The following is a 144,179-nucleotide window of genomic DNA, read 5'->3' as shown; positions in this document are numbered from 1 at the left end:
AATTCTTCCTTCTCTTACCACCCCCCCCCCTCCCCACACACACACACAAACATTCTTTCTTTAATATTAGTACGTAGATCACAATAATTACCACTGAGACATTTTTACGTTACACTTTTACGAGTTAATTAGATACAAATAACCAACTCAATGTGAGTTCTTCGCAAAGGAAAATAATCTTTAGATCAGGAGGAAGTTCTAACCACTCACTGGTCAAATCATTTTGCTGCTACCTTTTAATTTAGGACACACTAAACCGTATAACCGCATAGAACAACCTATCACAAAGAAGACAACAGACCCCGTCTCTAATAAACCCAAAGATTTACAACTTGCTCGAATTTCCTTTACTTCACTTTAATGCAAACTCTTTCGTTGAAATTATATCACACTTACACAATGTGCTTTTTACGTGCAAAGAAAACGGACACGGACCAAAGGTCAACAGAACCAAAAACAATCCCAGTCTGTATAACAACCACCAAAAACCCAACTGAAACCCGCAAACAGAAATCTACCACTTACCCACATATGTATATAACGTAGCGTTTAACGTGACGAAAAAAGGACACGGACCCAAAGGCCAACAGAACCAAAACAATAAATCACTACAAACCAGCCCCAAAAAGCCAAACTCCAAACCACAAACAGAATAAACCCCACCACCTCATATTATGTAACGACCACACAAACCCCAACACCTAACCCCCTAACCCCCACACTTACACAATGTACAACTTATAAGTTGTACATTCCTGTATACCTGCTTTTTTACGTGCAAAGAAAACGGACACTGACCAAAGGTCAACAGAACCAAAAACAATCCCAGTCTGTAAAACAACCACCAAAAACCCAACTGAAAACCCACAAACAGAAATCTCTCACTCAACCACAAATGTATACAATGTAGCGTTCCTGTATACCTGTTCACAGTGTGTATGTAGGGTCTAACTCTGACTAAGGCTTGTCCCACTCTGACCATCGAGTTGTCCACTTTACATCGCCCCCAGATTCCAGGCATAATAGGATGGCAGAACTAACTAACAAATAGTTAAAACCTGCAACGCATTGTTGAAGAAAAACAGGTGGGAGGGATATTAATGGGAGGCGAGGTATAGCCTGGTGAGAAGAAAGAGAAGCTAAGCAATGTGTGTACAATGTAATGGAATGCGTTAGAGGGAGTGCGAAAGCTGGTTAGTAGTAAGAGCCTATATGCATGAGCAACTCGAAAATAATAAAACAACAAATGGATTATAAACTGGTAGACGAAATCCTGCATTCCACCCTCCCCAGCAAACACAATATGACACTTATACTGACATTATGACCCTTATACTGCACTATGACCCTTGTTTAGACATACTCCAGTGATCCACAACAAGTTAAACGTTGATTTCATTGATTGCTTATTCTGCTCCATGACTGGGAGTGCGTAGTATCTGTTCCCTTTCGAGGGGAATGGTTATACACACCCGACGATGATCACACAGTTACAGTCTCGATACAAGGGGACTGGTGTTGAGAGCGGATCAGTCGTTCGTTAGTTTGGTTTTCGTGTCCAGGTTCTTTCCTGGGTGACTTTTCTTAAACAGTATATGGCGTAATTGAAACTGTGCCTTTGGGCGGTAATTAGTTTGCAACAGTCCTCTTAGATTCTTCTAGGCGAATTTGGGAGTCAATCTTATAATAGATGTCTGCGGGATTCTGGTGAATAAATGTTACAGCATGTTTTAACATTTATTACAACATAATAAATGTTACAACATGTTGTAACATTTATTTGCCAGAATCCCTTAGACAGTGAGGGTCGGTCCTGGTACAGATATAGTCTCGTTGAGTCGCACTCAGTTAATGTAAATGGCTTATTGTTATGTTCTTCGTGTATTTTCATATGGACTTTATCAGTTTCCGAAGATGTAAATCGATTGTTAATGCGCTCGATTATTCGTCCGACATTTCCAGTTACGCGGTCACTATCCGTACCCGCTGGGACGCAACAGTAAGTTGCATTGGACCTAATACATGTGTCACTGACAGGACCAATATTGACTGAAAGTCATCAACAGATAGTCTGGCTTTTCATTGCTGACAATACTATGGTGATTTTAGTACAGTGACGACGTAATATACGTAGCCTACCGCACTGAGCTTATAACCTAACTTGTAGCCTATAGTTATGAACGGAATGGTCAATAGGCCCACATCTGCGGGCACATGCCTCCGATTAATGTTTTGTACACAAATACGGAATTGTATTGTCCTTACACCACTCCTCAGAGTGACAGTAGCCAACGTACGAAGCCGCCGCCCGTCCGGCCCCTCTCCACAAAAATCGAAATCGTAGCAGAAGGCATTGCTCCAAACCCGGCAAGGCTAACCTCCCGTGATGTAACCTAAACCTAATTGAGCCGTCCCCGGTGGCCTGGTTGTTCCCGAGATGTGAACCATTGGAAGCTCTCTGGCCTCCGGGGTTACTAAACTAGCTCTGCCAGAGCCGATGCGGCCTCCTCCCATACTTTATAAAGTCAAGTTTATGAAAGGAGGAATATGTGGTGAAATGGTAATTGTTACTGACTCCCGAAGCGGAAAGGATGACCAGTTTGAACTCTAGAGACATTTGCTGCACCATGACACGATAATATTAGTCAAACCTTGAATGGAGGAAAATAACAAATGTTGATAGTGTAAAGGAGCAATGCAGAGGTACAACATTCACTTCCGGTTGTGTTTTCCAAGAAGATCTGTCAGTGAGCTAAACTAGTTGGCAGTTATCCCAAACGCCGACTAGTAGATCTTCAAGTTCCAGAAACTATAATGAGTCAAGTAAGCAATTAAAAGGAATATAAGAAAATAAAAATTTCAATAAGATTGGACATTACATTAAGCTCGCTTTGCTGTTTTCTATGGAACGCAAAAAGGGAAAATTCAAACAACGTTTGTTACATGTGATGACCATATATAAATTCAAATGACGACGACGTGATTTGATGTAATGATGTTATACTTATGTGCAATAACAACATAAATGTATACAGCAGCTACGTAAAATAGTATAACAACGAATTTTATTAAATCTTTCTTTGGATAGACGAAAGTTACACAATAAAGAAAAACAAAGACATTTGCAATAAAATTGCATGGATGACATCACTCACTCTACTATTGCCAGATGCATTTATAAACTTCATATATATATATATATATATATATATATATATATATATATATATATATATATATATATATATATATATATATATATATATATATCAGGGTTCTGCCGCTGCCGGTCGGCGCCGGTCGGGCCCGACCAGCACGCTGAATTACCGACCGCCACAATCTGCCTGAGTGACTTTTCCGACCGGCACTTATTTTCGATAGGAACTCCAAAAAACAGCTCCATAGCCGGAGGGTCGAACGTACAGAAACAGTCTGTTTGAGACTAGGGGAAATCCAGTTCATAACTGTTCAAAATATCCAACACATCACAGTGTCATACTTAGTAAAAAATACCAGAGTTCCGCATTCCAGACCAATGACTGTTTTCCGTTTCCAACTCCCGATCGTACTTTTGATAGTTTCATTTATATCTATTTTTATCGCGCGAGACACAGGCACTATCCAGCTAGCTAGTACACATACGGCCGTTAACCTTCGTAGCGGGTGAATTTACATCATATTGCATTAGGCACGAGTGACAAGGGCTGGAAAACCTTGCGAACAGTCCGAACCAGGTCGCGGGAAATCCGCGATGCTCGCGGGAAATCCAGCCCGGCTGGCGCAAAAAAAAATCGGACAAAAAAAAAATAGAAAAAAAACGGGACGAAACACTAAAAAAAAAAAGGACAAATAAGTACATCTATAAAAAAAAGGTAAAATTTCACAAGAAAAGTTTCAGAAACAAAAGGAAAATGTTCAGAGAGCGTGCTCGCAATTTTAGTCACAATACCAACGAGTAATGATGTGTCCCCAACCCACTTACAATGGCTATTTCGCAAGCTTCAGGGTATACGTGTCACACGGACACCCACGGCCCAGCGCGGGAAGGTTGCTGTAATAAATCAGCCTCGCGGGAAATGTTTTGAACAATATTGCCATTCCACGTTCTTTTATATTTGTATTGTATGTTGGTTAGTAAACGTTTTCTTTCGTATGAATTTGACTTCAGTTCAGTGTTCCCACTAAGGTGCGGGATTTCCCTTCAACTGACTCAGTAATCCCGCAAAGAAAACATTTGTCTGCTGGAAATCCCCGCATCGTTTTTTGCATTCGCGATGAGTTTATACTCAATGTACAACTTATTCACTTGACCGTATAGAGAAAAAAAAACTGAAAATCAATTGTGTACCAATTGTGTACGGAAAGGTGGTAGGCTACACCTTTCAAATTTTACGAAAGATCGAGCAAAGCACTTTCGAAAAATTCACGCCAAACTTGCATATCGTACTAAATGCAACTAATGTCATGTAAACACGGCTCTAGTGCATCCATTTATGAATATACCGTAAGACCACATCTGGTGTGAAGCGGGGGGAAAAGAAAGTATTTTCTAGCATTTCCAAAAATACCGAAAAAATAATATCCTACCTTAGTTCAGTGTATAGCAAATAGCCTAACCACCTCGGCGGTTATAACGGATCTCACGTAACTACAAAATCACAACTAATTGTATTTTGCGGAGTTTACGTTTTCTACAAGAACATGGAAACAATATTTATTTGGGAGTGGACTCTCACTCACTGTCCATCTAAAATTATCATCTCAGCCTGAATGATTTATTTAATAGGCACCACCGGCTGGTCTGTACTCTGGTGCTCCAGATATTTGTCCTAACTTTTTTCATTAATTATAAAAAATTCCAGACATGAGATCTAATTTCAAAGCTGTCTACATGTGGCTCAGAATACTCGGGAAGGGCCGTTTCCGGTCATCTGGGGGGTTTCCAAAACCCAAAATTTTCTTGTACGCTCCACGCCAACCGATGGTGGCGCTCCGGTTAGATAGTCCTGCCGGCACTCAATCCACCCTGGGCAGAACCCTGATATATATATATATATATATATATATATATATATATTTATATATATATATACGCTTTAACGCTTACTTTTACATAGTTAAATTTATAGTTCTATTCAAACGCACGCAAGGCTGCAGAAAAGGAGTTGACAATGTGTACATTTATTGTCCACGAGCTGGATTGAGAACGTTCCATCTGCTCGACAAAATAGCTGAATCTGAAATTACGACATTTTATCCGGCAAGAAAAAAAAACAATTATCTAGTATAAAATTACAAAAACGAATACAAATTTCCTGTGAACCTTCATCTATGTTTGAAAAGTTTCAGTAACATCTCAAAACGAACGAAATAACATAATAGCTTGGGCTCATGTTTAAAGTTATACCAAACCCCAAATCACATGGCCACGGTGGTGTTTGTTAAGGGTAGGCCTACATTTTACCAACTTCATTTGTTGTTTTCTCAACGACTTCCCAAATTTCTATACATTTATGCATATTATTCATACAAAATAACATTCATGTTTGCGCAGTTACTCAACAAACAAGAGATAAGTTTTCCCATTACGGAGGTCATCGGAAAAAGAAAGCAGTTTCACTGTTGTTTAAGTTTCTATGCCTTCTTGATCGAGCAACGGTAAGTTGTACTATCTGTTTACACCGTTCCAAGCATTTGTTTGTTCGCCTTTTAAAACTTTTAACATTGCCACCGAGGTCTTAGCAATATACCGGTTATAGTATCAAATGAACTCACCACCCATGTTGTTACATTATAAGGATGTCATCAGTTATTTGAAAACTCATATAAAAGTACCCAAGAGGCATTGAAGTTTCGGCACCAGATAGAAAAGAATTGGCAAAAGATAGCATTGTGAGATTTTCTACCCCTGTGTGTTAATTTGCCAGTTTATAAAACTCTGTGTATAACCCTGTGTAACGGCAAATACCAAACCCCATGCGGCACCGCCCGTCAGTATATAGCTGAAACGTATTTATATATAGTGTGTGCATGTATGTATGTGTGCGTGTTGACGCCTTGCTTGTTTTTCGTGGAGGTATGTAATGTCAGGTACATGTAGTAGACTGACCTGTGTTAATCATGCCATATATATGATATAGTGTAATTGTGCATCACATAGTGTTTCGGACCAATTATATTGTCACAGCTTTTTATCGTTAACTTCAAGCAGAAGTCTATAGTGCTCTGAAGTCATCGAAACCTCAGTGCATTTTGTATTCTGGGTATAAATATCACAAGTCTCATATCCCCAATGCCATATAATTATTCAATGACTTATTCATTCATTTATTAATGCCTTCTTTCATTCAGTTATTCGTTATTGTTTTATTGTTTTATGATCTATTTGTTTATCTGTTTATTCATTTATCTATATATCCATACAGGGGATACAGTAAGTAACAGGACAGTCGATAACATTGGATAATACTATCACAGAGGGGGATAGTTAATCACAAGTCCGTGTATTCACTAATAAAACGCAATGACACAGGGTATATAGTAGCTGACTGTTTATTAATATCAGAAGTTCCTCTGAATTATATTTTGTACGAAATGAAATGCTTTAAGAACAAAGGGCATTTCCGGTGATCTAGGGGGTATCAAAACCAGAAATATTCTTGTACGTTGCGCGCCAACCAATGGTGGCGCTCCGCTTAGATAGTAATTCGCGCCCCGGGTTAGAAAATCCTGGATACGCACCTAATATATATATAAATATATGTGTGCGTGTGTTTGAAGCCATATTCACCTCTTCAATAAAGTCTATATGAAATCCGTCATCAACTGCTGGTGGCCAGAGTTGCAATGGTACTCTGTTTCCTTCCGTGCGGATCTTGTGTTGTATGAAACTTTGTCGGAAAGTTTCCAGATGGTCCCTTATTATTGGCAAAAATACGAAATGAAGCGCTGCCAGATCCACCTCTTCGTCACACGAAAGAACCTCTGCGTCTTCCATTTTGCAGAATAAGTTATAAAATGTACTGACGCATCCCTGTAGGAGATAAATTAATTAATAAATGTCATTTGGAAGGTATTGAACATCACTGGGCTAGAACCTGGCGGTCAGTGGCACATGACAAAGATATATATTAGGAGAGCTGTAGTTTCATTGTGCCAAAACCTGAATTTTAAAAATATTTTGCTCCAAAGTTTTCCTGTCGGCTGATATTTTTAACATATAGCGAAGGCCCACACACGGATACATGTGCAGCTTCAGCATATCATTCGGGTAATGAGGTTTGATACATTTTAACGGTAGCTCACAGTTTGTTCGCTCACGTATGATCTACAGAAATTGGTAAAGAAAATTGTTTTGTATTATTTTTACACATATTGGTTTACATTATTAACTTAATATTCAATGTTGGCTTGATTGCACTGTATCTTGAGCTTGGTGGCCAATTGGCTAAGGCGTCGGACTCGTGATCCAAGGATTGCTGGTTCGATTCCTGCCTAGTTCATTACGTTGTGTCCTTGGGCAAGATGCTTTATCTCACTTGCCTCTCTCCACCCAGGGGTTAAATGGGTACCTGTGAGGTAACTTGTCATTGGACGCAGTATATAACTGCTGCCGCCTGGCGGGATTGTCTCTGGGACAGGTTATCATTGAGCAGGGGTAATATAACTTGTAAGCGCTGTGATATAGTTCACCATGAATAGCGTAGCTAAATGCCTAATATTATTATTATCTTGGTTAGCTTCTCATGTATACCATTTCAACCCACCAAATGTATATGTGTATTTATTTAGTTTAGTAAAAAACAGTGATGTTAGTAATTGTTTAATATAGCATACTGTAAACAAATCCCTCCAACATCGTTCAATTCGTTGGTTGTGGACACTCCTCCCTGTAACGGATGGTGCAACATAAAAGAGCAACCAAGAACATTTCCCCCCGCCCTTGTTCGATCGTACACTGAAAACTTAAATTGGTTCACCGACTAACATAACGTTAGTCCATCTGGTGCCTCTCCCGACTAACATAGCCTTAGTCAGTTGCTATACCGACTAATTTATTCCTTAGTCAGTTGGATTTCTTAGTGGGTCATCTTAGTCCGTCAACTTAGTCGATCAACAATTTCTTAGTCGGTAAATGTATATTAGTCAGTTACATTAGTTGGTGACATTAGTCGGTCTTTACCGACTAATTTATATGAGCCACCGACTAGTTTATAGCAGGTTTTACATTAGTCAGGATGGTGCCTCTCCCGACTAACCTTTCTTAGTCGGTATCGACTGACTAGTTGCACTGACTAGAATCACTGAAAGAATTAAACCCGACTAGTTTCACTGACTAGCATCACTGAAAGAAAAGAGAGCAGAAGAAACACAAATAATGTGTACGTTGGCAGTATTTATTTCTGATAAAACTTCTGATGTCTACAAAGGCTGACTTTCGACAGATAGGGAAGAAATCACTGTTAACAAAAATCTAAAAATATGATTTTATTCCAACAAAGTTAAGACAAGTTAATGGATCAAACATGAATCGCAAAAGTATAGCACTGCACAATAATGCAAAGTTGAATCTTGGGCAAGGGTTCCTCATGACTTTCGTTTTAAAGTGGTACCCCAAATCGACACCAGTTAAGTCTTCACGAACAAAGAGTGTTTCTCCTAACTACAAATGGCCTCCCACTTGTCTTCAGGAAGCCAAAATCTGCACCGTAATTGACCTGTGAACAGAAAATATGATATACATGTAAGCACAGATACAGATATAGCACATGATAACTCACATTATCATAAACATACATTTACATTAAAATTTTATAACATATTGGGAAGTATACATTTAAATCTAGGTCCCTCAAATTATAAGCCAGGAATAGCAGCTTTACCAAATAATTATTAGCTTTGCACAGCATAACACCAAGTTATTTTTCAAAGCTTAATAATTATGTTAATCATGTTAATAATGATCCCAATAGACCGGGAGCCCAGAGGGTTTGGTTAGCTGGGAAGGTAACCAATTGCCTTGTACATCACAATGTTCACAGTGCATTCCTGTATATGAAACCAGACGACTTGCAAACCGACTGTGGTGGGTGTGGCTGGGAGAGCAATTTTAAAGTCACCTGATAGCTAACCTAGATCAGTTTTCATGGTAACACATCAAAGTAAGTACAATGTGTCAGGTATGGCCCCAAGAGCAACAAATGGCCATTGCCAGTAATTATTGGTGGTGGGGTACCCCTGCCAGTGATCTATAATTGACCCCTCAAGGCTGACCTAGGTCAGCTCATGAGGAAACCACTTGAAACCTACTGGAAAATGTTGGTTAGGACTTCAGGTACAACTGATGGGCATTGCCAGTAATTTTTATTGGTGGGGTACCCCTGCCAGTAGACCCCCAAAATGCCCATCCCCCATTGACCTAGATGAGCTCATGATTTGACCAGTTGAAAACTACTGGAAAGTGGTATCACTTCATATGTAAGGGATGGGCATTTCCAGTATTTTATATTAGTGGGGTACCCCTGCCAGTAGACCCCCAAAATGCCCCCCCCCCTCATTGATCTAGGTCAGCTCATGATTTAACCAGTTGAAAACTACTGGAAAATGATTGACAGGATTCTATATGTAAGGGATGGGCGGACTCTGGCAGTGGTGGCCCACCAATATAAAATACTGGAAATGCCCATCCTTACATATGAAGTGATACCTATCATTTTCCTGTAGGTTTCAACTGGTCAAATCATGAGCTCACCTAGGTCAATGAGGGGATGGGCATATTGGGGGTCTACTGGCAGGGGTACCCCACCAATAAAAATTACTGGCAATGCCCATCCCTTGTATCTGAAGTCCTAACCAACATTTTCCAGTAGGTTTCAAGTGGTTACCTCATGAGCTGACCTAGGTCAGCCGTGAGTGGTCAATTGTTGATCACTGGCAGGGGTACCCCACCACCAATAATTACTGGCGATGGCCATTTGTTGCTCTTGGGGCCATACCTGACACATTGTTCTTACTTTGATGTGGTTACCATGAAAACTGATCTAGGTTAGCTGTTAGGTGACTTTAAAATTGCTCTCCCAGCCACATCCACCACAGTCGGTTTGCCAGTCGTCAGGTTTCATATACAGGAATGCATTGTGAACATTGTGATGTACCAGGCAATTGGTTACCTTCCCAGCTAACCAAACCCTCTGGACTCCCGCTCTACAGATCAGTGAAAATTTGACCAAACTTATGAAGCTTGCACGTAAATGATATACTAGACTGTTTTTTTTTTAAAACAGGTTATGAAAAGTATCTTTAATATCATTAAACAGTTGGGTACAATAGTTAAACTCACTCTTCCATCTTTTTTCTCTATGGTACTTGTTCCTTTACTTTTTGGACTCTTGGATAAACTCTTTTGTTCTGCGAAGGGTACCAATATATCATCTTAAAACATGTCTTTAAGCCATATATAACACAGTTCTCCTCTTCTGTTGTTGCCTCCACACTGGTGTCGTACATCACAGGAAACCTCACCCTTGACTTAGATATTTGGCTTTTCAATTCCTGCTGGAAAAAAGAAACAGCAAAGTATTCATCATTTGAAAAAATAAATAAATAAAGTTGTCACCACAAAGTTATGTGAGATTTGCTTCCACTATAGTCTCAAAAAACAATCCCAAAGTTTGAAGCAGACTGTATAAAGCTGAAAATTTGAACGAGAGTGTCATCACCATTGCAACCAGAATCAAATGCCCAGAATACAGAGACAATAAAACATGGGCTAAATCTTTGTTTGTTTTTATGATCTTTAAAAATATAAAATTTTAGAAACAGAAATGCACTGAGCCAACTTATTTATAGGCCTAATCGTTTTTAGTTGTTATTTTGCTTGCTCACATAACAAGCCTGTTTAGACCTAGGCTAGAGGAGAATCAATACTTTGTTACACTAAGTTTGTCTTTCGGTCGTTTTGATTTAGTCTTACTAGTAGTACTAAAGTATATAATGGACCGGCGAAGACTAGAGAATACCCAGAGTTTTAGCAACTGCGTTAAACTGTATCATCTGATCTATTATTTACGTCAATGAGTTTCATTCTATCTAGGATCAAAAAGAGAAAACTAATTAATCTTAACCTTTAAACTTTGCTACTAAACAGATATGCTTGAATTACAAATTAATGTCAAAAAACATCATAATCTACGAATCGATGCATATACATATACATAAACAGAATAATTTGAATTCGCGCAAGTGAACCCTGCACTACATTGGACAGAAAAAAAACGTGCAATTATAGACCAAACTAAACATACTAAATTTTCCGTTACTTCTACATAAAATATCAATACAAATACAACAACTTACTCTTTTGGCAGTATACTAAAAGCACATGTTATAATAACTTCAGACTATCAAGCTTTCCTGAGAAAAAACGGTTAATACTTCTTACAGTAAACAAGTCGACCGTGAAGGAATGTCGCAATTGTTTCATGAGCGTGACCGGAAATTAAATACTAAAAAATGATAAATGAAAAGGTTAAATAGAACTGAAGCGTGCATCCTGACTGCTCGCAACATATAATACCGTTGACTAGCCAACATAATTTGTTCAGCCTACTGTGACTGTACGTTTGAAGGTCTAGCCTTGCTTATTCAATATCACAAAGCCTACCCATTTAGATTCACATGGGATATTACAGGAAATCTTTACCAAATGAGTGTAGACTTCAAATAAACTATTGAGACTTATAGTTCCAGCATTTGTTTGGGAATAAATTAGAAGATTATGTGCCACTGTTCAGTCTAGCCCAATACACACATAACACATGGTGTTTAGAATGCACACTTTAGTGTTGAGAATGCACTGCAGTACCCAGTAGAAGCCTATAGGCTACTCACTGTCATTGCACTTGTGTATTGCGAAAAGCCAGCGTGACAACGGTAGCGTTACACTAACCATAATACATGAGTACTAGTGCCAGTGGCCTAACAATTAACTTTAATTTTACCTTCAAGTTAAAGGAATAACAGGTAGGCCGATGATGGCAGTTAATACCTCCATTCTTCTAAAGACCTTGGGTGATTTACGGTTGAAAGTTGCTTAGAGTGATCGTATGAAACTATGCCAAGTCCAGCAAGCTGCCGTTGCCTCTCGGTTTCCAAATTGAAGTGAATCGAATTGGGTTAAAATACATTAGTCCGTCGACCGACCGACTAAGCTACGATTATGGCGTAAATCGGGTGTCCGTATCGTTCTTAGTCCATGGGTTAAAATACCTTAGTCCGTCGCCACCGACTAAGCTGCGATTATATTTTCCTTAGTCAGTGTAAACTGACTAAGAAGCAGCGATGAAACGAAGATTTTTGCTAGTTCGTGTGCATTGACTAACGTTACAAACTAATTTAACGTTAGTCCGTGGCAATATTGACTAGTTTATTTTTTCAGTGTACTTGCTTTGGTAACCCGAACTCGATGACACCCATCTTGAATGCATCACAAACATCGTCTGGGCCTTGTTGTTGTTTGCGCAGTTATAAAACACTGGCATCCGACTGTATCCGTCAATTCCACCATGGATCACAAGGCGCCATCTAAATAAGGAAAAAAAGGGCAATGTGGTAGCTAAAGTTCTATAATATGAAAAAGCCGAATGGACAATCTTGTCACATTGAAATTGGTTTGTAAATGTTTACATGGTATTGTAGTTTTTATTTGGCATATTTACACTCTTTAGTTACATGCAGAATATATTCTCATAGTCGGCTGGGATCTCCCTTTATGTAAACATTCATCACACGACTGTACAATATCAGGGATTCGCCGTATATGTTAAATAGGATTACTTCAAATGACGTCACCAATGGGGAGGATATGGGTTGTCATGCCTATTGTGTGGAATATTCCCACACACATCGTTTCCCCATTAATGAGATGTGTAATCAGGTGATGTTGATGAACAGGTTAACTTGCGTATGCTACCTCTATAAAGGAAGATTACAGGTAATTTCTAAAAACAAAATTCATGCCCTCTGTGTTATGTGGGGTTCTCCGGTGTCCCTTTCTCAAAAAAGTAGGGCGACGGCGCTGTGAACTACGATGAACAAATATGCACGGTAAATGTCCTTACGACTAGTTAATCCAGTTTCATTAATTTATTATATACCTAAGCACTTTATGGTTCCCGTCAATGTGCTTAAAATAATTAGGGTCAGGAACGCTGTACACCCGACGATGTAAGGAGATTTTTCTTCGAAATTCAACACCTGAGGATGAAATAATAAAATATATCGGATTACGAGTATGGTATATGCATCTATCTTGGTTGTATTAATTGATCAGCTGGAAAAAGGCAAATACTGTAACTACTATGTTAGTGCGACATACGTTCTTAGTGTTCTTGTTTACACGCTGATTTTAGCAGTTAAGCGGTAACTTCTTTAAAGAACTGTAAGAAATATGCATATTTCTTAAAAGTATTTTTCATCGGTTACACTATCAATGTTAGCAATGCGCAATACTTTGTGATATTGTATGTAACATTTCTTTTAGCACAGGGCAAAGGTAACACATGCTAAAAGTATTATAATGTTACGAAGCTAATGGAGAGATGATGTGAAGCCCTTCTCATGTAAGGATCGAGATTAGATTACACAAAGGAGATATATTTGTGACATCCACCGGTCAACGCCTAATTATGTGCTCCGTGAGTAATTGTAAAAACTTGTAAACATTACGTAGCTTGAAATCGTTTAGCAGAGAACGAAATGGATTGTAAATAACTATTTATAATCCATTTCGTTCTCTGCTAAACGATTTCAAGCTACGTAATGTTTACAAGTTACAAGCTCTTACAAGACAAGAAATTCTGCAGTGGCAGTTGACTATAGTCACCTGCCACTGCAGAATTTCTTGTCTTGTCGTCATTAGTGCTGTCTCGTATAATTATTAACTTCTCATTCCGAGGTCCAGAGGAGCCAGAAACCAACGTTACAAAACTTTATTGATGCCATATGTAGGAGCACGAACCTATCAATGACGCACCATTGCACAAAGTATGGGGCCGATCGGACATACGATTATGAACTTGGCTATGGACATTTAAGGGGTTCGTGTCAAGCCCCGCCACCATTAAAAATCATTGAACTGGCATTAAAGAAATTACAAAACTGAATCTCTGACATTATGATTTGGATGAACTTGAATAAGCTTAAATTCAAAAATGACAAAACTGAGTTTTTCATAGCTGGTATAAAACAAAGTCTCCAAAAACTACCTCCACTTCAGTTGGAAGTTGGAAACTGCCATATAACCCCTCCAGTGAAGTTCTTAATCTCGGGATTATTTTTGATTCAGATTTTAAAATGACAAAACAGATTAACAGCTTAGTTTGATCATGTAATTATCATCTCAGGAATTTATTTCGTATTGTCCGATATCTTGATAAAGAAACTCGTCATTCTGTTGTCCGCGTAGTTCTCCTCTCACGTTTTGACTATGGCAATGCCCTTTTATATGATGCTACATCAAAAGACCTGAATCGCCTTCAATCCCTTCAAAATCGTTGTGCTAAATTTATTTTCTCGGCAGCTAGGTTAGATAGCCCCAAACCTCTGCTACGTGCCCTACATTGGTTTCCTATCCGTGAAAGAATCCATTTTAAATTATGTCTTTATGTGTATAAATGTATGAATAATGCAGCCCCAGCCTATCTCTCTAACATGCTTCAGCGGAAAACCGCACCATTATCTGGTCCTGTTACCAGGTCTGCAATGAATGGGACTCTGCTTCTTACGTCATCTTCTAGGAAACGGGTGGGTGAGGTCGCCTTTTCCAGTGCAGGTCCTGTGTTGTGGAACTCTCTTCCCTCTCATATACGTAATTCTAATTCTGTTGCACTGCTCAAAAAACAACTTAAGACTTACCTGCTTAGTTAATTGTACATTTTGTTGGTTATTTTTCTTGTAAATTTTAGCGCATTGATCATATGGAGTTTGCGCTTCATAAAAGTATGTACGTATGCGTGTATGTATGTATGTATTAGAATTCCTTGAAAACCATTTGAACTAACGTGACATGTCATTTCTATAATTCATAGAGGGATCATTGTCTTTACCAACAGCATTTACTATAACCATACAATTTTAAGATATAGAAAACCCGTTTGGCGTCGACGAACTTTCTGTAATGGGATGGATGTTTATCAACCTTATATTAGTTCTGCAATGGAAAATCGTCCTCTATTTGGCGTACTGGAGAATATGAATATAGCCATGGCCTTTAAATTGAGTTACATCTTTAACATTTAGAACGACAAAATAATAAATAACTTGTTTTCTGTAACTTAATACTAGAATGAAATGAGTAAAAATACGGCCAGGCATATGATACATTTCTTGCACATTTTATTTATTTCATACCCAAATTCCCAAGACAAATTTTCATGGCGGGGGGGGGGGGGACTTATCAATAGTTGGTTGGGTTTTGGGTCTTATATCGTAGTTCTGTGCACACCCCTCAGAGCTGTCAGCAAAGTAAACACGTGTAGATCCTGCTGTTTACGTGTAGCACAACGAATTTTGAACTTCATACAGGATTTTACTCGTTACATTTCTATGATGTTAGGCTTCACATAAATACACATATGTGAACTAATTAATTTTCGACATCTCGTTAGTAAAATAGTTTACCCGCAGAATCAACCCTCTTCATTGATTCTCTGATCCTGTCGCGTGACACGTTGATCCTATTAGCAATCAGGTTACCATGGACCATCTTCTCCCCGTAGTTTGGATGACGCCCCACTACAGCAACAATGGCTTCATCAAGATCGTTGTCTGTATGGAGAAATACATGCATATGTTACATCTTTATCTATCATTTAAAATAATGTTATTTGACTCTTGATAATCCGAAGAGAAATACATTAAGTATTTGATTCAATGGATTTGATGGTACAATGTGTTGTTAATTACCGTTAGCCAACAAAACATCCGGATATCAGGTGTCATTTCAGTAGAGAGTATTATCATAAACAACATCGGTGTCAGAGCCATCACGACTAATAGATTTATGGAACAATAAATGCATGTTTGGTTATAAGTTGAGAGATGGATGGATCGGTGTGCATGTATTCGGTAGTATCAGTAAGTAGTAGGCCTACACACAGCTCAGACCAGCATACGTGTGACCCGTGGAGATAAATTATTGAACAGTGAGCCTATGTAAAGTGATTCGAAGTACTATTGTACACACAAAAATAAAATCAACCTCACAACATAAATATCGACCAACGGAAACATATCCTAAAAGACAGTTAAGCCAAAGGCCTACATAATTTATATGTGTATATTCAACAACCAGATCGGTAAGTTGCAAACATCAAACAACACAGTATAATACTAATTGAATGAACATATAGGCATTTCCTTTTGTTTGACGGAATAAACTAACAGAATGATAGTAGAATACCATGGATGCTCACCGCTTATATCATTCAATAAATCACTTCTCCTCAATCCATATTCCTTGCGAAGAGATTTCACTTTCCTTTCCGACACTTACAGATAATCCGCAACTTCTGCGTTTTTCAATCCTCTCTCAATTAAACCCTTCAACTTATTTCTTATTTCGTCGGACACATCTCGAATATAATACCTTTGCCGTTAGAAAACTTGTGAACTTATCCGCAATTCGTGCACGAATAAAACGGTAACGACGACATTTAGTTCGACACGTATACGGAAAGGGCTCTGGCTCAAATCAGACCCGCTTATTCGGATCTGGTTCAAATTATAGAATCTAGTTCAAAAAGTAGAAGCGCGCCATCACTTTTTTGCATGACATTACGTTGTCACATGAATTTATGCCGTTGGATTAAAAGTTGTTGTTTGAAAAGCTGTCGTCGTAGCGATCTACTACGTCGATGTATAACCTTTATTACGTTAAGTGAAATAGCGCCGTCATCTCCTGTTCTCAGCTTGTTATCAGTGCAGTTTACGCAAGGGCGTAGGAACCGGGGGGCTGGGGGGGCGCCAGCCCCCCCAGTGAAAAATGTGGAGGGGCGGAAGTATCATTCCGCCCCCCCGCTTCGCAAGTCAGAAAACCCCTTTTTCATTTCCAAATGAGAAAAAAAATCTCATTTGGAGCACCAAATTGCATCTAAGGCCTGGTGAAAATACAAAATTAAGTTTACAAAATGGAGTGGGTGTTGAAGTGTGCTATATTGCACCAAATTGCATCTGAGGCTACCTGGAAATGCAAAAATTTCCAAAGGGGAGGGGGACACCCCCTCCCCTTAGACCCCTCCCCCAGGCCGGCCATCAGTCTTCAGCCCCCCCACTCAAAAGTACCTTCCTACGCCACTGAGTTTACGTATGTTTATGTTGTTATCATATGCGGTTTACCCGTCAATAAAATAATTAACGATGACATTAACAGAAAACCAGAATGCAAAATTCATTGAGGTTTCGATGACTTCAATGCACTAGACTTCTGCTGAATTGTTAGTATAACCAGAACTATCTCCTACAAGAACACTATGGCATGATTACACAGGTCAGTCTACTCTACGTGGCTATACACACCTCCATACAAAACAATAGGGGTCTTGTACTCAATGTTATGAATTCACACACCAAGTATTACAAAACCAAACCAAACCTTGATCTCTAATAACTTCGCACATTAGGTTGCAGAGGAGTCAACTTATGGGCAAATTAGATTGGAATATGGCCACGAAACTTCAAATAATCAACTTGAAAGAAACTAATACAGGTCACTGGAGGTCAACCTGAGGTCAAAGGTCATCCAAATGCAGGTCGACTATTGGATTACAAAAGCGTAACTCCCAACCTTGATGGACATTAGTTAGACAAGTTATTGCAAAAATACTAGTTTTTGACCCCTAATTGACCTTTGTTGACCTTGGATCACATGACTGTTATGTTTGGAAACGATCCTTTACCCCATTCACAACTAACCCACAAAACTCAACCATGTCAAATGGTAGTTTCACAAGTTATTGCCAAAAAACACATTTTGACCTTTGGTGACCTTGGATCACATCACGGTTATTTTGCAAAACGTGCCCCTACTTTATTCATAACTTGTCCCAATATATCAGCCATGTCAGACTAGAAGTTGTTGCAAAACGTAGCATAATTTGGCATTTTTTCACATAATCAACCTTGAATGACCTTGGATGACCTAATGGTTTTTATCAAAAATGTTCCCCTTAATGATGTGCACTCTGTCCTTAAATTGTTATTTGCTCCAATGTACACACACAATGCTATCGCTAAAAATGTATCAAAACAACCTTTGGCCCCTCGTACCTTGAGAACCTGGTGTCCGATTGAAGCGGGAGTTGGTTTCCTCTATATAGCACACAGAGCCCTATCTTGTGTCAAAATATTGACCAACTTTTTTCTTTGCCATGTATGTCCCAAAATGAGCATATTTTTCAAGATTTGAACTTTTGACCTCATAGTAGGATGTAGTTTGACACACTGATTCAAAAAAGCAACATGACAAGTCTGTAAGACCATCCTAACCACATATAAGTTTATTAAAACCAAACCAAACCTTGACCTCTAATAACTTCGCACAGGAACGTCGCACAGGGGTCAACCCATGGACAATATTGATCAGAAGGTACCGTTGAGATTTGAATATGGTCACGAAAATTCAAATAACCAAAGAAACTAATACAGGTCACTGGAGGTCAACCTGAGGTCAAAGGTCACCCAGATGCAGGTCGACTATTGGATTACAATAGCGTAATTCCCAACCTTGATGGACATTTGGTTCTGAGTTATTGCAAAAATACTAGTTTGTGACCCCTAATAGACCTTTGTTGACCTTGGATCATATTACCGTTATGTTTGGAAACGATCCCTTACCCCATTCACAACTAGTCCCAAAATATCAACCATGTCGGACCCTGTCAGTGGAAGTTTCACAAGTTATTGAGAAAAAAACCCATTTTGACCCATAAATGACCTTTGGTGACCTTGGATCACATCACGGTTATTTTGGAAAATGTGCCCCTACTTCATTCACAACTTGTCCTAGTATACCAGCCATGTCAGACTTCCTGACTAGAAGTTGTTCCCTTGATGATGTGCACTCTTTCCTAACATTTTTTTTGCCTACAATGTACACACATAATGTTATTGCTAGAAAGGTATCAAAACCAACCTTTGGCCCCTCATAACTTGAAAACTGGGTGTCCGATTGAAGCGGGAGTTGGTTTCCTCTATAAAGCACAAAGAGCTCTATCATATATCAAAATATTGACAAACTTTTTTGTTTTGCCCCGTATCTCTGTCACAACTTCCGTGGGATAATACAAAATGGCACCCTCTAGCCCCCCCTCTGTTGCGACCCCGGGTTTTTCCTTTGGCCTTCAAAGCCGATAAAAATAAAATTTTAGATAGATTCAGGGAAGTAAACTCAAAGGATCAAAAGACTACTGAGATGTTTCTGAAAGTTAACAAAAACGATATATTTACAATGATACGATCTCTACTGATTTGTACAAGGATTATTGGTACTAGAAATTGGGAATATTACAGACAGATTTTACAATATTATACGGCCGTTAAATTTTTAAAAGATTACTTAACCTATCTTACGCGGCGCGTGCCGGCTCTCGGTTCCTTTCGTAGCTGTTCTGACCTCCTTGCGTCACCAACAACGATGTCGGGATTCTCCCTCGTAGGCTGGTATCCCGTGACTTGGTCAGGAGCAAAACCGTTCCCCGCTGGTCCAATTCGACTCAACGTTTGTATCCCAAGGATGGCTTCCTCCTGGGTGAACTCCGAAAAACTCTGCCGAAGTCACGCCTGTCCCGGTTAAACGACGCACCAATCTAATAAACAAACAGTCCACCGGTTCCTCCGTCCGTCCCCTCGATTATTAATCTTTTATCTCAGATGAATTTCTTTTCACAATAGATCGGAAAACTAAACTCTCATCACCGAAAATATCTCTTCTTATATATAGCCGGGTTTAATCTCCCGAAAGTTCTTTTCCAGGAATCCTGACGGAAAAACATCGAGAATCATCCATGTCTCGAAGATACGACTGATAGTTCAACGTTCATTGGTCGACGATATCCGGTCACCTGCTAAAAATAACTTCCCGTATGTTCTGGAAATTTGTACTCGCTAATACCGAATAGCGCCATCATTTCTCGTAGCTTCCAGAAAAAAACGCACAAGTTGTCAGTCACGACGAGTGACCTACTTATCACCCTGACCAGCATATACTGAATACACGTACAATGAATAAAGTCGTTCGTGACAATCTCCTAAAATTTTTCAAGATTTGACCTTTGACTTTTTGACCTCGCGGTCAGATGTAGTTTGACACGCTGATTCCAAAAAGCAACACGACAATTCTGTACGACCATCCTAACTGTACTTATTAAAAACTTCCAACCTCCACCGGGATTCGAACCCGGGCCTCCCGCTTTGTACGCGGACACCCTAACCAATAATGCTATGGACGCTGATTGTATGTCCAGAGGTTCGAAGCCGGTTAACAATATAGCGTTGTTTTTTGGGTACTTCTACTTTTGTATTTTGTATTTTTGTATTTTTGTACTTCTATTTTTGTACTACACAAATGGAGATAATATCAGTTTACAACTGCCCCTGTTTGTGTAAACGTTATTCCAAGAAACCCAGCTGTTTTTTTGACAGCTAAATACCTCCAAAACAAGAATGTATTCCACAGAGTTGCAAAAAAGTAAAGGTCAAAGCGATATGTTATCGCTTTGACCTTTACTTTGTGCATCTATATGATGCCAATTATAGGGGAAATGTCATTCTGGTCCCAATTCAGAAGATCCCCACTTCCCCCTTTCCCTCTAGCCGTATATATATATATATATATATATATATATATATATATATATATATTGCTTCACGGTGGCTGTGTTTTGTTTTTACTCCTATGTAATAATTTCCGTTTTTTGTTTTCTGAAATGGACAATAAATTTTCTATCCTATCTTATACATATTGACGTGGAGATAATAGCAGTTCGCATCTGCCCCCGTTTGTCTATACGTTATTCCAAGAAACCCGGCTGTCCTCACATAGCATGTTTCAAATCACTCTTACTGACAATAAAGTCAAAGTCTTGGGCCACTACACTTTCACTGTTATGTCAATCAGAGCAATCGTTTTCGAATATTGATAGAAAGCAGGAAGGCGTCTCACTAGGAATTCTTTATGTATTGAGGGTCCTGTATCACTAGTATATGCTCCATAATGGTCTTTACGAGGTCAATAATCTTTCTGTGTCCAAAAAGTAATGTCAGGTTGTGAACGATTGCTTATGATAGAAAATGTTTGGTGTTTGACTTGTATGTCTTTGATCGGAGGTTCAAAGAGTAGGCCTATACCAAGGGATTTTGTATGTTCAATTAATGAATACTTTCACTCGCTTGGCTTCGAAAACGATAGAGCGTTTCCATTGTTGTACATTTTTTTTATATATATATTTTTTATTAATATCTGTATCACTACGAAAATTCCGTTAAGCATGCATGTGTGTGCGAGGCCAAGTAAATTAAACTAAAGAATTCAACTGACTACAAATACACCATGAATCATTTGACGTGTTCCCGAGAGTAACTTAACTTAAGACTAATGAACTGATCTTAAGTCTAACAAGATGTGCATTTATCGCATAAACATCTAGAAATAGGCTTCTTTATACGCACGAGAATGCCATATTTTAGTCAATAAAAAAATACTGAATTTTCTGGAACGGCTTGTGTCAATATGTCGTCTCCATGAACGATTTACCTAAATCAATATAGTTATAAGTATTGTATATTTTATGATATACCCCAAGCTTGTTACTGTTGTCAAAGATATCAGTTGACTTATACATCATGCGGGGAGTTAAAAACAACTCCCCGGTAATAACATTTAATTTCGATGTAGGCTACGGTAACTCATTGGCTACATGCCGCTCTAAGATGCATGCCGATAGACATTGAAGCGAACACTTCACCGAAGCTCAATGGCTGCATGTTGGCTGCTCTATAAGATGCCATCGTGTGGATGCATAACGACTCGTCCTTGTCTGAGTCACGGTGCAGTTTGATTATTTTTACCTTATTTCCTACCACTTTCAATATTGACTCATAGAGACAGAAGTTCTATAATCTGCGTTTTGAACATCACAATCAAATGTCTTCTTTTGTCTTTATTGGTTTTTATTGTTTCTTCTGATTTTTTTTTTTTTTTTTAAGATTACCTTTAGATTAAGATTTCTTGTAAGAAATTTTTGTACACATTTATATGTGTGTTTTTTTTTTACTCTTTACTTTTTAGACCGTTGTTGTTTTAGTTTCTCAAATGTGATTACCGCAATTAGCAAGATATTTTTTTTTCTCATAAAGGTCTACTATTATTTGCATTAATGAATGGCTGTCGTCAAGGTTTTTCCCTTCCTTTCATGCCAAATGCACGGTAATGAGAATGTATTTGGAGGTTTCGACTTTTACAGCCAGTTTTTGCTTTTTTCCTAACCTTTTTTGGTTTCGATGATAATCGTAACCTATGCAGTCATGCTGGCGGATGTACGGGTGTGCGTGTGTGTGTGTGTACTCACCTTTACATTAATTGTGGAGCCAGTGACTGAAAACACATCTAGAAATGTGGGACAGCAATAGCAATTGTGGGACCACTGCCTGGTCCCACAAATTACAACCTATAGAACCCTAGTTTTCCATCTTCTGAGTGATCATCTTCATGAATATGCATGGTGCCAAAAATTCTGTATGTTTTCTCATTGTGTCTTTTTGTGTGGAAAAAACATAATACACTCTAAATACACACTAATTTTGATGAAGGGCTATTGTGAATAGCGCCCTCAAATGGTATGGTCAGTAGTTAGGGAAAACACACATACTGTACTTACCTCCACAATAATATTGGGACCAGTAACTTGGTACTTTATATCTCTCATTTTGACAGTTTTTGTTTCGTTTATTTGCCAACTGATTAACTCTCAAGTTTTAATGATCTTCTGCCAGGCCTGTACAGGATATTCTTACTTCATATTTCAATGAAAGCAAATGTCATGACCAACCTCAGTGAACTATTTAGTAGTCCTACTGTACGTGTCACTGTAGCTGTTGGTATACACTACTGGCTTAAGAAGTACCACACTACAGTACTTCTCCTCTCAATGTACCTGCAAGATAGAAGCTGTTATTTTCGGGGAATGTGTCATAACAAGTGGGTCTGTAGGCTTGTTATTGTTTTCATCAGTGTAATGCAAAATTAACCATTCAGTTCTTATAACTATATTGAACTTTGATACTGGTATTAGAGTTAGGATATAACCAGCAAGTCAAAAATTGCCATGCATCCATGCCCGAAATTTCAACTTCAAAAAATATATATATATAAAGTTTTGCTGTAAAACAATTTTGTCATGGAAGTAGATCTAGACTCGTTTCGGCTTAAAATAAATCATGAAAGCATGCATTATAAAAGGAGATCAAAGACTAGGCTCATGAATTTCTTGATTGGGGTATTTCACGGCCACTAGGTAAATATTGATGGTCATGACCATACTTGTTTCATAACAATAACATAATTGTTCATGTGAACACCAAACGGATTTGAATTTCAGTAGAGTAGGGGTTTCGGTGGAAAAAATGTCAATATAAGAATCAATTGTTAGCCATTCACACATATACTGGATATTTTGTCTTGTATCATCAAAATTTCATGAGAAAATTCACAAAAAATTACACTTCCATGTGTATCACAGAATAACAGTAAAGGACATATTGAAAATGATGATATCGAATGTTGTTTCTCATTTATGTGACATAGTGCAATTTTGATCATTATGGAGTAAGATGCTGGGGAACTTTCAATGTCTCTTCATAATCTGCTACCGAACATGTTTGGATTTTTGTTACCTCAATGAGTGGCCCTGTCCCCATCTTTTTTCCTTTTTGGGGGGGGGGGGGGGCTGGGTAGGTGGGGAAGCCTGGGTGGGTGGGGGAGGTAGGTATCAACTTACTATTGAATCCATTTGTCCTATATAAATGTAACCCTTTCAGAAATCAATTTCAATGATCTATGAACGAACAGATTGGAATTAAAACAAGAACTCCCAAGTTCTTTCTTCAGCAGTATATATTTATATATATATAGGGCACGGAAAAGTTGCCACTCATGACTTTGACTTTGGTAGTCGGGCAGATTTCCCCTCTGTCCAAGCTTAGTACGCGACTGCTTTTAACTCTTCCAAAACGCTGTAAAGGTTTCAGTTCTTTTGAATGTCAAAAGTCTAAAATGGTTTCAAAGGCAGTGTACTCCTACCCCAAATATAAGATCCATAAATATACTGTACACCCTTAGTTTCAGTGGTGAATACAGCTTTTAATAAAAGGAGGGTTCTCAGTGACTTTTAAAGAGGAGACCATCAGGAGACTGTCTGTTTTGTTAACTCTTGCTTTGCGCATGGTGGCCTTGGGTCCAGCGGCCTGCCCAGTTTCCCTGTAATAGAAGCTATATGGTTTAGTACAGATATTAGCACCATCCGTATATGACTCACCGCTATATATTCCCCTTTGATACCATGATGATCATATACATGTACATGTTGTAATCTATACAACCATCATGTTAAATTACCTAATGATCATATAATTGACCTCTTTATCCTTTTTCTTTCCCCTTCCCCCATTCTTTTCTTTTCCTCCTTTCCCATTTGTTTGCCTTCCCCATTTTGCTTCTTCCTTTTTTCTTTTTCCCTTTTTTAAGGGGGGAGGGGGTGGGGGACTCTCCAGACGCCCCTCCCACCTGGACATGCACCCAATATATATATATACAGAAATGAAAATGTATCTTCTTATTTTTTATTAGTGGGGTACAGAGGTGATAAAGCATTTCGAGCGTCAACTCTTGTCAAAGTGCAAAACAATTATAATTCCACCAAACAACTACCTGTAGTAAACTCAATTGCATGTCTTTGCTTAGGGGCAAGTTCAAAGCATTACAGTGTGACAATCAGAAGGCTTGTTCAATATTCATATGGTTCTTTCACAAAGACTTATTTATTTATCAGCAATAAAATAATACAAAATAACTACTGTAACTATGTTCTTGATAAACAGGTATAAAAATTAACTATGAATCATTGATCCATCTATCGTATTTATGAAATATGATTAATAAATCATCCTTGTTACAGTGTGACGTAAAATGAACAAGAGTTTTTTGCACAAACATGTATACCCAAAACTCTGTGAAGTTTAAACAGCTACCATATTGGAAACTCTTTTGTTGCTTTCTGCAATGTCTTATATGACACCTAATTTTTGAAAATTGTTTGGCAATTAATTTAAATATGCAATAAAATCTTACTCAATGTAACGTTACAGCGTGACCGTTACAGCGTGACAATTGAAATGTCAATGCAAAGTCGATGTAGAGCGGCACACTGTCATGTTTCAGTGGTGCTTTGAAGGTACTTACAGTAGATCGTTCTGATGGTCCCTAGCATCAGTCTTTGATCTTAGATGTGGAAATTTGTTAAAAATACATTAATCATGAAATGAAAATTCAAATTAGCATAGCGTTACAGCGTGACACACAACAGGCAATTACAAATTTTCGAATATTTTATAATGTGAATATAACATAAAACTGACTTGATTAAAAGATAACTTGACAATTTATGTTCCATAAACATAGATCACATAGCATATCCAGAAACGTAGGTTTATACAGTAGCTGAGTTGAATGAAGAAGTTGGAATTGTGCCACCAGCTTTCAAAAAGGGTGTCAACTATAATTAATATGTGTTATATTTTCCCTGTCTCTATTGTTTCTCATTAGTCATTTAAGGTGAGCTGATATCTCACATTTGAAAGCTAAATCACTTTAAAGGCAACCTCATTTGAAGTGGTTGGTTCCAGAGTGGGGGGGGGGATGTTTCAATCATGTCTGGGAATAGGACACTACATTGCAAAAGTTTGTGTGTATATTATCAGCTGTAACGTCACGCTGTAGCAAAATTGTTACAGCGTACGTGACAAACTTTAATTAGTCATTAATGATGGCAAGTCAGATGAACTTAAAAATGTGCTTGTATTTAATGGTTATCGATGTCCTAGGTTTGGAAACAAACTTCATTGCAAATTATTGTCTTGCAAAGGAATAATTAAAAAAACATCCAAATTTACCCTTACAGCATGACATATTTTTACAAAATCTAATTACTGTAGGTCATTGAACAGTAATGAAGTATATATGTTACAGAAATGTTAAGCCCATGGTTTGGATCTCTAGAGTTCAAACATCATGCACCAATTCAGGTTTATCATTTTTATCATGTATATAAATGTATTTAGTATCAACTTGACAACCATTATTTTTATTAATGTTGCAATTTAAATTATGTAAATTTCAATATGTAAATGACATGAAAATAGTATTCCTTATGTAGATTAAGGAAATTTTGATTCTTAGCTTTAATTTGATCCCAGATTTGTTACGATTAAACCTATTTGAAATTTTGGGAGTCATGTCCTGTTTTGCTTGGAACTGCCCTTAGACTTGTTGCGGATGACAAAATTCCTTAGTTATATATGCTAATTACATGAAATTGCACTTAATTAACTCCATTCAACTCCCAAATTTCAAGTTGAGTACAGTATTGCTCGCTTCAAGCTAACTCCAAAGAGATAGAATTGTCTTGTAGTACCTCCTACTCAATATACCTCCTAAAGAGAGGTATTGTAAATTTCATTTAAATGCACAGGCCAAAATTATGTCTAATTGTAATTATGAGGCAAGAATTTTCAGTTGGCAGCAATTAAAGTGCTTTCATTTATTCATTCACACCATGATGTAGTAGCTGAAGTTTGGTTCAATTGTGCGGCTTATATGTGTGTGTGTGTGGGGGGGGGGGGCATTTATGAAATGAGTTTTTGAAAGCTTTTTGATGGCCACTTGAGGTCTACAGAGGCTGTTTTGAAAATTTAGTAAAAGCTCTCTCAAACTGGAAGTATGGTCAATGTTATGAATTGTGATAGTGACAAGTAGAAGCTGCTCATGGAGTTGGTATAGAAGAGCATACAAAGGTGCACCATGTTTTGCTTTAGTTTCATCCCACATGTTGTCACAGCTTGTATTAGACTATTCGATTGGAATAAAGGAAGTTAACTCTTATTTGAAAGGAAGAGAATGCCATACAAGCACACATCATTTCTAACTTGATGTCCCAAACTTAAGTAATTGGAATGAAACTGATATTATTATTTCTATCAATAAGAATTTTCGATTGAAATTTAAAAACCAAGGAATCTTTAACTATAGCTTTCTCCTCACTGCAATTTCACATCAAAAGATTTGATTAAGACACCTGTTCACATTTCTGTTTCTAATATGCAAAACCAAAAATAAGAACCTTTGAAGTGTACATAGACTATATAATGTAAGCTGTTGTGATACAAATTAAGACAAATTTGAGAACCCAAAAAAAAATGACTTCACTATACAGTGTTTACTGTACCTGTTGTACACATGTATGCAGTCACATGCTTCATACAACTGCCATACTTTACCATGAATATCACAGTATGCCTGCAGTTAATTGTGTACAATTACCTGTATAAAGACATTTTTACCAATGTTAAGTAGCTCCATACTGCATACATGATACAACTAAATATAGTGGGCCTTAGATATTGCATGTACAGTAGTAGGCATATACTGTATATACTGGAATCCTCTTCTGCAGAAAAAAAACCAATGTGAACCCCAAAGGTCAAATTGTCTGCCCTTCTTGGTAACTGTTTCTCTATATTTGCATACCTTTAAGGTCACATTTTCTTGACTTTAGTGGTAATGGGTCCTGTGGGAGAATCAAAAGTCACTGAGAGATTGTAGTTTACAGTTTACAGATTACAGTATGTGTATAGTAAAAAGTGTAAAATATAACAATAAACTTAATTTTATTTACCCATGTTTTTTTTTTTAGGGTTTTGTAGTTCCCATGTTTTCTGAATAGTTTTTCATCACAGTGTCTGTGGAGTATGCATACTGTACATGTGTTCAGTAACCTAAATAACTGAATCATAGAGTCTGAGATTAGTAACTGTGGAAACAGTTTAGAAGAAGCTTCTAATTTGCAGGCCATTAGATTAATTTGAAAACTGTTTCAACTCTCTTTGGATAAAGACTGTTGGAGAACAATTGAAGGTAGTAGCTAAGTAATCTTGACTAATTATAATTAGTGTGCAAATGGACTGCATTTACATGCAGACTATTGATTCTGATATATTTTTTTTCTCCAGTCACTTTTGCACTTGTTGGTACACATTTAAAGTTGAGAAAGAAATTACTTACCTAGAAATGTTCTCATATAAGAATTTCCACTGATTTCACTCTCTTGCCATACTAATCTATAATATAATGTTCAGTATTCAAGAAGTGTGTTAATTATAGATGTATTGCCACTTCACATCATTGGGCTGAATTTCAGTACAATTTTTGTTTCCGGCATATACTACAAAAATAACAGATCATCAATGTTGTTTCCTGTAATATCTAGGTTTTATGTATGCCTTTGAATTATTTTAGTGGAAGGGAAAAAAAGTATGAAGGTAAACTTCCTCGGAAGTTTTTGGCAGTCCTTGCATGCAGTGTAATGCCATGGTTTACTTCCACCAGAGAGTTAGAGAGGGGGGGGGGGGGTGGCATGGGGTACACTAAACTGTACCATGCCCTATATTGTTCATGCCTGTTTGGTCTCACAGTTTAACAAGCATGTTGGCTATATATTATTATTATTGAAAACTATGGTTTCCAGTCAATATCTCAAGAGTTTTCCAGTCCTACAATATCGTACAAGGTTGGGATAAATTTACTGTTGTATAGTGCTTATTATATATACTGTTATACAGTAGCCTTAAAGTACATGAGAAAGGGGAGAAGCATGAGGGAAACACATTTTCAGTGCTCAGGGGCATATATTGTAAACCCTTGTTAAGGAATTCTACTTGAGAAAAATGTTAAGCTTTTTTGCAATTTTTTTTAAAAGGGTAAGTGCAAGCCCAGGAATTATTCTTTTAACTATATGCAGGTTGGTCCAACATTTTCTGTGCTCGTTCGAGCCTACTGTTAAGTTTAGTGGAAACTGACAAATTTGTTGCTTCTGCCCAGTATATAAAGCTGCCACCCTTGATGAGGGCTACTAATTGAGTATAGCCAAAATGTACATGAAATTGGGGGTGGGGGGAACATGGGGGAACCAAATTTTCTGTGTTCAAATCAAGGGCATATCCTAAACCCCTGTGGAGGGCGTTGTGGTCAAGTGGGCAGTGGACTTGCGTTCTAAGGATTACAGGTTCGAGCCCTGGCCAGATCATTACGTTGTGTCCACGGGCAAGGCGCTTTATCTCCATTTCCTCTCTTCACACAGATGTATAAATGGGGACTTGCGAGGTAACTTGTAAATATAGTTGTTTGCGCCGGTTTGTGGCTGCACCCTATGGGACGTCCCCCGGGGGACACATGGTTGTGGTGCACTGTGGTGCCCCAGGAGAGATAGATTGAATTGTACACACTTTGGTGTGTAGGTGTGACAAGTTACCAATGACCAGGGTTAAGTTGTAAAGTCGTGTGAGAAGGCCTTGGCCCTGAACAAGTCTGTAAACCTGAAAATTAAAATTAAAAACCTAGCTTTTTTTTTTTGCAATTTGCAATTTGTTTTTAAAGGGTATATTCAACATGAAGACAAAACCAGGAATTATCCTTAAATGAACTAAATAGGTTGGCAGGTTGGTCCCACATTTTCTGCGCTTATTAGATCGTACTGTAAATGTGTGTGGAAACTGACATTGTTGCTTCTGCCGAGTATATAAAGCTGCCACCCATGATAAGGACTACTAATTGAGTAGCCAAAAAGTGAATAAAAGTGAGGGGTGGAGGAGCACACAGATGCTTCTGCCCAGTATGAAATACATAACAGGCTGTCAACCCTGTTGAGGACTACTAATAAAAAGAAATTTAGCCTTATTTCTTAAACAATTCTGTGGGGATATTAAACAGGAAGTGCTAGCCCAGGAATTATCTTATATATATATATATATATACAGCAGGTTATTTGACAGGTTGGTCCCACATTTCCTGTGCTCATAAGGACCTACTGTAAATGTCATTGGGAACAGACATAATAGTTGCTTTCTGCCCATTATGTAGTACATGTCAAGCTGCAACTCCTGTTAAGGACTACTAATTGAGTAAAGCTAAGCCGCTTTTTGTAAAACAATTTTGTGGGATTAATATAAAATATGAAAGGCCAGGAGTTATTCTTTGACCTTTACAGCAGGTTATTGGCAGGTTGGTCCCACATTTTCTGTGCTCATTTGAGCCTACTGTAAATGTTAGTGAAAACTGACTATATTGTTGCTTCTGCCCAGTATGAATACAAATAAAGCTGCTATCCTTGTTGAGGACTACTAATAGAAAGAAAAAAAAACTTATTATTATTATTTCTTAAAAAGTTCTGTGGGTATATAAAACAGGAAGTGCTAGGCCAGGAATAATCTTTTACTATATATACAGTACAGCAGGTTATTTGGCAGGTTGGTCCCACATTTTCTGTGCTCATTAGGGCCTGTACTGTAGATGATAGTGGGAACAGACATAACAGTTGCTTCTACCCAGTATGTAGTATATAAAGCTGCAACCCCTGTTATAACTATACTAATTGAGTAAAACTAAGCAGATTTTAATTGTAAAACGATTCGGTGGGGATATAAAACAAGAAGTGCAAGTTAGCCAGGATTTATCCTTTTAACCAACAGCAGGTTGGCCCCACATTTTCTGTGCTCATTGAAGCCTATACTGTAAATGAAAGGGGTAACAGACAACACAGTTGCTTCTGCCCAATATGAAATATATAAAAAGCTGTCATCCTTAGTATTTCTTAAATAATTCTGTGGGGGGATATGCTAGGCCAGGAATTATCTTTAACTATATATATATATATATATATATATCCGGCTTTAGGAATTACAAATGATTTTCGAGTTGGTTAGCATCATGATTTGATCTCTAGAGTAAGGCAAAATATGTCATCACGAACAGAACTAGTATTGGTCGATACAGGTGTCAAACGCCTACAGTGGAATTACGACCTTCCTGACCTGTTTCGAACCTCTGGACATACAATCAGCGTCCACGGCCTAGTTGATAAGGGTGTCCACGTTGAAAACTTAATGTGAAGGAAAATCCAGAACAGTGAAAAAACTTCGAGCCTCCACCGGGATTCGAACCCGGGCCTTCCGCTTTAAATATGTATATATATATATATATATTTATATATATATATATACCCATATATACAGTTGGTTGGTCCCACATTTTCTGTGCTCATTTGAGCCTACTGTAAATGTTAGTGCAAACTGACAACATTGTTGATTCTGCCCAGTATGAATACATATAAAGCTGCTATCCTTGTTGAGCACTACTAATAGAAAAAAACTTAAGCATTATTTCTTAAAAAGTTCTTTTAACCAAACAGCAGTTATTCTGATGTATCAATTAAACAGAGAAATACTTTGAATTAGAATAACTTGATGCCAAGTTTGTTGTGCATGAAAAGGTATTAGTTCAAACTCAAACTGAATGAAAAGTGAATTACTCTGGTCAATTTGTCAAATTATATGCAGTGCAGACTGAAAGATAAGGACAAGTGTGAAAAATTGAAAATGTGTTCTTTTCCTAACATATTTACAGTTCCTTAAATTGACACATCTGAATGGCTAAAGGAGGATAGGTAGTTATGAGAGATAAATGTGTTCCTTACTTCCTGTACAGTATTCCTCCAACTTATTGAGCTGGGATGTCAACTTAAGAAAAATTCATATATATACCGTTTTTTCTGCCGATTAAAGAAATTCCTGTTGGAAATTGCTATTGATGAGGCAGTTTTTTTGGGGAAAATATTCGCAGGATGAATATCTATTGCTGATTTCGGGGGAAACAGTACAGAAACTTATGCATAATTTATCTTTCAACTACCAAAGCTCCTTTAATTTCTGTCTTAGAGACAGAGACTCGGTATTTGTGTTCATTTGATGGTACGTCCCAAAAAGGAGTTAATCCTGCATTTTGGGATTGGTACCCAAACCTTTTGAAAGGTCTGCTTTTGGTCCCAGACATGTTGGAACAGCATGATTTGTGGTCCCACATATTGGGTGTGATTCCGCAAATTTAGTTCGAAACATGTTTTATCTGGTCCCACAAATGATGTTTCTCAGGTGTGTTTTTTTTGGTCCCACAATTTGGTCTGGTCCCACAAATGATGTTTCTCGGGTGTGTTTTTTTTGGTCCCACAATTTGGTCTTGTCCCACAAATGATGTTTCTCAGGTGTGTTTTTTTGGTCCCACAATTTGGTCTGGTCCCACAAATGATGTTTCTCAGGTGTGTTTTTTTGGTCCCACAATTTGGTCTGGTCCCACAAATGATGTTTCTCAGGTGTGTTTTTTTGGTCCCACAATTTGGTCTGGTCCCACAAATAATGTTTCTTAGGTGTGTTTTTGTGGTCCCACATATTTGGTCTTGTCCCACAAAGGTGTGTTTTTAAGGTCCCACACATAAGGTGTACATTCTGGTCCCACAAATCAGGTCCAACAATTGTTGATGCAAAACGTACCAAGTTACTGGTCCCAATATTATTGTGGAGGTGAGTATGTGTGTGTGTGTGTGACGCCTCGCTTGTAAACACGATATCTCAAGAAGAGAAACTTGGACCAATCTCATATTTGATTAGTAGGTGTACACCATTGCGTAGAGAGAACCCTAATGTTGAAATTGTTGAAATTGTGAAAACCTTGTAAGAACGATATCTCAAGAAGGGAAGCTTGGACCAATCTCATATTTCGTATATAAGAGTACCACATTTCGGAGAAAAAGCCTATAGCTTTGTAGTAGAAGACAAAGGTCATTCGGGGTCACCAGGGGTCAAATTGTGAAAACCTGGTAAACACGATATCTCTAGAAGAAAAGCTTGTACCAATCTCATATTTGGTGAGTAGGTGAATCACATTGAGTAGAAGAACCATATTGTTTATAGAGAAGGTCAAAGGTCATTTGGTGTCACCCGGGGTCAAAATATGAAAACATTGTAAACACGATATATGAAGAAGGGAAGCTTGGACGAATCTCATATTTAGTATGTAGTAGTGACACTTTCAGTACAAAAAACATATTATTTTTTATTCATTTTCATACATGGTATATGGATTTGCAATATTGAGTTTAAGATCATGCTACTTGTGAGGTCAACTTATCTCATTTGAGGTCACCAGAGGTCAAAGTGAAAATCCTATTACATGATATATAACGATGGAAATCGTGGATACTTCTCATACTTGGTGTGTGGATTCATAACATTGAGTACAAGACCCCTATTGTTTTTTTGGTGGAGGTGTGTATAGCCACGTACAGTAGACTGACCTGTGCTTACCATGCCATAGTGTAATTGTATCAAAACCTTGGTACGGGCGATTTCTATTGTAACGGCTAGTTCTGGTTACTAACAAGCAGAGGTCTAGTGCTATTAAGTCATCGAAACCTCAATGCATTTTGCATCCTGGTTTTTATTAATTCGAAATAAAGAGGGTATCCTTTACTTATCCCCAACTACACGAAGATAACGATCGCAAACGATTGAATTATTTAATTCTTCATTGAGAGTAGTGATCTACTCTTGCACGTTGTTCGAAGTTAGACGCAAGTGATCTAGCTCTCAGAGCGAACAAATGAGATACGCCACTGTTTTGCACTGATCGGACTGCTTTGTAAACAGGACACATAGTTTGTCCCGAATGGACAAATTACACTAAAGTGAAATGTTCTCCACTTGTGTATGTCTATATACATGTGTATTTTAGAGTACGGGTGGATTCAGAGATTACAGGCGACGCCAATCCTTTTCGCCCCATTTCTCAGATAAAACACTCGTAGGCGGACTCTAAGCGTTCAAACTATAGTAGGCCCGTATAGAAACCACCGAAAAGGGAGAGTACGTTATTGTAGACATTCCCCTATTTCCCTTCGTTTGAAAGTTTAAAGTATTCTGAGTTAACGACAAGCAATATTCTAATTGTGTGTTGTTCCTGTTTTCGGGAGGAAAACACATTCAGATAGTTTTCCCGGACGCAGAACTCAAATATGTCCCACCACCTTCCCTCGTTGTTGCATGCACCCACATAAACCCATGGAGGTCTAGCTGTTTTTACCTCCATAATAAACCTAAACAAAATCAAATTTTGATTTGTGTCCCTATCCCTGGAGTTCATACCCTGTGGGAAGTAGTGTCTATAGCTTACTTAACGTATATATGACAGTCATGTGAAAACGAGGGGGAGGAGCTTTGTCGTTGATCTTATTGTTATTGTTACCTGATCCATGAGACCATAGACATGTTTATGTTGAATCAGTATATTTATATCTCAGTCGCGGTACGTTGCGGAGGCGTGTAGCAACGAATAGTATTTTGCAACCACTATATTTTGTTGCAGACGACTCATATTCAATGCTATCGTTATGTTATTGGCGAATTCGTGTCACCATATTAACCGCAGAAAATTTAAGTTTGGTTTACACTTTCATTGATTTCCATTTTAATGACACCACGGTAAGAGGCAAATTATCCTCTGTTTCCCTGCAGGGTTTTTAATGAAAAAGAAAAGTTAACTCTTTTTGGATAAATCCCCCAAAAAAGGAGGCGATTTGCTGACGATTTGGTTATACGTTTCAGTATTGGAGATAATTCTCAGTCTAACACATATTAAGTTATAGGTTACGTTAACTAGACCGCTATTAAAATACCAACCTTTCTGTGGTATTTCAATCACTGGATCAAACTTGAACTTATATTCAGAAAAATCTTGTTCTATATACGAAGTATGGCTAATGAGGGGGAAAAGAACCATCTGAGTACCAAATCACACCGTGCTGTAAAAAATAAATAAAATAGCCCCATCGATCATCATAGTTATTGCTCACTCATATGCTTCATCGGGATGTTCATTTGCAAACTTATATATCCATTACAGAATATAAATATTGTCGGTAATGAACAGATTAATAAATAGGAGCATTTGGCCGCACGATGATGTCATATTTCGATTTGCCAGAATATTCAGACATTATGTGTGAATGAATGTTAAAGCTGTGATATCTTCCGAATAGAAACCTATCCCCTTTTGCAGTTTGGGTCAGTTATTCATAACAATATTTCTCTACCTAAACAAATACTGGAAGTTTGATTGGTGTTTCTTTGAAATCTCTCAGTTCTTGATTCGATCTCGGCTATTTAAGATGACCGTTGATGTAGGAGGAGCATGTGTAGCCACACTAGTCTGACTTTCATTTTGTCAAAAGAATCAGACATCGTTATCTATCGCATATAGCTGCCTACATACGTCCTAACAGTCGCGTAGCCAGGAATTTGCCAAGGAAGGGGCGAAAATGTAGGCAAACTTTCAGAGCCGTAGAAATGGCATTGCAAACTATCTAAGCGTAGCGCCACCATGTGTTGGCGCGAAGCGTACAAGAAAATTATGGCTGAAAATGCCTCCCAGATCGCTGGAAATGGCACTTCCCATGCCTTGTAAGTTGCATCTTAGCATTTTCTCTTTTGAAATTACTAGCGATATCATAAAAACATTAAAAAAAAACATTTCAAAATATGCTCAAGGGGGGCGGCTGCCCCCTTCGCCCCCCCCCCCTTGGCTACGTGCCTGCGTCCTTACCATAACATAGTAATAAGTTGCTACTGGAAAGAGATATGATTGTCTAAGTACCGTCGCATATCTCTGAATTCAGTTTTAAAAGAAAAAGAATATTTCCGAGTTTAGTAGTAATCGATATACAGATATTCTGCTAAATACAAAGTGTATACTTTGCATTTTCTCCATTATGTAAAATCAATGAAGTAGACTCTCCATTCTGATTGGTTGCCGCGTGAAGTATTTGAAGCGGAAATCCTTGTCACAGCCAATCAAACATATCTATATATATTTCTACTTAAGTTCATGCATGTCGATTCGCTGTCTATACAGACAGTATAAATAACTACTACTTTCGGGGTGCAAGACTCATTCAGTCGGTGCATTGAAACAACCGGTGTACTTTAACGGTGATATTTGTTCCGAATAAAGCAGCAATGGGCAACATTTGTGGGCATGGAGTTCATGGTCCAAGCATGCGAGTTGAGGTAAAAACCGGCGATAAAAAAGGAGCCGGGACAGATAGCAATATTAAGTTAGCACTGGTAAGCCAGAAAGGGGACATATCTAAAGAATTTCCATTGAGCTTACTCTGGCAAAATGACTTTGAGGCCGGAACTTTGGACGACTTTGAAATTCAAGTTCCTCCGGAGTTTAAGGAAATCGTAGCTATTGAGCTGTGGAGGGATTCTGCCGGATTGCTGGATGATTGGTACGTCGAATGGCTGACGATCCGGGAGGCCGGTAGCAGCGGAGAAAATTTTGTGTTTCCAATCCATCGCTGGATTACCGCCAACAAGAAGCTTCGAATCACAGAATTTGACACTGTTTTGCCTCAAGATGACCCAAACCCTAACCATCGTCGACATGAAGTACAGATTAAGAAGGAGCAATATCAGACGAAAGTGTACATAGCAAATTGGTTGCCTCAACTGAAACATTTGCCATCCGACGAAAAGTTTTCCAACGAGTATTTGTGGGATATCGCATCCATGAAAATAAAGTTGTCTGCTCATTTGAAACTTGAAAGCATTCTCACTGGCAAGTGGGAAAATTATGACGAGATCTTTCACCTCTACAATGATGTCCTTACAAAGCCGCTCGGAAGCGAAACGTGGAAGTCTGACGAATCATTTGGATTGCAAAGACTGAATCACTGCAATCCGACACAAATCCGAAGATGTCGGAAGATACCGGACAATTTCGCTGTGACGGATGATATGCTGTCACCATTACTCGAGGGTCTCACCATAAGTCAGGCTATACAAGCTAACAGACTTTACTACGTTGACTACAAAGTGATGAAGGATCTGCCATGCGCTGAGGGTCGCATTATCGCAGCTCCACTGGCATTATTTTTTGTGAATGGGGCGAAAAAGTTACTTCCAGTGGCTATACAGCTTTTCCAAGACCCATCAGAAAGCAACCCAGTCTTTCTGCCATCCGACGATTTCTACACCTGGTTGTTGGCCAAAATGTGGTTCAACAATGCCGATTCTAATTTTCATCAAAGTTGTACACATCTTGGATTTACCCATCTGATAATGGAGCCATTCGCACTGGCAGCACATCGGTCACTCTCGCCATCACACCCAATGTTTCGCCTCCTTGCTCCTCATTTCTTGTACCTGCTGGCAATCAATAAGATAGGGATCAGTGTTCTTCTCGAGCCAGGCGGATGGGTAGACAGCGCTCTGACGGTTGGAAGCAAAGGAATGACTGACCTTATGGCACGACAGCTTCAAAACTGGAGACTGGATGTCCAGGGTAATCTACCAGCTGACCTGAAGGAGAGAGGAGTAGACGATCCTCAATCCTTGCCAAACTACTACTATCGAGATGATGCGATGCCCACTTACGAAGCCATCAAGGAGTACGTCAGCAAAATCGTCAACAATTTCTACGGTAACGCTGATCTGATCACAGGCGATTACGAGTTGCAAGACTGGGCACGAACGCTGTCGATGTCAATTTCTGATGGGGGTTTCGGGGTACCAGGAATTCCTGGCGATGGTGAGTTTAAAAATGCAGATCAACTTGTAGACACATTGACCTGTGTCATTTTCACATGTAGTGTTGCCCATGCAGCATGCAATTTTTCACAGTACGATGATTATGGTTTTCCTCCAAATTACCCAAGTTATCTTCAAGGTGCTCCAATCACGAGCAAAGTACCACGCACTGAAGATGACATCCACAATGCACTTCCTTCAAAAGAAACTACTATCGATATCCTCACTTTTTCTCGTATCCTGAGTACTCGAGAAACAAATTCACTGGGGAACTTCGAGGTCAAATATCTCTTTGATCCGGCCAGTGAGAGTGCATTGCAAAGGTTTCGTGAAAAGCTGAACCGAATAAGTGCCTCTATTGATAGAGAAAATCAATTTAGGTTTGTACCATATACATATCTGAACCCAAATAGTGTTCCCAATGCTATAAGCATTTAGGTAATTAGAGGATGCTCATAATTTCAATACAGTTCGACTGACAATTCATATCCAGTGTTAGTTACACAGTAGAAGTATCTCCAACATGCATTTATTTATATGATGTTAGATTGGAACGGTAGAGTGGTTAGCGGTACTAATATTTGTTTAGCAATTCCATTACAGTATGATATCTATGTATGTTATTCATATTTTGTGTAGTACTTAATGTTAAGAAAAAAGTGACGGAAACAGGGAATGTGGAGATTAGACTCTAGGAAGAGGAGGCTAATTCTTTGCCCACTAGAAGCATCACTTAGTTGGAACAGTAGAGAAGTGTTTGATAATTCTGTAAGCAATTTCATTAGAGTAACATGTATTGTCACTTTTATGCATCCTTTGTGTAATACGATATGTTAAAGAATAATGACGGTAACAGGTAATGTGCATAATAGACACTGATGAGAGCAAATAAATTCTTGGCGTTCATCATGGATGTCCGCAGGGGGGGGGGGGAAGAGGGGAGGGGGCTTGCTCTAACACTGGCGGTAACAGGGAATGTGCACACTAGACACTGATGAGAGCAGATTGATTCTTGGCGTTCATCGTGGACATCCGCAGGGGGAAAGGGGTTTGGCTCTCACACTGGAAAATCAATGTAGTAAAAGGACCCACTGGAGCGTCAAATATACGACAGAGTGATTGTTACAGATTGATTACTTCTGTTAACATTAAATATATGGAAAGTGAAGATGTAACAGCTGACGTACCCACACCAGGGCTTCGAATACTTTCCGGAGAAATTTAATTACTATGTTAAGTTGCCAGGAGAGACAAAGATGTACCAAAAACGCCGCGGAAACCTCACCCCACCCTAACCCGTGCACTGTGGGGATCTTAAGTACCATATATTACACAGAGTCATAGAGGAATAATTCCTCTTTTGATATGTTTTATCTGATTCAAAATTGCTAGAACAGGGCAAGAACTATCTGAAGAGACTACAGCGTCCTAGGGCAACAACACCGCAATTCGGAAATAGTGTCTACAAGTACACAGTTATAACTTTAAAACATATTTGGTCTCTTTGAAACGGTACTCGGTCAGTCACTGCAGTCGAAGTCAAAAAAGCCGAACGGTCTCACTGAATCGTTCTACTATACACTCCCTTGAGAGACGATCTTGCCAGGTTGCAAATAGCTTCATTTGCGAAATTTGGGGAAATTAGCGGTTAAATGTTCACAAATGGTATGGTACTGATCATAAATCTGAAGAAATACCTCCAGAGAGCGGCGTAACTGGGCCAATGCAGTCGTCGTTGCGGCCGCTCGGAAGTGCAGAAGAAAGAAAACACCCATCCACTGAACAAAATAGATAAATCCTCTCTTGAGACCCACCAAAACGAGAATTCCATTAAACAAAATCGTGTCCTTAACAGAGAAAGCCCGAGTGTGTGACATACGGGTGTCTAGAGGTGTCCACAATTAAAATAAAATTCTGCCAGGCCCAATCGTGATTTGGGCTTGGACTCTCATTTTATGGCCGATTCATGTTGTTGCACCTAACCTTGAACCGAAATTCTCACAGACTTAGACACCACGACCAAGAGGGGTCAATTTTTAACCATTAACCAACTAAGTTTTTTCTTGTGGAACAGTTAACCGTTTTTTCAGGCTCTTAAGGAACGAGTTCAGTAATTTTTTTTTTTGGGGGGGGGGGGGTGCGGTCTAATTTGTGAGTAACAACAGAACCCAGCGAAGGGAATTCAATAATTGGACAAACTCTTGTAATTATCTGTTAATATTTTATTTCTCGTGATTTAGCTGGTCAAAGAACTTTTAACATGCTGTATAATAATTAATATGAGATATCACATAGTGTGTGTAAATAACAGAGTTCTAAAACTCTGTTTAAGAAAATGATGTCATTCGTAGAAGTATTATTAATCAATTTACGTTTGAGCTCTTAAAGAGTTTAAGCTGTCGAATTTAGCTTTGAAAGACTACACATGAGCATGTTGGAGGCAGTAAATGGACATAAAGATGATGTCTCACTTCTCCAAAGAATTGTCACTTTTAGAGACTGAAGTTCGAAATCCATTAAGTGTTTATTTATTTGTGATCTTTATGTTAATTGCGAATGTATAAGACACCAGCAAAATATTCCAACGTAGTTTAGTGATTACCAATCATAATGGCATACATATGTGTAATATTAATCTAAAAATCACACACCACTTTCTTGATATCATCATATACTTAAAGGTAGTCAGCATAGGCCCTAAATTATAGCACGCTATAATTGCTAGAAGTTTTCAAAAGTACTTTCCTGGAGGTCTTTACTCTCCATGTTGAGGGTGACCATATATGAATTTCTAGCATATTTTGGGCCAATACAGCATACCTCTAAAAATATGTTTTCTACTTGTTTAACTTTTCAATCCAGTTTTGTTTCTTACAGTTTATTTCTAAGTTGATTAATCAATTAACATGACGCTTTTTACGAGATATCATTCCGCATTCACGTTAGCATGTACCTAATATCTGCGTTTTTAACTTTACATTTGGTTCTTGTTTAAATTTCCTGTACTTGTCTAACATACAAGCATTTTTTTAATATGAACCTACCACGGCTTTATCATCGTTAGCGTAAAATGGTTGTGGTTATGTTTTTCCATTCTTTCTTATCGCTTGAACAATCGCAAAATATACTTAAAACCCTATTTGGAGTCTTCAATTTCACAATCATTTTCACGTTAGCATGTATCTAATATCTGCGTTTTTAACTTTACATTTGGTTCTTGTTTAAATTTCCTGTACTTGTCTAACATATAAGCATTTTTCTAATATGAACCTATCGCGGCCTTATCATCGTTAGCGTAGATGGTTGTGGTTATGTTTTTCCATTCTTTCTTATCTCTTGAACAATCGCAAAATATACTGAAAAACTATTTGGAGTCTTCAATTTCACAATCATTTTCACCTTAGCATGTACCTAATATCTGCGTTTTTAACTTTACACTTGGTTCTTGTTTAAATTTCCTGTACTTGTCTAACATATAAGCATTTTTCTAATATGAACCTATCGCGGCCTTATCATCGTTAGCGTAGATGGTTGTGGTTATGTTTTTCCATTCTTTCTTATCTCTTGAACAATTGCAAAATATACTGAAAAACTATTGGAGTCTTCAATTTCACAATCATTTTCACGTTAGCATGTACCTAATATCTGCGTTTTTAACTTTACATTTGGTTCTTGTTTAAATTTCCTGTACTTGTCTAACATATAAGCATTTTTCTAATATGAACCTATCGCGGCTTTATCATCGTTAGCGTAAAATGGTTGTGGTTATGTTTTTCCATTCTTTCTTGTCGCTTGAACAATCGCAAAATATACTGAAAACCTATTTGGAGTCTTCAGTTTCACAATCATTTTCACGTTAGCATGTACCTAATATCTGCGTTTTTAACTTTACATTTGGTTCTTGTTTAAATTTCCTGTACTTGTCTAACATATAAGCATTTTTCTAATATGAACCTATCGCGGCTTTATCATCGTTAGCGTAGATGGTTGTGGTTATGTTTTTCCATTCTTTCTTATCGCTTGAACAATCGCAAAATATACCGAAGACCTATTTGGAGTCTTCAATTTCACAATCATTTCTCGTTCTTTCCTCTTTTTTTGTTTTTTGGTTTTGTTAATTTGACAAATAAAAAGTGTATCCATCACCCTTATATGTGAAAGTGATAGATAAAATAGACCTTTTGCAATTTTGTTAAGCAATCAAATTTAGCCGTGTACCAAAATATCCATTAAAGATTTCACTTGGAAGAAGTAAACCACACAGTTTCGGTCATTTTAGTATGTACACAAGTTTGGCAAAGTTTGACCTTTGACTTCTTCCTGCGTTAAACCTAAATTAAGATAATTACTGTAGACAGTTAGAGTCTGATCTCTTACATGGGTTTCAGGATAACAGCCATATTTGTCCATTCAGCATTATGCGTATCGGCCGTATCGGCCAAAAAGCTTAGTTGAACTTTTGACCTTATGACGTCATGAGTCACGTAGGCGTCCTATCCCAAGCCTAGATACCTAGCAACTAATTTGCGGTCCATCAGCGTTACGGATTATGATTTCGAGTCATACTTATTCGCACACTGACTTGAACTCATTTACAATGCTCCCCCTCCCACCCCCCTAAGCCCCCAAACCCACACCCAGGAAAAAAAAGCAAACCACACGGACATTGAGAAGGAAATCAACGCCCACGTGGATGACTTATCAAGTATGTCAAATGACTTGATCAAGCAACCAAAAATATTGTAGATAGAAGATACAGAGGAAATTATAAAGATAATCAACGACCTCTAAACAGCACTATAGTTCATTTTCTTCTTTCATATGAAATATCTATTGACTATTTCAGAATGCGGCTAATATAAAACACCTTATAAGTAGCAATTACACTCAAGTAAAGCTCGAACCTTGCTTTAGTTGTGGAACAAAATCAGCACTTACATATTACCTCTTGCTTCGAGTTTTTTTTTTATATTTTATTTTTTAGACATGAACAATACATAACTTGCAAATACTTTTTCATCAGTTCATATTGTTAAAAGCCCCATCATAGATTTGATCATGACTGTTATACGAATTGTGTTGGTACTAATGTGTCTATAGAAGACAATCACACAATACAGACGACGTAGTATACGTCTTTGCCTAAATCTTGACTAACTCGCAGAGACCGAACAAATGAAGAGTTACTGGAAGAAAACAACAACAAAAAACCACAGAAAAAAACACTGTTCCTGAAGCAAAGCATAAATCGAACGCATGTGCGGTTTGTCCTCAATACGTAATATTCCAAACTAATGTAGCCTCAACAGTGACAATTTTCAAGCAGTCTCACGTCAACATAATATATTCAGTCACTCTATAGTTTTGCCAAATAATTTATTGTAGATCTAACGGCTGCAAGCAACTAAAATTGATTGTCTTAAATATGAATTACACAAAGTGTGCCATCTTGCAATATCGGAGAGAATCTAGAAAATTGATGGACACTTTCCCAAACTCCGTGTACGTGTAGGACATTCCGAACTTGCGACATATTTGAGGACAAGTCCAAAGTCCAAAGGCAAATGGACTCGAGGCAGGAGACGCGTGACAATATTTCAATGTTCTATTTGTGTTTTCAAATTTGTATTGTACACTATCATGCGAATTGTCAGGGCCATTTGTTTTAAATCATAAATTACTCATATTTTATTTTTACTTACCAAAGCAACCTAAGAAGCTATTTGAGACTCTTGTTTATTCATACTATATAAACTTGGTTAAAATTGACAACAACAAAATCTCCGAAAAGCAGCTTTAGACAGTTCCCACTTGTCTGCTATGAGTAAAGAAGCGCAACCCATACCTTAACCCCTTCCACTCCGTATCCGGCTCACACAATGGTGTGATAATTCCAAACGCCTTCGTCAACAAATCCGGGTTCATGATATACAGGCCCCTTGACCCGGATACACACCATGAAGTCATGATTGTAAAGGCATTTTCTGCAAATTTGGCATTCATCTGGTTACTTTTAGTTAACTCATCAATACGTCATTGGGAGGCGACCTTTTGTCAGAAAGGAAAAGTAGAAAATCGCTTTTTCGTATTTGTTATTCCAAATCCAAACATTTAGCAAAAATGGGAGGTGAATATCTTACGAAACGATTTGCAATGTTTGCCTTTCACGAGAGTCGATAGCACTAAATTCACTGTTAAGTAGAATACAAGTAAACGTCTTGTATAGCACCCCTCATGTTTTGGTAAATTAGGAATTACTCACATTTAGATTCCCCCTCCCTGTGATAGGTTCCATCTACAAATTCTTGGTGCTCATGGAGTTCAATGGCCTGTCACTTCAGTACAGGAAGTCGTCATGACTAAGCCTGTATTTTTTGGAATGACATTGATTTGTCCTCCATGTGTAAGCACGAAGAGTAAACCATCACAGAACCCATTAGCCCACAGATTCAAGGGCTAAGCTCCACCTGGGTGGAGAGAGGTGGAGAGAGAGAGAGAGAGAGAGATCATCTGCAACCAGATGACTCATGTGTTCACCTCTTTGTGTATGAGCTCATTCTCTGGGAGTACGTCACTAAGTTGTTTACACCTGTTCTCTTAGTCGTTATCGAGTAATGTTGGTGATTTCCGGTAATGAGCCTTAAGCCGATCAGCTAGTTCATTTATCTCCTTATTTGGGCTAATGTATGTTCTTTAGTCCCCTTGGTGACAGTTCTTGTCAGAGGTTGACCTTAAATAGATTTGCTACTGTTTGGTGGTACCTATGCTATGCATATGCACGTCTTATTATGGTGTTATATTATTTTAGTATTTATGCATTTAGGTGTCTATTAGGAACATGCAAGTAATTAGGTTAGGGCCATTAGCACCTGGCTGAGACTTGCTGCAAGGTGTCCATCATTGACTGCCACGTCGGCTAGATGTGAGCATTATCACTTATGCTATTTACTGGAAACATATTTCATTTATGTTTATAGCATCAATGATTCGAGTGTACTTATTGTTGCCTCTCTGTATTTGGTGTTGAGCCCCGCATTGTATTGGTTATATTTGATATGTAAGTTAGGCCACTCACTTGACAGTCCTCAGCCTTCGATAGGATGTCGGAGACATCACCATTAGAACCAGAATGCAAAATGCATTGAGGTTTCGATGACTTCAATGCACTAGGCTTCTGCTTTAGTATAACCAGAACTAGCTGTTACAATAACACTATGGCATAATAAACACAGGTCAGTCTACTGTACGTGGCCATACACACCTCCACAAAAAAACAATAGGGGTATTGTACTCAATGTTATGAATCCACACACCAAGTATTAGAGGTATCCACGATTTCCATCGTTAGATATCATGTAATAGGTTGTCAGAGTTTGACCTCTGGTGACCTATTGGAGATTTGACCTCACAAGCAATAGGATTTTTGCACTCAATATGGCAAATCCATATACCATGTATGAACAGTATCCATGATTTCTACCATGAGAAATCATGTTTTAAATGTTTTCAGGCCTCGACAAATATTTTTTAAAGTACTCGCTACTTGGCGACCGTGGCTAAATATCTACTCGCCAAATTTCACTCTCCAGTAGGCCTATATGATTGTTGTTCAAGTCTCCAAAGTACAGATCTGCAACATCAATACTTTCTATTTACAAAGGTTAGGCAGTTATAGGCAGATTACATGGTGCTACGTAATTCAGTGGCGGAGCGATCATACAGTCAGAGGGGCGGATGCCACCCCCCCCCCTGACGGACTCAAATGGACTGCTGGCGCCCTTTTCAGCTTTTACCACTTTTTACTTATTCGCGATTATTGACTTTTTTCTTGCGCTCTCAAATACCTATCGACATTTGTCACATTTTGTTGGTGTAATTTTCTGACAGAATGGCGATGACACCTATTTATTCTTCGTTCATCTGCATATTAGCAAGGCCCGGTAAGGGTCATTTCCGGCGATCTAGGGAGTATCTTTACTCAAAAAATGTATGTACGCTCCGCGCCAAACTGTGGTGGCGCTCCGCTTAGATAGTGTCGAAAGCACCCCTACAGACCATTTTCGCCCTCCCCCCTGACCAATACCCCTAGCTCCACCACTGACGTAATTGCGCATTGGAAGGTAAAGTTACTTTGCAGTATGAAATTTAAACTTAAAACAATGAAAATCTGAGGTTGTAAGAGCATCTATCTTCCAAAAATCCTAGCAGCAACAACAGCAAACTTGTCTCGAAACTCCATAAGTTGTTTTGCGAATTATGACTAATAGCCAGTAGGAAAATGCCTTAAGAAATAATGAAGGAGATGTTTTGCCATCTTAAGTGAATTGGTATTCTGACTGGTATTCTTCACGTTGTTGTGTTAACGAACCCTATCCTACCCCACCGTTGCTGGCCTAGACAACATAAACTTCCTCACAGGCCAAGCCAGGTTTGTTCAAGTTGTCCCATAATCATAAACGTGACGAAAGTCGAACGTTACTTTTAAGGCCTAGCTATGCTAAAACTGGTGGAAGAGACTACACAAATTGAGATCAACAGCCGATCCAGACAAAAGCTCGTGAACTCACTGCCAAAGTTAGAACGTTTTACACAATTATTTCGCATTGAGATTGGTCATAGTAAAAAATTTACTAGACGAACTGTTAAAAGTTTCATAAACGCTGCCTGGTCACAACGAAACTACATCCAACCTGAAATAACGACGAAAAACGTCCAATAGAACCGCTGTACTACAAAGTACACGTTTCTGCAAGCAAAATAAGGCTTCCAGGCGGCACGTTGAAGCCAATGCAAATATGTTCGTGTTTTCAGTTTTAGATTCTACGGATGCCCATATGCTCATTTCCAAATGTCAATAGCCTCCTATTCGTATGAGGCTTAATGTACATGTTATCTGATAGGCTGGTCTGTGGGAGATATGGTAGCTTATAAAACAAGGTTTCCACAGTTTGGCGTCTGGTGACTCCAACTGACCTTTGACCTCAATAAAATTTTGTACTGAACGTCTACCAACTACATACCAAATATTAGATTGGTCCAAGCTTCCCTTTCTTGAGATACTGTGTTTACACACGCACACACACGCACACACACCCATTTTGTATTACAGTCAGACCGAGGACCCCATTGTATTTTCCATTGTTCAAATCCACGTACCCTAAACTTAACAATACCCCATACAATAGAATTCTTCCGAGGACGTGGTGATTCTTTAGACATCACAACCGAGGACCTGAAATTCTTTTGTTCAAGTCCTCGGTCAGATACCAAAACAAACGCACGCATGCACACGCACACACACTCTCCGCATTCATGAATGCATAGGTTACGATTATCATCGAAACCATAAACCTTCACAATTTCTATACAGGGCCTTTGGGTTTCGGTGGGCGTGACTAACGCCTGGTCATAAGATGCCCCCCTCCGCCACCAGGCCATAATGTGCCCGGATCGGACAGACGGCCGAGCGTGTCTAGAGATGGAGTGAGCCCCTACCCCTACAAGTGTCACGTGCGGACATGGATGAGATTGACTGTGTTCTTTATTGTTTAATAATATTTGCAGATGACTAGTAACAATTTTGTTGTTCTTTATTACTTTACCTTTTTCCTCTATCTTTCTTAACTTCTTTAATTATGATTACATACATTGTATAGCCATATATATATATATATATATATATATATATATATATATATATATATATATATATATATATATATATATATATATATATATATATATATGCTTTTTGCGTTATTCTGTTTGTTTATGTGTTGTCAGTAGTGTCTGTAGTAGTAAGGTAGACGTAAACGTCACGAGGCGCATCGTTGATATATATCATGTGCCGAACGACCCGGTATATCGGTGTAGGTAGTTGACCCCATTACAGCCGAAAACACCCGCTCCCCTGAAGACTAATGTCCCTGGATTGGAGCGCTGAACCTGGGGTTATACAGTTTAAACAGATTATAGCGAAAATGCAATGATTTTAAAGATAAATTCATCCGTCATGTCCGGCATTCCTACCATCAAAAGCAAACAATGTTCCCCACATAAGAAATATCAAGTATACTTTAAAAGACATGTAAATAAAATTAAAAGTTTACTTAGAAAACGTTCACTTCAACGCAAATAAACAGGAATGATAACACGGCTGAAATATTATGCTTAAATCCCGAATGTAATTTATATCTAGTGAATTATGCTACAAGACAAGTCCACAGCACCACAATACAATGAGAGTATAGCATAAGTATATTCACATAAAACAGAAGATTGTGTGAAATAGATATAAGCTTGGCCTGTTATTGATTTAAAACACGATTCAGTTAACACGAATAAGCTTCTATATAATATTAACTAAGATTTATGATCATGTTAAAAGGGACAACGTCATGCATGGGTTCTGAGACTTATCTACTTATTAACCAACAATAGTATGGAAATATTCATTGGGTTATACATCATCCAACTAACCCCCCCCCCCTTCCCAACCGCGACAAAAGACAATAGAATAAAAGATGGAATTAATTTGAGCCCATAATTCTCCAGCAATGTGACCGATTCAAAATGTTAAGGTAGCAATTTCCCAAATGGCACGTTTCTGTCAAAAACTTCTTTCGAGGTTGAAATGAAGTCGGTAATCTGTTATGGATTATCGTTAAAGTGTAAGCAACCAATGATCTCAGAATTGTAAACACATTATATTACTTGCCATAGGCGTAGGAGGCGGGGGGGCTGGGGGGCTGCAGCCCCCCCCCCAAACAAAATTTTTGGTGAAAATTCGGGCAATATGCTGAGAATTTTTCGGGCACCTACTGAAAGATGAATAACTTGCAATGTGTTTTTTAATTTTTTTTGGGGGGGGGGGGGTGAAAATTCGGGCAATATGCTGAGAATTTTTCGGGCACCTACCGAAAGATGAATAACTTGCAATGTGTTTTCCAATTTATTTGGAGGGTGAAAATTCGGGCAATATGCTGAGAATTTTTCGGGCACCTACGGAAAGAATAATAATTTGCAATGTGTTTTTCAATGGTTGAAATGAAATTATTATTATCGTTATTTTTGTAACGACTTCCCCAATAGTTATAACCAATATGGAATGGTAATAACAGGGAAAATACAACCAAAATTTTCAGCGCGTTCCGCGCGCGTTTAACATCTTATTGTGCATGTCATATATGCGTTCATTGGTTATCGGCATGTGATGTAATAACTGATGAATGGCTATATGATAGCACATTAGGATGTTGAACGCGCGCATAGCGCGCGAAAAATTTTGGTTATATTTTTCGGGCAAGTCGTTACAGCCCCCCCCCCCCCCAATCAAATCAGGCTCCTATGCCTATGTTACTTGCTGTACGGGAACTTTGACCTACATGACACTATCCCTTTAAATAACATTTTTCGTTCGTGACAAAACGAATCGAGACAATGTTGTTTCATATAAACAATATATGAAGGTCACTACAAAGAGAAGAGACGTTTGGTTAGCGTATGTGAGGTTCATCTCTACAACGTTTATTTTTGATTAAGCTAATACTTATGGTACAGTTCAAAGTAACAATTAGGTGTGTTTCATAGTTGAAGTACATGCAGGGTGTAGGCTATCATGATTCTTATGCATTCCATCAAACAAGACACTTGACTGGAAGCGTTAGATTGATATGATATTCTCTGTATAGGCCTACGTAGTACAGCTCTATGATATAGCATGTAGTCGTTAAGATAGGTTGTGGCATTGATCAGCAATTCATGCATATGACGGTGAATCAATCAGTTTTACATGCAGTAATTAGCTCTCTCTATCATTGTAACACTATACTAATGTGTACGACGATATAACGAAGACAATTGAAAGCAAGGTCATTTAACTTCTCGAAGATGTTCCTATCGGGCCGTCGCATCTTCCTTTTGGCAGTGGGAGGTTATGTGGCTTACTTGTTTTATGTGCCGGTACCATCGGACATTAATGAACCTCAAAAATACAGGGCGGTAGTAGCTTTCCAAAAATTTCTCCTGAATATGGTAAGTACGAATATTGAAAGTTATCATATTGAATATAGTATTATGTGGCTTACAACTGTGTGTGCAGTATAGGAGACAGTGTCATATTCATGTCTAGCCGAAACACACTAGAATCAGTGGCGCATACCCCCTCACCCCCCCCCCCCCTCTCTCTCTTTCTCTCTCCACCTCTCTCTCTCTCCACCTTCATCTTCGTCTTCTCCACATCTCTTTCCATTACTTGCTCTCTGGGTCCCGAACTCTTTTATTTTATTTTAATTGTAATGGGGGTTGGGGAAGCCTATATATAGACTGAAGGTGCGAGCTATTTGGTACATTCGACTCAAGTCACGCAACTTGCGCATGATGCCGCTTTAAGGTCACGTTAGTCCTTATCCAACCCCCAACCCCGCCCACTCACCTGCTGCCAACCCGTCAGCACGCCATATTCCTCCCCTACCCTACAGCCATGCATCATATATGCCCGTGACACATTCAATTGCTTGAATTAATGAAGCACTTAAATATAAAATGCTTTTTTAAGATAGGCCTACATATTTTTAGTTTGGACTTTGGTTACGTTGAATAAATAATATGAACGTTTAACCTCTAGAATATACAAGAGAAAACAATCACATATTTGCATTCAAGCACGCTAATTAAAGAGAATAAACCACCGATATCCGACGACACATTTTAATGAGATTCTTAAACAGTAAATTCCAGATGTAAATTTATTTCCCATGACTGCGTTTACGAGATATTGTTAGTTCAAATTGTGACAGTTTGTAACATAAATGAACTTTATAGGTAGACATATGTACATTTCATAGTCATAATAAACCAGCGTGCATCAATGACACAACACCTGTTGGATTCAAGTGAACCTCAAATTAGTCGGAAATGATCAACGATACGTAGGAACTGAATGCACATTTCATCGCATGCTTAAAAGAATAGCCCAGGTCAAAATTTCTTTTTGATATGTTGAAGAGGAACATAATCTAAGCATTCTAGTGAAATTTGCATTCAATTCCTATGTACGATTTTTGAGATATTGACAGTTGAAGTTGCCACCTTTATACCAAAAGTGAACTTGGAGCAAACAGGTGTGACGTCATTAATGTTGCAAACTGATAAATAATGTTTTGTTTTCCTTTAAAAGTTACGCCAAATTTTATACTCCACAATTGCATGCATCCATAATGTGAATGTACCAAAGGTATTGGTATTTTATAAACTTCAAATCCCCTGTACACAATCTAGTAACCCTATCCAATCCAAGGTCAAATCAATAGACTGAAGAATAAAGAAAAAACAAAACATTATTTGTCAGTGTGCAACTATGACGTCACACCTGTTTGCTTCAAGTTCACTTTTGGTAGAATATTAGATAACTTCAACTTTCAATATTTCAAAAACGGTATATCGGAATTAAGTACAAATTTCACTAGAATGCTTAGATTATGTTCCTCTGTAATTTATCTATTCCTTTAAAATAGGGTTCCTCTTTCAACCGTCAAATATCCAAATTCATCTGGACTTTCCAGATTCACTCGGACAATCCTTCTTATTTGACAGGTTGCAATCCGTTCCTTATTTGATGATTCTCCAGCAACGAGAGTTCGACGATTCAGGGATAGTTTAACAGCATTGAGAATGTTTCTACCGTCAGGGACATCATATGCCACCGAAGTGAAACTGACTAAAGTAATCGCAGATGGGGTCAAAGTTCACATATACCAACCACCAGGGTCAGAAGATGAACCGCCACTCCCTGGATTTATTTATATACATGGCGGCGGGTTGGCACTTTTTGACGCTGGTAGGATAATATAATTCAATCATTACTGATTGAAGTACAGTTAAATGAAAGGAAGAAACAGAAAGTATCATGTTTCATAATTTATGATATTTAATGACAACAACCCCCACCCCAACCCCGATTTGTTAAAGAAACCTTCAAGCTATCCCATTCTTTAAATAAGAAGATCCCCCCCAAAATCTGTTTGAAAGACGACAGACAGAGTAATTAAAAATAGTCCATTTATTGGAAAACATTCAAATACTCATTTAAAAATCTCATTTAAATTGACGAGCAAGACTAAATTAATGCTTGTTTAAAGGTCTGCAGTATTTTGCACAACAATTTTGGTCAGATAATGGCCACACATGTTCACCGCTATACTTTCTCTTTCAATGTATATGTCCTGTTTGAGCTATTCCCATTTATGAGTTGATATTAAGCAGGTAGTCAGTGATGAACGTGCTCGAAATAATTCAATCGTTTAAACAAAATAATCAGTTTATTTTCTTGATTACGAGCCATACCCCACCGTCGACAGGTTCAAAACGTTATAAGACAGAAGCGATTTTAGATGAGAAACTACGCAAATGTACCAGTTTACTCAATTACATATCTTAGATTTTTTTGGATTGCTTTTGTTAAAGAACATTTGTCGTTTTTAATTAACCTTCAGAGCACTACGATGGTCTGACGAGGAAGCTCTCAGCGAATCTAAATGCTGTTGTGATGTCCATAGAGTGAGTGTAATAATAATAATAATAATAATAATAGTAACAATGATGACGATAACGATGACGATGACGACGACGACGACGATGACGACGACGATGATGATGACAATGAAGATGATGATGATGATAACAATGATGACGATGATGATGACGATGACGATGATAATGTCCCTTAATAATAATGTTCCATTTATGTTGTTTTTACGTCATTGTTTTATAATTTGCATACTGTTTCTATTGTTTTAGCTATCAACGACCACCAGATTGTGTTTTTCCGATACCTTTTGAAGAATCTCTTAAAGCCACCAAGTGGTTCATGAGGCGTTCCAAGGAGTACAATGTTGATGTAAACCGTATCGGGATTGGTGGCGATAGTGCTGGAGGGTACCTCTCGGCTACTGTGTCGCAAGCGATTACCGATGATAAATCGATACCGGATCTCAAACTTCAAATATTGATTTACCCTTGGTTACAAATCCTTGATCTAAATACGCCATCTTACCAAAAGTATGAGCACGACTTCGGCACGGGAGGGGTCATGCCTAGGGACACCATGGCTCTATACTCTGCTATGCATTTATATGGAAACGATACTACCGATGACATTATTCGAAGTTTCTCAGCTAACAAACACATAGCAGAAACGTTTAGAGATAGTCATCTATACAAGAAGAGACTATCACATAAGTTACTACCTGACCAGTTTCGGAACGACAACTTTTATATTATTCCGCCTAGTATACCGGTACCAGAGTCGGGCAGTGAATCGCCTATATGGGATGCCAAACAAGACTTATTTCAAGATGCAAGATTAACCCCACTTTTGAGAAGAGGTTTGTCCGGTCTTCCACCAGCGTACATCATAACAATGGGTTATGATCCACTTCGGGATGACGGGATCATGTACGCGGAACACTTAAAGGAAGCTGGCGTTGAAGTGACTTGGCGCCATTACCCTACAGCATTCCATGGTGCTGTATGGGTTGCACCTGGAATTAATTTTCAAGATGGCGACGAAATCCTCAAGGAAATTTACGAATATATTAAAGTTACATTATAATTTAAGAACAAAATTATTACGAAGAGCATACATACGACTAATTCAGTTTAGAAACTAAATGGAAATCCAGAATATATTTGTAAGAACGTTTTGCCACGTAAAACACCGTTTTGCACAAAACAGTCTTCACACAACTGGAAAAAAAAGATGTTGTGCAGCTAGAAAAATGCTAAAATGTTTCAACATGTGAACGTCGATGGGAGCATTTCCTAAAATGCACACTCAGTTAAGTATTTCCCATGGGTAGAAAAAGAAAACGATAACTTGTTCTTACTCCATAATAATGGTTGATTGAATGTAACCTATTTTGACTAGCTGAACCCTATGAGGTGCCGTTTATGCCAAAATTATACTCCAATATAAAGGTTATGAAACCATAAATATTTAGATTATACCCAGATATATATGTTATAGATTATATCCCAATATGTTATAGTTTATACTCCAATATATATAGATTATAGTTTATACTCCAATAAATATAGGTTGTAGTTTATATTCCAATATATATATATATATAGGTTATAGTTTATACTCTACTATATATAATAGGTTATAGTTTATACTTCGATATATATAGTTTATACTCCAATATATATAGGTTATAGTTTATACTTTATTGTACACAGCTGCACTTGTACGTTTTGTATATATATATATATATATATGTATGTATATGTGTATATGTATGTATGTGCATATATGTGTATGCGCGTGTATGTGTATGTGCATATGTGTGTATATGTATATGTGTGTATATGTTTATATATATATATATATATTTATTTATTGTTTTTGTGATTTGTACACTAACATTTTAAAATAATTTCTTGTTACATACTCACTTTTGATGTCCTTTTTATAAATATTTATATTTATACTGGAAATAAATAAATGAATATAAATGAAATACTCCAATATATATATAGTTTATACTCCAATATATATAGGTTTTAGTTTATACTCTAATAGGTTATAGTTTATACTCTAATAGGTTATAGTTTATACTTCAATATCTATATATAGTTTTTACGACTTGAGCAAGTCTACATCACGATTATTGGTTCGACTGCACTGTGAGTGTATTGGTATGGTACTATGGACTACGAAAGTCAAATAGGGCTGCTAGACCTGTCGAAGTCTTTCCACGTGCGAAGTACTCCATTGACCCCCCACACCTACTTGATGCAATGGTAAACGGACCCCTACATTTGTGTGCTCCCCTGTGAATCCGCCGTGTGTTTTAACCTACATGCTTCACTTTTAAACATTCGAAAAATCCATTTAGTTTTCAGCCAATATATCAAACAATCTCCAAAAGGTTAGGTGTATGGCACACTATAGTACGTGCAGCTGCGCGGAACACTCGCACGTATTATCGATCGGATCTACGTTACTATCGAACCAGTCATCGTGACGTAGACTTACTCAATTCGTATAAACTGTATATATTGAAGTATAAACTATAACCTATATATATTGGAGTATAAACTATAACCTATATATATATATTGAAGTATAAACTATAACCTATATATATATTGAAGTATAAGCTATAACCTATATATATTAGAGTATAAACTATAACCTATACATATTAGAGTATAAACTATAACCTATATATATTGGAGTATAAACTATAACCTATATATAATGGAGTATAAACTACAATATATATATAAATACTGGAGTATAAACTGTATCATATTGGGATTTAATCTATGAAATATATATATATGGGTATAATCTATATATATATGGTTTCATAACCTATATATTGGAGCATAATTTTGTCATAAACGGCACCTCATAGAACCCTCGATACTCCCCGGAATTGGATCACAGTATGTATGTGACGTCATCTAGATAAATGTTTTTTTTTTTTCTCAAAAACTTGACTTTTGCTGTTATACTCTTCTTGTGGATGTATCCTTAAAATGTTATCAACTTGGATTGTTGGCGTAGCTGTCAATGTTTTGCTGTATTTAAAATTTCATCACAAGTGCCAAAAAAGCAGCAGGGGAACATCTTTGTGACCTGTTATCAATATGATCTACTTTTTTTGTGGCTTGCATGTTAAATAGCATGAGGCAATTTTAGACCCCTTTAGGCCTCCCAGGAGCAGCGTAGGAAATTTGTTTTAACACTGAGTGAAGAGGTTTGTTTACAAGTGACGAAAACTTCCGGCTCGGATAGTAAAAAATTCTACATGGTCATGATACGGAAAATTGATGGTGCTATGAAAGGCCAACTTGTCAGCTATCCGGTGATGGGTAGCGTTTAGCTAGTGAAAACTTCTATCTAGACTTAGAGACCACATTACTTTTGTGATTTAGCTGTGTAAGTCAATGGGGTATTTAATGGGCGTATATGCTACCTTAAGAGTTACGCTACATCGAGTTAAATGAATCTGGAGAAACTATCACACAGTAAATACGCGCGTACGAGCGTACCATGTATGGAGGGTCATGTGATGTGTTCCAGGGTGGTACTAATATATTACTCTCCCTATTACGCATGATGATTTCACCCAACTAGTACGTAAATGTGTATGCGTGCTTAGAGCAGCAGACGACAACCGTTACCTAGCAATAACCGTGCTTGTAGCCTAACGTGGTAGCTATATTCGCGTCGAGCAGCATTAGGCTCTGTTCCATGGACAATTCCGTGGTTGCACTGAACTAAACATTTCCCTACAGCAACACGTCCAGTTCAACAATCCTTTTCGACAAAAAATCGTTCTTGAAATACAATTCAGACAGCGACATCGACATTTCCCGCTGCAAGCCCAATGTATCTGTACTTGTTCTGTGCCAGCATGTCTAACGTTAGCATATTAGCACTATTTCGTAGACCTGAAGTACCAGTACCTTCTTATGCCGTTAGTTCCCATATCCGATCCGTCTTTGTGCAAATCTTTCACGAAGTCACTAACACTATTCTCGAACTGCTACAGAGAAATATCAGTTTGGTACCACCCTGGAACACATCACATGACCCTCCATGCATGGTACGCGCGCACCCAATTGACATGAATCCTCCAGATTCATTTAACTCGTTGTTACGCTACGAAGTCTCTCAATTCTGTAAGATGCAGCACTCCAAATAAACGATGTCTGTGGATTCTGTTTATATATTCTCTTGTTCTTCTCTCACATTAAGTAAACGTAATCACGATGTAAACAACGTATAAGTTCAGTTATTCATGAAATTACTTGAATCACAGGGAAATAAAAGTGCCTGCAATGATAATAAGTATTGTGATATACTCCTGATCCCGGAGTCACGGATAATTCAGATCTGAGCAAAGTCTCCGTCGCCCTATACTGGAACGTGAGGGAGATTGACGGGATACGTTGTATATTCGACCTGTTTAGATTTGTCGAATAACAACACATTCTCCAAGAAATATTAAAATTAATTAGCATCTTGCTCCAAAGAGCCAGTCACAAGTGACAAGTGAAGCCAAGAACTCTCCAAACAAAGCAAATCATACAACACATGCCCTCTATAGTAAAATGAACATAAACGGCTAAAATCGCAATGGTCGAGAAGGATTAAATGTTGGTCAGAAAAAAACTTTCTCTTGCGTGAGAAAAGACGAGTAAACACGATCCATATCAAAACATTAAGTCTGGGGATTATCGGCAGAGCTGCTAGGAGGGAATCAAATGAGCTAACAGAATAATATTTAAAATAAAAACTCCATAAACATTACATGACTATATCATTAGCGAACCTAGCGAATTATGAATTTGTCACTTAGAACATATGTTGTGTACGGCGTAAAATACTGGTCTCTATTGGAGTGAAGTTGCATGGATATCACTCAAAGTGATATGTCTATTTTGTCCAGGTTGCACTGACTCTGTTTTTACATAGAAACGCTAGCTTCGTATATACATTGTAATGTATATAGCCGTGTCGAAGTCACAGTAGAGATCAACAGTGTTTGTCATGGAGTGCTTGCGTATAACAACATGTTGACAGTGTGTCAAAGTTCCCGAGTGTTCTCGAAAGCAAAACAAAATATTCCGCAAGTTTATTTGGTGAAATGATGATGAGTGCTTATAGTGCTTTATATAGTTGAACTTGTGAGGGTGATAAACATAAATTTCACCCGTAAAACGATACATTCTTTTAAAGTGATATCTCTGCTTTTTTACGCGAAACACTGTTTCTTGCAGAGACTATATACAATCCACATGTTTAGTACAAACACTTATCTCAATACCCTATATGTTATTCGAGATATAGTTGATGATATGTAACATATCTTGACGGGCTGAACCTTCTCATAAAACAGGCGGGATTCATTTCAATAAAAATATTAGAAATCAATGTGACATATACATAGCTTTGGGATTTTTGTCTCAAACGGTGTCAAAAATAATTTTAATATTAAATAAACCCAAATAACGTTTTTTAACGTTGCATTTCGTTGTTGTTTTTTTCCAGTTGCAATTCAGTTAGATAGCATTAAGCAAAAATACGTAGATGTATGTTTAGTTGATTTTTACTCAGATATAATAACTGTTTTGAACACTAGAGCCTCAAAATATATTAGAACGTGAAATGCTGCCGGTATGGCAAGTTGTCATCTAGCACCTTAGGCCAAGTAAGTATTTTAAACATTTTCTTAGTCTTTGATGACAGCCGGGCCGACTCATCAATTGTTGCATCATGGTGTAACCGCAAGGGCGTAGGAACCGGGGGGCTGGGGGCGCCAGCCACCCCAGTGAAAAATGTGGAGGGGCGGAAGTATCATTCCGCCCCCCCCCCCCCCCCGCTTAGCAAGTTAGAAAACCCCTTTTTCATTTCCAAATGAAAAAAAAATCTCATTTGAAGCACCAAATTGCATCTAAGGCCTGGTGAACATACAAAATTAAGTTTACAAAATGGAATGGGTGTTGAAGTGTGCTATATTGCACCAAATTGCATCTGAGGCTACCTGGAAATGCAAAAAATTCCCCCCTCCCCCAGGCCGGCCATCAGTCTTCAGCCCCCCACTCAAAAGTACCTTCCTACGCCACTGTGTATACGGCTATACTTGTTCACTAGACAACAACACATATACAAGTTAAGTTGGCAAAAAGATTGACGATTGACATTCCAGTGGTTATTAATTTTTAAAATTTCTTTTCCAGTACCGTATTCTTCCGAAAAACCTTGAAACATTGCTAATTTAATAGTACGTTTGGCGTATACAGGGGTGTCAATCCCAATTGGAAATTGGGGGGGGGGGGGTGTAAATGAATGAACATGGATAAAACTGTAGGAATATGCACGTAGTGCACAGCGCAAAAGCTTTTATCGGGTGGGGTACATGACACGCATGGGTCCATATATATATATATATATATATATATATATATATATATATATATATATATATATATATATATATATATATATATATATATATATATATATATATATATATATACCATTTAGCCGTCTATACATATATATATGAACTTGGTCTAAATACTCCTGTGAACTGTGCAATTATCTCAAAAAATACTTAAAACTATCATGAGTGGCATTGCTAACCAAACTGAATGCACAATATAATAATGTTAATTTTTAAATTTACATGTTATTTTGCTTGTATGTGATACTGAATACAACAGACCATAAAATATGAAAAATAATGTGCTGGGAAGTACTTAGCGAACGAGGTGGGCTTTCATCATCTGATGGCTTAGCATAAAGCCTCAGAGGTGTACTAAACGCGGTTCATCATTTAATTTATGCTACTAATGCAATCCGTAATTCTTATTAATCTACACATATATACACGAGTCATTATGCGCCTGATAGACCTAGTGACTACACGAGTCCGTTACTAAACCCTTAGGCGGGGGGGGGGTAATTCAAATTGTGTCCCCCAGGTCTTCAGAAAGTGTGAGGATGTGTCCCCCTGTCCCCCTCCCCCCTGATTGACCCCCTGGGTGTACAGATAAATATCAGTATCTGTTCATGCGGTGAACTTAAACTATACCAGTCTATAGCACACCCCGGATTAAATATATAGCATATGTAGAATACTGCATAACATAGGTTGTGGAGAACAATATCACGTAGGCAGTATATACTTGTCTACCTTTGTAATACTTTTTTATTATTATTATTGTCATCTTTAATGAGGGTAGTACTGCTTTATGGTTTTTGGTTTATGGTTTATGGTTTAGAGTTTAGAACTTTATGGTTTAGAGCAAATGTCATGTGATATTCATTGTACAGTTCTTCCATATTATATTACTTTAAGTGATTCTATGTCATGTGTAAGTTACGGGGTATCTATCGGTGCATGTCAACATCAGTGAACTAATCATGTTATGTGTAGCTTTCCCCACACATTAACCAGACCCGCAACTGCTCCATGTTTAGTCTACGTAAACTTGTACTATAAGCACGACACACAACTTACCTCAGGCTACTTCGAGCTGAGAAACCATAGGCTATACATAATGGGAAGATTTCTTCTCTGTTTGGCAATCGGTTGCGCTTTGCTGGCGTATATACTTAATCCGTCTGTACCGGATGGCATAGAAGAAAGGTGGAAATACCGCTTGGTAGCAGCTTCATTTAAATTATATCATCTAGTGGTGAGTTACTCAACCCTTGAGATATTTTCTTAGTACTATGGCAAGACGTTCGCGTATCAACAACAAAAAATTGGGTGATTTTGTTATGATGGGGTGATTGTTCAGCAAACATACACAATGTGATCTTAATATATCGTTTGTATTCTTCATGCTTCGTCCACATTGCTGACCGTAAAAATAACATCTAAGCCTAAGTAACCAAATTACTGACATCTTAAAGTAAAACGGAACAGAAATAGAGCAATAAAAGGAACTTAACGAGCGAAAACAATTCAAATTTGGAACAGGTGTGCAAAGTAAACTTCCATACACTCAGCTGTATTGGACATGTGACAAAACTATTCACTAGTCTTCATAATCTGTTCTGATAATTCCGAAGAGTCTTTGCGATTTTTGTACAGTCAGAACTCATCGCATTCTTTAGTCTATCATGACTTAACCTTCTACTACAACAAATACGTTGTTCGACATACATCATTCATGTTTCAAACCTCTGCAGTCGAACAGCAACAAAGAAGGGGAACAGCCATTGGAGAGTAATGCAGTAACACAAATAGATTATATGTAGCCTACATGTTAGGAGCAGTCATGTATGAACATTCGAAATTCTTCTAAAGAGACTTTGATGTCCAGGAGACATACTAACATCATCTGCCTCCCTTCCCACCACCCCAACCAAACGGCGTACTAACGTCATACCCCCCCCCCCCTTCCCACACCGCCATGATCAGATTCCACGCAAAACCACATCACATGAATTAAAATGTCTTTCTTTCAAACTCCACGTAGGGCGTTGCTTATAGCGTGTTTACGTCTGGAGATCAATCGGCCAACGTTGCCATAGCTACACAGGCGGCAGTTTGTCTTGCATTAGACCACGTGTCTACTGAGCATGAAGGACCAGGTGTGATCAGGACTCGTGGTAATTTTAATGGTACCAGGGTGTACATCTACCAACCCCCTCAGTCATCAGATGAACACCTACCCGGCTTTATTTACTTTCACGGAGGAGGGTTATCAATGGGAACTGCACGTAAGCAAGGTCCAAGTGTCTATTGATTAATAGTTTTCCACACATCTACATATCTATCTTCAAATAGTTAATGCCATGGCCCGTAATGGAAAGAGAAATTTGGTTATCGTGAAATTTGCAAGATTCAGATTTTCTACTTGGAGGAAGATATGTATAGTATCAAATCGATTAACAATCATTACAAAATCCGACGTACGTAGCATGTAACTCACACTTTGGTATTCATCAGTGGTGTGCGTAAGGGGACCAAGCCCCCCCCCACTCCTACACCTCCCCCTCCCCCACCCCATCACCGCCATCGTCAGTGGGGAAACGTTCAGTTGAACAGAACGCCCTTCCATAAAGGTTCAAGCTCCTACCAAAATCAATCGGGATCTTAGAAATAATGGTGCTTGTGGCTGATAACCTTAAACTGATAAACTTATATAGTTGGGTACCAAACGAAGTTTAATTCTCACTGTTTTTGAAGAAAATGAAAACCTTCTTTATACCTTCTCCACATGGGCGCCAGCAGAAAAAAATCTAGAGGGGCGGGGGGGGGGTGAGATTAACAAGCCAATTTCGGTTTTTCAATAACCGGTTTCTTGAATTCCCATTTTGGTGGGTATCGGGACCCGTGTCAGTTGGGTGTTTGGAGCTTAGTGACGTGGCATAAGCAAGGAGTGCAGAGGAGGGCCCATATACACCCAAGCTCAACTGACAACGAAAACACATGTCAGAGAAATTAGCTAAATTTCTCCGGACTTGGAATTTCAGCTGTGAAGTTTTCACTTTTCAGATGTTTAACTTAAGCACAACTATGCATTTGAGAAGAATTTCATTTCATTGGAATGTTTTTCAAAGCCCCAGTGGGGATCCAGGGGACACAGCCCCGAGGGGCTATAGCATTTTGAATATATATTTCTTGCTCTGTATTGACTGCTATTATTTTCCTTCCCCCTCCCTTACCCCTCCCCCTGCGGAAGCCCATGCTTCTACCTCTCGTTATCATACTTAACATGCAAATCTGAAAACATAATTGTATTACGTGTATATGTGCTTACTGTGTGCGTGTAATATATTGAACGATTTTGTTTATTGTTTTCTTTTGTTTACTTTCAGTTTCTTTCGACGGCATAGCCAGGAAAATATCATCACGTCTTAATGCATTGGTGGTTAACGTGGAGTAAGTTCAACTCATGCGTTAGTCGATGCTATACCCATACCCTTCACACATGCTCGATGTGTACAAGGAGAACAAATTATCAACACCTTATCACATGCCCTTTCTTTGACTGATTATATACTCTTCCTATTTTCTTATAATACATTATTGGATGATGTATACTCTTCGACATAGTCATTTTAATTTGTATCCCTTAACGTATAACCTTTCGTTTACAGCTATGACAATACGCCCAAGAACAAGTTCCCCGGGCCCATCCGCCAAGCCTTCGCTGCGGTTAAATGGTTCCTACTGCACGCCAGGGAGTACGGTGTGGACCCTCGCCGTATCGCCGTTGGAGGAGACAGCGCAGGAGGCTACCTTTCGGCAACTGTCTCACATCTTGTACACGACGATAAAACTCTACCTGAGTTGAAACTACAAATTTTGATTTATCCATGGACACAATGTCTTGACTTTCATTTCCCATCGTATCAAAAATATACCAAGGAATTTGAAGTGGGAGAAGGAATCGTTTGTCGAGAAGGAATGGTAATGTTTTGCGCGCTTCATGCGTGGGGTAGTGCACGACCGGAAGTATTCGATAGAATGATGACAAACAGCCACGTTGGACCGTCTTTCAAGAAGAGCGCACTCTATCAACAAACTCTAGCCCATGGCCTGCTTCCAGATGCCTATCGTAATAGTTCTTACTACGAAGGTCCCTCTCCATCTGACCAGGGTGATGAAGAATTCTGGAAAACGGCGAAAGAGATTTTCTTGGATCCTCGTTTCACCCCCCATTTCAGGAAAAATATGTCTGGTTTACCATCTGCTTACGTCATGACAGCTGGTTTCGATACTCTACGAGACGAAGGATACTTGTATGCTCAACAATTGAAGAAAGCAGGCGTAGATGTCACCCTTGTGCATTATGAGAAAGCCTGGCACGGTGCTCATTGGATATCTCCCACATTCAGATTCTCTATTGGTGATAGAATGCATGACGATTTCATAGAATTTACTAAACAGAGGCTTTAAACTTCCCTGTTCAAAGGGGCACTCACATATTCCAAAAACACATGGAATATGTCTGACAGGCTAATGAATAAACCGGTCATAGAAGTTAATACATTTTATAGAGCATGATTTTGTGTCATTTTGCTTTTATATTTGGACTTCGTATACATCCTTACAAATAATAATACACTAGTTTCCAAATAAAGATCTTCTCTATAGCCAGAAAAGGGCTCTATAGCCAGCTCTATATAGCCAGAAAGGGGTTAGAGGGTTAACAAGGATAACATTCTTAGATATTAAACCAGTGTATCTTGCAATAATCACATTGAAAATGTCACGAATATTACTCGAACAAAAATTTATCACAAAGGATTCTAGGGCCCGAAAACTGGTGAGCCACCTCTCAGGCATATAGTCTACTTACTTTGAGACTGTGATACCGTATGCTCATGACGATGTCACGTCAAGTGAAGTGTTTAAAAAAAGTATTTAAATATTAAGAGCCATTCGAAAGGGAATAGATACAACACATAACCATCGATCTACTATGTACTGTGATATACCATCTAGAATAAAAGGCTGAGAATCAACAGTCAATATACAGACTGCATACCTATTCACTTCTAGTCACGTATTAGTATGGAATGTCCTTGATATCAACCATGGCAGCTCATTGAACTCTCTTATATATACTTTTTAAGAAAAGTCACACAGGAAAGAACCTGGGCACGAAAACCAAACAACCGAACGACTAATACGCTCTCAACCCCTGCAGTCCCCTTGCATCGAGACTGTGACTGTGTCATCATCGTCGGGTGTGTATTACCATTCCTCTCGAAAGGGAACAAATACTACACATGATCATAGCCATCCTTAAATATGTTCTCAGATCGTTTATGCATTCCCGAGACTCCAGTTTTCTCATGCTAGTGTATAAGGACAAACTTTTAGAAATTGTTGAAAAAAAAGGATTTCCGACGCAAGTGTTCTACACGCGTGTAGGCGGAGCTATGATGTCGAAAACTCTTGGCTTCACTTTGGTAATTAGTTCTTTGCCATCGATGTATATTAATTTGCAGTTATACTTCCATCTGTTTGCATTTACAACATCCCAATATAAAAGGCTTACTTGAGTTTCTCGTCAATCTTCCTGGTTTTGTAAATCAGGATTTGTATTTGAAATGAAAAGAATTTCATCCTCATTATTATTTCCATTGCCGGCATTGTTAATTTCTCGTGATTGATCTTTACCATTTGTTTACATTGATTATTCAACATAAAGTATAAAGTTAGGGGAAGTAAATCCCATGCTCGAGGTAGGAGTATCCAAACATAAAATTTGTTTCATCATTTAACAGGTCGGAAACTTGACCAACCAACCATAATTTAATGAAAATATGACATTTAATATAACGCTGCTTATAAATGTGCATATCATAACTTTGATCTAACAAATGTATAAACTTCCTCCATAATCTTACTTCCATCCTCAAATATGATACCAGGTGCAACCCAAATTATTCCATGGAAAGCGTTGTCATAGTGACGCCATGTGACGTCAACACCAGCTTGTTCAAGTAGTTTACCATAAATGATCCCGTCGTCCCTTATAGAGTCATATTCAACTGTGACTATATAGGTCACGGGCATACCAGTTAAATCTTCCATCAGAAGAGGGGATAACTTGGGATCCAAAAACACCTTGCTCGATTCTTCCCAAATTCTTCTGCCGTCATCGGATTGCGGGAACGATTTCGTTGGCGGTTGATAATAAGGATAATCGCGGTGTTTTGATGGCAAAAGAGAATGCGATAATTTCTCCTTGTAAAGAGTACCTTGTTTGAATTCTTCTGATATGTGATTATTGGTCATGAAAGCTTCGAGAATGGTTTCATTGGTCTGTAGTCCATACACGTGCATGGCGGCAAACAAAGCAACTATTTCAAGAGGGATGATGCCCTCTGAACCTATTTCATATCGATATTTCTGGTATGATGGCGTCTTCAAGTCCAAAATCTGTAACCATGGATACAGAAGAACCTGAAGCTTTAGGTCAAATGTCGTGGCATCATCGTGTATGGCTTGCGCTACGGTAGTAGATAGGTATCCACCAGCACTATCTCCGCCAATAGCGACTCGTTCTGCATCCACATTGTAGTCAACTGCGTGGAGTAGAAACCATTTTGTTGCCTTAAAGGAATCTTCGAATGGAATCGGAAACACGTGTTCTGGTGTCAGACGGTAGCTGTACAAAGAAAGAGACAAAGGCGATACAAGATGTCATAAACGTCATTTTCATGGTCATAAACTATCATTATCATCATCTTTGTCAACGTCATCGTCGTCGCCGTCGCCATCGCAATCGAGATCGCCATCGCCATCATAATCATCATCACCACCACCATCACCACCACCATCACCACCACCATCACCATCACCATCATCATCATGATTGCCATCGACGTGGTTGTTGTCGTCGTCATTATTATTATAACAACAAATTGCTTAGATTATCTTAACATCAACGACCTATAACACAAGGTGTAAAAAACTCGTTTGTTGATTTAGTCAACTGGAATCGAAGAAAATAAATTTGTGACCGAATCGGACCCGCAAAAGTTAAGTACTATATGTGAAAACAATCGACCCACAGTATAGCACCCGTCAGTTACAATGGTCCTAAGGCCCTTCGGCTTGAGCACCCCGTCGATTCGACCAGAAAATTGCTCAATTTAAGTTGAATGAGATTTTGGTGCTCGGTCACCCTTCTTTTCCGACCAACGTCTCTCTCCGGCTCCCGTAGGAAATTAAATTAATTAAGGACTACTTTAGTACAGGTTTTCATTGCAGACTTACTCTATTGAAATCACAACTGCATTAAGTTCCAGGCACATCTTACGAGTTAGACCATCATAGTGCTCTATAAAAAAAAATATAAAAACAACTATAGTAGAAATGGAACTCTCCAAAGCCTCATTGTGTAATCCATTATACACACCAACAAACCGATCCCTGGCTCTACACGATTGTTTGCATACTATTGTATTTGAAATAATCACTCAATCATGACGATGTATACTTTTCCTAAACGTTTTGCCCCATTCTCAGAAATCGTTAGAATCAAAGAAGTACGATCTCTATACGAATAGTCACAAGTTTTCGGCAGGAATGTGAATCATCGTGATGTTGTGATAATTGACTCCACACTTGTACTGAACCGTCGGCGAGAATAAATGCATACGTGGGGTTTTAAGCTTCCCCCCTAACTGCATGCTTGTTGTTTGTCTAGAATCATTCTAATATTGACGCGAATTCAAGAGTGCGAGAAAGTATCATATGATGTATTTTTGTTAAAAGTCGTATGAATATGACTCCCCACTCCCCCGTGGGATCATTATATGTAGCGTATAAATAAAATTAAGATATCACCACAAGTCAGGATTGTTTCACATGCTTGCGCAATGCATGTTACAACTGATGAATTGTAAGCGTTCCAGACGATTTCGTTTTAATTATTTTGTGGAGTGGGGATTGGGGGATGGGGGCTCCGGGCGGGAGAGGGGGGGGGGAAACGACTATTTTGATGAGACCAGAGATTGCGAGAGATAATTATTTATATTATATATCTCAGCTGTTCTTCGTTCACCTCTGCCATGATGATATCATCCCAATGTGTTTTGGCCAAATAAATACCAGAGTTCAACAATAGCCAATGTTAAATCATTGACCTCCTCCATGTATGTAAATGAATCCAGGTAGCAGAGATATATATTACTTACTATTCCTAATAGCTATACCTCTCTGTTAAGGTAACTAGTATATACTCTACCTGGATCGAAGAGACCAAGACCTCCATCCATGTATGTAAATGAATCCAGGTAGCAGAGATATATATTACTTACTATTCCTTATAGCTATACCTCTCTGTTAAGGTTGCTAGTATACTCTACCTGGATCGAAGAGACCAAGGCCTCCTCCATGTATGTAAATGAATTCAGGTAGCAGAGATGTATATTATTTACTATTCCTAATAGCTATACCTCTCTGTTAAGGTTGCTATAGTATATACTCTACCTGGATCGAAGAAACCAAGGCCTCCTCCATGTATGTAAATGAATCCAGGTAGCAGAGATATATATTACTTACTATTCTTTATAGCTATACCTCTCTGTTAAAGTTGCTATAGTATATACTCTACCTGGGTCGAAGAAACCAAGACCTCCTCCATGTATGTAAATGAATCCAGGTAGCAGAGTTTGACTTATACCTGCAGGTGGAGTATATACGTGAACTTTGACCCCATCAAACCTCTCTACACTTAGATGCACGTCAGGGCCGTATATTTTACCAGATGGCAGCACCCACTTGCGAGTAATATCAAGGAGCTTTCTCGTCATTTTAACCTGACCCGTCGTACCAGGAACAAAACACGAATACAAAGTTGCCTGTAAAAAAAAACATAATTTTCACATGAAGGATCAAAGCATAACATAAACTGCAGTAGGAAAATTATCATATCTTATGTTCTGGTAATAAACTTATCACATAAGTTCAGCTGTTGTAAAATGCAACCAGTCAAGTGTTTTTTATAAACACAACTGATGAAGCATGTACTGGGAAGCTGAACTTACCACAATGATATATTGAATGTATCTGTTCATTGTTGAGGATACGATATTCTTGAAAAATATTGGACAAAACGTTGCCAGAGGGGAAAGCGATACTTAATTGCTCAATAAATATTCTCGTTGCAAGCAAACTCGTGGAGGTAATAATGTATTCACTATCATGTTCTTCCCAGAGTATAATGTAGGTATGAATAGTACGCTATGAGCTCCAATTGTAAATGCTCCGGCCAATTGTAGTTATCTCATCCCAAGACATACACATATGGGAATGACATATTGAATTTAGTTGGTCATTGCATTGTATTAATACTATATCGGTTACCATAGGAACGTTTACTGTTGAAATGCATGGTTTGGAATTTAGAAAAGGCTACTGGAAGGTCCTTCGTGGTTTTATAGGAATGAGTGGTCAAGGCTCCATTTGTGGTGCGTCGACGGAACGGGTCCGTTTGGGTGAGTGTGTATGTGTGCGTGATTGCTCAAAAGTGGGTTACGAACTCCTACTAAACCGTAAACTTGGTGGGCGTGTGCTGGGCATGAATGTATGATGACATGACAGTTTGAAAGGTCAAGGGGCACATAACCAAAAACAACATTTTGGTCATTTCGCACATGCATACCAAACGTGGCAACTGCGGGGAAACCCTCAAGCCCATATAGGATATCAGACTCTGCAATTTTACAGTGGATTAGATACTACAAAATGCCAAAGGTCACATGATGAAGGGAGGTCAAAGGTCAAACGTGGACAAATTTAACGTTAAATTTAACGTGTTCGAAACTACTCTTATACCATAAGGTTGTATTCAGTAATTAAAGTAAATATCAAACGTCTTGAGGTCAGGGGTTCAATGCACTTGTTTTTCAAACTTGGTGGATATATGAAATTCGATCTGACTCCTGAGTGATGACGTCATATACCCAAATTGGATGAGATCTACAACTCCATTAATTGCCAAAATCAAAACCAATAAGATTGAATTCTCATTCATAAATATGACAACTTTTGTCAAATAGAACTTACCAGATGTTTCGAAAATTTTGTCATCGCTGAGACGGATCGGTATTGAAGTTTCTGGTTAACATTGTCAGGAACTGGTACGTAGAATATGAAGGCAACGTAGAGAAGAAGTAGGAAGGATACAAGGCGAAACCAAGACATCTCTCAAAGACGGTTATTAGAAGGGTTATATAGTCAATGGCAAATAGATTCCTTCGAAAGTATGACTATAGAATGATAAGCTGTAAAATGGACAAACATTTATATGGTGAATACATGGGACGGTCATATTGTTGATGCTGCATGCTTTAAAGGCAACACACTTTCTAAACGTGATGAATATTAGTCGTGACATTAATTTGACGAGCTAGCCAAACAGTTATGGTCATGAATATTTATGTGGACATCCCGAGATGTCATATACTGCAACGCACTCATCTCTACTTGTTTGATAGCGTTATCAGTGTTTGGGTTCAGTTAGCGTACCGTTCTTTACGGAATTATATACATAGACACACACAGTGGACGAAATACGATTAGAGCATACCAATACCCTGCAGATAAGTCTAACCCATTAAGAGGTGTTTCTATGATACTCATTTACTTTGTATCAGTACATATCATCTCAACGTGTCACTGAATTGCATTATCGACTGTTGAATTAACAAGTTGTAATACAAGATCACATAGTTTATAGACACAGTCAATAGCTTCCAGCTGATACAGCTGATTACAGCGACAATATGCTAGTGCGCCCTTGTGCGCAGACTATATCTATGAACAATATGGACACAAAAGGACAAGCCAATGGTAATTATATATAGAGACAATTGGACCAACCAACGATAACTAAATAAAGACGATAGGACCAACCATCGGTCACTCACAGTTAATATACTTTTATAAGAAAAGTCACCCAGGAAAGAACCTGGGCACGAAAACCAAACAACCGAACGACTGATCCGTTCTCAACACCAGTCCCCTTGCATCGAGACTGTGACTGTGTGATCATCGTCAGGTGTGTATCAGGATTCCCCTCGAAAGGGAACAGATACTACACATGATCTTAGCCACAAGACCGAGTTAATATCAACTTAGTTTAATCGCAAAGCAAGCATATGTAAGGTTGGCTTTGAGGTTACAAACCAATTTATGCCTGAATGTTAACATATTTAAATGTTCCGGAACTTCCGGTATCTGATGTCATAAGTTAATTGTGAATACGATAGTTATGGGAATGTTTACCTCTAAATCGCGCATAGCAGGATTTTTCGCGGAATCGGTCTGTGAATTGACGAGGTTCAGGTAATCGTGCGTACACTATAGAAATCCTTATCAATTTCTATGGCGTATAGTCAAACAAGTTTGTTGTTGTTGCAACTCACGAAACAAAGATGTTTGACAATTCCATTAAAATACAGGAAAGAATTATGGTAGTTTTCGTTCAAACTTTTCGTTCTCAAATATTAACTGCCTTCATTAACTTAAAAACGATTTCAACAAGACTGTTTGATATCAACTTCTGCCTCTTTTAAAAGAGAGTTAAATTGAATAAACGTGAGTTTGTTAATAAAACAGCGTTGAAAATGAAATTATAGGTTGACATAAACGGAGCAGAATATGGGGAAAATGCAGAAAGTGTTGAATTGACGAGATACGATAAGTTGTCAATTGAGCATTTTGCAGAAAATTGTTCAATTGCTCAGTTAAAGCAACTGAGCAATCCAACATTTTTCTGATTTTTGATAAGATATTATCTTGTTATCGAAACAATTTACTGAAAAATGTCAACTTATGGGGCAAATTTTTCTGATGTTGATGGCACTTGTAAGCTTCCGTAAGAATCCGTTTCTGTTGGACCTGAAGACACTTGGATTTATATTTAGGCAATTGTTGTCGTTTTGCTTAGAAATCACTTTAGGAAACTTGTCACTCGGCTGATTCATTATGGTCATGCAAAACAAATGATATTACGGTTGTTCACTACAGTCTAGTCAAGCTTCATGACCATGCATTTTATCAAATAGCTATACTAGGCGTTATTCCAATTATAGAGAGATACAAACAAAGCACGATATTTCAATTGTTACCATTCCTAGAATATTTCAGTACGTGTTTACCAAAACACGTTTTGGGAATTTTACCTTTACTATTCAGCCTTTCCTAATTGTGGTTTCTCTCCAGATATTATACCTGTAATAGCTGTGTATGCGTTATTCCACATAAAGAGATAAAATCAATGGACGTCATTCCAATTGTTGCAATTCTGCCGATTCTGCCGAAATTTTGCGTAAAATTTTGTCACGTTTTGCCAACATGAATTACTTACATTTCTTCATTTTTCATTCGATTTGTCTGAAATCTCAACAACTCCCTGGTTACAGACTTTGGATCCTGCATGAGTCACAAACCATGCTGTAACTCAGAATCTAAGCGGAGTGCGGGGTTTGCACTCATTGCATGGCTGCACCCCTGGTCACATCTACCTATACCCATAGGCGTAGGAGGCGGGGGCTGGGGGATGCAGCCCCCCCCAACCAAATATTTTTGTGAAAATTCGGGCAATATGCTGAGAATTTTTCGGGCATCTACTGAAAGAAAAAAAATTGCAATGATGTAGCTAAAGGAATGCAATAGTTTTCACCAGCACCATACGGTACCATGTGTGTTTTTCAATGGTTAAACTGATATCATTATTATCATTATTATTGTAACGACTTTCCAAAAAATCCTAACCAATATGGAAGGGTAATTGGCATGCGATGAATAATCACCGATGCATGCCTATAGGATATGTACATTAACATGTTGAACGCGCGCTCGGCGCGCGAAAAATATTGGTTATATTTTTCGGGCAAGTCGTTACAACCGCCCCACCACCCCCCCCCCCCCCCCCGCCAAATCAAATTGGGATCCTATGTCTATGCCTACATAGCGGGGAATCGACACAAGAACAGTAAGCCTACAGTTCTAAATATACGAATCAGCAGTGACAACTTCCGAGTACAAACGGCGCCAGAGTTTGCATGCTTTGCTCGGTTCCCTCAGTGCGCGATGACGGAAGGCATATCAAAGGTAAATATTAGTATACGCCAGATGTTATACAGTGCGCATGATTGAACGTGTATGACTTGGTTGCTCGGCAGTAAACAGCTAGAGCAACTGCAGGGGCGGATCTATGGCTTCAAAAACACGGGATGCGTGTGGCCCTGACGGAAACCGACTCCCATATAGAGGGCCTGGGTGACCCCGACCCCCCCCCCTCCACTCCCTGCAGTAAAATAGTAGACGAGGAATGATGCAATCTGAGGCCGCACATTCAGACTATAAATGAGGCCTGTAATTAAGGGTGTTGGAATTGATGAAGTGTACATCCTTACACACACCTTAGGTGGTATGTTCTATATACCGAACATTGTAAATGTTTTCACCGTGACCGTTAACATTTTGAGCGTGCACAAGTTATAAGCACGATACTGCATGTTTATACCATGGACTTAGAAGAGACACATTTATCAACTACCGTTTCACTAAAGAATTCTTACAATGCCTTAAATGAGACACATACCCAACCATTAAAAATGACGTGATAGAGATAACAGCAATGAAAAACATCATCAAACTGCTAAAGCAAGTTTTAATCCATTTGGGAGAAATTACGCACAAGGCTACGTGAAAAACTAAATTGTGGCGCTATTTTACAACGCAACTTTCTGAGTAATTGTTTCATAGTGATTCCTTGAAGCAGGTAGCGCACTCCATATAATTGTTCCATTGACTTATAAACTAAATCGCCATAGCGAGTTCTCACTAGCCATACCCTATACCCATCACTGGATAGCTGTTGATCGTATCATGACCATGACAATTTATCTCGATGAGAGCCTGCACTTTCGTCACAAACCTCTTTACTCAGTAGTAAACAATTTTCCTACGCAATTCCTGGAAGGCCTAAAGCGGTCTAAAATTGCCTCTCACGGGTCCAATGTTTGCACCACATGTAGGCCTACTGCCATTCATGCTCTTCAACATCAAAGCTTCAAACAAAAATCCCGACTTCGTTTGGTAAACATTAAAAATTATGTTCTCCTGATGATGTTCGGCACTTTTTATGAGATAGGAGAACTTTCGGGCGGATCAGTGATATAGACTTTATATGGAGTATGCCACCTTCACGTGCCGTGTCCATCGAATTTTAGGGAGGGATCACTCCACGGTACGAAAACGCACTAACTACTCCCAGGTACTACTCACATATAATATTTATACCTTTGTCAGTTCATGGAGATACTAGTTCCGTAGACAACAAAATTAACGCCACTATAACTGGCATTTACGGTAAATTTGAGGGAAAAAATACTTAGGTTTGGATGATAACGTTGTGTAGAGTTACTTTCCGTCTCATAGAAAAGCTTGATCTGTATGGGACCCTGGCTACTATTCGAGCATCTATTGGCAGAATATTTTAGATTCCTTACGTTGGTCATAAACGCGCTTGTTTACGTGCAAAAAAAAAGGCAAGGAGCCTTGCGTTGCAAAGGAGCAACGAATCATGTCGTCTGCTCGGGTAATCGGCACGATTAGACCAGAGAGATCGGATTTGATTGGACAATTACAGTTGGAAGAACAGCCTAGCTGGCGTACAACCTCAGACTTAGGCCATTGGGCCACCCCCCCCCCTCCGGCCCTCCCCCACCGTCAGTAGAGGCTAAACACGTTCAGTCGGGTAATTGTTTTGGGGGGATGCAAAAATATTTATTCAGCACAACATTACGTTAGGACCTAATCATAGACTAATTTTAAAGATATGGCTCATAATGCACCATTTGAAGTCTAAACATATTTCTGTAATCCATTTTTTCAATCATTCGAGGTAAATTTGTTTGAGAAGATTCTTCCGCCCCAGCCTCCCTCCTCCCCCCCCCCCCTCTCCCAGTTCTCTTCTCACGTACCTGTAAAATCCTGTGTACGTCACTGACGTAGGCTGTGTCACGAAAGACTGTATTCATTGTACGTGTATTTAGTATATGCTGGTCAGGGTGATAAGTAGGTCACTCGTCGTGACTGACAACTTGTGCGTTTTTTCTCGAAGCGACCAGAAATGATGGCGCTATTCGGTATTAGCGATCACAAATTCCAAGAACATACGGGAAGTTATTTTTAGCAGGTGACCGGATATCGTCGACCAATGAACGTTGAACTATCAGTCGTGTCTTCGAGACATGGATGATTCTCGATGTTTTTCCGTCAGGATTCCGGGAAAAGAACTTTCGGGAGATTAAACCCGGCTATATATAAGGAGAGATATTTTCGGTGATGAAGAGTTTAGTTTTCCGATCTACTGTGAAAAGAAATTCATCTGAGATAAAAGCAGTGGCGTAGGAAGGTACTTTTGAGTGGGGGGGGGGGGCTGAAGACTGATGGCCGGCCTGGGGGAGGGGTCTAAGGGGAGGGATTTCCCCCTCCCCTTTGGAATTTTTTGCATTTCCAGGGGGCCTTAGATGCAATTTGGTACAATATAGCACACTTCACCACCCACTCCATTTTGTAAACTTAATTTTGTATTTTCACCTGGCCTAAGATGCAATTTGGGTCTCCAAATGATATTTTTTTTCTCATTTGAAAATGAAAAAGGGGTTTTCTGACTTGCGAACCGGGGGGGCGGAATGATACTTCCGCCCCTCCACATTTTTCACTGGGGGCTGGCGCCCCCCCCCCCCCAGCCCCCCCCCCGGTTCCTACGCCCTTGGATAAAAGATTAATTATCGAGGGAACGGACGGAGGAACCGGTAGACTGTTTGTTTATTAGATTGGTGCGTCGTTTAACCGGGACAGGCGTGACTTCGGCAGAGCTTTTCGGAGTTCACCCAGGAGGAAGCCATCCTTGGGAAACAAACGTTGAGTCGAATTGGACCAGCGGGGAACGGTTTTGCTCCTGACCAAGTCACGGGATACCAGCCTACGAGGGAGAATCCCGACATCGTTGTTGGTGACGCAAGGAGGTCAGAACAGCTACGAAAGGAACCGAGAGCCGGCACGCGCCGCGTAAGATAAGTTAAGTAATCTTTTAAAAATTTAACGGCCGTATAATATTGCAAAATCTGTCTGTAATATTCCGAATTTCTAGTACCAATAATCCTTGTACAAATCAGTAGAGATCGTATCATTGTAAATATATCGTTTTTGTTAACTTTCAGAAACATCTCAGTAGTCTTTTGGTCCTTTGAGTTTACTTCCCTGAATCTATCTAAAATTTTATTTTTATCGGCTTTGAAGGCCAAAGGAAAAACCCGGGGTCGCAACAGAGGGGGCGCTAGAAGGTGCCATTTTGTTTAATCCCACGGAAGTTGTGACAGGCTGAAGGACCAATGAAAGTCCCTCTCACCAAGGTAACATTAGGTATGCGTTCAATGTTTGTTATGCACCTGAACATAAAGGAAAAGAAAATTAAGGGTAAGAGATACTGAATTCTAACTTTCGTGTGCCAGCCCTGCATGTGCCCTGATCATGATTGAATTGAAAGCAGGCTAGGCCCTTTAAATAAATGCATATGGAACGCTCCATTCTCTTGGACAACCTCAGAAATGTTCCATAAATTTCTGGTATGGTCTACGTTCACAGGTGCGTATCCAGGGGGGCGTTGGGGGCGCGCGCCCCCGGGGTAAAAAAAAGAGGAGAGAAAAAAAGAGAAGAAAAAAGAGGAGAGAAAAGAGGAGCATGAGAGGATGGAAGGGAAAAGAAAAAGAAGAAAGAGAGAAAAAAGAGAAAGGGAGGGAGTTAAAGAAAAACGCCAAGACACCGGGAAGAGAAAGAGGAACAGCGACATTATTACAGCGCTGATCCCTATTATATACACAGGGTAGCCAGTGACGGATCAAGGATTTCGGAAGAGGCGTGTGCCTCACCCTACCCCTTACACCGACAACTCAATTGTTGACATTTCCATTTTTCTTCACTCACTCATGATCTATATTCTATATATGGTCTATCATAACGCGTGTGTGTGTATATACGCCTTAATCAATTGTAGAACGGTGCTACGAAACCAACTGTGGCTGGTCTCGAACTCGACCGTGTCGTCGGGGAACATGACAAATTTCGGAAAGGGGGCGACCGCCCCCCCCCCCACCTTCAGCATATTTTTTTTTATGATATCGCTAGTAATTTCAAAATAGAAAGTGCTAAGATGCAACTTACAAGGCCTGGGGAGTGTCATTTCCAGCGATCTGGGAGGCATTTTCGGCCAAAATTTGCTTGTACGCTTCGCGCCAACAAATGGTCCTGGGTAGTGCCATTTCCAGCGATCTGGGAGGCACTTTCGGCCAAAATTTTCTTATACGCTTCGCGCCAACTAATGGAGGAGCTACGCTTAGATAATTTGCCTACAGGCTTCGCCCTTTCCTTGGCAAATTCCTTGCTACGCGCCGGTTCGAATTTGTAAAGCAAACAGCAGATATCACATCATATCAGTGAGCATGAAAATGGCGTTCCAGGATGAACAGCCTCAAAATTGTCCGACTTGCCCGAAAAAAATAACCAAAAATTCCAACATGTTAATGTCAATATCATATAAGCAAGCATCGGCTATTACATCAGATGCCATCGTGTACCTTACGGTCCGTGAAAGTTGCTCAGTATACCGCGGGATGCTAATGTAAACAACGAAATGTCTTATGTATAGATGGGTAAAATCATCGAGGTTCAATTATGTTAAAACTCTCTTTTACATTAGTAATGGCGAATTAGGGGCTGCAGCCCCACCCCCCCCCCCGCCTCCTACGCCTATGTGTGTATTGTTCGGTTTCGGAAATATCTGCTATATTTTCATTTCCTTCAACCAAGTTTTATAATATCCGTTATAAGAGGTTTTAATATTTGTACACCAAGAAATTAACTGTGTCTGAATTTTTGAAAATTTCTGACCCACATTCTTCATCACACGTCCCTCTACTCGTGCAATATTGACCGGTCTGTTAGGGGTTCAAGGAGGTTTTTCCAAGGGCGGCGGAACCGGGGGCACATGGGGCACGTGCCCCCCCCCCCTCACTTTTCCTCAGGTTAAAAATGTGCCCTTTTTCTACATAAAAATTTAGGTGTCTCAAGTTAGCAAGAGGCCAGGGAACCAGAATGAACACTCGGGAAGGGCCGTTTCCGGCCATCTGAGGGGTTTGTAAAACCAAAAAAATTCTTGCACGCTCCGCGCCAACCGATGGTGGCGCTCCGCTCAGATAGTCGTGCATACAACTTTGCAAATCCTGGCTAGGCCGCTGAATTTCTAATGAATTTCTGTGGGTCAAACTCAAAGCTATTTCGAATGGAAAAAAATTGTTAAGATATTAACAAGAAATAAATTCTAATTCGGAAGATTCCTTAGAGATTCATTAGCACCTCATTTTGTCTCAAAAGAAAACTTGTTCCATGTTTCCTAATTTGCACATTGGATATTGCAGTGCTAGTATGCATATTTTCCTTGAGGGGGGGGGGGGGGGGCGTTGATGGAGTGATGTGTATACGCAAATAAGATAAATACAATAAGAGTTATAAATGGTACTAAATATAAGGCTGCATCAGTCCAATCGAATATCTGCAAAGTGCCCTTTGATGTCGGTGCCCCCCCCCCCCAGATTAAAAGTGCTTCTGCCGCCCTTGGGTTTTTCTATATTGGTTGTCCATAGATGAAATTTTGTGCAACATTATGGGTATGATTTGAATTGAGTTTAATCACGAGTAACGTGAATTTTCAAATTCTGAACAAATAATGGGCTTAAAACCTTGAAAAGTGGGGCTGACGGATATTGTGGGCCGCGACGTAGAATCACCTACAAAAGCAATGATCCACAGGACATGCGATGAGGTTGAACATGATGTGTGACTGGTGACAAACTTCAAAAAGGTTATGGATGGAAAAAAAAACTATTGGGAAATACTTGGTTCTCAGGCAAAAAGTGTACATCTGGTTGGTCATTTTCAAGCCCGAGAAGTGCCATTTCCGGTGATCTGGGTGGTATCAAAACCAGAAAATTTTTTGTACGCTGCGCGCCAACCGATGGTGGCGCTCCGCTTAGATAGTAATTCGCGCCCCCCGGGTTAGAAAATCCTGGATACGCGCCTGCGTTCTACAGATTTTTGCAAATATGATTACTGACCAATAACAGTGGCGTAGGAAGGTACTTTTGAGTGGGGGCTGAAGACTGATGGCCGGCCTGGGGGAGGGGTCTAAGGGGAGGGGGTGTCCTCCTTCCCTTTGGAATTTTTTGCATTTCCAGGTGGCCTCAGATGCAATTTGGTGCAATATAGCACACTTCAACACCCACTCCATTTTGTACAGTAAACTTAATTTTGTATTTTCACCTGGCCTTAGATGCAATTTGGTGCTCCAAATGAGATTTTTTTTCTCATTTGGAAATGAACAAGGGGTTTTCTGACTTGCGAACCGGGGGAGGGGGGCGGAATATGATACTTCCGCCTCTCCACATTTTTCACTGGGGGCTGGAGCCCCCCAGCCCCCCCCCCCCCCGTTCCTACCCCCTTGATAATAACATTGTTTGTATGTTCAAACATATCTCAAAAGCTTCACGATGGGACCTAATGTTAACCCACGGGAAAGTGTTCGTAAGAATGGTGATTTCCCTTTGGATACCTGATTGCAGAACATCCGTTACATTACTTTCATACTAAATGGATACATGAATCTAACTACTGTGGTCATATACAGCGTAACTGTCATTAAGTCAATTGACTTACCATAACACGTGAAACTCGAAGGGTTTTCTTCAATCTCTCTCCAGAATTATCGAACTAACCGAGAGCCCAAAATTTCAGAAACCTTTCAGTTAAGACTATTGTGTAATCAGTCAAGAAAATGGCGGAGCTAGAGAAAGGTATACCAGGAGCAACACTTGGACAGTATAGCGAGCTAAGCTATGAACATTCCCACTTGACGCAAACTAATGTTAGGCCTACTGTACGCCTAAGTTAGGCTAGGCCTACTAATAATAGCTTTTCCTCATTCTCAGACATAATCCATATTTCCTAAGTTATGGGCTGCTGTCATAAAATTTAGTCTGATTGCAGTGTAATAAGGTAACCTCAAGCCTACAGCATAGACCTAATAACTGTGTAGGCCTAAAGGCTTTGACTTCAATAGGTATAAGTATAACTGTAACATAGAGTATAACGCTATGTCTAACACTACAGTTCCACTATCAGTGACACTGTATATATTGATCGCAGTACAGAAGTACGTTGACCTAGTCGAATTAAGACTGCAGCATTTGTGTACCATTTGTAGTGAAGCTCGCAAGTTGCAGTATCTTAGGCAACATTGTTGATGCCTGTGATCACTTATGCTATGGCTAATGCTAACTAGAACATGAGCGAACAGTGTTAATCCTAGGCCTATCATTACTGAATACAATGGCATAGACTAGGCCATGCAAAATGGTGTACACAGTCTAACCTGTTCAATAAATAGTTGCTCAAAGATAATGCATCAAACCTGTAATAAATACCACCAGGTATGTACATTGACCTCTTCTGACTGGATTAAAGCAATTTGAATTTGTACAAAAATGTGAAAGTTGTGGCCAAATTTATGAAGGTACATTCACTACTGGAATTTGGTGACTACTACCTAGGATTAAGTTCAATGTGCAAAGGGTACAAACTGGCACTGTGTACATAAATAGTATAGCCTACAGTTAGTCAACTACATGTCATCATATACAGAGTAACTTAATAATTTTAGTCCTCATACTGAAAATTGGTAGAAATTGCAGAACTTGTAATTTCCTTAATATAAGGCAATCAGGGAGATAAATTGTGTACACAGAAAATTCTTTTGATGAATTTTGTCAGGTTACTGTACATCAACCTAGGCTGGATTTGCAATGAAGGAATTTAAGTTGCATGTGTACAGTAGTGGTATGGGCTAGCAGTGATTTGTCTAGTGTGTTCCTACACTACAGAGCAACCCTCTCTTCAACATGGAGTATCTAAGTTAGACAGAACAAGATGGTTGTTTTATTCCTCAAAAACCTTTAGATAACAGTAAAAATATTAAAGTGAGGCTCTAGTGTTGAAATGACCACTTATTTTACTGCCTTTGCACATATTTTGGAAGGTTCAGTTAAGCAAAGCGGAAGCAAACGTCAACACGAAACACTATTAAGCCTGAACCCTTAGGAAAGATCATAAAATTTCCTATCAAATGTTTCCTTTTCCTACACAGAAATTAACAAGCAGAGCAGATAAAGTTGCATTATTGTCTTAAAATATGAAAATTCCAGACCAGTATCAGTCTGAAATGGAGTGTTAACTTTGTAGTCAGGGCTTACATTACAACTTTTCTAAAACCATTATTGATTTGATCTTACATGGTAGTTTCTTCTCAAACTGGCATAAAGTTTGTAACAATTCCTTTGTATTGCCCCCAAAGGCCCAAACTATTAGAACATCATATATCTAAATCTTCTTTCCAGGAGATTGAATCCAAATCATTCCCAGATAGAGAGGCAGAGCAGATTTCAAGAATAAGATTTTTATTAAGTCGGCCTCCCTTCCTGAATAAAAGCAAGCTCTCTTAAGATGATGTATTTTAGATCCTCCTGCAAGCAGGAACTTGCCAAGAAGAAGCCTCTTTGGCTTATCAAAGCCGCAAGCTGACCGAAGTCAGTCTCTTACATTCATATTTAACGTCCATGATTATGAATTGTCAATTGTCAACAGCTCTGTAACTGGACGACATACATTGGAGTGACTCGAACTCGGGACCTTATTATTGAAAGGCACCGGCGTAAACCACTGAGCTAACACTCCACAATGATAGTATTCTATAAAATGTAAACAATTTTGCAGCGAAGTTTGTAAGTCTGTACTTTAGTTCTGGCACAGAGCTCTGTGCTCATACTTACTTACCTAATGCATTTTGGAAATCTAGGATAGGTACTAAAGTTCTGTGTAAGAATACTGTACATACTCATGCTTAGATTCTACTGTAGTACTCACAATCATACAACCTGGACAATTCTACAGTATATCATACTATTACTCACATGAGCTGTTGTACTACCCATACTGATATAAAATATGTGTAACAGTAAGAGGGCCTGATGTTTTGATCCCTAGTAGGATCTTCAGAGGCTGAATGACAAGTTACAGTACTTAACAGAAGGGACAAATACATACAAAGAGCACAGATAAGTTAGTTAGCAGGGTGAACACAAAAGAGATAGATGTAAGAGGATTAGTAGACAAGGGAAGGAGAAAGAAACCAACCAGGGGAAGAAGATTGGTAGGAGATAAACTGTGGAGGGATAAAGAGAGGATTAAGTGAAGAGGTAGGGAGTAATCTGGAGAAGGACAAAGACAGAAAAGTGTGGAGAAAAAAGGAAAAAAGGAAAAAAGTGGAAGAGAGCTACCAGAAGAGGGTTGACAAAGGGGGAATGAAAACAGAAGTAAAGTAACTACTTTTGACAGTTCAGTCATACATAGAAATAATGCTGTTCATAACAAATTTTATAGGAGATCGATGTCAATTGCAAGATGTTCTAGCTTTGTGCATCTCGTTGTTGCTGTAATACATGAATAGATCTTTAGTCTCTGGCAATTATAAGATTTTTTTTATATTATTTTTAAGGCAAAATCCCAAACTATTGATCTATAAGTAAAAGGTTTAAATTATAAAGACAATTAAAGTTTATACTTCTGTTTAAAGAAACTGGCACATTATGTCTTATTTAAAGCCAGAGATTTTCTCTCTTCCAGATTCGAGGCAGGAAAAAGATGAATCGTTTGAGGTGTTGGATCTCACTGAGGTTGGAAAGAACTGGCTAACCAGAGCTTTAGATGGAGAATTATCTACAAAATCTGTTCCTGTTCAGATTAGTATCGGTGCATCTAGTGGCTGGTAAGTGCTAAATTGTCAGGTCTGCAATGCATATAGTTGATGGATATTTCCAGTTAGATTTCAGTTTATGGTTTACTAACAAACATTGGTACCGTGCATCTACTCTTGCATACTCTTCATGACTGCTTTCTGCCTTGCACCAATGTAACTGGGGAGAGGTTACACTTGATGCAAGTTCGTAAAGGTACTGTCAGTGGCTTTTCACTGTTACCATCAGCAAAAAAATGTAATAAATAACATAATGAGTGAGATAGCCTCCAATTAAAGACTTGACAGATTTAATAGCTTACAGAGCACATGACTGCAGACTGACTATCCAATTCAAGCCAATAATCCTTCAGTGTCTGAAGATTTCTTAGAATTTACTGGAATAAGTTTCTGCTTGAAGGAGGATCTGATATACATACATACATATACATACATACATATATGGTGATTGCATGTGTTTGTCCGATGTGGGCCTTGGCTTGTAAACCGCCCCTCTAACTACGACATGTTCATGGTTGTTCAACTCCATACTTTGTGTGTGGATGCATGTTTAATAGTGAGTAGGCCTATTGTGACGTGTGGCAGTCCAAGGTCATTTGAGGTCAAAATATGTCAACATTTAAATATAAGTCTGTGAAGAACTTCATACTTGGTATGTACAGATGATACAACTTATTAAATAAAAGAACGTAGTTTGTAGGTCTATGGAGGTCACTATGCGCCAAATTCTGAAAACCCTTGCAATAGTAATAACTTTAGAGGTAAAGCTTAAATGAACTTCCACCAATGTTGAAATTTTTTAAATGAAAGCAATAATCGTTTACTTTTTTTTTTTTAGTGTTTGTTTGCTTTGTTTCTATTTTCCTTTGTTAAGCGCTTAGAAACTTTTGTATTAGGCGCTATATAAATGTTATTAATGATTATGATTATTATTTATAACTTCAGACTTGGAATGACAAACATTGAAATGAATGAACTGTCACAAGTCAGACTTGTTGTTTCTACATGATCTATATTAGCTTGTGTTGTTTGCATTGTAATATTCCACAAGCTGGCATACAGTAATGTTGTCCTGTTGTGGACATTATTTATACAGCAGCAGCTCATTACACACTTTTGAAAACAAGTAAACACCTAGGCTAAGAATACAACAGTATCATAGCTCATTAATTGCTCATTAATTTTCTCATCTTTTTTTTTTCGTAGGGTTGCGGGATATTTGTTTCAGAAAGTTGGAAAGTTAGCTGCAACAGCCGTTGGTGGTGGTTTCTTCCTTATTCTGGTAAATTGAACACTTACTGTAGCCTGAAACTTAAGATCATTCTCCCATGCTGCTTTTTTTAAGGGATTCTGCACAATAGCTTAAGCAAGGGTAGGGGTGTGATGGGGAGTTGTAAGTCATTGATGCCAAGAGTGTGGGCCTGTACATCCATCCCCCTTTTCAACCTTACAAAATAATTCAAAATTTAGGTATTGGCACAATTTAATTTCCTCAGAAAGGTGGATGCTCCCATATCCTGCCCCCCCCCTTTCCCCAACAGGAGTCAGCTTCAATGATCACAGGGTCCCACTCACTCCTTGAGAAAATTGTGGAGATGGATAGGGGTCCCAATATTTTTGGGAACACTATGGTGCAAAATTATATTTTGCCCAATTTTGGGAGGGGCAAAAAAGTTCCAATAACTCCACAACCTTAAGTTATATTCTATTCAAACCTGGAATACAGTTGTTGATTAATAGCTGGTATATGTGGGCATAAATATTATGATATTAGGTGATGACATACAACACTTTAATAAGCAAGAAACCATAGTGCCTGTTGGGCCCTTGTATTACAGATTTTCAGGTCAATGGATTAAAGCATCCCATGTTGGGGATGCGAGACCAAGGTGGATGGTGGGGGGGGGGGGGTTGAAACTCAAAGAACACAAAACAGGTAAACATTTTGTGGTGGTGTCAGTAAATTTCCAAGCACTGAAGAAAGCTGTTTATATTTTCTAATCTATAAATATGGAAATTCTGTAACTATTCATAGTAATCAATTACTTTACAAATGTCTATTTTATCTCCATGTTTCCTAGGTTGGACATCAAACTGGCTATCTAAGGATTGATTGGCAAAGAGTGGAACGGGACGTTAGCAAGACACAGTCAAGAATTACAAGGGAAGCTGAACAGAGGTTGCCCCAGGTATCGGGGTTATTTCATCAGGTATGTATTACCAATATCCTACCCAATGAACCCTGTGTGCCTCACTGCACTACAACTGGTAACCTGCCATAAACTGATTTGGTGTATCATCTTTCAATCCACCACATTCCAAATACTGGTGAAGATTCATTGTGGATTCAATTTATTGTAGACTATTATTTTAGCAGTCACAGGCTTAATACCTGCCATGGTATAAAAAAATGAATTTCCACTATCAACTGCACATGAGAATTTTTTTTTTTTTTTTTTGGAAATGGAACGGTGTCAATCATATGTTGCTTAGGAAGGGGTTCTCTTTAATAACTGGCAACTCAATTGAAGCTACCTTGATGTTGATATGCAATGCTTGCATGATGTACTCATTTTGAGGACAGCTTTAATGGTCAAGATTAAGTAATACATATAAAACTGGACTGATTCCAATGGTCAAAAGTGGTTATAGGACAGGTACAGGTACTGTTGGTTGACCTCAACATCATCTTTTCCAGAAAGAGTACTCTAACGAGTATGAAAGGGGGATGTTTCCAGTAGGTAGCCTATTTGTAGCGGTATTAAGTTTTCCAAACAGAATCTCTGCTTCTCCAGTGAAGGTTATAACCTGTGTATCCCAAAGATACCTTTTCCAGGTGTTATTTTTTTGAAACTAGTTGTGTATCTTTGACAATAGCAGTGAGAGTAACATCATGTCATTTTCTTACAATAAAGATATTTTACACATTAAAAGCAAACTGTTCACCAAGTGTGTCACACTTTTTTAAGTAAAGAAATGTTTCTCTTACATAACAAGTGTTGTAAGTAGTCACATCCTTTTATCCGAGCAACAAGCTTCCCTCGAGTAATTGGGGTTCTAAGTAGCATATTCCGAGTTAAAGGGTCTGGGCACCAATTAACAGCGCCCAAGGACAAAATTTTAAAATCCGAATACAGGATTTTTGTTCATTTTAGTACTTGTCACTGAGTAGGAGTTTTACTTGCAAAAGGTACTTGAGTACTTCTCTAGTACCGACTACTTTTCAAGTACTACGTCACTGCTAGTTACCTTCACACAACATTATGTATAGTATGTATGTATTTTAGATCCTCCTGCAAGCAGGAACTCGCGAAGAAGCCATCATTGGCTTATCAAAGCCGCAAGCTGACCGAACTCATTCTCTTAGATTCATATTTTAGCCCCCATGGTTATAAATTGTCAATTGTCAACAACTCTGTAACTGGACGACATACTGTACTTTAATCTTGGAGTGACTCAAACTCTGGACCTTATATTATTGAAAGGCACCGGTGTTAACCACTGAGCTAACACTCCGTAGGAACAAGATATATCATAGGAACAAGATATTGAGATCTGTATTTTCCAGAGCCAACCGTAAAAATACCTCTGTGTTCTCTGCATTAACTTTTACGTAGTACGCTAGTGGAATAAATCTTCAACTCAAAGTAAAATTTAACTTGTCCCTTACAAGGCAGTTAAAAGCCTCCCCTGATAACTGCTGTTTGACCGAATCGACAACTTTAAAAATAATTTCTTTGCAAATGCTGAACCTGATGTGCTTCACTTTTGTGTTTTTCAGGCCAAGGATTTAATAAAGAAGAATGTAATCCTGTCGGGGAGCTTCGGGGCTGGATTTCTTCTGGGAGTGGCGATGTAGATGTACCAGCATCAGACCTCAACAGCATACCACGGAGTGCGAGATTGAAAGCAGCGAAAATTAGGAATCTACCGATTGCTAACGGAAATCATGATCTGAATGTAATTTTGAAACCACAACAGATGACCCTACCAGTGCAAAGTATAACCTGCACATTTGTGCAATAATCTGTTACAAAATTATAAAAAGATGTTGGCTTTCTATGCATTCAAATTATGACACAGTGGTGCTCTTGAACACTTTATTATTTTTCTCAAAAATTTGTCGCTGAAAAAAACTTCAAGGTCGTTTTCCCATTATTTTATTATTGTGTTAGGTAAGACATTTCTGTTTGATAAAAAGTTTCGAATAATAATGATCATGCTAATTTCTACACCGTTTACATCTTACAGTTACAAAGATGTAAAAAATACTTCAAAAGTAAATGGCATACTGTACGATGGTTCTGTACAGGTAATCATAATGTCATGTGGACAGTATTGCTGTGTGCATTACTGTATATAAGTAATCACATACACTATATAGTTCATGTTTTTGTGAATGGCTGAAGCACCAGTTTGAGATCGGTGGTGTTCAGTAGGTGTTGTGACCTTTAACACTGAAGAAGGGATAGCTATTGCTGGTGGTCTTCAACAGGTGTTGTGTCCCTTAAAACTGAGGAAAGGGTAGCCATAGTGGGTGGTGTTCAACAGGTGTTGTGTCCCTTATAACTGAGGAAGGGGTAGCAATAGCAGGTAGTATTCAACAGGTGTTGTGTCCCTTACAACTGAGGAAGGGGTAGCCATAGCAGGTAGTGTTCAACAGGTGTTGTGTCCCTTACAACTGAGGAATGGGTAGCCATTGCAGGTAGTGTTCAACAGGTGTTGTGTCCTTTACAACTGAGGAAGGGGTAGCCATAGCAGGTAGTGTTCAACAGGTGTTGATGCCCTTGCGAATTGAGAAAGGAGTAGTAGATTCATTGAGATGTTGTCGAAGTCATCTCAGATCTCCTCTCCTTTTGTATCTTGCCAATGTTATTGGTGTGACCAAGATGTTTTTAAATAAGAGAAGAAATTTCTTCTGGGGCCAGATCAAGCAGGTATTGTGATTTAAAGGTACTCATTGAATTTGTCAACATTATCATTAAATGAGGTAATAAATTGCTAATTAGAAGTAAGCAATTGGTTAGTTATAACGTTGATCTCTATACTAGAATGTAAAATATCCACTTATGACGTGAATATTACTAAATTTCTTCAGAATGATGGAAAGTTTGATGCCACTTTATTCAATACAAACTACAGCTTTAAGATTAACAAGATGGATCTGAGATTTCTGTGAATAAAATTAATTATTTCCAGAGTGAGAGCTATGCGTAGGATGCAAAGGAGAGCTAAACGTAATAAAATTACTCCAATCAATTACTCTTTGATGTCTACATCCTCTTTGAGAACAAAAAAAGTAAATAAAATTAATAAGTTATTAGAGTGTATCGTGAATACATATCTCTTTGTTCTGATAATTGAACCCTGTGTCTCTGAGGACAAGAAGTGGTCAGTAAATTGGTTTCTGAATATTTAAGCCAATAGTAGCACTGCTTCGTTCCATCTAATAATATTGCGTATAAATGTTATAGTCATTCAATGTAATAGTTGTGAAACTGATATAAACAGTCTTATAAGAAGTCACATTTGGTAGCGTTTTTTTTTTTTTTTTAAGTATGCTTTTATTATAAATTATGTACTACATTCAGTCAATGAGATAAAGTGACCTACCCAAAGTGAATGAACTCTCAGTACAATACATGTTAACTGATAATAGTGGAACCAAAAGAACAGCTAAACTTCAGACAGAACCGGCCAAAGTGGCTAACATATGTGGTTATTGAAATTGTTGCTTTCTAATTCATGTCTTCATTTATATTGATCAAAATAATGAGAATGTTAATGGAGCATAGTTAAAAGGGCATAGTTAATGTTTAAGTAGGTTTACAGACTTAAGCTCTGTTGGGACATTATTTTATAATTCTAGTTTTAATGACGTGCATTAAGTTAGGGGCAAACATATTGACCTGACATTCTTTTGAAGTCACCCAAATTTCCAAAACAGGCTTTGTGGGTCATTTTTTGATTCCTTGCCTGGGGCAAAAGAAAATCTTTGCGATGGTGATAGGGTGTGTGCTCTCGTGTGTGTATGTGACACTTCCTTGTAAACACTGTAACTCAAAAAGTTAACGGTGGATTAACTTCATACTAGGTACGTGGATCCCTATCATTTGTGCAAGAAGCCTCTTGTTTTCTGTGAAGTTCAATGGTCATTTGGGGTCAACTGAGGTCAAAGTCTGAAAAATGTGAACACAATAACTGAAATAGTACATATTTGTTGAACTTCATATGTGTCATACAGATTCAGCTTGTTGCGTAAAAGAACCCTATTGAAATTGGTGGAGGTTAAAGGTAATTTGTGGTCAACATTGATATGAAAGTCTGAAAATCTTGTAAACACGATTACACAAAAATAACATCTTTCTTGAAGTCAATACATAGTATGTAGATCCTGCTTGGTGAGTGCAAAAATCCTATTGAACTGGGAGAGGTCAAAGGTCACATGAGGTCTAGAGGCATCAAAGTCTGAAAACCCTTCAAACATGTTAACTCCAAAATTAAAGGTACAATTAATATATGAATTCTCCAATGCTATGATTTTCTATTGGTGAACATAGGTTGGTCAAATTCAGTTTAGTTCTGTGAAGGGGCTCTGCAGGTCTTCAACGAAACATACCTGGCAGCCAGGTAATGAAATCCGCTTCAGAGTTCATACTTTTGCTTTAAATGTGCACTTAACCTCCTATAAGGGTTTATCCCTCTAAGCTCAAGGGGTCAAATGGTTATCACAAATGGATGCAAACTGACTCTAGAGGATAACCGTTTCCTCAAATGGTGGAAAACTTGGCCATTTTCTCAATAATATTTCGCAGTATATAAACAATGTCATGTTACTCTGAACCACTATTTCAAGGGTTTTGCTAGCTTAAAGTAGGTCAAATGTGTATATATTGCACATAGCAAGACTGTTCTTTCCGGATATTGAAATATTTTGGTATAAAATTCTATACTGTAAAATCCTTATCAGTAAATGACATGGTTGATGCCCACAAGGGAATTCTACAAATCTTTTCTGGTTCTCACTTAATTATTGGACAAATTTAATAGATAGTTACAGTATTTTGAATTTTGAGCAAATTGTAAGGCAAGGAATCACCAAGCTAACTGGCTTTCTGTAATTTTATTGGGAAGGGGAAGAATAGTTTCATTACAACCTCAACCCAGCTAACATCTTACACAACAATTGGACTTGATTGGTAATTTTGGGTTGGCAGCCTTCCCACCGACCCCCCCCCCCCCCCATCAATGGCCCCAGCGCAACATGTTTTCCTTCAATACTCTAATTACTTAATTAATAATTTTTAATTAATCAGTCAATATGACTCAATCTTTTCTTGGTGATTTCTTGTACATAAAAGGTTAAACATGAGAATGTTGGCTAAGATCGTGTACTATCTTGCTTTGAATTGTTAGCAATGTTTTTCTTCCTTTTCGTTTCTTTTCTTTCCTTCTGTGATGCAAATTTCATCTTGCCATTGGCATGATGAAGTTATAAGTATTCAATCGATTAAACTTGGACAAAACGCTGACATTCAAAATTTGGATTTCGTTTCTTGGTGTTGCTTGGATCTCGATATAACGAGTACTTTTCAGAATATATGGTTTGCAATTTGTCATTGAAGCAAAGACGCACAGATCCAGGATTTTAAAAAGGTGGTATTGTGAACCCTGAGGTCGTTGAAATCTACTCCCATGTACTGGGTCTGCATCGCGGGAGGGGTCGGGCACTTGAAGAACAAAAATTAACGTGACTTTGTCCATTCTGAGGCCTATTTTGGCTACAAACGAGGTCTACACCAGTGCTTCTCAACCGGGTCCATGTGAACCCCTAGAGTGGAATTAAAAAGTCTTGGTGTGAATTGAGAAGAAAAAGGGGCGGGGGGGGGAGGGGACTGTAAGAGATATTCGCATATAACCATCGCGGCGATTTACGGTTCAAATTAACCAAGCTTAATCCTGATGTTAAGGCTCTTGCTCAAGAGCATCAAGCTCAAGGGTCCAATAAATCATTAAACTGAACACTCGTAGCCTACTGCTATTTCATATCCACAGATTGAGTCTGAGTTTGAGTTTATTCTCCAACAATAAAAGAGGAGTCGTTAGTACAAAGTCAAGATAAAACAAGGTGGTGGAGGAGGACTGAAAAAGTATAAGCTTGTACGAGCAGTACCCCTTAAACAAGTTAAACAGTACAGATATACGCAATACAACAATAGAGGAAAAGAACAAAGGTAAGTAATCACTTACAAGCAATAATGATTTACAACAAACAAAGATAATGAACAACTTACAAGCAGTCATGATTTAGAAGGTGACTCTTTAACCTTGTTTTAAAGGAAAAGATACGTTTTGTAGCTTTCATATTGTTATCTATATATTCCAAAGTTTAACGCCGCTTTTTATAACATATCGATGGGGAATATCGTTGCAAGAAAGATTTGTGCAAACATCGTGAGATGTCCTTGTGTTAAAATAATGGAATTTGTTGTTATAATAGAAACAACTATCAAACTTAAGCGGTAAGAGCCCCTTTATATACTTGAACATGAAAACAGCCACCTGTACATTGTAAATATCCAAAATATTAAGAATCCTTTGAGTGAAGAAAACGGATTTGGTTGGTGCACGATATTCAGAATTAGTCAAAATACGAACGGCTTTTTTTTTGTAAAATATTCAACGATTTAAGTAAGAAGAGTAATAATATTACAATAGGATAGTTGCGAATTGAATAAGTTCATACAAGGATTTAATGATATGAGATTGGACGAAATAGCTGATATTATACAATATACGAATTACTTTGAAATTTGAGAACAAAAAACATAGATATGGTGTTTCCAGGTGAGGTTGGAGTCGATATATGAATTTGGCTTTATCAACTAGGAAAATGTATTAAAATGAATAACTCAATAGTGCCAAGTTTACGCTGCAAAGGACAAAAAAATCATAAAGTTGGTTTTAGAAATGTTTTATGATAATTTGTTCGTTTTGAACCATAATGAAACCATTTTTAGCTCAGTATTTACTATACGTGCCCCGAATATGAACTCTTTATGTTTATAAAGCATACTAGTGTCGTCTTCAAATAACGTTGAATACAGATGAGCAGTTACACAAATCAGTTGTGTAAACAAGAAATAGTCCAGGAGCCCAGAAGGTTTATTCAGCTGAAGAGGTACAAAAGGTTTGGTGGCCTGATTGTGTTGGTAGGTGACCAAGCTTCAATAAAATGTGTTGCTGCCGGGACACACCCTGCATGGTAGGTGAGGGGGTCACAAAATAGGGGGGCAAAATATGCTTTTATTTAGCTGAAGAGGTACAAGCACACAAGTTTCTGGGTTTTATACCCAGGAGGGTACCTTGCATCTTGGTGGCAATGACAGCAATATCTGACTGCATGGGGCCCCAGACAGTAGCCCAAAAGGGGCCCGCCCATATGGTATTATTCAGCTGAAAAGGTACAAGGGTGAATTCTTTTGCATTTGAACTATTACACATTGGGGTGTACTAAAACACTAATGACAGTAACTTTGTCCTGCATAGGGGCCTAAACAGTAGCCCTAAGAATGGGCCATGCGGTACAACCAGCTGTTAGCTAATTTATCTAGCTGAAAAGGTACATGAACAAAACTTGTTGGATACTGCTCTCAGCAAGACTAATTACATTGCTGTAGCAACAACAGCAATATCTGACTGCATGGGGCCCCAGACAGTGGCCCAAAATGGCCCCGCCCACATGGTATTATTCAGCTGAAAAGGTACAAGTGTAGATCCTTTTGCATTTGAACTATTACACATCGGGGTATACTAAAATACTAATGACAGTAACTTTGTCCTTCATAGGGGCCCAAACAGTAACCCTAAAGATAGGCCCTTCGGCCCAACCAGCTGTTAGCTAATTTTTCTAGCTGAACAGGTACTTCATTTTATTTCATTTTATTTGTTTCTTCACAATATTATTTACATATTTATATAACATATATACAAGAAAATAGCATTGGTACAGAAAATTTACAATCATATAAATATAAGGAAAAAATTAGAATGAATAATATTGTGAAAGGAAGTGTTGTACAAAAACTCTGGAGACAGGGTACAACACTCCCCGATACAAATAATGATATATAATTAATATATAGACATATAATCCCCACCCACAAATACAACGTCCCCTCCCCTGCCGTCCCAACCATATTTTTCTTCCCACCCAAACCTCCGCATTGCTTACCATCACTCCTCTCCCTTATCCCACACTCTGCACCCCTTCCCCACCATCCTTACCCACACACATACATAAACAAAACTTGTCGGATTCTGCTCCCAGCAAGACTAATTACTTTGCTGTAGCAATAACAGCAATATCTGCCTGCATTGTGCCCCAGAAAGTGGCCCAAAAGGGTAGATCCCTTTGCATTTGAACTAATACACATTGGGGTATACTAAAATACTAATGACAGTATGTTTGTCCTGCATAGGGGCCCAAACAGTAGCACTAAACATAGGCCCTGTTGCCTTATCAGTCTTCGACTGATTTAGTAGAAGGTACACAAATTCAACTTGTTGGAGACTGCCCCTAGCAATATTTGTTATATTATTATAGCAATAACATCAATATTTGCCTGCATGGGGCTCCAGATAGTGGTCCCGAAAGGCCCGTATGGTGTTATTCAGTCAAAGTAATACAAGGGCGAATCTTTCAGCATTGATGCTGATACATTTAGGTTTACCCAAGTAGGTCTACCATGACACCAACTTCGTTCTGCACTGGGGCCCAGACAATGTAGCCCAACATAGCCCCTCCTTTCATGTTTATTGTATCTTGCCACGATTGGACGAGCAGTGAGAGAAAACAGAAATAATATAATTACAAGAGGTTAATGATTTATTGAACCTGGTTAACATCGTTATTTGTCTTCTTCGTTAGAAATCCAGTGTAACGTACCTTATAAGTGGATTGCGAGGCAATTCAAAACTGTGAATGCCATACCTGAACGCTATGATAGGTGCACTTTTTGAAATGTAATTGAAAATACTTTGTGTAGCCAGAATTGTATCTTTCAGAATGACCTAAAACATTGTACTGGCCCTAATTAACTCAAAGTTGGTCTCCATCGTTGTAGCATTGAACTGATATACTTTGATTCAAATTGCTCAATCATTGATCGTAATGATTTATCAGTGGTAATCCCATGAAGGCATGTTAACATCATCACTTGCTAAAATAACATATTTACATTTTTGGTTAAAGTAATAACATATAGTAACATCCATAATACATGTACACTAGGATAATGTACCGTAAACAGTCAATTTGACACCTTTTCGTATATCTTAGGCAACATTGATTTGCTTTATAAGATCAAACGTACAGCCACCTGCTTACTCCCATGCATGCTATTTCACTAATACTTGTATAATTTTGATAACATAAAGTTTAGCACACAGGATTATAACGAAGGAGTGTTACTAGATGCCCATAGCTAGGTACAAAAGTTACGAATATACAGAAAAGTAACAAGTAGGCTACTGTAAGTCAGTGGAATTTTCTGAAATGTAAGCTGCTGACATTATTATTGTCCATTGTCACAGCAGTACATGGAAAATACAGCACTTGACTTAGCGAGTAATATTTTGCAGTAATTTTTTGCCAAATGATGTCAACCAAGAAAAGGCCAAATAGCAAAACTACATCAATGTTTAACAGCCTGATAGGTTCTGGGTTACAGGTTTTGTACATGTCAAGCAGATGAAATGTTGCTCCAGTGTGTGGTGGAAGTTTTGTTTTTAACCACTGCAAACAGATGGGTTTTATTACGTAATAACTATGAAATCCATAAGTTCTTGTCAATAGAGAATATAACCTTTCTGCCCGTTCTATTGTGTTGATGTATGTCACAATATAATGATTATTTACGACATAGAAAGCGCTCTAAGGCCTGGTGAATGTTTTCCTCAAAACAAAATATTCGATCTAGACAAAAAAATTCTCAACTAGGCCTAACGTTAAGCTAGTTCAACTGTTTAATTTAATATATTTCATGATGAATAAACTGACCGTATAATTCAACACAAAGTTACACTATGCTGGACTAGATTGTCCGTCCACTCGTTCGTTGACATACATGTGAACGTACGTACGTATATGTGGGATATGATATACGTACATAGGCCTAGGCCCTACATCATGTTCCGAGAGGCGCGGCTGCTATGGAAGTACGAAGAATGTTGATTAACTGTCCATGTTAATATTTGTGTTCATGTTAATCTATAATCTTTCTAATTGCTTCCATTCCCATGTTTGATGCTTTCATTTTACTGATAGCCGTAAAATTGTTGTGAATATTCGTGATCATTTGGGCGTTTTTTTTTTTTTTTTTGCACATGTGCATTGTTGTTTTGGTAGTTAATAAACTAATTCTACGGAGTAACACATTTATCAAATCTGCTCATTCTTTTTTGTATATTTTGCCTTTTTATTGACAAAAAATCATAAGGTATGAATGAACGGAGTTAATCAACGGTCAGCTTGGGTTTATCTATAGGATAATGCACGATCGGGGGTTAATTAGACTACCGTGATTAAACACATATACTTTTATAATAATGCAAGCGATGCACGAGGGCGTAGCCCGAGTGCATCCAGCTTGGCCCTAATTATAAATACTACCCGAAAATCCTCAAATTATGAATAAAATAATATTGTTTGGGAAAAGGGAAGCTTGTCAATTGAAAGGGATGGGATATAGTTATTTATGGCAATTGCTAGAAATGTGGAACCAGCAAAATCATTTTTCTGTGAAGGTACCCCCTTAACTACAATTTTATAGCTAAACTAATGAGTATTTGAGAAACAGAAGAATTCGTACTCACCATGATTTGATGATTTAATTGTTATCCGCCGTCTTGCCCCATGCAGGCAGATATGCTGTCATTACTGCAGCAATAGAGTTTATCTTGCTCGAAGCGGTATCCAACACGTTTTGTTTATGTACCTGTTCAGGTAGGGAAATTAGCTAACAGCTGGTTGGGCTGCAGGGCCTATCTTTACGGTTACTGTTTGGGCATATATGAAGGACAAAGTTACTGTCATTAGTATTTTAGTATACCCCGATGTGTAATAGTTCAAATGCAAAAGGATCTACACTTGTACCTTTTCAGCTGAATAATACCATGTGGGCGGGGCCCTTTTGGGCCACTGTCTGGGGCCCCATGCAGTCAGATATTGCTGTTGTTGCTACAGCAATGTAATTAGTCTTGCTGGGAGCAGTATCCAACAAGTTTTGTTCATGTACCTTTTCGGCTAGATAAATTAGCTAACAGCTGGTTGTACTGCATGGCCCATTCTTAGGGCTACTGTTTAGGCCCCTATGCAGGACAAAGTTACTGTCATTAGTGTTTTAGTATACCCCAATGTGTAATAGTTCAAATGCAAAAGGATCTACCCTTGTACCTTTTCAGCTGAATAATACCGTATGGGCGGGCCTCTTTTGGGCTACTGTCTGGGGCCCCATGCAGTCAGATATTGCTGTTGTTGCTACAGCAATGTAATTAGTCTTGCTGGGAGCAGTATCCAACAAGTTTTGTTCATGTACCTTTTCGGCTAGATAAATTAGCCAACAGCTGGTTGTACCGCATGGCCCATTCTTTGGGCTACTGTTTAGGCCCCTATGCAGGACAAAGTTACTGTCATTAGTGTTTTAGTACACCCCAATGTGTAATAGTTCAAATGCAAAAGAATTCACCCTTGTACCTTTTCAGCTGAATAATACCATATGGGCGGGCCCCTTTTGGGCTACTGTCTGGGGCCCCATGCAGTCAGATATTGCTGTCATTGCCACCATGATGCAAGGTACCCTCCTGGGTATAAAACCCAGAAACTTGTGTGCTTGTACCTCTTCAGCTAAATAAAAGCATATTTTGCCCCCCTATTTTGTGACCCCCTCACCTACCATGCAGGGTGTGTCCCGGCAGCAACACATTTTATTGAAGCTTGGTCACCTACCAACACAATCAGGCCACCAAACCTTTTGTGCCTCTTCAGCTGAATAAACCTTCTGGGCTCCTGGACTAAAATAACAGAGGTCCAAGAATGCAGCTTTGGAATACACCACATTGACCACAATTGACATTTCGAAAACTAGAAAAACTTTTATGTATATATACGCACTGTTTGTTTTCTACCTGACAAATAACTATGACACCAATTAAACGCAAGTCCCCGGATGCCATAATGGTTCAGTTTTACTTAGCAAAATTCTGTGATCCACAGTGTCAAATGCTTTGGATAGATCTAAAAAAAATACCAATACTAATTTTTTTTTCATTAAAACCATCTGTGATATATATTCACAATGTTGCTCACTGCCATGAAGGTGGAAATGTTTTTGCGAAAGCCAAACTGGTTGGACGAGAGTACACTATTCTTATTCAGAAAACTTATTAACCTGGCATACATGATATACAGGTTTATTTTCTGTTTTGTAAAGGGAATTGTAACAGATAACATGAACATTGATTGAATCATAATGTTCACCGTTACAATATCTGCAAGAAATTTATTGAGAAATTGAAATTGTATGGTACATTTTTGTAGAAGTATTTAGGGAAGGGGAAGGGGGAGATGAGGAAACACTTTTTTTCACCGCCAGGTGGGGCAACTGAGAGAATAGATTGGGAAGCACGGGTCTATAAACGCAAGTTTGTATTAATATTAACTTATATTGTATGTGTGGGCTAAAGAGAGAGGGGTTGTACACCCGACACCTACATCCTTCCCCCTCCTCTGAAATTACTCAATTTAAAGTATATGAATGAAGTTACATAATTTCGTGTCTCTTTTTGTTAATGAAAAATATTACTTTTACCAGTTTTAAGGTGTTCATCAATTGTATCTCTGTAAATAATTATCGTTATTCGAAGAGTGCTAAGTTGACGATGCACAAATCGAATTAAATTAACTAAACGCGTGAATATATATATATATATATATATATTTCAGTTAAAGACTATAGACCTATAGATATTTCAAGTATTGGTTTTAACTGCATGCAGAAAATTCTACTCCCATACGTAATGCAGTCTATCATTGAACATGAAGACAAAAATCAATTTGCCTACAAAAAGGGAGTTTCATGCACTGATGCCATACTCACTCTTGTACATGACATCGTTTCGGGGCTTAATCAGAAAGACACAACACTGTCAAAAGTCCTTTTCTTAGATTTTTCTAGCGCATTTAATACCGTATTGCCTAATCGCCTAATTCAAGATCTATGCAGCTTTATTGAAGAACCATGGCTTATTCATTGGCTTGCAAACTTTGTACAAGGCTGGTCTAGGCAAGTTAAATTACAGAAGGGATTTTCTTCTAAGTCGAGTATTGAAATTGGCGTTCCTCAAGGGGGTCCTTCTTTATCGGCTCTACTTTTCACCATTTACACGGATGAGATACGCTCAGGTTCCAACTGCAATGTTATTAAATATGCAGATGATACTGCTGTTTCCTGCAGAATCAGTAAAAGCACACACAGTAAAGATCAAGATGAATATCAGAACTTTATTTCTAGAATTGTTAGCTTGTATGAGCAGAAAAATCTAATTTTGAATCCAAATAAATCAAAAGAAATCTTGTTTGAAAATATAAATGTTAAGCACAAAGGTTTAATGAATGTTAAAGCACAGAGAACTATAATTCAGGGCTCGTGCGTTGAACGTACCTCTTGCACTATGTATCTAGGAGTGTGCATTGACGATAAGTTAACTTTTACAAATCATATCTCGAAAATGTTAGCTAAAGTGTATTATATTGTTTCAACATTAGCATTCACTGTTCCATACTTTTCCAGTTTTACAGTAGAAAGGGTGTTCGCGGCGTCTGTCTTGCCGATCCTAGTATATGCGGTTCCAGTATGGTACCATTTTGTGCACGTTAAAGATAAGAGAAGAATAAAAAGTTTTCTTAAATTTTGTTCAAAAATTTTCAGGCTTAATTATGAGAATCTTGTACATAAAGTCAATGAATCTGCTAGAAATGAATTTATACGAGTTGTCAAAAATATTCAAACTTCTAACGAACATCCTCTACATTCCAAGCTCAACTCTCTGTGCAATAGGACTAATTTTTACAATTTGAGAAATCCAAATATTACGCCATCTTTTAGAATTATACTCTTTAAGAACTCGTTTATTTACAGAGCAGCCATTTTTGTACAAAACTGCTCCTTAGATCCTTTATTGTAGCTTTTGATAATGTTTTAGAATTTTACTGTTTAAGAACTCGTTTTATGTACAGAGCAGCCCTTTTTGTAAACTGGTAAAGACAGCTTCCTAGATCCTTTGTTGTAGCTTCTTGATAATTTTGATAACTTTTGTAACGCTTTTTATGTTTTCACTATTAACTTAGTCTCATAAACTTTTATATGTCTTAACCTGTATTTTGATGTTTTGTATGTTGTTATATTTTTATCCTATTTATAAATTTCTCTGTAAATTTATACTGGAATAAAGAAATGAAAATGAATGAAAATATATATATATATAGTTTGTATTAATATTAACTTATATTGTATTGTGTGGGCTAAAAAGAGAGGGGTTGTACACCCGACACCTACATCCTTCACCCTCCTCTGGAATTACTAAATTTAAAGTATATGAATGAAGTTACATAATTTAGTGTCCCTTTTTGTTAATGAAAAATATCACTTTTACCAGTTTTAAGGTGTTCATCAATTGTATCTCTGTAAATAATTATCGTTATTCGAAGAGTGCTAAGTTGACGATGCACAAATCGAATTAAATTAACTCAACGCGTGAATATATATATATATATATATATATATATATATATATATATATATATATATATATATATATATATATATATATTAATTATACTTACTCCTTTTTCAAGTCACAAACATGAGTTATTTTAGTATATATATATATATATATATACCCTATATCACGTGATTATTAGAATTAACGAATTATCATTAATTTAACTAAATTTTTTTAAAGAAAGTTACAAACTTGGTACTACATATTATTCCTTTCTATTCAAGTTTTGTTTTCTCAAATATATTTGATCGTCCACTTTAAGATCACATCAAGATTATCTTTGGCCTGCTGTTATTCGCTCACAACTAAAGGAGGCCCAAAATGAGCTGCTAGGAATTTACAATTATAAGCTTCAGGGCACAATCATTAGGTCCAGGGCTAGATGGGTTGAGGAGGGGGATAAAAATACCAAGTATTTCTTAGGTTTAGAAAAAAGAAATAAAACCAATAGTTCAATTCGGAAACTTCAAAACAATGATGGCTGTGTTTTGACTAAGAAACATGATATATTAAAAGAAATAAAAAGTTTTTATTCCTCTCTTTACAGAAGTTCAAACACTAGCTTGGCAAAGAACTTCCTTGATAATCTTCCAAATAAATCTCTAAGTGTAGAAGAATCTGATTTATGTAAAGATTCTCTTTCCCTAAATGAGTGTTAACATGCCCTTTTTTCGATGGTAAATGACAAAGCCCCAGGCTGTGATGGTCTGTCTGTTATCTTTTATAAGAAATTTTGGCCAGCGATCGGCCAAACTTTGTTAGACGCATTTAACCATAGTTACCTCAGTGGTGCTTTGTCGAAGGAGCAGTCTAGAGGAAGTGTAACTCTTATTTTAAAAGATGGAAAGGATCCTACATGCCTTACAAATTACCGTCCTATCACTTTACTGAATACCGATTACAAAATTGTTGCTAAGGCACTTGCGTCACGATTAAAACTCGTTATTCCTAAAGTAATCGGTCCTCAGCAAAACGGTTTCATTAAAGGAAAATTCATTGGCGAAAATATTAGATTTGTTTTAGATCTGATTAATTATACTTCTGAGCTAAATGTACCAGGTTTTCTTTTTATGATTGACTTTGAGAAAGCCTTTGACAGACTGGAGTGGAACTTTATCCACTCTACTCTCACTTTCTTTAATTTCGGCAATAGCTTTATAAAGTGGATTCATGTTCTTTATAACAACAGCAATGTTTGTGTGTGTAACAATGGTTACACTACAGGCTTCTTTTCAATTAATAGAGGTGTTAGGCAAGGCTGCCCCTTAAGCCCTTACATTTTTATTCTGTGTGCAGAAATTCTAGCATTAAAAATTAATTGTAATAATATTATAAGGGGTATTAATATTGCCGGTAAGGAAACAAGGTTGCTTCAATACGCGGATGACACTGTCTTTTTCATTGATCATAACAGACAGTCTCTTAGGGAAATTCTTTGTGTTCTTAATAACTTCAAGCTCTCGTCTGGTCTTGCCGTGAATTTGAGCAAGTCTTATTTGTTTCCGTTGGGCCCTTTTATTCACCATATTCCAGTGTTTATTAATGATTTCGGTATTAAACTTACTTAAGGTCCAGTAAATTTCTTAGGCATTGTCTTTACTAATAATGGCGACGATCTATTTCGTTTGAATTTCATTCCTAAACTATCCAGATTAAAAACTTGTTTACGTATTTGGTCTACTAGAGATTTAACCCCAGTGGGAAAGAATATTGTTAAAAGCCTCGCCCTTTCTCAGTTAGTGTATCTGTTTTTAATACTTCCAAATCCGCAAAAAAGCTTCATTAAAGAAGTTGAACACATCATCTTTGATTTTGTCTGGCATGGCAATCCAGACAAGGTTAAACGTTCATCGATGATAAATTGTTTAGGTGAGGGGGGTTTAAAAGTACCTCACATTGAGAGTTTTGTTAAAAGTTTGAAGTGTACCTGCATGGATTCGCCGTTATAAAAATGATATGGATGGACCGTGGAAAATTTTCTTTGATCTCTACTTATTATCTTTTGGTAAAACACTATTTTTTAAATGCAATTGTAAGAAATCTGATGTCAAAAACATTTCTAACGGTTTTATTAAGCAAATTTGTGAGGCATGGTGTGACATCACTTATATGTTGTTTTAAACAATATTTTGTATAGAAAAGGCATTTTATTTGTGGGCGACCTCTTCGACGAGAACGGAGCTCCTCTGTCTTTTAAGACTTTTGAAAATAAATACCAGCTGCGTGCTTTCCCGTTTACAACTTATTGGGGCTTAATTAATGCCATTCCAATTGAATGGAGGAGGTCTGGATGTTGTAAAGTTAATTTTTCTAATCCATCTTCTACATTGTTTGAAAGGTGTATTCATTCTTATTCAGCCTCTCAATTCTGTTACCCACTCTATCTCATAAAAATCTCTAGGCCGCCTACCGCCATTCAAAAGTGGTAAAATACTTTTGTCGACATTACCGAGCACGACTGGCGTCGCATTTTTAGTATTCCTTGGAGCACTCTTTCTGAGGCCAAGCTTCAGTTCTTTCAGTTTAGATTTCTGCACAGGATGTTAGGTACTAATAGACTTTTGTTTTTGATGGGGAAGTCAGAATCTCCACTGTGCTCCTTTTGCAAAATTGACGAGGAGTCAATCGAGCACCTTTCCTGGGACTGCTACGTGACGGCAAATTTTATCCTTAATGCCGAAATGCGTTTCTTAAATAAGCAATTCTTTTTCTCCAAACAAGATATCTTTTTTGGTTTTGGCAACGTTTACTGTCACCCTTACAACTTCTTAATTATCCACCAGAAGTATTATATTTTCGTATGCAAGACAAGTAACACCGAGCCAAATATCGATGATTTCTTTTATAAATTTAAATTTGCTTTGAGCGTTGAAAGTTTAAATTATTTTAAGCGAAAGCAGCCACGGAAAAATTAAGTGAATTTCCCGGAGCTTAGAAATGCCTTTTCATATTGTCCAAGCCTGTTTACGTAGAAGTTTCTTATTTGGCTGTGTGTAGTGCAAATGGTTTCTTTTGCTGTCTACTTACATTAACTAATACTTACTGCAGTTTTTTTTTGAATATGTAACAGACCATACCATTTTTGTTTTGCAATGTATAATTTTAATGTGTACCATGTTAAGTGATCGTGAATACATATGGAGGGGGAAAAAATATTATCTTTGGCCTCTTAGAATTAATCCATGATCCCATTTCCGGTGATTGCTCGACAAAATGTTTCAGTCATCAGACTAATAACACTTCCTGTTTAAACAAAGGAGAAAGTAAAACATTTGTTAATATGTTCAGGTGGTAGGAGCCACAATTATTTTAATTATTTATATTTAGTCTGTACATGCTATTTTTAAAATGGCATCCCATATCTTTTTGTAGCGCGGTCAACAATAAACAATCTCAATAAATAGTATTGATAGCATACTAAAACATCATATCTATTTAAGTGATATGGCCGGTGTGTATCGGTTTATAGCATAACGAGTGGTGGTTGTGGAATGAGAAAGTGCACCTCTTATGTTGTGCCACCCTCCCCAAAATTTTGGAAGCTTCCTACCCCCCCCCACCCTCCCTGAATATGTTAATTTATAAAGTGGAGACCATGTGCACGAAGCTGCGAATTATTTGCAGGCCAAAAAAAAATCACGTCAAATTTTAACCAGTGTATTTTTTAGCATTTGAACATTCCTGTTAAATTCCTTACCAATTCCAAATTTTAAGAGCATCATCTAACTTTAAAGAACGCTAAACGTACCTAAAAAATTAGAAACGATCTTTCTTGCAGGTTGCGATTCATCGGATAATTCTAGATTTTAGGGTGTGTTTAATACGATGGAGGAGATAATGTACAATGATATATAGGGAATGTTTTGATATATATTGGGACTTATGAAAAGGTGGTGTATATTTGAACATAAGAGACAAATAAAATTAACATTCTATACCATGTTTGACGTTATTATGTGGATGACCTATAACACTACCTTCCACACTAGAATCAGATAAATACGTTTAACGTCACATGAATACAAGTAAGGTAACACAATATATATATGTTACCCATATAAATATAAACCAGTACATACTCTCCAAATGTATGAGGTAAACAAGAATAAATCAACAAACTGATTATAGTAGTCTTAAGTAAAGCATCTCACTTGATGACATCACCCATCTTATCATTGCTATACCCCGACTACCGAGCTCATCGTTACGCCGCTTCAAGAAACCAAACCTATGCTTAAACTAGAGATTGCAAACTTCCACAGAATCTCTCGATGTCTTTATCGTCGATACCCTTTGGTGACCCATTTGGTCAGTTGATGATATTAAACTTATTTTCTCATTTCGAATAATACAAGATCTATAGTTCATAATAGACAAAGAACAAGGTAGACAATTAATATAAACACCTACCGGTATTGTAGAAGAGTATTTTCTTTCCTTGGAATGTTTCTGGTGCTGTCTGTAATTTCTTGACCATGTGGTAGGCTGATTTACCTGTATAATTTGGATCTAGGAGAATACCGGTCCTCTTCGCAGTTTCAGAGACAAACTCTAAGTCAAGAATAAAAGAACGGTCTCCTCTAACTGGGAATGTAATGGTTCTGACAATACTTCAACAATACAAACAGCCCTTCAACAATACAAACAATACTTCAGCAATACAAAAAATATTTCAACAATACAATCTGCACCACCCCATCACTTCTATACACTCCTTTTTGCATATCAGCTTATGTGTTACACTAAATTGTGATATGGTATAGGTTATATCAGTGATGAAAAGACTGAAAAGTCCGGGCTAAATTAGACGGCTTTATATTGCACATCGTACTACACGGCATTCAAAATATGCTTGTAGATAAATATCCTCTCTGAGATTGCCAAAGAGAAACAAACAATCTTAGGAGAAACATGTACACTCGCAGAATTGCTACTCGCACAGAAAATATTTTAGGCTAGTATTTCATGTCTTTCTTTTAAGGCGGTGGGGAAAAGTCCATGTTGGTGGAGGGGGAGGGGAAGGGTGCACACATTTTGGGGGAAGTGAGAACTGTGATTTATGTATATATGATTAGCCAAAAAGTAATCTGGTAACAGTAGGATATACGTGTAAAGTAGGAGAGGAGTTGTGCTTTAACGGAATTTTAATGACGTGAATTCACGGTTTGAATGTAACCGTTAAAACACGTCGCACCTTCTTTTGACAAACTGCTGTTAAATTACGTCTAAGCCAAGGTGTCCTGTCTGCCGATATTCTAATGTAAACATATAACTTTCTTTTATCAGTGTAGTGATCAGGCACGTAGCGAGGAATTTGTCAATGTAAGGGGGGGGGGGGGGGGCCTGTAGGCAAATTATCAGAGCCGTAGATTGGGCATTGGAAACTATCTAAGCGTAGCGCCACCATGAGTTGGCGCGAAGCGTACAAGAAAATGTTGGCTGAAAATGCCTCCCAGATCGCTGGACATGGCACTTCCCAGGCCTTGCAAGTTGCATCTAAGCATTTTCTATTTTGAAATTACTAGCGATATCATAAAAACGTACAAAAAATTTCCTCAAGGGGAGGGGTGCCGGTCGCCCCCTTCTCCCCTCTCTTGGCTACGCGCCTGGTATTGATACATACAACTATTTCCCCAGCGTTTTCAAAAGTAAGCATTGAAACAATCTATGCCCGCGGTTACGTATACCTGTCTATACACTATATAAGTCAAATAAAGTAGAACATGTTCAAAACCAGTGTCGTCGTAGTGCACCCCGAGGAAAATATGTCACCGGGTGGAGGTCCCTTCCTGAAGACTTCATTTTTCCCAGAAGGTTATGTAAATGAGAATCAGTTGTTATTTATTGACCCGGGGTCCTAGGACTATTACCACCTGAACCCCTCTTGTCATGCAAGTATCTTCATTTAACCTAGACAAATCATTCAGCAGATACAACTTGGTGACAGTACGTACAAGGGGGTCCCAATTTGAACGGACGTTTTTTTCCGCATTAGCCTTTCCACTCGCCCAATCCCCCTTTTCCTTTGATTTATTTTGGCTAATCTTGTGGGGCTTAAAAGAAGCTTAAGTGTAGAATTGATGCGATATCTAGTTATTAGCAAACCAGAAATAATAGGCATTTACTTTTGCGTTCTTATAGGCTTCGAATGGGTTCCATGTGGTGCAGGGGGCGTTGATCCGTTTCTAGGATTGGAGGTGCAAACTTACCGCAAAACGAGCCCTCCAAGAATGCAAATGCACTCGATTAGAAGCATACACAAAGTGGCTCTTTCTTAACCCCCCCCCCCCCCCCAACGTCCCTTTTAATCCAAATGATCACATATAATGTATGTCCATGCTCCACTACCTGATGTTGGTACGGCAACATCATATCGCCCACTCCTCCCGATTTTGTTTTGGGGGACACTGACCCCCACCCCACCCCACTGATGCCCACCATACTAGTCACATAATACATAATACTAACCAACATGATCAGCTGTGAATACACAATAATCTGATAACGAAGATTCTTCCTCAATATTGATTAAAGATGACATTCGTTCGTCCGAGAAATCTTCGGGCAAAAAGTTGACGTCTTTGAGTAAGTCTGAAATCAACTTTTTCAGTTCGGCTTCGCTTCTGTTTATGGAATATGCGTGTAGTCTGTAAGTTAAAGGCAACAAGGAAAAAAATGTATTTCAGTGTAACCATGCATGGAACTATGACATTCGTCGGACATACCAGTGTGAGATGTGACTTTGATTTGTGTGGAGCAACCAGAAAATTACATTTGATCGAGCCTTGCGAAACACGGTTCCTACAGGTTAGCAAAAACAAATTGAGCAGACTACTATTAATATATTCAAAGAAGGCAAGCAATAATCACACAATGGAAGCTTTAAATCTTAAATATTGGGAGGCTACTCCAGACCGGCAACCCCATCCTCCCGGGAATAGAATTAAAATAATACAAAAATTAAAATAAAAGATGCCTTTCCGGTGGCTGGGCTGTTCCCCCGGAAGAGAACTATTCTTCCGGAGTTTGACTCAAAAGCTCTCTATACACCGGGTTTCCAACAGGGCCCCTTCCTCTGCCAGAACCTCCTCCCAATTTAAAAAGTCTAATTATCTAGAGAGGATTTAAGATTTTTTTTTTTTTGAGTAGGTCGAATTGACTGAATCATCAATGCATTCCATTTTCAATTTTAAACAGGAGGGCATTTATACTTAAGCAAAAAAGAACCGTATAACCTATTTTACATAAACGAGAAAGTGCAGGCAACTTTTATAACTAAATCAAATAGAAAATATGTGCTTTTCGTGAACAAAACAAGGGACACTACTAATTTATGAAAACGAGGCCCTCTCATTTTTGTCCACAAAGTTACTGAGTGAAGCTTCAAAAGCTTCGTATAAAGCAGGGTATTGTGTGACAAAAAAAGTAGCCGGGTGGTAGAAAATATGAACAAAATACAACTGATCAAGATTTTGCCAGACATATCGCGGCGGCTGCAGTCGGGAAATAAAACTGAACATGTAGCGATTTCACATGTGACCTATTGGGGACACCGATTTTACATGTGACCTATAGTGGACACCTATGGGGATACCGATTTCACATGTGACCTATGGAGGACACCGGTTTTACATGTGATCTATAGGGGACACAGGTTTTACATGTGACCTATGGGGGACAGCGATTTTACATGTGACCTATGGGGATACCGATTTTACACGTGACCTTTGGGGATACTGATTTCACATGTGACCTATGGGGGACACCGATCTTACATGTGACCTATAGTGGACACCTATGGAGATACCGATTTCACATGTGACCTATGGAGGACACCGGTTTTACATGTGATCTATGGGGGTCACAGGTTTTACATGTGACCTATGGGGGACAGCGATTTCACATGTGACCTATGGAGGACACCGATTTCACATGTGACCTATGGGGGATACCGATTTCACATGTGACCTATGGGGGAAAGCGAATTTACATGTGACCTATGGGGGACAGCGATTTTACATGTGACCTATGGGGGACAGAGATTTTACATGTGACCTATGGGGAATACCGATTTCACATGTGACCTAAGGGGACACCGATTTTACATGTGACCCTATGGGGAATACCGATTTCACATGTGACCTATGGGGGACAGCGATTTTACAGTGACTATTGGGGACACCGATTTTACATGTGACCTATAGGGGACACCTATGGGGACACTGATTTCACATGTGACCCATAGGGACACCGATTTTACATGTGACCTATGGGGGACACCGATTTACACGGAACCTATATGGGGACACCGATCACAGCCGACCAGAAAACAGCGGATGTGGTCGCTTATCAGTCGTCCAGTATGCGTGAGTCAGTTGTAACATCACTTGTCGTCAGGAATATCAAAAACTAGGTCCCGACCATCCGGAGTTCAATTGGATCGCGATCAGTTGGTGGGCAAATCTCTTGATATGTTGTTAAAGTGTAGGCTACCCTAGCCTATTGTAGAGAAGCCCTGGAACTGGTTATGTGATTATGAAATGCTCTTCAAAAGCTTTAGTTTCCTATATTATTGTTATATTATTGTTTTGCTAAAGACGTGATACATTTGGAAAGTTTGTTTTGTTTTAAGTGTTCTTTTCATTTTGAATGTAATCACGTACAATTGCAACTTGCAATTTATTCGTAAGCCATGTATTTTTTCGTCGGTAGATAAATTATATTAAAAAAAGAACATTCAGCGCAATTGTCGTAATAAAATCACCTCAATTTCCCGCCATTTCTGTAGTTGCCAATTATAAAACCTGCAGCCGTTAATCCAGAACCACACGACAGAACTAAATCGGAAAACTTCTCGGTAACGCCCTATGGACAGAACAGGACATAATTGTTGTATTACATGAGAGATACCAACTGCTTTTTTTTCAATCTCCACTTTTCTATAATATTTCTCAACGTCCTAATAAATGTATGTGATGGTTACAAAATAAACAAACCCAACGATTGCTTAGCATTGCATGATCCAGTGTTGGTACTTGAAGAGGGGAGGGGGGGGTGGGACGGGGGTTGGTACTTCTCTATTTTAATAATTTTCTGTAACACGAAACTAAAATGATCACGAAATGCGAAACTGCCTCACGCGGGGAGCCCAATGAGATATTGAACTATGGTGTGTTGTTCCCATTTTAAACAGAATATTGGCAATCAACCAGAAAAAAACAAATGACAAAGCCCTTTTGTTATATTAATGTGGGATGATGAGTGACTGGGAGGTTCCTTTGTATTATCGTAACTATATAGCAAATGGGAATTGTTCTGTACTTAATTATATTCAAGGAGAACTATTATGCTTTTCGAGATAGGGTTGAATTTATGTATTCAATTACATTCATCAGAAACTTGTCTATAATTTCTCTCATGATGATGGAAAATATCAGCTACCATACAAGCGTACCAAGCCCAAAACGGAATATGGTCAACTTTGAGTGCTGGCGTACCTCGAACAACGTTATGCTTCCTCAGTTCTCGAAACAAAAGTTTGACTCAATGTAATATTGTTTCTATAGGTAGGAAAAAAGGTCTTAAAAGTTACAAGTGTTCTGACTCTCCGATAATTGAGAACAACTGTGCCAAACATTGATATTAATCATACTCTTTATCTTTTAGAAATTTGTTATTTTGCGAAATGTTGTTCAGCTAGTCAAGGCTGCAAGTCGGTTTCGAAATCGATCAACATCCCTCTTGACAACCAGACAGCAAAACTGCAGTGTGGTTTCGATGATGCCGCATGAATAATCTTTTATGAATGTGATATATGCTGCATGGTATAGCCAGGATGAACAAACGTACTTCAATCTAAGTAGTACAGCAAAGAGCATTGAGATATGACAAACAATATTCACATTGGCAGCTGATGACTGGGATGGAAACTTTTCTTATATTCATCATACAGACCGATCTCTATACCAACGACAACAGGTTTCTTAGAATTCCACTCAATGTGGTACATTTTTTACAAACCGTATAATGAGCAGGCGCCGGGCGATTTTTACCAGCTGGGCCTCAAGATTTTGCGTCTGGTTTGCCTCTAAAACATATAATTAGGCGAAAGTTAATTTTCGTAAACGGCGCCTGGTCATTTCCCCAACGTTACTACATCCAAACCTGAAGTTTTCATTTGGCACTGAATCTCCACAATTGCGAAATACGACGGAAAACTTCAACAGCAGAAGAAAAGATATAATACCGATGATTTAATGATGATATCGTCCATTCCAATATCAACGTTGTATGTACCAACAGTAAAACGTTCATTACATATGGAACGCGAAAAGGGCTACCATATTTCGTTGTCTACACTAAGTTTGTTGCTGTCTATACTAACGTTGTTGCTATGGAACGCGAAAAGGGCAACCTTATTTCGTTGTCTAAACTAAGTTTGTTGTTGTCTAAACTAAAGTTGTTGCTGCTGGTTTTACCATGTTGTTGCCTAAACTTCCGTTGCTGCCTAAACTTACGTTGTTGTCTTAACGTTCGTTGCTGTCTAATCTACCGTTGTTGTCTAAACTTACGTTGTTGTCTAAACTTCCGTTGCTGCCTTAACTTACGTTGTTGTCTAAACTTCAATTGCTGCCTTAACTTACGTTGTTGTCTAAACTTACGTTGTTGTCTAAACTACCGTTGTTGTCTAAACCTACGTTGCCATTTAAGTTGGTTCCGTTGCTGCCTAAACTTACGTTGTTGTCTAAACTTTCCTTGCTGCCTAAACTTTCGTTGTTGTCTAAACCTACGTTGCCGTCTAAAGTTGGTTCCGTTGTCTAAAGTAACGTTATTGCCCAATCACGTGATATAACTGTTTTACCTCCATGGTATAAGCAGAACTAGCTGTTACAATAGAAATGGCCCGAACCATCATTTTGATACAATAACACTATGGCATGGTAAACACAGGTCAGTCGACTGTACGTGGCTATACACACCTCCAGAAAAAAAAAGATAGCTATTGGAGGTCCAAGTCCATTTGGGGTCACTAGAGGTCAAATTGTGAAAACCTTGTAAACACGATAACTCAAGAAGGGAAGGTTGGACGAATCTCATATTTAGTATGTATATAGTTGTGACACGTTCAGTAAAAGATTTTATTGAGGTCAAAGGTCATTTGGAGTCACCAGACGCCAAATTGTGGAAACCTTGTTTTATAAGCTACCGCATATCCCACCGCCAGCCTATCAGATAACATGTGCGTTAAGCCTCATACGAATAGAAGGCTGCACGGTAAACACCTTTTAAAATGTTATAGGTTATGCATATACGCTGTGAATGTCGGAACTCAAGTAAAACGAGTGTCTAGATAAAGTACCAGCATAAAAATACTGCACATAAAACTAATTTGAACCATTAAATGGTATCTGGATATGTTGTGAATGTCGGCAATCAAGTAAAACGAGTGGGATTTTAATATATATAGAGACAAAAGTTTTCGTCCCAATCGAACACTAATTGCGTTTATAATATGACCTATGGGCCTACTTTTCATAGTGTAGTTGTAAAGATGCGATCGTATAACTGCCTGTACTTTGTGAATGCTCTACACAATATATGATATGGCAGAAGCCATCCAGTGCCCTAGCTTCGTTGTTTTACAGGGGCGGCCGCCCGACCTTCATTTCGCCTGCCCTGCCACTCTTTCCTCCTCGCCAACTCCGAAGTTCATACCTCCGTGCTTTGGCCTTGCAGCAATTTCACCAGCAACCCCAACTCTTCAAATATTCCCGTACATGCAGTGTACATATCTCGCTAAATTCCACACAATTGTTTTAGGCCTGTTCGAACTTCGGAGTTTCAACTGCACTGCAGTATTTGGAAACAACCAGCTCCACGAAAACCTATAGTATTTAAATAACATTTTTACGCAATGCCGATGAAGTATCTCAAACTTCAATGACTACTTTTGACGATGTATGAATACAGTAGTTTATTCACACGAATGATGCACCAGAATCATGCAACGAAGAAATTACTGTGGTATGAATGCACATTTTATATTATCAACTCTCAATACGGAGAGAACAAAACATACTGTGAGATGAAAAGTCCTTTTCAGTATCAGAGATGTTCTGGTAGCTTCCCGCAAAACTCATAGATTGTCTCAACTCATAACTTTCTGTGATAAAACAATTACTCAAATATTACGTTAACAATATCGTTGACAACGTCCTCGGAGTTGTAGCAAATATCATTTAAATATCGTTAATAATGTGATTTAGTTCGACAAATCAGGTTGTTAATGGTATTTACATGGCTGTTGCTACAAATCAGGACGTTAACGATTTTTTTCCCTTTTCGCGTTACATAGTTAACCCATCATACTTTGTGTTCTTTGAGCACTGAAGATGCAAGCATGTTTGCAGACAATGGGTAAGGGACTACTAGCCAAACAAATCGCGGGAAATTTGAGAAAACATCATTGGCTGTATTTAGCAGAAAATCTCTGTAATAGAAATGTTGTTAGCTCTGCACGGAAGCAACTTGCGGTTGTTTGTTATAATTTTTGAAAAGAAAGAATGATGTTCGTTCACAATGTGTTACAACAACGGAACTGTAGATAGCAACCGAAGTGTAGACATCAACGTGAGTTTAGACATCAACGTGGGTTCAGACATCAACCGTAAGTTTAGATAGCAACGAAAGTTTTAGACATCAGCGTACATGAGTTTAGACATCAAGAGTATAAGGTTAGAAATCAACGTGAGTTTAGACATTTACGCGCGTTTAGTCATCAACGAACAGCAGCAACATGGTAAAATAGCAGCAACCACTTTATAGTTTAGACAGCAACAAACCTAGTTTAAACAATAAAATAATGTTGCCCTTTTCGCGTCCATAGGCAGCAAGAACCAACACTCTTGCAGCAAGTAATAAATTGATACCATACATACACAGACTATAGTGCACATACCATATACCAGCTTTCCGATGTTAATTTGCGTTTGAGACTATATCATCATTATTAGTGTGCCAGTTTGACACGTTGAGCACATTCTTACAGCATACTCTATCATACCAGCCAACAACGCCAATACAAAGTACTGTTTCTAATGAAAAATTCTATGATTGGCTCACTGCTAATAAACTATCTATTAACTTTGAGAAAACTAATGATATTGCTTTCAACACTGATAGAAAATTTCATTGGGACAGAGACATACTAATGAGCGGTAAAATTATGTAACTACTACGAAGTTTTATAGGTGTTGATATTGACTATAATTATATCATGGCGCAACCACATATCATCGATCTGTAACAAAGTCGCAAGAAATATTGGAATACTCTCTTAATTGAAGCATTTCTTCCCACATAATATAGGCTACTCAGAACGCTTTATCAAACTCTGATCTTAACACACTTAACATACTGTACAATTATTTGGTCTGGGACACACAATGTGAATCTTGATCACCATAGCAAACTCCATAAAGGAGCTATTCGTCACATTACCCATTCCGCACCACGGGAACACACTAGTCCGCTATTCAAGAAACTACACTTGCTTAAACTCGATGATATCATCAATATGAAGCTTGCGGCTTTTACTTACAAATCATGGAATTGGTTACTGCCGGAAAATTCCCACAGTTTTATTAAAAGTAACAAAAATTGTTATCACTATCAAACGAGACATACTTATAATACACATCGTAATTTTTACCGTATAATCACCATAGGAACCTATAGCTTTCGTAACCGTATATTTAAAACATGGAATTTCCTTTCAAATAATATAAAGACCATAAAGTCGTTGAGTTTATTTAAGAATATTTAAGAAAATACATCATCACAACATACTTATACGGTCTAATACGGTCTTTATGCTATAATTATATATATTAAGTAATTACATTTATAGCTAAATTCTTTATGAACTAGGACAATGTTATCCTGTCTAGTTTTATTATCACTCCTTAAAGTATCTGTATCATTCTGCTCATTCAACTTGTATTATATATTTCTTCTTTACCAGGGAGTCTTCTACTCTGTAAAGCCAATTCAGGCTTTATAGAAGACTGCCTTTCACATTGTAATTTGTTTGTGATAAAACCATGTAAATACGATATCTCAAGAAGGAAAGCTTGGGAGGACCTCATATTTAGTGTGTAGAAGTACCACATTGAGTACTACAAGGCAAGAAGCATATTGTTTTGGTGGAGGTCAGAGATCATTTGGGGTCACCAGGGGTCCCACTGTGAAAACCTTGTAAAAACGATATCTCAATACTGGAAGCTTGGGCATACCTTTAATTTAGTGTGTATAGAAGTACCACGTTGAGTTAAAGAAGCCTATTGTTTTATGTGGAGTTCAAAGTTCATTTGGGATCATCAGAGGTCAAATCGTTCAACCCTTGTAAACATGTACACCCTCACTATACACTACATCAGATTCATGAAGAGAACTGCTCATGTTACATCATCGAAACCACAATGCATTTTTTTACATTCTGGTTATAACTTCCCGGTGTGCTAATTGCAAAATTAAAAAAGTATGTTGCTTGGTAACATATAAGCTACATTTTTTTCGAAAAGGAGAGATTTTTTTCCGTCAACACCATTCTACTTTAAACAAAGAATCGTTTTATAACGGAAAATAGGCAAGATAGAAACTATGTAGGCTACACACGAGAAAAGCAAGGTGCTTTCTCGTAACAATATCATGTATAGCCCCAACAATAGCACGCTATCATGGAAAAAGTTTCTTGAGATTGTGTAATCGACCGGCCTGTGGTCGTAAAGTGACCTCTTTTTACCAATTAGTCTGCAACGCTTGCCACATATTTGTTCTTGTATCAGGGTCTTTATGTGAACGCTGTATGATTAACTATCTGTAGACATGAACATATTCCCACACAGTGTTAAAAAAAGAAGAGCCTATAATGGTGTTAAGAAGCTATGCAGGCTAATTGTAGAGCTTCGGGGTCGATTATGCACAAACTTTCCTAGCTATAGCGTGCTATACTTGGGGCGAATAAAGATATTTAAATTGGTCGATTCCCGCCTTGACTGTCGACAAATGGCTCAGTATATATCAGTTATTATCCTTATTTACGACGTGCGTGTAGTATGTATGCCGCGCAAGTAAGTTCGTGCGAAAAGCCTATATTTTTATAGGCTTATCACGTGGTTGGGCAATTGTTGAACAGCGCCGAGTGTAACAACGTAAGTTTAGACAACGGAATCAAGTTTAGACGGCAACGTAGGTTTAGACAGCAATGGTAGTTTAGACAACAACGTAAGTTTAGACAACAACGTTAGTTTAGGCAACAACGTACGTTTAGGCAACAACGAAAGTTTAGGCAACAACGAAAGTTTACGGAACAACGTATGTTTAGACAACAACGTAAGTTTAGGCACCAACGGAAGTTTAGGCAACAACATGGTAAAAACCAGCAGCAACAACTTTAGTTTAGACAGCAACAAACTTAGTTTAGACAACGAAATAAGGTTACACTTTTCGCGTTCCATAATTACACACCTTTTTGCACAGGCATGTATGCAGCGACGTACATGGCAAGTCCAAAAGTTACCAAAAGTTAAGTCAATGGAGATTTGGTCGAGACTTCTGATTCTTATCTAATCATGCCATTAAGCATAAGTAGATAAAACCGTTCTCTCTGGTCAAATGGTGAACTCTGCAAACAAATTAGACCTGAAAATAAATCTGAGACAATTGGTCTCTATCATACTATAACAATGCCCGTAATCACAGGGCAAACAGGATAAGGAAAGCAACAATAAGACAAAATCATAGGCGTAGGAGGCGGGGAGGCTGCAGCCCCCCCCCCCCCCAACCAAAAATTTTTGTGAAAATTCGGGCAATATGCTGAGAATGTTTCGGGCGAAAAATTTTGGTTATATTTTTCGCGCAAGTCGTAACAGCCCCCCCCCCCCCCACCAATCAATTTGGGCTCCTACGCCTATGGACAAAATTGACCCATGGCTTCAGACAATGCAAAACCCAAGATGACATAGGTGAAAAGCTGTTGTTTTAGTGATGGATTACGGGCATAACCGATAATCAAACTGCCAAAAACAGGTTCCAATACCAGCGCCAGATCCGGCAAGTTCTACTGTGGCAGCTCCGATAAATTTTGCGGCAGCTTCAACATCTTTTTGTACAGCAGATGTCTGGAAGTTCTTTGCAGCAATTTGATTCATAAGTCCTAGTTTATGTGGGATTGCTACTGTTGTGCACCGCTGAGGCTAGCAACATTGCCATAATATGAGATCAGGTTGCGCCTTTATGAGGCGAAACGCACATGTTGTTTAATAGGCTGGTGGGTGGGAGCAGGGACGTCGCTAGAGGGGGGGTGGGGGTGTCTCACCCCTCCCCAATCTTGGTAAAAATTACGATAGTTGGAAAATTTGAGTGCGACAGTCGGAATTTCCGACTGTCGGAATTTCCGACTGTCGCCAGCTTCAATTCGGAATTTCCGACTGTCGCACTCTAATTTTTCTGACTGTCGCACTTTTATTTTCATATGTTCTTGTAATTTGTGAGTGACATAAAATTTTCGATCAAAATTGACCTTTAATCAGTCATATTTACCACGTTTACTCGTCACATTGAGAAATTGTATCTCGCGATCCTTATACTCCACCATACAAAACTTCGTATGATTTTGAATACTCTAAAAAAAAATACAACGTTCGCCATGCAGCTTCAATTCGGATAATTTATGTATTAATTTTGCTATTGGGTGGGTCGACCCTGTTCGCTTGCTTCAAGTAAGTTCAGGATATACAGGGACGTAGCCAGGGGGAGCAGGGGAGCGACTGCTCCCCCCTTTCAGTGTCGAAAAATATGTTTAAAAACTGTTGTTATTACACTGCTAATACACGGCGATAACGATATTTGTTTTTAGGCCACTGCACATCTGGCTGTCTTACAAAATATGAAAGTTTATATTGTCCATCAGTTAAGTTCGTCAAATGTATTTCTGATATATTATGTAAAAGAACATGTAAAAGAATTCAAACAGGAAAACAAAATCTGCTGATAATATGATATCATATGATAATGATGAAACTGGCAACAAATTGCACCAGATCGCATCTAAGGACCTTCAATTGTTCAAAAATATCTCAAAGGGGAGGGGGACACCCCCTCCCCTTAGACCCCTCCCCCATAACAATCGCAAAAGGTGTTCCCTCTTTCAAACTCCTGGCTACGTCGTTGGGATATATATTGTCTCTATGGTATACAATTAAAACGCCAATGCTAATCTATGGAAGCTTCAAAGTGCCATCAACATAAGCAAAAACTTTGCCCAATAAGGTACAAATGTATCGAAAAAAGTTCGGAACATAAGTGCAGTCGCGAAAGATGGGGTGTCTGACTGACACTGACCGTATCGTTGACGATTAGTGCGGGGGTGGGGGGGGGGCAGTACAAGGCAGCAGTCGGAATTTTCTGGCTCCAAAACCCATCCAGTTGGAATTTCAGCCACTACACCCCCCAATCATCAGGCCTTAGCTACGTCCCTGGGTGGGAGATAAGGTAGAAAACCCGCTTGCTCTGTAAGGGCTGAGTGAGTGTGTACGGCCGACATTGTACTTGTAGATGCAAAGAATAATTGGAAAGTTTAAGAAGCCAATTTAAAACTAGTTATTACAATGTGAGCGTTGTACTTTCTTCTGCCGATCCCCAAGAGCTGATATATTGTAATAAATGAACAAAGGCACGAAACAATAGAGGGTATTGCAAGATGTACAGTTTGTCCAAGCTTCCCTTCTTAAGATATCATGTTTACAAAGTGTTACGAGGGCCCATTGTAGCCTAACGCTAGTCACTGCTAGTAAGGAACCTAATGTTATAATATAGAAAGTATTGAAATTGCCTACGTGATAAATCAGTATTTGAGAAATTAGGTCGGGTTACCGTGTCAGAATGTTATAATACACGATTGTTCTAGTATATTCCTCATGATGACGCGCTGGTCTCGGGTTAACGTCGGTTTACGTGAGATCGCGTGTAAGCTGTACACATCTTCGTGGATTCTCTGGAATATTCGCGAGCGATGCAAAGGACTTCCAAGAATAGAGAAACCGGGTCGCGTTGTTACTCAGGTGTATCGAGAGAGATCTAGATGATTCTTGACATGGCGAATCGTATATAAACCCGCCCAGATCGGAGAATTTCTCAGTTTCTGAACGAATACAAGCGACGACACATATTATACCATTCTACTATATATCGTCAGTGCTCAACTACCAGTAGTTTCTGAAGGATTGAGATATCGATAACAAGATTGATTCTACACTTCCATTCAGAAGTTTGAAGAGGACTTTGCTGTGAAAGTACAGTTTTTCCAGTCTTTATTTCGGAGAAGGTGAAGAATTTCTGTCTCCGTTGAGGAAGTTCGTTACGCCAGGAGTTGGTGGCTATAAAGCTGATTTTGGACTGACTCTGGTAATATTTAGTCGGCGAGAAGTTCGACTTGTGCTTCACTCGATTGTGGCTGGAAGTCCGTCTTCTATTTTGGAGCATCGCCGGAAAGAAGGTGACTGCTGTTTCTGGGATCGCGAGAAACTTCGTCGAGGACCAGTGAATTTCGCGGTACAACGGACCGAGAATCGTCGTCATCAAGGTCGTGGCCGCTGAGGGATATCGCCGTTGGAAGAGACCAGCGTGTTTTAAAGTGTATCCTATCTTGTTAAGTTTGTGAGTAATTTTCTATATATTTGTAATTACCACTTGTTGTTGTTGGTTCGAAATCCATTGTTCAATATAGTTTACGTTCTCATTTAAAAGCTCTAGACTCGTCAATTTGTCTGTGTTCCTTACGGAAACGAACCCAGGCTTGTGTCTCGTTAAAATTAATTATCGAGACCTCTCGCATTCCAACGTAACAAAAGGTTCCACAATTGTACCCCTGGTGACCCCGAATGACCTTGAACTCCCCCAAAAACAATAGGCTAATTCTACTCCATGTTGTACTTCTACACACCAAGTAAGAGATTGGTCCAGGCTTTCTTTCTTGAGATACCGTGTGTAAAAGCAAGGCGTCACACAGACATATGCACACACTAATCCGCCTTTATCATGACAAAGGTTACGATCATCATCGAAACCAATTGAAAAGTTCAATGTACGACCCTGGTTATATTACATTAAAGTTTTGTCACAACTTTGAATTTCATGTTAAAAATAAAATATTCATAAATTAAAATGTGCAATTTATACAGGTGCGTTTTTGCACTGCCAAAATGTTTTGCTCTTCAAACTGTTTATTTGCCTCGGCACCCACCTGCCAACCCCTCCCACTCACTTTGGAATCTCTGGTGCCGCCACTGAGCACCTTTTTGCACCAAAAAATCGTTGAAATGATAAAGTAAGTTTGATGTTTCGCTGTGTAAGCTTCGTTTTACATGCTCTGTCTTAATGTGAAAGGAATTTTATGCTTACATTATAGCACAGCTAAAGGGCAATATATGTACGCCTTATTGTCCTGGTATAACCGAACATATTTTGACTGAACGATTTCATTATTATTTTATTTATAAGTATATATATATATATTTATGGTATGGGAAGAAGGGGGGGATTGTGATATCAAGATCATTGTCTTTACCGGAATTGTACTTTGATTTAGAGTGCTTAACGGGGGTCCCTTGCTTAGGCTTGCCTTGGACTCGGCCTCCATTTGACTCTTATAACATTCAGGGCGGATCCAGGATTTTGAGAAAGGGGGGCCGACATCCCGATGGTAGCACTTTAGTGATCTGCGTCCTGGGGGAGGGGTCTAGGGGGAGGGGTTGTCCCCCTCCCCCTTGGAAATTTTTGGTTAATTGTCAGTGCTTAGATGCAAAATGGTGAAACATTTCGCCAAAAACTAGAAAAACCAGAAACGTTGCAGACACGTTTTTTTGTGCACATATTTTTTCTCGATAGACACATATTTAACAACGCTCAACAGTGCATGTAGGCCTACAATGGATACACTATTATTGCGTCGATTCGTTTTTTCTTTTGCGCGAAAATTATGGCACCAGATTCACCCCAAGAAAAAACATAAAACAAGATATATTCAATGAGATAATTATGATATACTTATTAATGAAAGGGGGTGTAGGCGGTTTTACACTATCTAACGCAACGTAGTCGCCAAGAACCTGAAGTATTTTTAAGGGAGGGCCCGATAATAAGCGGAAACGGATCACCGACCGAAAAAATATCGGAATTTGTGGACTATTCTTGCTTCCTATTGTATTAAAACAAAGCACCTATGTGAAAGACACAAATCACATTCTGAAAATTGTGGAAGCCACCCCGTTACTAAAAGCAGTAGTACTTGCTACACTCGATGTCGTCGCCATGTATACCAATACTCCCCAAGAGGAGGCATTAGATATATGTCAAGAAGTCTATGAAAAGGCGGAAAAAAGCGAATATGGAATAAATAAAATATCTTCCATATCCATGCGCAAACTAATTGAACTTATTTTTAACAAGAAACTGTTTCGAGTTCAATAACCAATTCTATCTACAAAAGATCGGTTGCGCCATGGGTAGCCAAGCCTCTCCGGAATCTGTGATATCGTCATGCATAGACTGGAAAACCAGATTTTACCGACAGATAATAAAATCTTAAAATGGCTCCGCTATAGAGATGAAATTCTATTGCTTTACGACGGTTCACCTCAGGAACTTGAACAACTAGTAAACAGGTTGAATGAAATTCACCGCTTCTTAAAGTTTACGGTAGAAATATTACACACCGAGGTAACATACCTAGATTTGAAAATCTTCAAAGGTCCAAGGTTTGAAACCAATGGGTTATTAGACACCAAAGTCTACACCAAACCCACGGAAACCTTCCAATACCTCGACAGAAACTCTGCACACCCACTTGCCACTTTTAAAGGCTTCATTAAAGGGGAAGTCTTACGATACGCACGTCTATGTAACAATGAGACTGATTTCTTACAGAAAAAGAATGCGTTCACAGAGAAACTGTTACTCCATAACTATAAGAAAGGGGAAATTGCCTCAGCCACGAAAGGCATAAAATTTGAACACTGTGGGCAATACCTCACTACCAAACCTAAACAAAAGGAACCACCAATGGTGTTCAAGCTTACCTATACACCCCATATCAAAACCACGCATTTGAAAAATGTACTTTTGAAACATTGGCACTTAATCTCGCGACACGCGGACAGGGGCGTAGCGAAGGTTCTTTGTTGTTGTTGGGGGGGGGGGGGGTGTGGAGGATTTGATTTGCCGACGGATCTGGAAGTGGTGACTGAAATGGGGGAGGGGTCTAAGGGGAGGGGGTGTCCCCCTCCCCTTTGGAAAATTTTTAGTTTTGAAACGTCCTTAGATGCAATCTGGTGCATATTTTAAGTCAAATTTGGCACCGTAGAATTTCCATTTCGATATTATTTTTATGGCAGTCGGCAGAAGAAGAATTAATTGGGACCAATTATCGAACTGTGTTTTCTCTTTCACCGATCGTTGAAATAGTGAAACTTCGTGATGAAAATGTTCAGAAAACTTTCCGGTAATGAGAAATAACAACATTCATTGATATACAAGCGAGAAACGTTAAAAATTGTGTACAATTCGTGAGCCGTGTCCTTAAGTTTTCCACGGAGAACGAATGACATCTGCGATGACGTCATTCTGAACAGAGGATAATAACAACACATTGTCACACGATAGCACGACTCATGGGCTGCGGCCTATACGGAAGCCTTTAATTCCATTTCTTTCACTGAGTTGCCGGCGATTCTGGCACTCGTCTAGCTGAGCCTGGCTACAGTAGCTATACTGACGGCCGTGACATTATCAGTTATTTGCCGAGAGGTTTTTAACTTGCAGGCGTCGGGTGATTGGATTGGTGAATGAGTTTATCAGATGAAGAACTGGAAAATCGAAATAACCGATAAAGAAGCTCCCGTTCTCCTTTTCTCTATTCAGCTTTCCTTCTTTCTTCCCCTTCCGCTCTCTTCACCTTTTCTCCTTTTGCCGACAGACCCAAAATTTGCCGACAGCGACCAAATTATTGGGGGGTGTGACACCCCCACACCCCCCCCCCCCCCGCTCGCTACGCCCCTGCACGCGGAATTATCCAAACTGTTTCCAAAAGAACCGATTCTAGCCTACAAAAGGGCCCAAAATCTCAAAGATTTACTTGTTAACTCAAGGTTTCATACTATCAGCTGAATCAGCTGACTCTCAAGGTTCACACGAAGCTCTTTCAGATGCTCTTATAGCTGCACTATGAGTCCATAAAAACTCGTGCACACAAAATAGATGCATTTTGAGAACGAGACGCCCAGGCTGAATATAAAATATTCAAAGGCTACTACTGATGAAGCTCCTCCTATAAAGTTTGAGAGCAGAAACCGGTCTAGTTGGTCATAAGAACCTACACTACTCTCTCCTACTATTAACAGTACACTCAATTCACCTGATAGGTGCAATTATGTTTCACCACGAGGAGCATGCTATAAGTTCATGTTCCTCGGGCCCTCCTTTAAAAATACTTCAGGTTCTTGGCGACTACGTTGCGTTAAAAAGGGGGGGCCGGGGCCGGGTCGCCCCCCCCCCTGGATCCGCCCCTGACATTTGACTCGATTGACTTTGGTCAAGTTATAAGTGTGTTATAGGACACCTGCCTTTGAGCTATACTGGGCTCTATACTGTATAGTCCTTATATCTATAGGAAATTGCGTTCTGATGTAGGCTGTTATGTTGTCACGTCAGACCTATATATACGTTGCCAATTTCTTCAAATGAATTTGTCATGACAAAATTGTAATGTATGCTTTAAACTTTTAAAAAATAGAAGACGTGTTCGAATATAAAACATGGTCATTTTTAGAGACTGAAGCTATAGATATAAAGTCTAACCTGTGTGATGAGTTCTTCAAAACAGTCAATGTAACCAAAGAGACCGACGTCACCAGGTTGTCCTGAACACACGATGTAAGGTGAATACCCAGCAACGCTATTAAGGGAATAGTATACATACAAAGCTGTTAAATTATCAATGTTTTAACCAATTAAAGTGAATTGTTGACTGTATTATTGGATATGCATTCACGCATGAGTGTCTGTCTGTAAAGACAAACGGACAGACAGACAGACAGACAGACAGACAGACAGATATTAAACAAACACAAAACAATAAACTAATAAACTAAAGTTTAATTTACATTATAACGCGGATTCTATAGCGACTAGACCAGCGACTAGACTAGAGATTGACTCGCACTGAGCTGAGCGACTATCGAATTTGAGTCATTGAAATTAAATATCTTCAAACACTGCAGTAACAACTTAATGCAACGTTACCTCATATCTGTTAGATAATGTTGGCATGTTAAATAAGGCTTATTTGAACCTTTCAGTTTTCCTAAGCTGCTGCCAGTGTGAACCACTGATTGGCCCATGTGGATTTCTCTCACAGCCCATATTAAATCTTCACTTATATCAATCTTCATGGGCTACTGTTCACTCTAGCTTTTACTAGAAATAAAAAAGAAAAACAAAGAAAAATAAAAAGTTGCAAATATATTCAGAATTCGGTCCCATATCGATACCAAGTCAAACTCAAATTTGAAGCCGAATTCAGCCGAATTTTTCTCTGACATTTAATCACTATAGAACGAGGGAATTTGACAACGATTCCAAACTGAATTTTATGTGTTGTGCTTTAAAGTTGCTACAAGATAGTAAGAAATATCTGAAAATGTTACAACTTTAGGGGGCTGAGCCCTTGCATGGGCCTAACAAGAATTCTGACTAAATTCCAGAGAAAATATCCTCTTTCTGACATATATTTTTTGCTTCGAAATCGCTACGCGATAGCAAGAGCTATATGAAAATGATTTTGCGCCACTCATTGACAGAATACACAATTAAAACTACCATCCTATATTTCTGAATATACAGCTGTAATTAAAAAAACAAACAAATTACCGCTTTTATTGGTTTATTTATCAAAAGGTTGCTCGGCCAGTCATTGCAGCCGTCTCACAAAGGCTAGTCGGCTTCGAAATCCATCTATGCATCCCCCTTGAGAAATTTGTAAATGTACGCCCCTTTAGCCTCACGTCTAGAGTTGTGGCGTAGTTATAGGGTTTAGGGGGTGGGGTGAGAGTGACGGCTGAGGTCCTTCACCCTTACTTCATATACTATGCACTTGACACAAAACCATAAAAAGAAAATGAAAAAAATTCTTATTTGATAGACAATTGTGACCGGTTGGCTCATAGTATCGGAACCAAGCCTTATATATACGGACCCACGCCTGGCCTAGCTCTGGTTCTATTAACCCGCCTGAGTCCCCTATTGCTACACCTCTGGTCTCGAAGATGCAATTAGCATCATATAAGATCATTGAGACTTACGACAGTCGTTGTTTCAGCTCGGTTTGTTTCTTCTGTGAACTGCTTTCAGTAGATTCTGGGCTAAGATAAAGATGTGCTCCAAGAATCATATTGATGTAGTAATTACCAATGAAAGAAAGACTCGGCTTTTTCTGGATCGAGAAAATAAAACAAAGCGAAACTTATATGATCGGAAATGGGAACGGTGTCTTTCATTGTATAAAGTAAGTTACATGTGTATTAGCTGGTTATAACGGGAGTGCAGGATACTGGGAGTAAGGGAGGTATCTAACCACTACAAAATTAACTACAATAACTTGAGAGATTTCTGAGTTTAGTTCCCATTTCTGACAAGTACTTTAGTGCTCGTAAAACCTCTATACGATAGAACAGGACATTGACCTGTGTAATGCTGCTTCGTCCATGAACCGACCAACCTGGAAGGGTGGATGGGGGGGGGGGGGGGGCTCTCCATTCCAGTGGTTTGCTGCCCTCCTATATGGTAGAGGACCCGTAATCAGACATTCCGATTCTACGTCTCCATGTATGGACAGCATATACAGTATACTTTAAAATAAAGATAAATGCTAACATAATCCATGAAAACTGCATTTGTTGCGTTTCGTAAACAAAATGAAATGGTATCATAAATCAATTATATCGCGAACAAGTTGTAGTTTTTTCTTTGCCATTTAAACTCACCAATCGTAAGGTCTTGTAAAGACTCAAATGAACATCAAAACCAAGCTCTTTGCCAGATACTGCTAAAGTTCTGCAGTTATTGGAAGTAATACATCCATAACCGATGAGGGTGTCGCAATTGGTTGCGAGTGCTTCGGCAAGGTGGAATTCTAGTCTTCTAACCTGTAAATACGATCAGAATAACAAAGAACTTATTCGAGTGAACTACAAGTACAATTGCCCATATATCGTGCAACATGAGTACCACGTGACTCTACATAGGCTCTAAGTGTGCGTATACGAGTCGGTTAATGTGTAGTTCTCAACGTCCTCGAGCACGAGTAAGAGTGCAACCTGGAAAGTTAACTTTTGCAATAAAATAGGAGGGCGAGTCATTACAGGCCTGCGTGGTTCAAATCAAGGAGCTATAAACCCAGGTTTATAGCTCCATGGTCAAACTATGTCATAATTCAAGCCTGGCAATCATTTATCTCACTATGTTAGTGAAAACAGAATGACATTTAACTTGCACCTCATGTTTGGCTGGATCATTTTGGATTTGTTGTTTATGTTTATTTGTTCCCAATTTGGAAGACCATTTTCTAATTTATTATGAAACACCGTTAGATTTTCCTGGATTATGAGAAACCCCCCCATGTTCATCCGTAAACTGTGAGATCTCAAACGTTCGTACGACGTCCCATATATACATACACACATACATATATTGCAGCTAGAGAATAATTCTTAAGTCTATACGATATGTCAACCACTTTGTCAATTTTGCTCTTTTTAAAATAACATTTTGTATATCCATGCCAAAGTCTTCTTAAAAATAAAATTGTTTAAGTTTGATGTATTTTCAATAATTTTAACAAACTCATGGCGGTACGTAACTTTAAGTGAGTTACGTAAGGAATATTTTGTGCAAATTAATATTTACACTGTTGTAACAGTTATAAAGGACTTAGGTTCAAAATTACAATTTAATGATTCTGTGGTTGAACACATTTTCATGTATATAGCGATATTGTTCTGCTCACACTGTTTTTTTTTCTTGCGGAATCTTTCAATGATAAACGCACTTTGTAAAGACATCATAACCTTGTGATTATGACGATGTTATCTCGAGCGCAATATTCACAAATTATCACCGGTGCTTTGCAAATGAATACGAACTACATTCGCCCCTTGGATTTGCATATCTTTCGTCGTGCATATAGACTTGCATGTGTACTAACTTTCTTACTATGTGTTATTGAATGTCACGTGAGATTTTTAAGACCACGAGAAAAGTGGTGTGCTTTTTAAAAGTAAACATCAATATGTGTATACTCTAATGACCCATAATACTTTGGTATAATATGGTCCTACATGTAGCCTAGTCTAATTTACATATATGGATCGGGCAAAGGTGTTAGTATAGTAGGCTATTCACCAGATAAACATTAATGCACAAGTTTACGGGCACATATAATGAAACGGATCCTGTAGAAGAGTAAAGTAGTGCCAAAGAAATCAATTAATATGTATTATTATACCTTGTGACCAGAAATAGCTCCTCCTGTCAAATCGTCTCGTTTGATATAAATCTCGAAGTCACTTGGTATTTGAGGAAGAAACCATTTCAAAATAGGGGTCCTCTTTTGGAAAAGCTGAGAAAAAAGTTGATATATCAAGTAACGCAGAGATAAAAAAGAGTAACGAAATAAGTTAAGTATTGGTACAATGGAAATCAAATCAAAACAAAATAAAACAGTTTTTTCTTCTCTTTTTCAACTACAGTCTTGTTCTAACGGTTCAAACGTTTGAGAATATCAGACGATGTTCTTTATATATTTATATATCTATCTATATATATATATATATATATATATATATATATATCTATATATATATATATAAATGTATATATCAATATTTATATATATATATATATATATATCAATATTTATATCAATATATTGAGGGGGTGGCCCAGAAAAATCTCCAGAATAGACAAAGAAAGGAATGGTAAAGAATGCGGTTGTAAGTTGTCACCGATAGCGAGTAAGACTGTTCGGAAAGAATGCATTTGCAATTATGTGGTCATTTCTATTTTTTATAACTCAAGTCATATCTAACTTGGGGAGTCTTCTAGAAGATAGCGCCATCATCAACGTGACATTTTTTTTTTCTATTTTTAGATTTTTTGTCATGTCTAGACCTGTTGAGCTTTCCACAGAGATTACGCTTATATTCCTCTGTGATTCCGTCATCGACATATAGTCAGCATGGAAGATTGTCTAACTTTACCACATATTTCGAAGGAGTTGCACAAAGCAGGCTGGCTTGTGCACTGTTCAGTATGAAAGAAAACCGATCTTCTCCGGAGGATAAATCAGGGGTCAGGTCAAAAGCATAGAGTATGTAACCTTTTGGAAATTCCTTCGCGACTGATCCCGTTGCATTTCGTCTTGGTTCACTTGATCAGTTTCCCAGAAACAGCGTGTGGTAGGTAGGCTCTGAGGTTTGTAGGAATCTGCCCTCTCTCCAAATACACGGCCCCCAAAAAGTTTGCGCCAAAATGTTCAAAGTTGAATGAATTCTCCCAATACGAACCGTTGAATGCCATGTTACGTACATAGCCAACAATGATCCGCTTCCGAAAATATGATTTTGAACAAACGACATATTCCCCTGTGATGGACGATCCGGTTGGAATAGAAAACATCTTCGTCACTGCTCGTCTTATTGGGTAGATGGTATAGTTGCCTCTTACAAGGCGCGAGAGTGGGCGGGAGGCATCGCCGGGTTCAGCTTGACTTTTCAGATAAATAGGGACGTATCCTTGATAACAATCTTTGCATTCGACGTCGGTGTCATCAGATATGAGACACAGAAGTTATTCTTACTAGTCCTGATGAACCATAAGATTCATATTGCAACGTCTTAGACTTTCTTGGTTTCTTCTTTGAAAATGTTTCGAAATGCTGCACGGATAATTTTGCCCGCTTCTGCCCGTCTGCCCCACGCAAACTTCGAGAAAACATCGATGCAAGTTCAATTGTATATATGAAGCCACAGCGATTTTCCCCTAGTAAATCTTGGGAAAAAAAACTATAAGCGACATCAATACCACTCTTATCTCCCTCTCGGGTAGCTGATCGTTACAACGGGTAGCTGATCGTTACAGTTAATTATGTGATTTTCTCTCCCTGTTTACCACAAGATCAAGTCTCCAGCTACATCTGTTTGGATCTAAATTACAACTAACTATATGCCTTTAAAGAATTTGATGCTTTGTATTGGAATGTACACACATGCAGTCAGTACACATAAAATGTATAGACAGTCAGTACACATAAGTATGCTACTGTACTTGCACACTTGCGATATATAGGAAATATACTGCAAGGGTTCTATCTGACGATGTTTGAATAAATCACGATAGAAAGATACAGCCCATTGTTTTATCTATATTTTTGCTGCTATGTTGATAACCCCAACTAAGTATTGGATGTAATTTTGGACCTTCATACCATGCAGGTACATGCAATCTTATATAGACTACTGGAGATAGCTTCATGAATAATAAAAACACCAGCTGCATTTACGTATAACGTAAAACCGCCGGACCGGTGATTTCCCCATGCTGGTCAAGTTTATCGACGATTGTTTGGTAAAGGCTATTAAAGAGTTTTCGTCTTTTAGTCACGGAACGTTCTTTAACCAGTTGGTTAGGCTTATCCGAGAGTAGACAATAAATAACTGTGCTCGAAAAATATTTTGAAAAGGTGTATCCCGTCGCCCGGGCTTTTGGTTTCGAGTTTTTAATTAGTGGTAGCCGACGATATTTTGTAGGAGCCCGACATTTGTGTATGCACGACCGATGTAGGTGGAAGGTACACAATCATTCTCTGCACGTGTTTATACTTTAGTATTGTTCATGTAAACATTCCCACTTTTCAACACAATAAAAATCTAACGATATCAAATATTTCGTGGTATTATACATTTTCTCGTATACATCTGTGCGAGTCGTTTAGGTTACCCCTGACCTTTTTGTGAACCCTATCCATATTCAGATGGCGAGGGTAGCCATGCTAGTTATAATCTTACCTGCGTAACAGGTGTGGGTATGTACCATATTCACACGGATGCAGCTAACCGGTGCAGGAGTAATACACGTCCGCTGTGCGGGCAAGTTACAACCTTGAAATTGTAATATGATCGGTTATGCACCGTCACTTCTGCAACCATTAGGCCAAGGCCTGTCCCATATGATTTCACCCCATTTAGCCCAGAAGGTTTGACCCCTTAAAGTTACTTAGACCATCTAGGTCATTCACAAAAAAAAATTGTCAGCTCAACTCCAGTGGTCGGGTTCGGACCCCAGACCCCCTGAAAGAGACCCCCCGGACGGGTTAATTTCACCCCATCTAGCCCATGGACCAAACTTTGTCAGAAGGAAGTAGTATGGCTGTGCATTACAAAAAAGGCAAAACTGACAAAATTCCTGGTCGGGAAGGGGTTGTCAGACCCCCCACTAAGTCACCCCCAGTCGGGTTGATTTCACCCCATCTAGCCCATGGACCAAACTTTGGCAAAAGGAAGTAGCATGGTAGTATGTTACAAAAATGGAAAAACTGACAAACTTGTTGGTCGGGAAGGTGTTGTCAGACCCCCACAAAGTTTACCCTGACCCACCCCCCCCCCCCAAAAAAAACGGGTTGATTTCACCCCCATCTAGCCCATGGACCAAACTTTGTCAGAAGGAAGTAGTTTGGCTGTACATTACAAAAAAGGCAAAACTGACAAAATTTCTGGTCGGGAAGGGGTTGTCAGACCCCCCACTAAGTCACCCCCAGTCGGGTTGATTTCACCCCATCTAGCCCATGGACCAAACTTTGTCAGAAGGAAGTAGTATGGCTGTACATTACAAAAAAGGCAAAACTGACAAAATTCCTGGTCGGGAAGGGGTTGTCAGACCCCCCCCCCCACTAGGTCACCCCGAGTCGGGTTGATTTCACCCCATCTAGCTTATGGACCAAATTTTGGCAAAACCAAACTTTGGCAAAAGGTAGTAGTATGGATGTACATTACAAAAAGTGTAAAACTGACAAAATTCCCAGTCGGGGAGGTGTTGTCAGACTCCCACAAATGTCACCCTCACCTACCCCAAAAGGCGGGTTGATTTCACCCCATCTAGCCCACAGACTTAAGTTTGTCGAAAGGAATTAGTATGTCTGTACATTAAAATAAAGGAAAATCTGACAAAATTGCTGGTCGGGAAGGGGTTGTCAGACCCCCCCCAAAAAAAAAAGGTTCCCCCACCCAGCCAATTCAATTCACGCAATCTAATCATAGACCAGAATTTTGTTTAAAGAAAGTATTCAAGACATTGTATTATAAAACATGGAAAAACTTACCAAATGGTCTGAAAGCAAAGATGTGCCCATTCTGGTCACATGGGCCACTTTTGTATTTGTGTAACATAATATATACCGTAAAAGCAAGAAATAGATACATGTAGAACCAGGAACAAATGTTAAATATGAAAAGTTTTTACACTTGTAAAGCAGATTCCTTTGCATGAAAAATATAGAAAATAACAACATGCTTTCAACAGGACCAGCCCCAGTTCATGTTGGTAGAATAAGTTTGCTTGTTCAACATGGTTGTTTGGACTGGCAATTACCACACTTGTGTCATCAATATGACAAACAGTCATGGGAAACTATAATAACAAGATAATTTAATTTAGGACATACCATCCACAAAAGAGGAAATAGTTACAGCTAGAACCCCACCAAACATTGCATTTGAACAAACATGGCGAATGTGGCCTCACTCAGTTTTAAGGCCCTTCAGTTATTGGGCACAATGCGATTTAAAGGTTTAAAGGTCTTAAAAGTCTATATTGTTTTTTGATTAGTTCCTATGATACAGTACGTCTCTGTCATTGTTCACCATCACGTCACTTGCATAATTCTGTTGTGTCCATCTTATCAATCCACCTCTTCTGCAAATATTCTAAGTAAAGTGTGATTTGAAAACAAATTGCTAAGGTAAAGCTTACCAGTTACAGGATTTTCGACAGATAAACCGCAGTTATGAAGCCCCGATCAAGATTGATTTGCCAAATTTGGGTTCAAAATGTGAAAATTATTAGATATAAAAATAGAGGGAAATCCAGATATCTGATTTTTCAGACAAGTAGTGTCTGCACGATTTGAATAATGCACTTATTTTCCAGCATTCTTGTCTGGAACACAACTTTTTTTTGGGGTGGTCTGAAAGGGGAAGGGTACACCCGCCACAACACCCCCTAAATCCGACACTAAATACAGATCAAATAGTTGAAATATGCTCTCTTTTTTTTTTCTTTGGGGGGGGGGGGGGAATACTGCCTTTTCACCTATGATGTAAATCAAATTAAACTTCCAGATTTTTGTAAATATTCCTTGATTTCAACCAAATCATCTTTATACTGGCATGTTACCAATTGTAGGTTTAAAAAGAAACAATATGAGTACTTAATTATTGGTTGCAATAGTACAATGTGAGCTACTATAGAAATCTAACCCATAGGATACATATATATTTAAGGAAATGCCAAAAATGAAATGAAAACAATTGCACAAGGAAAGTATGCAATCGTAACACAAAAACAGCTGAAGCAGGGGAGGGGGGGGGGCAGCTTCAATAATATAATTGAGTGGTCAAGCCCCCCCCCCACCAAATAACTTCTTTGATTAACCAATTATATACCTGGCATATCTGTAACTATTTGAATAGGCTTCAGAAATTAGAAGAATGTTCCTATTAACGATATCTAATATGCCAAAGGGTCCCCAATATTTTTTTGTTCCACCTCTGCTGTAACACCATATATTATGGGACCAAGCAGATAACTGGGTTGCAGGCCATTAACTATAGCAGGTCTTATTTTTTACGTGAATACAACAAACAATCTTCTGCCAAAACAAACAAAAATTACTATCAAAATTTAACATGAATTTTTAGAAGTTATGAGTATTATAGAAAAACGAAAGGGCGGGGAAACAAATACAATCTGCTGCCTTTAAGTATTACTCACAATATTTTTGGGATATGCCCTTCCATTTAACTGCTTAAATCTGACTTTATCATATATACACCTTCACTCCACAAGAACAGAACCATAAGAGAATGTGGGAATAGAGCAATTTGGTGAAAGTGGAGGACCAACTATGGTCGCATAACAGGATGTGGACAAGGTTGTAATACAGACATAAGACAAAGAGGGTCTATGTATTGTCTTATGAATTAAAACATTTCCAGCAAAAGGCAGGAGAAACTCCTCCCACAAGATTCTCATCTATATCAGTTTGTTTATTAGGCCAGGGATGCCGACCCATAATTTTTACTTAGGTGCTATAGTAAAAAAAAAATCAAAATGTTTTAAACTTAACAAAAACAGGAGCATCATTGTGTTTCAGTCACTTCCTTGCCTAGCAACTTTGGACCGCTTGTCACCAAAAAAGATGAAGCAATTAAGAAGGGCAAGCCATAATGGACATTGAAGGCTCTTTTGAATTACATAGAATATCTCCTCTCATAAATATAATCATTATTTATTTTTGTAATAATTATGTTTATATGTTTATCATCTCAGTTCATGGGTAAAAGACACTGGGTAGGGGCTCTTTGTAGGGGTCTGACAACCCCTTCCGAACAGCAATTTTGTCAGATATTCCTTTTTTTCAGGCATACTACCTTCTTTTGACAAAATTTGGTCTATGGGCTAGAAGGGGTGAAATCAACCCGCCTTTTGGGGTTGGGTGAGGGTGACCTTTGTGGGGGTCTGACAACACCATTTTGCCAGTTTTACACTTTTTGTAATGTACATCCATACTACTTCCTTTTGACAAAGTTTGGTCCATGGGCTAGATGGGGTGAAATCAACCCGACTGGGGGTGACTTAGTGGGGGGTCTGATAACACCTTCCCGACTGGGAATTTTGTCAGTTTTACACTTTTTGTAATGTACAACCATACTACTACCTATTGACAAAGTTTGGTATTGCAAAAGTTTGGTCCATGGGCTAGATGGGGTGAAATCAACCCGACTGGGGGTGACTTAGTGGGGGGTCTGACAACCCCTTCCCGACCAGGAATTTTGTCAGTTTTGCCTTTTTTGTAATGTACAGCCATACTACTTCCTTCTGACAAAGTTTGGTCCATGGGCTAGATGGGGTGAAATCAACCCGCCTTTTGGGGGGTGGGCCAGGGTAAACTTTGTGGGGGTCTGACAACACCTTCCCGACCAACAAGTTTGTCAGTTTTTCCATTTTTGTAACATACTGCCATGCTACTTCCTTTTGCCAAAGTTTGGTCCATGGGCTAGATGGGGTGAAATCAACCCGACTGGGGGTGACTTAGTGGGGGGTCTGACAACCCCTTCCCGACCAGGAATTTTGTCAGTTTTGCATTTTTTGTAATGTACAGCCATACTACTTCCTTCTGACAAAGTTTGGTCCATGGGCTAGATGGGGTGAAATTAACCCTTTTTCAGGGGGTCTGGGGTCCGAACCCGACCACTGGGGTTGAGCTGACAATTTTTTTTTGTGAATGACCTAGATGGTCTAAGTAACTTTAAGGGGTCAAACCTTCTGGGCTAAATGGGGTGAAATCATATGGGACAGGCTCCCAGACTACATCGACAGGTATAAGTGTCGCCTTCCCAAACGCACATGCTTTTCATTGAGACCATGTTTAACACGAATCCCGTTGGCATGTCTTGCATGATAGCCCATACATACAGAGCGTTGGCAACAAAACCTAACAACTTTCCTACAAGTATGAACACCCCGTAATTTTAGTCTGGTCCAGCTCTTGATATCGATAAGGACACGTTTGTATGACTTAAAAAAAAAAATTGGTGTTAGCTGGAGTGGAAAATTCTGAAAAAGTAACGGTATGTAAGGAACCATTATAGCCAGCTCGGACGTGTTTCGAAAGTCACTGTACCAGTAACATTTTTGAGCTATAGTATACACTCTCCAGTCTCCTCATTCAATGCCAGTTATCTGTTTGATTTATATCTGAATCTATACAGCCTATAAAAATCTATGGAGCAGAAATTTGATTCCAATCTAATTTTACAGCTTTCAGCGGTCAACGTTCAACGTATATATCATATAGGCATGCGTCGATTATTACATCGCAATTACATACAATCATTTGCTGTGTTATTACCCTTCCATTTTGGTTATCATTACGGGGGAAGTCGTTACAATAAGCATGATAATAATAATTATATAAGTTTAACCATTGAAAAACACATTGCAATTTATTTTTCTTTCAGTATGTGCCCGAAAAATTCTCAGCATTTTGCCCGAATTTTCACAAAAATATTTGGTTGGGGGGCTGAATCCCCCAGCACCCACGCCTCCTACACCAATGGCTCATACTAGGAGAAGTTATACCAGACCTATTAGAAAAATAAACCAAGTCAGAACATGGACACACAAACCAAATGAACTTCACCAAACAGATACACCCTCAGCCCTGGTTTCCATTGTTAAGCCATAAGGTTGCTCGACATAAGAAAGGAGAAGGCACTTGCTGTTCCAGAATGGAAGTTGCAACCCACTCGAAGAATCCATGTACTGCATGATATTGTGTCTCATTTAGATTGTAAGGAAGAACAAATGGTCTTTTTCTTGACTTTTCAAGTGCGTTTATTATTGTCTTGTCAAATCAATTAATGAATGATCTTACACGATTTATCCGGCATAGAAACATGGCTTATGCATTGGCTGACACAATTTCTTCAAGGATGGTCCATACAAGTTTAGTTGGATAAAGGGTATCGGAAATAAAGGTTGGTGTGCCACGGGGGGGGGGGGTCGATTATCTGCTATATTATTTATTATATAATGATGAAGTTAGATCAAACTCACACATTTCTGTTACAAAATATGCCGATGATACTGCTATATCATGCACAATTTCTAAGAGCTCTGTTGAAACTGACCAATTAAATTATCAGTGTTCTCTAAATGACATAGTTCAACATGTGACCGCGAGACTTTATTGCGTAACCCCAAGAAAAAGAGGAAATTGGCTTTGAAAATAGAAACATAAAACATGAAGGTCTCATTCTATCAAAATCGCAACGTAGTATTACTGAGGGATCTGAGGTGGGTAGAACCTCCAAAACTGAGTACTTGGGAGTATGCATCGATGACAGTTTTACCTTTACTTGCAATGTATCAAAGGTGTTAAGCAAAGTACGGTATATTGTATATATATAGTATCTAGTTTGGCATACGTTGTGTCTCTCTTTAACCAAAATACTAAGGAAAATGTTTTCAATACTATTAATCTACCGCATATGATCTATACAGTGCCTGTCTGGTACCATTTTATATTGCAAAAGGCAAAGAAAGAAGAATGAAGTTTCTTAAATACACATCAGCTATATTGAATTTATTTAGATTACCATATACTTTTTGAAAAAGTAAATGCTGCTGCAAGAACTGAGTTTAAAAGAATGGCTAATAAGATTTACAGTAATCAGAATCACCCTTTTGTATACTGCACTAAAAAGTCTCTTGCACAAATAGAAAAGAAATCTAAGAAATCCCCACAAAATACCGAACATATGTTTACAGAAACTCTTGTATTTACCGTGCTGCTTTACACATTCCACGCCAGCACTTAGAATGTTTGTTGTAGTCTGTTTGTTATATCGTTTTAGGTATGAACTTTTGTATGTGTAGATGTGTTTATATGATATCCTATTATCTTAACCTTTTTTTCACCTTTTATATTAGTTAGTCTTCTTGTTGAGGTATTGTAAGACTCCTCTCTATAAATTTTATAGGTATACAGGAAGGAAATAAAAAGGAGCCGCATACTATAGTACAACTTGAAAACACTTGACCAATGGCACAGTTGTTTCCCACTTTAAATCTGAGGATTCACACGGGGTTAAACATTCTGTTTAAGGTGATAGTTTAGTGCAAAAGCCTTCCAAAGCGTTTGAAGGATACTTAGAAGTTGACAGCCCGATATTCATAAGGTTCTATATTCATAAGGTTCATTGTTCATAAGGGTCATCATCCAGAAGGTTCATTGCTCATAAGGTTCGCTATTCATAATGAGCAAAAAGGTTCATTGTTCATAAGGTTCGTTATTCATAATGAAAAAAAAGGTTCGTTGTTCATAATTGGTAAAAGGGTTCGATACTCATAATGGTGAAAAAGTTCGTTGTTCATAATTGGTAAAAGGGTTCGATATTCACAATCGTGAAAAGGGCTCGTTATTCATAATAGGACGAAGGGTTCGATATTCATAATAGAGCAAAGGGTTCGTAATCCATAATAGACAAAAAGGTCCGTTATTCATAATGGAACAAAGGGTCCTTTTTTGCTATTATGAACATCGAACCTTTTTTCCAATTATGAAAAACGAACCTTCTTTTCAATTAAGAATAACGAACCTTTTTTTCGATTATGAATAACGAACTTTTTTGCCAATTATGAAAAACGAACCTTCTTTTCAATTATGAATAACGAACCTTTTTTTTCGATTATGAATAACGAACCTTTTTTTCCAATTATGAAAAACGAACGTTTCTTCAATTATGAATAACGAACCTTTTTTTCAATTATAAATAACGAACCTTTTTTCCAATTATGAATAACGAAACTTATGACTAAAGAACCTTTTTTCTAATTATAGATAACGAACCTTATGAACAATGAACCTTATGACTAACGAATCTTATGACCAATGAACCTTATGAGAAACGGACCTTATGATAATCGAGCTGCTCCCAGGGGGGGGGGGGTTACGTAGTGCTCTCTTCTGAACTTGTAGGCTACAATTTGAGATATAGTGTGTTTGAGTAAGTTATAGGGTTTTGAGTTCCAATAAAAGACTAACAACAATTTATAACATGATGACTCTTGTTTTCTGTTTTGTACTTCTTTGTGGTTCAATCCTAGCTTTTCATTCCCTGCAGAATTGCATGAATGTAGCAACTTTTCTCTCATCCTAAATCTGTGTTACTATTTATATATTACATAGAAACATAGTTACAACTTCTTAAGATAGTTGAGGTCTTGGGATAACATGTACAAAGGTAGTTTTAATGCAAGTCTTCCACTCAACACAGTACATGTTAAGAAGTCAATACCATTTCAGCTATACACTCTACTGTCTTGATTGCTCATTGAAGCGCTATAATCCCCTGTGTCCTGTGAAACTTTGGTTTAATTAAATTAGTTTACATAAGCGATCTTATGGTCATTCTTAACCTGCTCATCTTACATAATCTGCTCAACCATGTATGTATAGCCAGATAAGCAGCCACTATGCAACAATTCAGTGGAAATTTTGCCCATTCGGTGTAAGGGGACTGTTACCCTAATGTAATACTCAAACACAAACTTTATCTGCCTCAATTAAAACAAATATCGGACAGAATAAGTCCGAAAATTCTTAAACATAAAATTACTTCAAGTTGCAAAATATAGAACCAGATTGCATTTAAGGCCTTTATTAATCAAAAATTCTCCTCTCCTTAGACCCCGCCCCAGGACGGCATTCACTAATAAACATTGTGCCCCCTAATTAAGTGCTGTGCCCTCCCCCACCCCCCCCCCCCAAGATTGAAATGTCTGGGGACGCGACTGTAGAACGGGTACGATATCACATAGGCTTACGCATCATACAGCACTGAAGAATGGATAGATCCAGCGGTCAGCTATAACTGCTTGAGTTGCTCTGATCAGACCAGATTACAAATTGTCTATTTTCTAAAATGCTATACTCACATCTATCTTCAATTTTGGTTTCCCGCGCAGATCTTCGGCCCATTTTGGCGCCACGTATTCGTAAAGACGTTTCTTGGCGTCTTTTCGTATTTCCTTTAGATAATTGTCGTCTGATGAATGCTTTCCGTTCGCCGCCATTTTTGTCCCGGAAACTGAACCTTGTTGTCAACTTTGACGTGGCAACTATCACTTTAGCCTGACGGACTTTTACTGTCTAATCTAAGTAATTTCTTCTTCAAGCGATGACAACCAGCAAATATCATATAGCGTGTTCCCCATATATTTAATTAAAATGAACTGCCTGTCTTTTTATTTGTGAACCTGTAAGACACTAAACCCTTTCCTTCAAGTTAGTCAAATATATGAACAGCTCTGAATTTAATAAGATGATAGCGCCCTCTATAACATTCCTGCCGTGATGACATACTATGATGCTCTCCGTCCTGCGATGTGAGGAACTTAAAAAGTTTAGCATGTCTCTGAAGGTTGTATTCGTTGACCACCCAATATCTAGTCCCATGCTTTTTTGGTTTCGATGATAATCGTAACCGTTGCATTCATAAAGGTGTATGTGTGAAGGGAATGTGCGTGTATGGGTGTGTGTGTGAGTGCGTTTGTGACGCCCAGTTTGTAAACACGATATCTCAAGAAGGTGTGTAGAAGTACCACATTGAGTATAAGAAGCCTATTGTTTTTGGTGGAGGTCAAAGGTCATTTGGGGTCACCAGGGGTCATATTGTGAAAACCTTGTAAACACTACATCTCAAGAAGGGAAAGTGGGAGGACATCATATTTAGTGTGTAGATGTACCACATGGAGTACAAAAAAGCATATTGTTTTGGGTGGAGGTCATAGATCATTTGGGGTCATAAGAGGTCAAATTGTGAAACCCTTGTAAACATGTACACCCTCACTATACATTACGTCAGATTCATGAAGAAAACTGCTCATGTTAAATCATCGAAACCACAATACATTTTTGCATTCTGGTTTTCTTTTCCTTCCTTCCTTTAATTATCTTATTATCTGTTTTACTTTCTATTAAAAATACTATTAACAACTTAACCTCTCCTTTGCCCTTTTTCTGCTTTGCATATAATATATTCTGGCTTCCTGATAAAAGTATACGGAAATTGGTTCATATATATATATATATTTGTACTGTGGCAGTCACAACCACGTTTCAAGTAAAGCTTGTGACATGTACTCTATCCGCCATACCAGCCTGTATATCATTTCTGCACTATATTATAAACACTGATCAGTCATAATTCTGTGTGTCACTTTGTACAACCCGTATTTTTGAAACGAAAGCGGACATAAACAGTTGACTTTTGACTTCAGTTGACTTCTGATTTGGCAAACAAGTTCTACAAACGACTGTAATGGAATACGCAAGACCATACTTTTATAGGTGTAAGTGAGATTCCATAAGAGAGTGAAGGGATATTTTATACATACTGCTGTAAACTTATCATACCTACCATGTTGTTATATTCTTATGAGAAATGGCGACTCAATTTATATCATTCTTTTCTTCCCGTTTTTTCTTCTTCTTTTTAATGGGAAGATGGGAGGATGGTAAATAAATGTTTACCTGGTGGAGGAGTGACGAAATGATGTATAAAATGATGCGCTTTTGTTGTATATTTTGCTCTGCTGTCATGTATACATACGAACAGAGCCCGGTATACTATTCAAAGTATTAGAACATATACTTAAAGATAAGAAAACATGCCAAATGTGTAACATTTCAAGAATAAATCAACACGAAGATTATAATAGGAAAGTAAAGCCATTGAAGGACTTCTACCGTGATGACGTCATAGACAACTGGCTATGATGCACTCAGTTCTGGAAGAATCGGAGGTTTTAGCCAGTGATATTCAATCAAACATATCTTGAGTAAAGGATAAGATATGGAGATTAGGTAATTGTTGACTAAGATGGTGGGGTAATTTTCTTATACTAATTCCTACAATGTCTGCAGCCGGGATATCTCTTTAAAGGCGTTCAGAAAGTTGAGAGCTCATTGTAATCGGTCTCCCGTGTCGTGTTACTAGATTTCCCTGTTTGATACATAATAAATATATACCGGTATATATACAACCTATACGTGATATGGTTTGACAGATATGAATTTACTGTTTGTTACTTCCTCATAAAAGGAAGGTCCCTGGAACTTCTGCGGACGACTAGAAGGGCCATTAGATGAAGACCTACATATATATACATATATATATAGGCTATATATATATATAGGCTATATATATATATATATATATATATATATATATATATATATATATATATATATATATATATATATATATATATATATTATTTATATATATATATATATATATATATATATATATATATATTTATGTGTGTGTACACATTGTAAAGATATTATAAATTACACAAATATTCCTGTGATATTCTCATTCTGCTTATTTTTTAAATAGTTTAACACGGATTGAGTATATCGTCAAAACGGTACCGTAATATTCATACTACATATACGTGCTGTCAAGATGATATTAAGAGTGCAAAAACGATTTTTTATTCAGATGTTTTATAGTCCTACACGTGATGTCCCGTCAACGCTTCCGTATTACCGTGTTATCGGTTATTGGGTTGGCTATTGACCCTTGTCAGTGGATCGTTAACCGTCATGGCTATTGGAAAGTCCTCAACAATATATAGTTCAATACTTAAGATTACTATAATTAATTAATTCTTTAATATTATTTCATCAATAATTAATTACTATTAAGTAATGCATACTTCTCTCAAAAGTATATGTTATCTTTGGACTTCAATCAAGGTATATCAAGAAGAATATGCAACAAATGGATTGTTTGGATTGGTTTACTTCTCCTTCAGCATAACAGCAACGCGGAACCCCAATGGCCAGAGTCAGGGCATATCTTTATGATTTGCTCTGCTCTAGAAATTAAAGTTTGCTTCTTATAACTACCTCCCCCCCCATCCCCCACCCCCCCCCCCCTCCCCGAGCCCTCATCACCACGTAAATATATAATCATTGTAAGTCTTCACCTGTAAATTATTGTACCGTAGTACGTAATAAGTCCACCTGGTTTAAATTAAGCAGCGCTGCCAAACCATGAGCTTTTTCTTCCTGGTTGTAGATCTAAGTACAGCTTTCCAGTTCGTATGTGGGTTATACTTATCATTTGAAGGTTGCTCGATATTGTTTTATTCTGTACCTTCGTCATATCCGGTCGAACTGTTTGATCAGAGTCCGCTAAAAATCCCTACACACAGAGTAATCTGACTCTTAAAATATTTCATAATATAACATCTATGTTCCATTGTTATATTATATCGATACATTTTGAAATACTTAAGAAGTTGAAACGGAGTTTTGATTTTGATTAAGGTTGTCACAAGGTTTTCACTGACGAACGAGTGATAATATGGTCACTGACATGATTCAACTATTACATACTTTTACAATAGGTAACAACAACAACGTATACCCCCTGTAAGTGCCATCCATGTTAAACGAACACGTATAGTCTGCTATATGTGTAGAGATGTTATCGTGTTCGTGTTTCATGTTATTCATGTAGGCATGATACATGTTACATTGATATCCTTATCTTGCCAACCCATCTCTTAAATAATATACACTCCATGTTGTTTCTGTCTATACCGTACCCTCTATTAATAAAAACAAAAAAACATAAGGGATTGGGATTCCTTTCAATTTCACTTCAGATAACAGAATAGAGGTTGATATAGGTAAGCCCATTAGCGAACCACGACATATGTTAACCAAGTCAGTTTAGAACAGTAAGTTCTAATGAATACTGCACATTGAGAACAGAAAACCAACAGGTCTACGCACGACATGTTGTGTATTAATTAATTGCGTAATTTATGACAACTGATCCCATTCTGATATACTAAATTTTTGGACAGTACGATATGTCCGGATCAGTTTCATGCATCACGGAATCGATACGTGCAAACCATACCACCATCAGTTGATAGCTGCTGTTATACGTTTACTCTTCGCAATATATACTCCGTGAGATATAGAAAGGGCTGTGTAAACCGCGTTCTTTCACATCCGAACAGCAGCAACAAAGTTATTCAACTAAAACAATCGTCAATTATATACTTCGCGATCGAAACTAATTAATTGCTGAATTAATTGTCCTGACATAATGAGCAACTATACTTTAGGGAAATTTCCAATGGAGGATCTCAGTTCCCAGAATTCTACAAAAAAAAACAAATTTTCATCGTTTGAATATAGATAGTGATAATGAAAATTTATTCCACGCCTAACCTTATTGTTTCGGAAAAAAAGGTGAAAGTGATAATTCATTATACATCGATTTCATGGCTCACGGATTAATTTGTTAATGCCATTTTAGCATATCTTGCATATGTTAAAAACATGCAATTGCCTCGTCGACGTTTTGAGTATGGATACCGTATATCATCGTCTGTCATCGTCTCGTTTGGCCGCAAAATTACGGATAAATTGCGACCTTATGACATGCATTATGTCATAGTAATTTAATGTTGCATTACGTAATATCATGTTTTTCTACCGCATCGTAACAAATTCTGATGTCATATCGATCCATTACCTAAAACAAAACAAAACAATTTACAGACCTGGAAATTTGTCAAAGCTTGAGAATTTTTTAAATATGTTGACGAGAATGAATTCTTGGAATTACTATTCCCCTGTGCTTTTTCTCATTTTATTGGATAGTGTTTCCAACGGATTGGTTTTTGTCCACATAGATATCGAAGGACCGCATACCTATCAGAGAGCAACCAACATGTATGAAGTAGAGAAAGATACCGAATTCAACGTTAGCTGTGTGACGAACATACCCGGAGGTAACATGCCAACTTTAACTGATGAAAAGAATGAGTTTCTCAAGCCTAAGTGTAAAAATCATTCGTCGAACGTTTCAGTTAGATACACTTGCCAGAATTTTTCGAGCATCGATAGCGTCCAATTTGTCTGTGAAGTTGTAAGAACGAAAAACGTTAGTCAGTCGTTATACGTAACATTACGAAGTACCATCCAGGTTATTTTCAAATCAACGTTAAGCATATGCAATGAAAACTATGCCGGTGATGGATCCAATAATGTTTACTCTCTGCGAACCGATTTTCAAAGTCCATGCTCAGTTGCATGTTTTCGTTATACGAGTACTGGCCTATACCATGGCGTATCTGAAGCAGCAGCATGCACACAAGCTACTCGATGTGTTAATCTTGTACACCGCTCGGATGAACTAAAGATGTCCCCACAAGTCAACGTACAACCCAGACTTATTACCAAGATTGCCAATGCAAGCATGCGTTCCTACGAGTGTTCTTCCAACTTATCATCCGGGTATTTATACTGGGCTGTTTTTAATAACCATGGCAATATTTTGGAGCCTTCGGTGGATATATCTTTAATTTCACCTCTGTATGTATCGATCACGACTGACAAAGATGGGAATACTACCTTGACTTTGTCAGAATCAGAATCGATTGATTCGTTTGCAAACTTGAACGAACTACACACGGTTATTTGCGTGACCAACTCGGCGAAGGAGACAGGAATGGCGTCTATGCATCTCGGAAACTATGATGGTTCTAGTGATGAAGACCAAAATAAAGAGCAAGGCGTCACAACCCGTGACACTACGACGAGTGAGACGAATTATAGCCTGCATGACGTCATCCATGGCATTGTTACGCAATCTTTGCCGCAAACGTCGAATTTTTGGCAAGAAAGTAGATACATGATCATAATTGGTACTGCCGTAGCTACAACAACCGTGCTAGTTGTGCTGATCGCATTAGTGCTGTTTGCCTGTAAAAGAGTCAACATTAATGAACCTTCGACTCCAATGCCAATTAGTGACATTGTGTACGACGATGTAGCTCATGACACCGAGATGGTAGATAATACTGCGTACTTGCCGTTTCATGAGACAGAAACAGTTGAAAGGTGTAAGGCCGAGAATACGCTATATAGCAGTATAGACGACACCATTCAACTGGAGTCTTCAGCGTAGACTTACATCGTTTGAAGGTTGTCGTGTGAACCGTCATTGTTCAAACTTCCCTCTGAATCAGGGATTAGTGAGTTAAAAGTTCCTGCTTCTTCTCCAGAGGTAACGGTCACGACAGTGCTCTGTATTGAGTATCATATTTACATGAAGGGCACAACCAATACTTCTTATGTGGCTTTGGTTTAATTTGCAGAACTCCTAGTGAATAGTTCCTAAATATATAACATGTATGTGCGGTACAACCTAAACAGTCGAGAATTCTTCAACGTTGACGTTATTTTAAAAGTTGCAAAAACAAAAACACACCGAAGTACGCCAAAGAAAGTTGGCTGCGCCCTTAAAAACCATCAATTCATATATATATATATTTTTTGTAAAGACATCATAACCTTGTGATTATGACGATGTTATCTCGAGCGCAATATTCACAAATTATCACCGGTGCTTTGCAAATGATTACGAACTACATTCGCCCCTTGGTTTTGCATATCTTTCGTCGTGCATAGACTTGCATGTGTACTAACTTTCTTACTATGTGTTATTGAATGTCACGTGAGATTTGTAAGACCACGAGAAAAGTGGTGTGCTTTTTAAAAGTAAACATCAATACCGTATGTGTATACTCTAATGACCCATATTACTTTGGTACCATATGGTCCTACATGTAGCCTAGTCTAATTTACATATATGGATCGGGGCAAAGGTGTTAGTATAGTAGGCTATTCACCAGATATATCAATGCACAAGTTTACGGGCACAAATACTGAAGAAACGAATCCTGTAGAAGAGTAAAGTAGCGCCAAATAAATCAATTAATATGTAATTATACCTTGTGACCAGAAATAGCTCCTCCTGTCAAATCGTCTCGTTTGATATAAATCTCGAAGTCATTTGGTATTTGAGGAAGAAACCATTTCAAAATAGGGGTCCTCTTTTGGAAAAGCTGAGAAAAAAGTTGATACATCAAGTAACGCAGAGATAAAAAAAAGAGTAACGAAATAAGTTAAGTATTGGTACAATGGAAATCAAATCAAAACAAAATAAACAGTTTTTTCTTCTCTTTATATATATATATACTTATATATATATATATAGGCTATATAAATATAGGCTATATATATTAAGAATGCATCAAACTGAATTTGTCCTCAGATCTTACTGTACTCCTAATAGCACACGCTAGCGATATATAGCACCATCCAGTTTTTACTCATGTGGTACAAAACGTTAAGATTTAGAGTAGTTATACTGTAATATCTGTGTGTATCGGGTGTACGTGTAATTACATAATTTAACTTCTCTGTGATAGAACGGCGCGCCATGTAATCCCGGAATCCCATGCATGACGTCAATTAGCTTTGAATTGTGTACATATGAGTAACCATCGTCTGTTTTTTTCGGGGCCGTACTATATAGGTGAATCATGATCTTTAACTTGATCATGTTCAAACGAAGTTTGATTGGTCTGTATTTGACCATACTTTAATGACATGTAAACGATATCTACAAACCTCACGTTATTACAACAAAACATTATGCGTTCATCGATTATTTACAACTTTCAGAGCATTCTTTATGCTTATAGTGTCATAAACTGTCAGTCCGTGTATACTGTATGTATTAATCGCGTATAACATTCAAGTACGG

At 38.3% G+C, this 144,179-nt stretch overlaps 7 protein-coding genes across 15 annotated transcripts; 4 read left to right on the top strand and 3 right to left on the bottom strand.

Moving 5' to 3' along the window:
- Positions 1 to 5,107: 5,107 nt before the first annotated feature.
- Positions 5,108 to 20,488, bottom strand: LOC139975030 (uncharacterized). Of its 3 annotated transcripts, XM_071982635.1 has the most exons (6): positions 16,473 to 20,488; positions 15,679 to 15,825; positions 13,155 to 13,254; positions 12,442 to 12,582; positions 7,837 to 7,956; positions 5,108 to 7,033 (listed from the first exon to the last, which is right to left on the bottom strand). In XM_071982635.1, exons 2-6 carry the CDS (start codon positions 15,761 to 15,763, stop codon positions 6,922 to 6,924), a joined length of 558 nt encoding a protein of 185 aa, XP_071838736.1. In that variant the 5' UTR covers positions 15,764 to 15,825; positions 16,473 to 20,488; the 3' UTR covers positions 5,108 to 6,921. The 3 variants fall into 3 exon arrangements, with proteins under 3 accessions (XP_071838736.1, XP_071838737.1, XP_071838738.1); XM_071982636.1 differs by lacking the exon at positions 7,837 to 7,956 and having other exon boundaries at positions 16,473 to 20,486; XM_071982637.1 differs by lacking the exon at positions 7,837 to 7,956 and having other exon boundaries at positions 12,446 to 12,582; positions 16,473 to 20,484.
- Positions 20,489 to 36,136: 15,648 nt separating this feature from the next.
- On the top strand, positions 36,137 to 41,870 carry LOC139974842 (polyunsaturated fatty acid 5-lipoxygenase-like). The gene has a single exon (XM_071982311.1). It carries the CDS (start codon positions 36,223 to 36,225, stop codon positions 38,233 to 38,235), a length of 2,013 nt encoding a protein of 670 aa, XP_071838412.1. The 5' UTR covers positions 36,137 to 36,222; the 3' UTR covers positions 38,236 to 41,870.
- A 7,378-nt stretch (positions 41,871 to 49,248) lies between these two features.
- On the top strand, positions 49,249 to 56,537 carry LOC139974950 (neutral cholesterol ester hydrolase 1-like). Its single transcript, XM_071982509.1, has 5 exons — positions 49,249 to 49,830; positions 51,391 to 51,634; positions 52,290 to 52,353; positions 52,594 to 54,008; positions 54,380 to 56,537. Exons 1-4 carry the CDS (start codon positions 49,687 to 49,689, stop codon positions 53,405 to 53,407), a joined length of 1,266 nt encoding a protein of 421 aa, XP_071838610.1. The 5' UTR covers positions 49,249 to 49,686; the 3' UTR covers positions 53,408 to 54,008; positions 54,380 to 56,537.
- Positions 56,538 to 59,782: 3,245 nt separating this feature from the next.
- On the top strand, positions 59,783 to 63,329 carry LOC139975357 (arylacetamide deacetylase-like). The gene is made up of 4 exons (XM_071983242.1): positions 59,783 to 60,018; positions 60,808 to 61,051; positions 62,153 to 62,216; positions 62,435 to 63,329. The coding sequence occupies exons 1-4, from the start codon at positions 59,881 to 59,883 to the stop codon at positions 63,234 to 63,236; spliced, it is 1,248 nt and encodes a 415-aa protein (XP_071839343.1). The 5' UTR covers positions 59,783 to 59,880; the 3' UTR covers positions 63,237 to 63,329.
- A 147-nt stretch (positions 63,330 to 63,476) lies between these two features.
- On the bottom strand, positions 63,477 to 81,588 carry LOC139975358 (arylacetamide deacetylase-like). 7 transcript variants are annotated; one of them, XM_071983244.1, is made up of 6 exons: positions 79,342 to 81,588; positions 73,796 to 74,131; positions 68,868 to 69,085; positions 67,414 to 67,660; positions 66,072 to 66,135; positions 63,477 to 65,460 (listed from the first exon to the last, which is right to left on the bottom strand). In XM_071983244.1, exons 3-6 carry the CDS (start codon positions 69,003 to 69,005, stop codon positions 64,650 to 64,652), a joined length of 1,260 nt encoding a protein of 419 aa, XP_071839345.1. In that variant the 5' UTR covers positions 69,006 to 69,085; positions 73,796 to 74,131; positions 79,342 to 81,588; the 3' UTR covers positions 63,477 to 64,649. The 7 variants fall into 7 exon arrangements, with proteins under 7 accessions (XP_071839345.1, XP_071839346.1, XP_071839344.1 ...); XM_071983245.1 differs by lacking the exon at positions 73,796 to 74,131 and having other exon boundaries at positions 79,303 to 81,588; XM_071983243.1 differs by lacking the exon at positions 73,796 to 74,131.
- On the top strand, positions 78,521 to 89,270 carry LOC139975360 (FUN14 domain-containing protein 1-like). The gene is made up of 5 exons (XM_071983252.1): positions 78,521 to 78,724; positions 81,609 to 81,750; positions 82,945 to 83,020; positions 83,820 to 83,948; positions 85,520 to 89,270. Exons 1-5 carry the CDS (start codon positions 78,706 to 78,708, stop codon positions 85,595 to 85,597), a joined length of 444 nt encoding a protein of 147 aa, XP_071839353.1. The 5' UTR covers positions 78,521 to 78,705; the 3' UTR covers positions 85,598 to 89,270.
- Positions 87,277 to 136,825, bottom strand: LOC139975359 (uncharacterized). The gene is made up of 10 exons (XM_071983251.1): positions 136,468 to 136,825; positions 125,198 to 125,311; positions 123,678 to 123,839; positions 122,997 to 123,127; positions 121,495 to 121,591; positions 107,345 to 107,445; positions 105,049 to 105,227; positions 102,991 to 103,131; positions 95,195 to 101,823; positions 87,277 to 95,036 (listed from the first exon to the last, which is right to left on the bottom strand). The coding sequence occupies exons 1-9, from the start codon at positions 136,603 to 136,605 to the stop codon at positions 101,756 to 101,758; spliced, it is 1,131 nt and encodes a 376-aa protein (XP_071839352.1). The 5' UTR covers positions 136,606 to 136,825; the 3' UTR covers positions 87,277 to 95,036; positions 95,195 to 101,755.
- Positions 136,826 to 144,179: the final 7,354 nt, after the last annotated feature.

The sequence above is a fragment of the Apostichopus japonicus genome, chromosome 10 (genome assembly GCF_037975245.1).
Source record: "Apostichopus japonicus isolate 1M-3 chromosome 10, ASM3797524v1, whole genome shotgun sequence".
NCBI classification, from domain to species: Eukaryota; Metazoa; Echinodermata; class Holothuroidea; order Aspidochirotida; family Stichopodidae; genus Apostichopus; species Apostichopus japonicus.
This window is presented reverse-complemented; position numbering and strand designations above follow the sequence as displayed.

Bases quoted from the DNA above. Each gene is read 5' to 3' on its own strand.
- LOC139974842 (XM_071982311.1), top strand. From the start codon at position 36,223: ATGGGCAACATTTGTGGGCATGGAGTTCATGGTCCAAGCATGCGAGTT.
- LOC139975030 (XM_071982635.1), bottom strand. From the start codon at position 15,763: ATGGTCCATGGTAACCTGATTGCTAATAGGATCAACGTGTCACGCGAC. The intron at 7,957-12,441 runs GTACACTGAAAA...TAAGTTTTCAGT, and splicing joins AGTTCGGGTTACCAAAGCAA to GTACGATCGAACAAGGGCGG. The intron at 7,034-7,836 runs GTATGCTATATT...TATCTCCTACAG, and splicing joins GTTGGAGGGATTTGTTTACA to GGATGCGTCAGTACATTTTA.
- LOC139975359 (XM_071983251.1), bottom strand. From the start codon at position 136,605: ATGGCGGCGAACGGAAAGCATTCATCAGACGACAATTATCTAAAGGAA. The intron at 123,840-125,197 runs GTATAATAATAC...TCGTATTTACAG, and splicing joins GAGCTATTTCTGGTCACAAG to GTTAGAAGACTAGAATTCCA. The intron at 101,824-102,990 runs GTAGGTGTTTAT...TTGTTTAAACAG, and splicing joins AATACTCTTCTACAATACCG to GAAGTGTTATTAGTCTGATG.
- LOC139975360 (XM_071983252.1), top strand. The intron at 83,021-83,819 runs GTAAATTGAACA...CATGTTTCCTAG, and splicing joins GTGGTTTCTTCCTTATTCTG to GTTGGACATCAAACTGGCTA. The intron at 83,949-85,519 runs GTATGTATTACC...TGTGTTTTTCAG, and splicing joins TATCGGGGTTATTTCATCAG to GCCAAGGATTTAATAAAGAA.
- LOC139974950 (XM_071982509.1), top strand. From the start codon at position 49,687: ATGTTCCTATCGGGCCGTCGCATCTTCCTTTTGGCAGTGGGAGGTTAT. The intron at 49,831-51,390 runs GTAAGTACGAAT...CTTATTTGACAG, and splicing joins AAAAATTTCTCCTGAATATG to GTTGCAATCCGTTCCTTATT. The intron at 51,635-52,289 runs GTAGGATAATAT...ATTAACCTTCAG, and splicing joins GTTGGCACTTTTTGACGCTG to AGCACTACGATGGTCTGACG.
- LOC139975358 (XM_071983245.1), bottom strand. From the start codon at position 69,005: ATGTCTTGGTTTCGCCTTGTATCCTTCCTACTTCTTCTCTACGTTGCC. The intron at 67,661-68,867 runs GTAAGTTCTATT...TTTTTTTTACAG, and splicing joins CAAAATTTTCGAAACATCTG to GCAACTTTGTATTCGTGTTT. The intron at 66,136-67,413 runs GTAGAGTATATA...TTTTTTTTATAG, and splicing joins TCTTGGTTTCTTCGACCCAG to AGCACTATGATGGTCTAACT.
- LOC139975357 (XM_071983242.1), top strand. From the start codon at position 59,881: ATGGGAAGATTTCTTCTCTGTTTGGCAATCGGTTGCGCTTTGCTGGCG. The intron at 60,019-60,807 runs GTGAGTTACTCA...AACTCCACGTAG, and splicing joins TTAAATTATATCATCTAGTG to GGCGTTGCTTATAGCGTGTT. The intron at 62,217-62,434 runs GTAAGTTCAACT...TTTCGTTTACAG, and splicing joins GCATTGGTGGTTAACGTGGA to CTATGACAATACGCCCAAGA.